Here is a 144,179-nt window from a genome sequence, read left to right as displayed (position 1 = left end):
GGGAAGAGAATTTGGCAAGAATTTGGTTCACATGCTTCTTGCCTGAATGCAAATCAAGAAAATTCCTGAAAATGTGCCGAGGGAGAATTTTTTTGTTCTAAACACTTCAGATTCCAGCCAAGTGAGAAAAGAAGGCTGTTTGGCTGTGTGTGGATTTTGCATTGTTCACCAAACAACAAGGGCTAGGGTAATCCTCTTGTACATTCTGTGGGAAGCCTGCAAAATAACAGAGACAGTTCAACAGTATGGGGGGGGGGGAATCCTATGTTAAAGTAGCAGTACCACCTTCTATTCAAGTTACAAGTCAAAGTCATGTATGCATTTTAAAATAACAGCATCAAAGTATCACACCTTTTTAACTTTATATTATTATTATTTATACATTTTATTTGAGGACGCCTTTCAGGACACTAAAGGTTGTCTTACATGCCTTAATAAATGAGAAAAAAACATCTAAAAACAATTAATACATGTCACGGCACTGATCAATGCTCACATGAAATTCCACTTTTGGTGAATGGAGATGGTCACAGATGTATTCAATTGTTTTTTAAATATTTCAAATGGCCATATTTCCAGCAAACTAGACTAGACTTACTAGACTTTAGCCTTCAATCATGCTTTGGGGAATGCATGATTGAAATGTGAGCGAGCACTTAAAATACCAAATGTTTAAAGGTCAAATAGACCTCTTAGGTCTACAGAGGAAAACCTCCAGTAAAGTCATGATCAGAATAAAGTAGCAGCATCTGGAGTTTAGCCCATTATCAAGTGCTCCTTATCTTCTCCTTTTAAGTGTTATTCTACATACCTCTCCCAGCCTTTCTCTCTCTCTCCCTCCATCTCTCTCTCTCCCTCTCGGTCTCTCTCTGACTCGCTCTCCATCTGTCTCTCTCTCTCCCTCTCTCTCTCTCCCTCCATCTCTCTCTCTCTGGTCTGTTCATTCACTACACCTCCACACTTTACTTCTTGACGCTGCAAAACCTGTTCAAAGAAAATTACTTATTCATCACTTTCTTCCTTCAGTTGAGGCAGCGGTGAAAAGGCCACGGATTAGCACGCTGTATCTTCAGGCAAACACACACACACACACACACACACACACACACACACACACACACACACACACACACACACACACGCACACACACACACACACACACACACACACACACACACACACACACACACACACACACGTGCACACACACACACACACACACACACACACACACACACACACACACACACACACACACACTCACTCTACCTACTATCTGACTGCAGCATTGCCAGGTCCTTAGGCAGCGTTTTTTAGGATTTAGTGTTAATTCCTGATAATAAAATTGTATAATTCGGACTTTATGCAAAGCATAAATCACTGCAGTAATCCGTTGGAGGTTTTGGTCAATGGTCAATAAGTGCTTAGCCTATTATACATAATTTCTTGTGTCTTTTCAGGTAGACTTGCTGCAGCATTAGCATTTTAACTCATAGCCTATACTTTTATCTGGGCTTACACCATTTGAAATACAGAGAAAGCTATTTTGACAACATGATGGAACCAAATGATGCACCTCTGGTAATCCTTAAATCCTCAAATCCCTGGTTGCTACATGATTACCATTTCACTGCCTGGATGCCCCTTGATTTCTAGTCTCTTATCCAGAGCCTTGAACATTTAGGGTTGCGCTCGTGAACAGCCAGCAAATATACAGTGATATCGACAGAGCGGTAATGGATATACAGTGTTTAAGCAGCCACTTCCAGAACTGACACAAATTCACCTTGTCAGATGAAAATGACGGATAAGGTCACATAAGTTATGGCTCAATTAAAACTCTGTATTCTCTCTGAATAGTTAGATGAATTAACCTTGTAAATGGTCATATTAGATGGAGTCATGTATAATATATTTGATAGATGGATACATGCAGATCTGCAATCATAAAAAGTGATAGAACATCAATATTTAGTGTTGTTCAATCAGGAAAATTTGCACAAATGACCCAAACTGTATAAAACTCAAATCTCAGCTCATTGCTTCTGCTGTAAAAAACAAAACAGTTATTTGATGTATATGAGTAATATTAGAACGGCCATCGGTGTATGAGTGTGTGTATGAATGGGTGAATGTGGTAAGAAATGTAAAGCGCTTTGGGGCTGAAAAAATTGGCTAAAAAGCGCTATATAAGTCAAGTCCATTTACCATTTTACCATTTCAAAATAAAGAGTATATGCAGCTTAATATACATAATATAAAACAGTAAGTGGTAAATGCTTGTAGCTTTTCAAACAGCTCAGTTGAACTGTTGAACTTGAAAACTATGTTTCTGTCTCCTCTCAAAATCTTAAACAATTTGCTTCTTGCTGCAAGGTGCAATAATGCAACTCTGTGAACTCATTTATAGTGTTTTATGTGAAGAATTTGGGTTAAAAATGTGGCAGAAAAGTGTCTGCAGCAGTTTTTTACAGGTGAAATGTGTCTGAATGTGTCTAGCTAGGCGACTCCATCCAGTCTAGTGTGATTACCTCAGTGCAGAGGCAGATTTATGGCCTTACAGTCGGGGGCTAAATCTCATCTAGTGACACTAGCCATCAATGGATAGATAGATAGATAGATAGATAGATAGATAGATAGATAGATAGATAGATAGATAGATAGATAGATAGATAGATAGATAGATAGATAGATAGATAGATAGATAGATAGATAGATAGATAGATAGATAGATAGATAGATAGATAGATAGATAGATAGATAGATAGATAGATAGATAGATAGATAGATAGATAGATAGATAGATAGATAGATAGATAGATAGATAGATAGATAGATAGATAGATAGATAGATAGATAGATAGATAGATAGATAGATAGATAGATAAAGGTGTAGTCAGCGATTCTGGAGAATGCTTGTTGTAAAATTATATAGTGGTCAAAATCAGTGAATATCTCCTCACGATTCAGTTACCTAAATGGCTACTAAAACCAGTGTTATGACACAGCCTAGGCTCTTCTCTATCAGTCCTTCAGGTTAAATGAGATTTATAGGATTTTTAAGATCCTCGCTCCAAACTACAGTGAAAGTGACCGCACATCGTAAAGTGGAAGTCCTGTTTCGACAGCGACCCCATCAATCATAGCTGATAATTATGATTGATGCTGGAACAAGGGACTCGGGCAAATGAAGGCCGAATAACATTTAGACTAGGGGTGTGTGTGTGTGTGTGTGTGTGTGTGTGTGTGTGTGAGTGTGTGTGTGTGTGTGTGTGTGTGTGTGTGTGTGTGTGTGTGTGTGTGTGTGTGTGTGTGTGTGTGTGTGTGTGTGTGTGTGTGTGTGTGTGTGTGTGTGTGTGAGTGAGTGTGTGTGTGACTGACTGACTGACTGACTGACTGACTGACTGACTGACTGACTGACTGACTGACTGACTGACTGACTGACTGACTGACTGACTGACTGACTGACTGACTGTGAAGGCGTGCAGTGTAGCTTTTCAACAAAGCTAAATTATTACATTAATACTGCCAAAGAGATAGATAGATAGATAGATAGATAGATAGATAGATAGATAGATAGATAGATAGATAGATAGATAGATAGATAGATAGATAGATAGATAGATAGATAGATAGATAGATAGATAGATAGATAGATAGATAGATAGATAGATAGATAGATAGATAGATAGATAGATAGATAGATAGATAGATAGATAGATAGATAGATAGATAGATAGATAGATAGATAGATAGATAGATAGATAGATAGATAGATAGATAGATAGGAAATCTAATGTGGTGTGGTTCACTGAGTTGACTGTCCAAGCCAAGATTCAGCTCAGAGAAAGTTCTAGATTTCCTAATTCACAATCATGTCGCCTAGAAATTAAAGGTGGAGTCACCGATTCTGGAGAATGCTTGTTGTCAAAATACATTTTGGTCAAAATCAGTGAATATCTCCTCACCATTCGCTACCTGTCTGTACTGTGTGTGTGTGTGCTGAAGAAAAATGTATGTTAATACACAGCCTAGGCTCTGTAAACAGGCATGTTAACAAAGGGGCCGACCCATAGCTAGCAACATGCCAGTCTGGCTGCTCCATTGAAGTCTGGAGAGAGACTTGTGTGAGAGTTTGAGGCACTAGTGTTATGACACTACGGCTGGTAGATTAGTGGGGGCCATATGGTGTTGTTGTAGTTTGTTTTTCTGTGTGTCTGTGTGTGTGTGTATGTGCGTGCATGCGTGTGTGCGCGCACGTGTGTGTGTGTGTGTGTGTGTGTGACTTTTTATCATCTAATTTGAATGACTGGAACACTAGGCTGAATTATAGAAATATGGTGATGGATTGTTCAATATTTTTACCGTAGATTTATTTTCACTACACTCACAGGGAATTAGATAGTAAATTAAGTCTATTTTTCCACCGACACTACGGATTTATTATGATTATTATTATTATTATTTTCCAATACATTTAATTTATGAGAGGCCTACCGAGTCACTCAAGGACACTTCACAAGTACAAATAAGACAATAAACACATAATTAAAAGTCAAGCATTCAAAAAACAAGGTGCTGTCTATATGATTTTACTCACCTGCTGAAGGTCTGCAAGGTGTTGTGTCCTTTAAGGCAGGTGTTGGTAAAAGGTTTAGAGACATCTCCATTGATTTAACACATAATTGATAATAATAATAATAATATATTTAATTTATATAGCGCATTTCTCGCACTCAAAGCGCTTTACATAGGAGCACAACAGTAAACAAACAAAAGGAAAATGTAAAGTTGATGTGGCACACACACACACACACACACACGCACAGATCGGACTTTTGTAGCTCTGGAAAATATCTCAAGTTTTACCTCAAGAGAAAAACTTGTGTGGTGGAGTGAGACCAAGGTTACAGGGCTACAGACTCCAGGCTACATTAGCCACTATGAGCATAACACACCAGAATCTCTGAACTCTGAGTCTGAACTGCGTGCAGTCCTATTGCATTGTGGGTAATGTAGGCACAAGGTAGGTTTTTGACAAGCAAAAGATTTTGACTATGCACCATTTATTTCAATCTTTATTCTCTGGACCTTGTTGTGTCTTAACAAGAAGTTAAAAAGTGTGGAAAAATAATGGTTAAAAATGAGCTTCTTGAGTATGAAAACAGAGGACAACAGATGTTAATTTTGCACCTAAAAAAAAACCTAGTCTGATATGTGGCCCAGACATGTGATCTCATTCCGTTAATTAACTAACTAACTAACTAACGAGCTAAAAATGGCTGAGATGACCCTGTGTGACATGCAAGAGATAAACATTTGTGCCACGTCCTACAAGCGTTGGGCACTGTAGTCTGACTCTATTTATGCTGATGAGCTGTGTAAGTTCATGGCTGGATCACCAACCAATGGAGTGTATTATGTTTAATATGGATAAAATTCACCTGAAAAATCGCAGAAATTGTGTTGGGTCTGTTCTGTGTATCTCGAGAACCGTTCGGGGACAGGAAATGGAAAAGTAGGCCATCAGGTGTGTGTGTGCGTACGTGTGTTAGTGCGTGGGTGTGTGTGTGTGTGTGTGTGTATGTGTGTGTGTGTGTGTGTATGCGTCAATGTGTGTAAGTTTCTGTGTGCCGTGTGTGTGTCTGTATCTGTGTGTGTGTGTGTGTCTGTGTGTGTGAGTGTGTACGTTTCCGTGTGAGTGTGTTTGTGCGTCTGTGTGTGTGTGTGTGTGTGTGTGTGTGTGTGTGTGTGTGTGTGTGTGTGTGTGTGTGCGTGTGTGTGTGCTATGTCAGTGTGTGTGCGTGTGTGTGTGTATGCGTGATTTCTTTGTGTGTGTGTGTGTGTGTGTGTGTGTGTGTGTGTGTGTGTGTGTGTGTGTGTGTGTGTGTGCTATGTCAGTGTGTGTGTGTCTCTGATCTAGAAGCCTGTAATCCCATTGGGCGGGGTGAGAGTCGAGCCGGGAGCGGATTACGGGCTTAAAATGCAACTGAGATGAGATGGTCACTCTGCAGCTGTGACGGAATTTTGATCATTCTGTGGTTGCCAACGGACACAGGGTTTCAAATCCACGACATTGGCTCTTATATCAATACTCAATTAGTCAATTTGTTTATACCTAGGGGGCAAAACCCCTTTTTTTTTAAAAACAGACATGGAGCGTTGTAAAAGGTTGTTCACCAGAAATTATATCCAGGACCTTCCAGGATCCCAACCTGGGTGGACAACCTGGTCAACTAGCTGCTGGAAGCTACAGCGGGCCGATAGAGCAAATCAGAACCACTGCTTAAGCGAATGGGGGTACGGTGGGCTAATAGGCAATTTTTTAAACTTATATCATTATGAAACTTTGCAAGTTGATTACTGACATTAAAACAACAACTTTTTGTATTACAGTATTTTCCAAAAAGTTTGAATAAATATGAAAAATCATCAATATCTTACTAATGATGCGTAAATTTGCATATCTGCAAAGCCCCAAAATCTAGATGTTGGACAAAAGCAGAGTCAATTTGTTTTAAAATTTTGAAAACAAAACAAGTGTCCAACTGCCTGAAGCCTTTCCTAATCACAGTTCAAATTTGATCAATAACCCATAGAAATTGAATTTTTTACACAGTTTTTTCCAAGGGAATGTCTAGCCGTTTCCTAAAATACCAGCTGGAGACTCCAAAAGGACACTTTTGGTCCATGGCACATGAAATGTAACTGTGTAAAAAATAAATTTTCTATGGGTTTTTGATCAAATTTGAACTGTGATTAGGAAAGGCTTCAGGCAGTTGGACACTTGTTTTGTTTTCAAAATTTAAAAACAAATTGACTTTGTTTTCTTCCAACATCTAGATTTTGGGGCTTTGCAGATATGCAAATGTACACATCATTAGTAAGATATTGATGATTTTTCATATTTATTTAAACATTTTGGAAAATACTGTAATACAAAAAGTTTTTGTTTTAATGTCAGTAATCAACTGGCAAAGTTTCATAATGATATCTATAAGTTAAAAAAATTCCCCATTAGCCCATCCCCATTCACCCCATTTACTTAAACAGTGATTCTGATTTGCTATGTCGACCCGCTGTAGCTTTCCAGCAGCTTGTTGACAAGGTTGTCCACCCAAGTTGTGATCGTGGAAGGTCCTGGATGTCATTTTTGGTGAACAACCTTTTACAACGCTCCATGTCCATAAAATCACTTTGCCCCCTAGGTATTATATATGAAAACTGAAATCTGCATCTTTCTTTAGTTAAAGTACAGTCAAGTCCATTTATTTATATAGCACATCTAAAAAATAAATGCTGTCCAGATAGATTTAATGATCTATCTGCAAAAAATGTGTGTGATATAGGCTACTGCATTAATATTGTGATTTAAGTAAAAGACTTTGCTTAAAAAAGCTCTTAGATTAAAAAAAAGAGAGAGGTCTCAGTCTCGACACAAAGCAGAAGGATAAAACTGACTGGAAGTTCAAGACAAAATGAGCAAAATGTATACCTTCTTTAGGCTACAATTATGGGTCAAAACATGTAATGAGTTGATGGGAAAAGGGTTGAAAAAATTTTACTTCACAGAAAAAAAGTTGCTTAATCTCAGTTCAAGCTCCCAAACAAAAAAAATAAAAATCCTTTTAGTCTATGTGAAAAAGTTCCTGGAACATGAGATAGCAACGTTTTGAAATACAGAACCTTGCTGTAAACTTTAAAGGGCAAACCAGAGAGACACTCCACAGCTTGTCTGGATGGATGCATTTCAGCGGTGAGAGTGAGAGTGTGTTGGAAGAGACAAGAGCCCGAAAATCATCTGCTCTGAGCTCCAAGAGACAACCAGCGACCTTCACAAATCACTTGAACGCGTTGATTGCAGCTGTAACTCAAGGTAACACTATATAACTGTAATATAACGGTCTCCGGCACAACCCTGACCCTTCGGATAGGAACACTGTGTATTAAATAAGGCTTTAAATAAAGGTTTGAACTCAGCTGGAGTATGAGAACAACCCCAATGAGCCAGATGGGAATTCTGGGAGTTTGATTTGAGTGATGGATTGGAGGATTTTGAAGAGATTATTTTGTTTTGATTGGCAGCCTAGCAACACCAGTGATGCCAGTTCAGTAAATCTAGTGGGATGATACTTCCAGGCAGCATGGCAACGCAAGAGATGAGTTTGTATGTGCAATCGTTTCTATAGCTTTGGACTTAAAAAAAACGCAAAAAATTTTAATTTCAAGATTATTATTATTTATTTCAGATATTAAGGCAATAAAGTACATTCAATTCATAACATGTAAATACATAATGATCTAAACATCTGAAAATTGCTTCTAGCTTGACTGAATACATTTTTTTTCATTTTACCTTAATCTAAATTTGTAGTATTTTTAAAATGAAAAAAGTTATATTGCCAAATGTGCATAGTCATTCAACATTTCTGAAAAAAATTGTTTTACAAAAAATAACAGTTTTAATCTAAGTAGCCTAATCAACTGGCAACGTTTCATGATTATGTAAATAAGTTAAACAAATGTCCATAATCAACTTTTCATGGCAACCAAGTATTTTTAAAAGATTTTAAAAAATGTAACCAATGCCCTTTTGACCCTGATGTTTGAGGTTACTATACTGCCCCCTTGTGATGAAAATATGGAACTATAACAATATGAAAAGGACACAAATGAAGAAATTACACCTTATTTGGCTCAATTTGTAAAAAAAACTAAATATTTGTAACTTGTTAAGACTAAAAAACACATATTTAGTGTGTCAATTTATGTACATTTTCACCTAATAAATGCTAATTCGTGGTTAATATTAGATATAGCATATTCTGTATTAACACTGATTTATTGAGTTTTATGGTACATTTAAATAATTCTTGAATTTTTAAGATAATATGTGTAGTCAGTGGTCACTTTATAGACTTTTTAGTCTTTATATCCCTTTAATAAGACTGAAACCCCTCAAAAATAAGCACATTTTCAAAGAAAATCCATTAAAATATTTATAGGCTACTTTTTTATAGCCTACTGTACTTTTTAATCAAATCACGTTATAATGTGTGTGTGGCAAATTGCTTCCATCTAGTGGCCAGTAGTGGGAATTACAAGTACAAACTTTACAGTTATCTTCCCACAGAGAGAAAACAATTGACAGATCTGACACATTTATATATTTCTTCAACATTTTTGAAAAATAAATTATTATACAAAAAAATTATTGTTTCAATGTGAATAGGGCTAGGATTTAACTGGCAAAGTTTCATGATGTTATCTCTCATGCCAGATGATGACTCAGCATGCAAACCTTTTCCAGCTCCCCAAGTATGTGTGTGCGTGTGTGTGTGTGTGTGTGTGTGTGTGTGTGTGTGTGTGTGTGTGTGTGTGTGTGTGTGTGTGTGTGTGCGGGTTGCTGACCGGTATCCACGGTTACGGCTCAGCCCAGGGGATTTGGCTGGAACGCCTCGGTTCGTTTGAGGACGCCGTCTCCGTGGAAACAGAATGCTCAAAAGAGTCACAACAGAGCAGCGGGTTCTGTGACTTTTGTTTTGTTAAATTTGAATATTTTAACAACAAGTATTCAACAATAAAAAAAATAAACAAACTAAATTAATTAATCCACGAAAAAAACTGAGATCATTTTACCTTCATAGGTCATTTAAGTGGCCAGATGATTCATAATTAAGTGTAGCCTAATATAGCCTAGGCCTCACATGAGTTCAAATATTTAGGCCTATTTTGGGCCTATCTCACAATTATGAAATACAAAGTCAAATTCTGGCTGAAGTTATGACTGTGAGATAATCCACTTAAAAAAAATCTACTTTTTAAGTCACAATTATGAAATATTTATTCAACATGTAGCCTAGATTTACTGAGCTATCCCCCAAACATGTGTGCAGGCTCATCATATTGTCAATGTTTGGTGCTAAAAATTGAGAGTAAACATAAAAATTGACAAAGAAATCATATGAACCACAAAAACTCAATAAACACTTTGCTTTTACATGAAAATATGCCCTTTTGAGTGAAACCCATTAGTCATAATGTATATTCACTCATCTATCTACTAAAATATGTTTGTGATAGTGCATTAAAGCAGTAGCATGAGTCAAAGAGTTTAGTGACAGGCCAGTTCGGAACGTTTTTCGAGACAGTGTTTTCAGTGTTGTGACTTGAACAATGCGTTTGTGTGTTACGGTCCGCGTGAGGAGAGTAAATCCACAATCGCACAAAGACACAGTTTATCATGCTATAAACGTCTCTGTATTCGCAGGTCACAGAGGCCACTGCCGGAGTAAAAGCCTTTGGTGTGTGCGTGTGTGTGTGTGTGTGTGTGTGTGCGCGCGCGCGCGTGTGCGTGTGTGTGTGTGTGTGTGTGTGTGTGTGTGTGTGTGTGTGTGTACCTTTGGGAAGAATTCAGCACATTGTTGAGTATATTCATATTGACATAAAATTCACCACTTTTACCTGATGTTACAGTTAAAATATTCCGCAAATAAAATTCTATAAATTCAGTTAGGCTACATCACTGATACAAAGGCAAGAGTAATAATAACAACTGTATGGACGGATATATTGACTACGATGAACTTTTACATTTTTGTGAAACAGTCTAATGTTTCCTCTGATGATGATAAATGACCTGTAACAGCAACATATTGATTAACCCTTTTAAATCTAACCTTGTATGGGATGTTTGTTTGTTTTATTTAAAGACAGCTATGACATTTTTTTATATAATGTCACACAGTAGAATGTAAATTTGATAACCACTTGTTGCACAGGTGTTAGCAACCGTTTTGAATCCAAAATCGGTGTATTTCTTACTGCTACTTACAAGCTAAAAACATATAAAAGCTATCAAGTATCCTGCATATTCTGATAACTCTGTTTTATAATCCTCACTGGACTTTCACTTATATTTTCCCGTAAACCAGTTTGTTTACAACATTTTGGAGTCAACCCCCTGGCACTGTCTCATGCCCACCCCTTGCCTATCAAGCCTGGGGCGTCTAAAAGTGTTTGTGAGCTGTTTTTTAGGCTGCATTAGGGCACACGTCTGGCCAAACTTCACCAGTGAAAAGAAATGTCTTCATTAACATGCAGGGCCATTCGCTTCCTCTGAAACCAGCCTTTGTATTGGAGCAAAAACTCTGCGAACTCAACCGAGAGATATATGATAGACAATGTGTTTGGCTCTTTGTCTGTCCATTGATACTTAATCTTAATCAGTTTGGTGACTATTGGAAAGGTTTCAACAATATGAAAAGTTACATTAAAAAATTATGATTTATGAGCAAACTTTTTGGCCGAATAAACTGATTTAGATGAATGTATTTCCTTAAATTTGTTCGGTAAATTTGTCTGCAAGTTATACACGATTAATTTGCTGGTAAGTTCGGAAAAATCTTGGCTTTTAGTCATTGACCAACTGTTCAGAAATCTTTATTTTTTAAAAAATCTGATCGACTGTTATAGATTGGTAAGTTGTTTAAAAAAGATTCAATTGTCTAGTAAAAGTTTGAAAATGGCTTCTGATTTAAGACCCTATTTTAGGATTAATTTGCCAACATGTTTAATTTGCTAGTCATTGTGGTAAATGGCTAGTCCACTTTTGAAGCCACAGTTTACGAAGTAATATGTCATTCACCATTACATACTAGATCTATGAAGTAAGATGAATCAAAACAACAATGAAAATCTTGGGTTTCTTCACTTCTTGGGATCTTTCTGAGCTCCTGCACCAGTGTCGGGGGGCTACACCAGTTTGTAAACGCTGCCATAGAGTTTTGTGGAGCTGATAGGCTTCATCAACTTTGTGTCAACTCATTTGGCGATGGCTTGAATGTAACCGACATTCATTTATATGAAAAAGTTAAGCACTATAGTAGCTACGAGGAACTTTTAGATATTACATTTTTCCTCTGATGATCATAAATTACATGTAACCGCAAACAAGCCCATTAGTGCAAAGAATGCTATTTGTATATAGTTTTTCTCAATGCCTTTGTCATGGGTACGCTCACTAAGGAACAACAGCTGGGGCAGTAAAAACACTACCACTTTTGTCCAAAGGGGGGGGGGGGGGGGGGGGGGGGCTAGAATTAACACAAATTAAAAGTTCCTCGGAGCACCTTTAATGAGAGCAATGTAAAATGTCTTGTACACTGACATTCAGAGTTCAGAAATGCCCATCAGTGCCGGTTAGCGCTGGTTAGTGGAGTGAGGGGAGGTGGACGCATACGATTGGCCAGAAGTTTGATTGACAGTTTGCAATGATCTCAGTGCTGCACCCACACACAGCAGCACCAAAACACACACACACACACACACACACACACACACACACACACACACACACACACACACACACACACACACACACACACACACACACACACACACACACACAGCAGCCTGTATAAAGCCTGCTGTCCATCCCCAGCCCCAATTCTCTCTCAACCCACAACACAAAAACTCCTGTCTGAACTATCACTGAGGTAAGCTCGTAAATTAATTTTTTAATTTAATTTCTATTTCTGTGTTGAAAAAATTGAAGTCAGAAAAAAATTCAAAATACTAAAAGAGTAGTTCTTCTTCTTTTTGAGCCATGCTACCATGCTTAGCAACAATATAAATAGTTCATTTCATTTCCTCCATTAAAATAATGGTTTAAAGACTTGCAACGATATGGCAATTTACAGTTATCAATAGTGTCAGCTACGGGTTGTGCTCTGTATCTATGTATTTGTGTTTTTTTTGCAAATTAAGTGTTTTTATTCTTATATTGTATATTACATTGTATATTTGTTAATATAATCTGTTATCTCACTTATGTCACTATGTTGCTTTCTGCAATTGTTTGAAATTGTTAAGCACTTTGTTCAACTTTGGTTGTTTTAGTTTAGTTTAATGCAGCACTTTTTTGTACCGTCATGCTGGTTAAATGCACATTCGGAGATTATTTTTAGTCTATTAATTTGTATAGATTTTCAAGGTAAAATCTTTACAATTTTAAACACTTTTAACCTTTTATTATTTATAGAAATTATTTAAAAAATATATAATATTCTACCACTAACCAAGTTAAAAACATTTCTCTAGAACTTTATTTTTGAGACTTTTTTTTTACAGTATATAAATCACTTCAAGTGTAAGTTCTTATTGCTACTATTTCATATTTCTTTAAAGGTGAAAAGGTTTAAAAGTCAGCAGTTGACAATGACAGCCCTGGAGACCTCCATCGGGACAATTATCGAAGTGTTTCAGAAATACTCTGAGAGAGAAGGACACAAACACAAACTGAAGAAAAGTGAACTGAAGGATTTGCTTAACGACGAAATGCCTGAACTCATGGGGGTGAGATGAAAAAATCTTGTTACTTGTAGGCTAATTTACTTTAATATTTCCATTTTACACTACTATATACAGCTCTGGAAAAAATTAAGAGACCACTCCAAATGTTCAGTGTCTCTCGTTTTACTATTTATAGGCATATGTTTGAATAGAATGAAAATTTTGGTTTTATAATATAAACTACTGACATTACAAACTACAACATTTTTACCAAATTCCAATACATTTTTTGTCAGAGCATTTTCAATAAGTTATGTAGAGATAAAGATTTCAGAAAAACCCAGACTGGTCTCTTAATTTTTCCGGAGCTCTATGTCATTTCAGAGGCAAATATTGTACTTTGGCCTATGTACCAGCTTACATCGTGACCTGATGTGAACTTTTGCAGCACGTAAAAGACCAGGCCACACTTTAATTGAGAAAGAGCATATTTTAAGGCTTTCTCTTATATTCTTGCCTTTTCTTACATTGTATTTGTTAATTTTGCACATCAATATATACCAATACTTTTTAAACCTATACTAACTTTATATTGTGAAGACGTATGTTTTGTTTTTTTACATTTCTGCATTTCGTAAAGTGAATTTTGAAAAAGGTGCTCTACAAATAAAACTTTTTTAAATTATTATTTAAGCCTATATTATTATATATACATACATTTTTTAATTACAGTATCATTATTACTTACTATTATTAGGCCTATGTACCCTCCTAGATACTGACCTTATGAGAACCCTTTTCAGCATGTGAAAGACCAGGCCGCTCTTGACAGCTTGATGGAGAGTTTGGACACAGACGGAGACTCCGAGTGCGACTTCATGGAGTTCATGACATTCATCTCCACGGTTACCATCATTTGCCATGAGTTCTTCTTTGAGCCTGAGGACGAATAAAAGGGGAGAAGAAGAAGTAGAAGAAGAAAGGGGGAGAAAGCTATAGTAAATTATACAGACGAAGAAGAAAAAGGAAAAAAAAAAGTCCCAAGAGCTAAAATGTTATTGGTTAAGTTTGGCTGGTGGCTAGAAAACAGTCCGGTGTATTAGTTACTTCAGCTCAAATAAACCTTAATTTTAAATTCCTTTTTCATATTCAAATATATTTTAAGTATAGAGATGGCTTGTAAGGTCTTTTAAATTAAGGTTAAGAGATTGTGGTGTGGCTACTTATTTGTTACTGATTTCTAAAGGTGCAGTGTGTGGAATTGGCATTTCCAGTCAGAACAGACTTAGGTAGAAATGGAATCTAATATTCTTAATTATGTTTAAATTAGTGTATAATTGATTAAAAATAAAAGTAGAGGACCTTAGACCTTAGATTGAGCCTTTTTATAGCTACATAGGAGCGGGGCGCTGAGGCCGCCATGTTTCTACAGTAGCACAGGATGGACAAACTTAATGCCCTTAAACATTTTTATATAAAGTGGGCGTCCTGGGGAAATGCACCTGTTGGAAGAGGAAGAAGAACTGTTATGGAATAAATAACTAAATACATCTTCACCTCATCACTTGATATTGTGGAAAGACTTGAGGCAGTGGTGGATCATGCCATCTTTAGTAACTAGCTTCTTGTCCTTGAAGGCCACCGTAGCTTCTGTAAATGAATGATTAGAAATAAAGTGTTGCAATCTAGAATGTTATCATTAGATTATGCCAAAATAAACATTTGTACATACTGCACCTTTAAAATAATTTTCAAAGCCCAAGTTGGTTGCAGAAGTTGGCGCAATTTCTGTGCTATTCAGGAGCCACCAGCAGAATTTCCAAGCTGAAAATGTGTATTTTGGAGTTTGGCAACCAAGTTAGGCTAACAAGTTCATAAAATGAGCAATCTATAATTAATAGTTCTTGTATCGAAAGTCTAAAGGGTCGGTAAAGTGGTAAAAATGACAATGGTAAGTTTGTCGACAATAAACATCATAATAATTTGGAGGAAGATTGTTGTTTAAAAGATTGTTGGCTAGTATATTTCATTTGTGGCTATTTTTCGTCAAATCAAGTCGCCACTTTTGGCACTCAAACCATCAACTTAACTAAAGGCACCTTTGTTAGACACATCTTTTGACTATCAAATATTGTGAGTGACTTGCAAGTGGGGGAGACATTTAAAAAGCAATTTGATTGGCTACTAAAAGTTCCAAAATGGCTGATGAGTTTTGCCTTATCTAGAAGCAACTTTGGAAGCCAAAATCAAAAACAATTTTAATCTAGTTTGCAGTTATTTTGCTAAATGAAAATCTGGCTGGTAGATTTTTGGATGTTGCTAGTAAATTTCTTTATTCTATATTTTGCATTTATTTGATGTTTCTTTTTAATTTGCTGATAAGTTGTTTAGCTTTTCTTTAGTTTATTTCATGTATAGAAGCAGTTTTTGGCAATTATTTTTACCTCATAATATTAAGGTAGTTCGTAAACAAATAATCGACAATTATTTGAAACTAGCCAGCTTGTAAAATAATCATAAAATGTTAGGATTTAGGAGCCGCTGCTGTCGGTAGTTAAAACAAAACAAAAAATACAATTCAAAACATGTGATAATAATGAAATCTAGTTTAACTATGTGTAGCTCTTCTCAGCATGCAAAGAAAACATACAATAGGTTTAAAAATCTTTATCAAAACTGTTGGAGGAAGAGTCGGCGTATCGATGTGTGTTTTTGAAATGTTGACCACCGGATTGTTTGAATGTCTGTGATGGAAAAATTTATTAAATTATCAAAATGTGACTGAGTGTTTTTTTTCGTAGGGCAGAAAATCAAATAATACATTTGTAAAATAGGAAAAACACACACACTGACACACACACACACACACACAAGACTTAAAGTGCATGAATACACTGAAATTGGACCGTCCAGCGAGCACGTGAATTTTTTTTATCTTTACTATACTACATACTAAAGCAATTTTTCTCATTATACCTACAAACTTGTTCTTTTCCATGCATTACTGTCACTTGTAACAGAGCGTTTTGACAGGGAAGTTTTTTGTTTTTTTACTAAAGAAACTGTTCTGGTCTCCTGTGTCCGACTCAAATATGTGAGCAACACCAGGGGAAAGGTCACAGCATGTGTAAGAAACTGTCCGACTTGCACAAGAATAAACCAAGAATTCTGTTTGTAACAGAGTATTTTCCCAGTATTGTGTTAGAGTACTTTTTACATTAATGATGTGAATACTTTTTGGGCGTCAAGTCCTTTGGGAATGAGGCGACCTCAGTGTTGGAACACGGCCAGAGAGAGAAAGAAGAAATCTATCTTAAAAACAACCGCATATTCAAACAATTAGTTTGACACTTTGCGTTGTGGGAAACGTAGTAAAAAACTACAAACAGAGGATTTACTGTAACTCTGCAGTCTGCAGTGAACTTCTACAGTAATAAACAGGCAGAAGGTGAGATAATGAAAAGGGATGATGTAAGAGGCGTTGTCAGCTGCACAGTTTCAGACATCTGCAGACTGTTTAGCATCATAGAGGTGGAGTCAGCCTCGCCATTGGCCGAAAGGGGAACATATCTCAACCCTAGGGACCGACACCACACCCATCAGTGTGTGTGTGTGTGTGTGTGTGTGTGTGTGTGTTTCTTCTTGTTCTTGTTCTTGGTATATGAAGAGCTGCTCGCAAAATCATGCATGAAGAGGTAAGTTTTTTAACTTTTTTTTTGCTGTATAAACATCGTTATGTGTATGGAAGTTTGTGTAAAAACACAATTAAAATGACCTTAAAGCGATTCTTACCTTTCCTGAATTTGAGAATTACAGCACATTCAAAATATCCCGCCTTCCTCCAATGCCCCACCCCCTCATTCCCCTATTGGTCCACGTCATTCCCATCCCCGGTGTTGTTTTGAAAAAACTTTATTTACACAGGCAGACATACAACAAGTGCCCCGGAGCAAGCACGTGAGTTTTGTTTACCAAAGCAATGGATTCCGATTCAGAAGCACCGGTAAGTTATATACATAAGCCTACACATATATATTTTTCAGTTCTATGGTTGTTATGCAGTGCACTATTTACTTGCTTTATTTTTTTAGTTATCATAGGCTACATTTTTTTTGCAAACACGCTAATGTTATCTAATAAAGCGGTCTCAGCTGTTCTGTTTTCAGTGTAACGTCGGTTACGGTTTTGTCTGCTAACGGCTAGCGCGTGGTTAACTTTATTACTGTTCAAAACACTATGCTTCAATGTCGAAAGCTTGAAGCTTCTATTTCTAATGCTCCGATGCTCTATTCACCAATATGAAAGCTAGCTCCAGCTGAATACAACACTACCACTATTATTCCCGTATGACAAAAACCTATATAACCAGCAGCCAAATAATACAAAGCTATAAATACAGTGTGTTGTTGTTGTGATTTTGCTCTGCCTCACTAGGCTACATAATATTCAAACTTGGCAGAGACATTGGAAACACATTTTGCTATGCTTTTGATCTAGAATTTTAGCTTCATAAGCATAATTTCACAGAGATATGAGTTATAGTAAAACAATGAATATATGCAAAACATGTATTTTCAGAAAGTGTTCCTATGTCTCTATCTTCACCCTGATATTCTTATAAAGTAAAACATTTTCTGTCTTTGTTTTTACATGTTGGTGCTTCTAGGACGACAGTGCAGTAGATCCTGACTACAGCCTTGAAGTTTTCACAGAGGGAGATGATGATATTGAGATGATGATGATTCTCCAGGCAAAGGCACCTCAAGTAGGAGGAAGAAAGCAAGGATTGAAAGTGGAGGCAGAGGAAGCCATGGCAGGGGAATGAAAGGCAGGGGCCGTGGTTTTCCACAACGCAAAAAAAAAAAAAAAATACATCAGGCCAACAGTGTACCCTGCCCTGTGAATTATGTACATAGTACAGTCTTATTACTGTATATTTGTCATAGTTATTGACCCATATTTTTAAATTAAAAATACATGCGTTTACTCTGTTGTGTTGATTTACATCTTTGAAATTTCATTTATAGTCAATTCAAGTCAATACAGTTTAAAAATGTCAAACTGCCATTTTCTTACATCATGTTTTTCTTATGCTTTGGTTACACTATGCAGAACATCACACACGACTTATTGCTGCTCCTGCGCTTCGTTCCCACCATTACATCTGATGTGCAGAAAATCTTAATATTATAATATTTATTTTCCCTTGATGTCAGCACAGGAAGTGTATTCTTTGAATTTCAACTGAATGCTTACAGAATGCCCCTTAGTTTAATTTCTCCACGTATTCTGTATGAACTTCAGAATCAATTTGATTTTAATGTTTTAATGTTTTCTTATGTTACCGAGGGAATTCAGTGATCCCAAAGACAAATATCGTACATTATGGAAACCAATGACATAAGGCAAAACTTTGAAAATATTGCTTTAGATCCAGAGTTCTCCGGTTATCCTTCCAGACAAGACGACAGGTTTGATGCCAGGACAAGCCCTGGTTGGTGCGGGTTGTCTTCTACTTTTGCGGGAGTGGTTCACCTTGACAGAGAGTAATAAAAATCAAAATGTAACATTGGACAAAATTGCAAAGTCAGGTTACTAGCCAGCTGAAAAGATTTAACTTTATCTTCTACCGATAATGCGTTTATGGACACTTATAATCTAACAGGTTACATACAGTATAAGGAGAAGTTATGCTCCTTCTCCAATGAGAGATGTTATTACAAAAAACAGTAGGTGTCAATCACATGTCGACTCACCACGACCTCTGCTGCGTTGAGTCTCCAATATTTGTTCCGTTAATGGTGCAGGGACACCACTGAGAGTCCCAAGTCGTCGGGGGTCATCTGGTCTCATCGTTCTTTTCCGAGGCATGCCCTTCCCTGCCGCCAACCGGTCCAACTTGCAGCATATGATGGCACACTGGAGGTCTTTTATGTACTCATAACTCTTCTTGGCCTTCTTTATGTACAGACAGTAGCCACCGCTTTTTTGTTGAACATTTTGTGGTAGCTGACAGAGGACACAAAAAGTACTGTTACTAACAAATAAAAATGTGGTAAGTTGATATTAGATGGGTTTCACTTTATAAGGAGAATAATCAAAAGATATATAGACTATCAAGGAACAACATAGTATTATATAGTGTGTATTTTGAATTCCTCTAATAATAAATGTTCAAACAGACTTCAGACTTAAACTCATTGTCATTGTACCCTCAACAACTATGTCACACCCAGTGGTGAATAAAAATTCATTATGACATGAGGTGGTAGGCCCTGTCAGCGGTCTACTGACTTTTTAGAGTGCAGCATGAAGTGCTGTAAAATGAAAATTGAATACTCCACATGTTCCTACTTTATACTGTTACTTATATTACAGTTATAATCAAAGCATTCAGTTCTCGACCCAGTAAACAACATGCAGTGTGTCTGATTGGCATGAAGGGGGAAAGGCTCAGACTTTCTGAAAGGGAAGTGATTGACTCAACAGGTGGGGAGGGGTCAACGCATAAGACACAAGACAATAGACAAGGCGTCGCCTGTCTGGAAGCTATAGAATAAGCTTTCATTAGATTGAAAGGAGTGCTGAGTATATGGGGGGGGGGGGGGGAGTGAAGGTGGGGTGACAATGTGCTGATGTAACACTGCATTTAGGAAATCAGAAAGAGAAGTCAGTGTTACGTAATTCTAAGTTTGGATGAGTGAATAAAATGTCTGTTCACTTTAAAAAGATGTTATTTTTAAACATTTGATAACTGTACCTTGTTTGTATTGTGTGAAGTGAGGTCTCTGGTGAGCAGCTGTGCAAAGCCTCCACTCCATGAACAGAGAAATTCTCCTCTCTACAGATGTATACCGGAAAAAAATAATGGGCATTTTTCACAACATTAGATACGTTGCTGTTGTTACCACACAGCACATGAGTAGAGATGATTTATAGTGTTCTGGAAACATCAGTTACATTTCTCATGTTCTGATGGGGGTAGGGAAACTGTTTAGCATAAGCTCTAGGCTTGATTACACACCAATAACGTATCACTTTTAACAATTTACTTGTTCACGTCATCATCGCAAAACAAAAAAACATGTGTGATCCAAGTTGATGGGCAGACGATAACATTAACAAACAAGGCTTACCGTTCTGAAATTGATTCTGCAATGGTGGACAATGCTGGCGGAGGAGGCCTCTTAAAACCACGTCTTATTGGCGTCGACGTTGTATTTCCGTAACTAAAACACAAACACACACACACACACACACAAATATTAACGTGAGTTGGCGGGTTGTAGCAGAAAGTTAAATTATGATAAACTGTGCGTACTGAACATGGAAACAGCGACAAACACGGATATGATATCACGTAGCCTACTATGATTTACACACATGGACAGTTAGCACCCTGCTAACTGCTGCCTTCGGTGTGTGTCAATGAGCCAAAACAATTTAAAGCACACTAGTGCTGTGTGAAACGGTGAGGAAGACTGTAAGCGGAGAATATGTCTTTATTTCCCGAGCAAACTGCCTCATTAGCTGGAGCTAACGGTAGGTCCGTTAGCATTATGCTATACGTGATCCCGGTAAGTGGCTGCAACAAATGGTCAATCGTAAGGTTATATGAGGTTGTAGGTTAGGTTATGCAAAATAAAAAATACCTTTCCAGCACGAACTCCGCCACCATTTCGTCCGTTGTTAGCTCGGGCTGCTGCTTCATAAGTTCCCTCCATTTCACAAAAGCAGACCCGATGTTTATCCGAGTTTTTCCTCTTGCAGCATCAAGCTCCTTCTTTCTTGTGGCCTTTTCTGCTAAACTTGTCGTTTTTTCCTTCGGAGCGGCTGGTTCAGTACGCCGTGATCCACTTTGGTCTTCCATGTTCAGTCGCTACTCGCTACTGTCTGCCCTGCCGTAGAATCAAAACAAACCCTCTACCTGAGGACGCGCCTTGATGACGCGCGCAGAATGCGCCATACAGAAGCAGGGGAAACAGACAGGTCTGTCGGCCAATCAAATCGTTCGGTCCGAACGATTTGATTGGTTGTAGTTTTCACCTAATATTATGAGACTGAAATAATTGTTTCTTTTTATTCCTGGTGGGTCTACCATGCATTTTAGAGTGTAAAAACCTTATTTATACCATTTTAAAGTCATTTAAAATAAGTGTAAAAACCTTACAAAGGTAAGAATAGCTTTAAGGGTCTGTAGTTCAGAGATGGTTTGGACAATACAGTGTGTGAGAAACTGATATCCTTTAAAAGACTATTTTTCGTTGTTCTTGCAAGATTTATCACAGAAAACTACAGTGCAATTCAGTCAAATTTGCCCCATTTAAAAATCCTACAAACTTTTCTGAACTTATCTTCAAAGCAGCTTTTAGTTAAACCAATGTTGTTTCCAGTCAATTGTCTTTTAATAATTTTAAAGCTATATTGCGTAACTTCTTTTGCCCCCATGAGGAATTCTGAGTGATTACAACAACACTGTCGGTGCATCTACTTGAGGTAAAGCCTTCAGTGATGGTGCATGGATTTTAAACCTTCTGCTGAAAGTAACCAACATTCATTTATACAAAAAAGTTACGCACTATAGCTTTAAGAAGAAGGTCCCCTGAAAAACTCTAGAAAAACCTTTAATTCCTTGTTTACATTAGAGGTGTAAAAAAAAGGCAAATTCTGCATCAAATCTCTATGCATATTTGATGAAATAATACTCCATATATCGCTTCATTTCTTCTGTAGGAAGACTTCCCCACGCACGTTTATCCGGATACTCCCGGCCCCAGCAGTGTGACACTGCCACCAGCCCTGAAGTTTCCTCCTTCTCTTATTCCTGAGATCTTTGGGGGTTTGTACATGCGCCCATCAGCGTCAACATGTTTTCTTTATTTTTTTAAGATTTCTTTTTGGCATTTTTGCTTTATTAGACAGATTTGAAGAGACAGAGTTGAAGTGGCGCCACGAGTGCTCCCACGTGATCATGTTTAAAATAATATGCACAAAGAATAAGGAGTTCAAATACGTCAGAAAGAAATGGAAAATTACACTTTGTTAAGAAACTTTGAATTTAGACTTCTGGCCGTTAAAGATGGTTGTATAGGAGAAATATATAGACGCAAACAGACAAGGTTTAGTCAGATAAACACCTGAATGTACATTTTGGACCTTTGATTTATACTAGTATAAAAGAAGACATGTTATGTAAGCAAAATAGACACAAATCTCAAAATTGACCGTGCTCTTGCCTTAATTACAAGCAGATTATTGTAGCCTATTAGAACTGGACCCCTTGAAATTGATCTAGTGGCCTTTTGGAGGTGCCTGCCCCTTAGGTTCGGAACCAGCCATCAGCATATAAAAAATATAAAACTAGTGTTAACGTAAGACGCACCTATTTAGAGCCTGAACAGCGTTTTAATACAACATAGACAGGTTGTTTATAACACCTCTTGGGCCGTGTGTGTTTTTGAAACGAGGGGCCCGCTGGTAATCGGTGTTGTCAGCTCTTATCTCCACGGCAACAGACCCTGGAGGCGTCACACACACTCCGCCAGCTGATAAGACACTCCCTAGTACTAATACCACGCTGCGTGACATCACACATGGTAAAATGTAGGGTTAGGATTAACAGGACAGCTGGGCCAAGGGAAGACTGAGAAAAGACTGAAGGAAGAAAAACCTCATTCATTACATTATAATAGCGAATAAAAAACTATTGGCTTTAGTTCGATACATAATATTCTATAAGATCACCTTATGTTTGTAGCGTGGCTGTGTGTAAATCTCCCAAAAGACTCAGAAAAAAAATCCCTATTTCCAACTTTTTTTTAAGACTTTCTACCTTCAAATATCTATCTATATTTTATTGGACCGTTAGCAGGATAAAGAGCTGTTAAGTGTAAACGTGGCCTCCGTCACCTCGTCACTGATGCTTTAAAATAGACTGAAGTGTTTGAGTACCAAGCATGGCTGGATACTGACCCACTAGTGTCCTAACTAAACGCTATAATGTGAGCATGCCTGCAGCTCTGTATGAGTGTAAACTCTGTACTATAAGCAGAAAATCTGACGTTATTTTGTCTACCATTTACCTTTGGTCGAAACATTGTCTTTGAAAAACCTGTAGAGTAGAGTGCGCCATGTTGGTTATTTATTTTGTTTTGTCTTTTGTTTGTGTGTTCCTTTTTCAAGTTGTGTGTTTATGATGCAAAAGGAAAAAATCCATTAATAAAAAAATGTCAAAGAAATCTGACATTATAATGCAAGAAAAAAGTAATTTGATTACTGAAACTGTCCGACCCCTTTTCCTTAACATTGGCTTATTATAATTCTCAAATTATTGTACTTCTTGACTTTTATTATAATTGTTATTTTAATTTGTAAAATTTGTAATCTGACTTTAAATTATTTGAGTATGTAGCATTACAGACCAAATACGTAGAAATACATACGGTAGAACCTGCTTGTATCAATGGCTTAGGAAGTGACTGGTCTAGGTGAAGTCATGAACGTATTTCTATGTTGCTTTAAGTTTTTTTTTGTCTCTTCAGGTGTCGATGGGGACGATGGATATTTGCCAATTTTAATTGGAGGTGAGAACTCAACATCCAACATTTAATTATGAGGGAGAGTGAGAGAGAGGGAGAGGGGGAGAGAGAGAGCGAGAGGGAGAGAGAGAGACAGAGAGAGAAAGAGAGAGAGAGATAAAGAGAGAAAGAGATAGACATACTGTTTTATAGTGTACAAAAAATTCCTTTGCACAACTTAGTATTTAGAATTTATCTAATGTAAATATTGTTTAGGTTATGTTTATCTTATTCTACTCTATATTTTTTTATCGTTCCTATTGCACCGTGGTCCAGTGATAAACACCATTTCGATTCTGATATATATCTTGCATATATCAGAACTGACAATAAAAATCTTTGACTTGACTTGACATATCTTGCAGGTATTGTTGGCGGCGTTCTGCTGCTGGTGATCTGCTCTGCGGCCGTGTTGCTGTGGTGTTTGTCTCGACACAAAGGCTCGTACGTCACCAACGAGACGGACGAATACGACGACTACGAGGACGAGTTTGAAGAGTCTGTTGGTTCTGACGCAGCGCTACAACCCGCAGCGCCGTAAGCATAGATATATATATAGAACACTATTATATTGTTCTATATATTGAACACTATTCTATTCTATATATATCTATGGCCGTAAGAGGGGGAAAAGTTAGGAAGATACTAAGGGCCCGTGACTGACAGGGGCCCTAGAAATATATTACAACAACCTATGACCTAGGTGGGTCCTTATGTAATGTAGTATATTTTCATGAAGGGGCCCGAAATAAAAACAAATCCCTTGCAGCGACCCCTGGCTACAACCTCTGAAACAGGACGAATAAGGCCTAAGGAACCAAGACCGAAATAATATTTTTTTTGGCTTTTTTTTTTTATATATATTCACCCTTTTTTTGGACAGTTCAAGATTTGAGTGAGAATGGGTAGAGAGAGAGAGGGGGATGAACTGCAGAGAACGTCCCGGGCAGGGACAAACCTGGGGCCACTGTAATGAGGACTTCAGCAGCTTCAAATGGTACACGCATATCCATGACACTACGACATTGTTCTACGGAAATGTAAAGGCTACACATTAAACGCATGATTGTGAAAGATTTTTCTTTTTTTTTTCTCTCTCAAACCAATTTTAATGAGCAGCTCTTGTGTATTATTGGTCTGTATGTAAATGTATATAGACCAAAACAAATGCAGCATAGTCACTCCATACACTGCCACCCACTGGTCAGCCGATGTAAATGCAACACCAATTATTACTCAAAAGCAAGATGGTCGACAGTCAAGCATAAATGCTAAATCAATGTGGAATATTTTGCCAATGCTTCTATAGTAGGAAGACACCCTGCAGGTAAATACTATTTGGTTATATCAAGTAACAGCTAAGGAGTTATATTATTGTTAGAATGTCCAAGTATATCTCAACTACTATTCATACATACTATGTTTTTAGCATGTACTGTAAGTTGCAGTTTAACAACAATAGTTTGTGCTGATTAGTTCCATTATATTAGTGACTTGTTTGTGTTTTTATTGTTTTACTTGTAAATACTTTGCAACTCTAAAAAAAAATCTGAAGTTGTATAGAGAGATATTTTTCATTTCAAGTAATCTGTAGCACATGCAGTATAAACTCCAGGGTGTAGTGGGCGCTAAGGAGTCAAGAGAAAGGTTGAAGTTTTTGCATGGGATTGGAAACTTTAGAAATTGCACAATTTCTTTTGAACACATCCCATTAGGAATATCTTTCGAATAATTTGTCAATTAATGGACCTTAAATGTAAAATACTTCAGTTGAAACATCAAACTAATATGTTCAATCAAGGCACTTGAAAAAACACATTTTCATTAATGCTTTAAGAGGCATAAAAACACGTAAGAAAAAGTGACTGAGGTCGTCATATTTCATGCATGAATAGGTAGCAACAATTTTTAATACACTTTTTTTTTAAATCTTTCTGAGGTTTATTGCAGTTTTATTATCTGAATCGTGAGTTGAAACCCTGCACCTGGTCTATTTAAAGTTTACAGCTACTAAGACCCGTCCAAAAAATAAAAACATTATTAGATTTAGTTTTTACTGGGGAAACAAACGTCCCGGAGCCAAAGCAAAGAGCAAAAACTTAACTCACTAGAGGCTGGTAAATATTCAGTGGTGATTTTCCACTATGTCTTTCTCAGTAATATGTTGAACAACAGATTACACACACACACACACACACACACACACACACACACACACACACACACACACACACACACACACACACACACACACACACACACACACACACACACACACACACACACACACACACACCAACCAGAGCAACAACAGATTATGAATCAGCTGTGAGGAACAATGTGTCAACGCCAAGATGGCGGTTTCTATGGTGATTTTTTTCCAACCTTAACTAAACCCACGTTGAGGATTCTTATGCATGTTTTTCATTATCAGATGATGAAGAAGTTAAGTGGTCAATAATTGTTTTCCACATAGTTAGATAGATAGATTCACTTCACTTCACTCAATGAAATGCAAAATAATTTCTATCTTTTTTTTTATGTGATCTTCTGGATTCTGGACAAACTTACAAAATCAGTGAGGGATCAAATACTTATTTCCTCCACTGTAGATAGATGGATCGATAGATAGATAGACAGACAGACAGACAGATAGATAGATAGATAGATAGATAGATAGATAGATAGATAGATAGATAGATAGATAGATAGATAGATAGATAGATAGATAGATAGATAGATAGATAGATAGATAGATAGATAGATAGACGAAGATGTTGTAATAACTGTTTCAAACAAATTGTACACATTTTACTCTCTCACAATTTTGTATGAATAAATGCACACTTTTTTGTAACTTGTGTTATCATTTATTTTTAGTCTAACTTGAATAATGCACTTCCTCATAGGGACAATGAACTACAGCTCTATCTAGTGGCCAGAATCATTTACTGCATGCAATGGAAAATAAATGGGTGGGGGGGGGGCTATGATAATTTCTCATATCATAGCTGTTTTTTTGTCATATGATTGTTCTTTTTTACTCACATTTGAGAAGTGTTCTTGCTCATATACACTTTTTTATAATATTTAAATTTTTTTAATATAGTTGTGTCCCAAAATTTGGTTAGTTTCCCTAATTTTAAAGTTTTTTATTTGTCATATTTACTCATATTTAGGCAGTTCTATATTAATACATTTAATGAATCGGAAATTCTAGGACATTAAATGAAAATGTAGCCTAATCAGTTTAATTTTCAACTTTTCAAAGCATGAAAGCAAGAAAGCTATGTTATAAGGTTTTGGGTTGTAGTACCGCCTGTGGGCTTGGTGGTGCTGTTTGACCAAAACGACGCTTCGCAGCAGAGAACTAGAAAACTGTTACAGGTAATAATAATTGGTTAACATATGCATAATCAATAAAAATATATAGAAAAATGTTTCTATACAGGGTCAAGTTACTTCATTAAATATTCAAACACACACACACACACACACACACACACACACACACACACACACACAAACACACACAGCACAGAAATTCAATGCCTGAGTGAGGAAATATAAGGTGTCCGTGTGTTTATTGGCCAATAAAACATGTAAATTAAAACCAAGTGAGGCTCGTTAATGAACTGCCTTTAAAACTAAACATACACATATGCGCACACACACACACACACACACACACACACACAGCAGCCTCACAATAGAATTTAACTAAGAGTAAAGTCTTTTTTTTCATCATGAATATATTAGCAGAGCAGGAACGTTATGTCTTTAACGGATGTTTTGAAGGTTATCTGAAGTTTATTTTGGCTTTAAATGTCGTGGCCTCGACATATAGGTAAAAAAATAAAATGGAAAGAAGTAAAAGCACCTTGAATTGGTTCTTAAAGTAAATTCCACATCGAATTGACACAGAGCAGCTGCTGAAGTGCTGACGTCCGTATTAGCTAGAGCTTACTCAGTGAGCACCTTTTGAACTAAGCCATGTGATGGTTGATTAACTCTACAGTTTTTATGAGACCGCGGTGTGTGTGTGTGTGTGTGTGTGGGGGGGGGGGGGGGGGTGTGTGTGCGTGTGTGTGTGCGTGTGTGGGCGTGTGTGCGTTATTAGGAACTGAGCAGGTGAAGACATAAAAGTATATCTTCAAAGGGAAATTCTTGGATTTTTTCAAGTTGTTTTTTGTTCCATTAAAATCCAAAAAACGTCAATGAAACGAAGGTGGGCGTCTTTCAGCTGTGACTCACACACTCAACGTTTGTCAAATCAGTGTGAGTTGTGAGTTAACGGCGCCGGCCAAAGGAAATAATGAGAACTAAATTGTTTTGAGGAAAGAAATCAAAGAGATAGAAAGTGCTGTGAATTTCACCCCAGGGAGATGTGTAATTTCTCTTTTCCAGAGTCCAGTTTCCCACAAGATCCTTCCAGGAATGTGAAAATACATCAGTTTAAACATGAGATTTATTCAAACTGTTATTGAGTGTTTGAAGCCATAGTGCGTAACTTCTGTCGCCCTTATGAGGAATTCTGATTAATTACAACAACACTGTTTGCTCATCTACATGAGGTAGGCCTTTGGTGATAGCGCAAGGATTTTTTTACCTTCTGCTGTACGTCCAGGTTTTATCTAAGAAGTAGAATCAACAACTGAAGCATGTCTTGGCTCTTCTTGGGATTTTTCTGAGCTCCTGCACCGGTGTCAGGGTAGGGGACACCAGTTTGTAAACGCTGCCATACTGAGAAATACAGAAAGAGTTTTGTGGAGCTGACAGGCTTAATCTACTTTGTGTCAACTCGTTTGGTGATGGCTTGACTGTAACCAACATTAGTTACGCACTATAGCTTTAAAGCCTCCAATGAACTAATTTCCAGCAGCCTCTTCCTGTTTTCCTCACTTTAATTTATGGTTATTCATACGGACTTGCGCTGGGAACTCCAGTCACACTGAATTCAGCCTCCCATAAATTTCAATGCACACCCTGGTTCGCTTAACGTAACTTAAAATTTGTCGCATGAAAGCACAAATCATTTTACAACCTTACAAGTACATTTCCACCAAGTGAAACCAGGTCTCAGACCTCTATTTAAACATTAGTTTAAACAGTTAAGCATTTAGAAAACAATTCAAATCACGAAACAGGGTCTTTTACTTCTGGAAAATTAAGTAACAATAGGTTAAAAATGTCACCCTACTCACCTGCAGTGTCTAACCTTTAACTATCCATGTATATAGGATTCAATATCGTCATATAAATGGCGTCTGTGAACTCGATATGTTTTCGCTTTTTGAGTCTTACTGGAAACTCCTGGAAAAAGTGTCAACAAGGAAATTATTTTAGAGCCGGAGTCCCAAACCTCAGATTTTATTTTGAAGGGGTGATTGAGTTCATGGGAAGCCGCCGTAACATAGCTCATACGTGTGTGTGCTTACAAACACACACACACACACACACACACACACACACACACACACACACACACACACACACACACACACACACACACACACACACACACACACACACACACACACACTCATAATTTTCACAGTTATACATCACACCACAGCTCATGTCAGACTGTGTGTGTGTGTGTGTGTGTGTGTGTGTGTGTGTGTGTGTGTGTAGCCTACGTAGGGAAGTGGTGGATGTTAATCAACCCCAGATGAGCGAAGAGGCCAGACGAGCCGAGTCACAGTGTGTGTGTGTGTGTGTGTGTGTGTGTGTGTGTGTGTGTGTGTGTGTGTGTGTGTGTGTGTGTGTGTGTGTGTGTGTGTGTGTGTGTGTGTGTGTGTGTGTGTGTGTGTGTGTGTGTGTGTGTGTGTGTGTGTGTGTGTGTATTAAGAGCAGTAATAACAGTCTGCCCCGCTCCCCCCAAAACAAACCCTGGGCCGCGGGCCTCACAGCGCGGTCTGAAGTCACCACCTGAGAATGTGGGGACTTGGGAGCTGCAGCGGCACCTTCGCGTGCGAACGGAGAACGCAGAGTGGGAAGTGATGAGAGTTTAGTAATGGAACTACATTGATTTACTCAAGTACTGTGTTAAGACTAGACAATGCAGGTGAATAGGGTATGTTTTTTAACCTATATATATCATTATGAAACTTTGACAGTTGATTATTTACATTAAAGCAATTATTTTTTGTATGGCAACTTTTTCCACAAATGTTTGAATGAATATGCAAATTTGGCAATATCCGTGACATTTGCATAACATGTCTGATTTCATATAAATAAAGGCCCAAATTTGACTAATACATCTGTATATTTTTCCTATACAACCATCTTTCACAGCCATACTCTCAGCATGCGTTTTTTTCAATACTCTGAACCAAAAATCTCAACTTCTTAAGCACTTACATCAACTAAACTTTTCATTATCATTCTTGGCAGTATTATGAAGGTTATTAAAAAAAAATGTGTCCATATGTTGTTCAAAATAGCCACAGTGCTTGAGAAAATGTGGTATATGCGTGCAATGTCACACCTTAAATACAAATTGTGAAATTGTGAGTGAAAATATTGTACATTTTACTTCAATACATCAGCTGAAACGATTAGTAAGACCGTTTAGCCAAACGGTTTTCACGTTGTTGGGACGACCATTAATCTCGGGATTGTTTATTGGAGCTCTGGCTCCTTGTGTCCGTGCGTCGGTGAGAAAAGAAAAAGCTCAAAGTCTAAACTGCTATTGATGTTTACGAGGAAAGATGTGAGTCGCTTTGGAAAAAACTTTGGTGTCTGCCAAAGGAATGAAGGAGCCGAAATGTTAAGAGTGAAAATGGGCTTCAAATATTGGATGGATGGATGGATGGATGGATGGATGGATGGATGGGTAGGTAGGTGGGTGGGTGGGTGGTTAGATGATAGATAGATAGATAGATAGATAGATAGATAGATAGATAGATACTTTATTTTGTTGTTTTGTCGTACCAATCTGTTTTGCCAATTCTGGGTAAATTCACTTTACGATGACTCACCATGAATGATCCGAACCAAACGGCTCGATGACCAACATAACGGTTGGTTAGTTTTCCATGTCGGTGCGTCACAGTTTCCCACCAAAACAACATCAAACATAAGAAATTGACCAACACGTTCACATTGACCTCATACTTGTTAGTCACCATCACTCTCTCCAACTAAAAAACAACTGTTAATCCACAGCTTAGGCTCTGTGAACTGGTATGTTTGTAGCTACGGCGGGGCCACTTTGTTTATAAATCCTTTGTTTACGTACCCGTTTACAGAACCTAGGCTGTGAATTAACAATGGATTATTTTCCAGCACACAGGATGGACAGGTAGCAGATTAGGAGGAGATTTTCACTGATTTTGACAAAAAGTGATTTCGACAACAAGCGTTCTCCAGAATCACTGACTCCAACTCTATTATGAGTATGAATAGTGGACATTTTGGACCTTAACTAGTAAGTTCAAAAGAGCCTTTAACTATTAAGATATCAAGGATATGGAATAAATGCTCATAAGGCTTTCCATACTTCCATACACACTCTTTGATTTCAATCGCTTACCAAAAACACCGGTTTCATTTTACAAACGTTTTGTTTTGGGGCCTGGAGAATGAGTCATCAAAGTTGAGGGTTCTGGAATGGATCGCATCTGACGAAAACACTTCCCCGAATATGTGAAAGCTCCGGTTTAGTCACATAGCAAGAAGAGATGAAGGACTGGGAACCTCGTCCAAATAAACACACACAAAAAAACACATCTCCATTTTCCCAGGTTTCGGCAATGAGGTTTTTATTCAACCCCCTATTTATTCGGGGGGAGAGGTTATTGGCCCGGGAGTGTCCGCTATAGTTTCTCTACGATGGCGTGATTTGGTTTCATAAAAATCATGTTATCATTTGAAGCACTGCACAGTGCAAACCGCAGCCTGTCAGCTACTGCCACCGCTACAGAAGCTAATTGGAAGTTAAGTGTCTCGCTTTAAGAGCAAAACGGAGGTTACAGAGAGTTGCTGCTTCACTTAAAAGGGTCAGTTCAGATTAATTTAACATCAGGGAAGTCCTTTGGTTAAAGGTGCACTATGCAGTTTCCGAGGAGGGGGATTTGTCTACATTTGAGGGCCTGCAGTTAGTTTACAAAACATATTTTCTCTACATGTTATTCTTAGTATTGATTCATTCTGTCATCATAATTCAAAACTAAATAATTTTTAGGCACCTGGCTGGCACCGAACGTAAGACTATATTTTTCTGGGCCCTGCTGCTGTAAACAACAACAGTGAAACAGTAACTTTTCAGGAAGCTTTCTAACTTCAAACAGTGTTCCAGAGATCCAATTTTCCTTTTGTTAAGAGTAATTCAGGTTTGAGAACATACCTTAGAAAATGTGCACTTTTCTGACACACCCAAAGTTACATAGTGCACCTTTAAGTGCATGATCTCTCATAGGAGAATCAGCTCTGATGTTGATGGGAAGTAAAGTGCGCGGGATGTCTGATGTGCTAGGAATGGAGTGGGAGGAGAGAGTATGTAACTCTCCATCATATCTCTCATAAATTTACTGTTTTTTTTCATCGTTGCAAAAGCAAATCTGGCAGAAGAACAGAAGCTCAGAGGCGAAGTTAATCTCTCTTTACATGGAGAGATAGAGTGATATATCTGTGACATGGCACCAGTGCAACAGGCCACTCAATCACCACACAAGGCAAAGATGGCTGACACTTTTTCACATTTTCTTATGAAAGAAAATTATTTGTTTATGGTTTACCTTTAAAATTCTATTTTCTGTGGACATTAGCATGTTGCAAAAAGTCCCGTTTTCATGTCCATGGCATTCCTTATCCTTCCAGCCCCAAACTGATCACAGACAGGCACAGAGTAACGGGCAACACATGAACCACAATCAAGCAGTTTTTTCAGCTTCAACGCATCTTCAACAAACAATAGAGAACCATCCAACAGCAGCAAACAGATGAGTTACATGAGCCGGGCAGAAGATTTTATCCAGAATGTCTGTGTTCAATTCTGCTGCACTAACATCAATGCTATCAGGCTATTCTTAATGATTAATCAGCTAGCTGCGTAGTTGTGTAGTTGTTGTGATTTAAAACCAGTGTGAATTCACTTAATCTTAGTGAGTGTTCATGTGGGGGAAACTAAATGGAAGTATCCAACAAGACTTATTTTGTATTTTATTTTATATTTGAAAGTTGCAGATTGTGGGATGTTGAATCTCAAGCCCTTTGGGAGAATTTACAGAAGCTACGGTGGCGTTCAAGGACAAGAAGCTATAGTTACTAAAGATGGCATCACCCACCACTGCCTCAAGTCTTTCCACAATATCAAGTGATGAGGTGAAGATGTAATTAGTTTTTTATTCTATAGTACTTCTTCTTCTTGGTCTTCCAACAGGTGCATTTCCACATGCCCACTATATATAAAACATGTAAGGCCGTTAAGTTTGTTCGTTCTGTGCTGCTGTAGAAACATAGCAGTGCAACAATGCGGCCTCAGCACCCTGCTCATATGTAGATATGAAATTCTCATTATAAGGTAAAAAAAGTAATTCACTTATTAATATATAGGGGAGAACGGGGTAATCTGAGCCACTTTTTACATTTGCTCCCCTCTAAGCGAGCTAAAATGATTTATCACTCAAATTTACACATTTCCCATTCATTCAGGATGTTTCCTAGAAATGGGCATTAGCAGATTTTTTTCAAGACAAAGGGCAGTGAAAATATGATTGTTTTAAAAAAAGTTTTCATGTGGCTCACTTTACCCCAGCTATGGGATAAACTGAGACAGACCAGAAAAATCAAGGGGGTAAAGTGAACCAGCTGGGGGTAAACTGATCCACTTACTTTTTCCACTCTGAAACTACCATAACAACACATATTGTAACAGTTAGAATCCTGAAAGCTAGCCACACATTCCAGAACTAATGTCGGACTAGTAAAAGAATGATGGGGTTTGGTCAATTAAGCAAAGCAAATTTTCTAAACACTTGAAAGTAACTCTGAACAAAATCAAATACAACATATTATAATTCAAAAGGTTTTAATAAGATTCAAATGAAAGATAGAACCAGTTAGATTAGAACACAGTCTGGGGGTCAGAACACAGGACCCTTAGAGCCAGCTTGTGTCTGGGGGTCAAAGCGAGAACAGCCTGGGACTCAGAACACAGGAGAAGACCCAACTGGATTATAACATCAGCCTGTCATAATCTACAACTAGGCCTACTTGGCTAATCTTTAGCCAATATCATCACATGGATTTTATATGTTGGTAGTTCATCAACACGTATGATATAAGTTTTTCTATGTGAATACATTTGCTTTGGCACAACAGTTGATTAAGTACATCTATTTACTTTTACATGCAAAATACCTATTTTGGTGAAAAAAACATGCTTACCACAGCACCATGAGGTCCTCTCTTTCATGGCCATGGGGAAATGAGAGGGGCTTGAAAACATATATCTCACATGACCGCAAATGTTTTCCGTTGCCTAGATACAGGGGGTGGCTCACATTACCCGATGCCTCAGATTCCCCCGTTCTCCCCTACTTATACATTTTAAATTTTATTTCTACCAAGTCTGTTCTGAGAAAACGCCAATACCCTTTGGACACTGCACCTTTAAAGAAACCGACACATATCACCAAATGTCAGTTTTTGTTCAAGAAGTTAAATATTTATTTCCTTTTTGTCTCATGGGGCCCCCTGTAGAGACATGTGATGACAGGTCCTCATCTACAGATTCCTCCACTGTAACAAATAAACTTAAACAGTCCGGAGCAGCTGTAGAAATGTATGGAGGAGAGACGCGTTATTTATGTTTCTACCTGATTTGTGATCCGTGCGCACGTCAGCCAATGACAGCCCGGCAGAGAAATGTTCCCACTTCAAACAGTCTCTAAAGGCCTATGGAGCGGCAAATCATTTATCTGACCTTCCCCACCCAGGTGACGTCAAAAACAGCCCACGCTAAAGGTTGCTACCTGCTACCTGTCTGCTCTGTGTGTGTGTGTGCGCTTAAAACAAATCTGGTGTTAATTTACAGCCTATAGACTCTGTAAACTTGTATGTAACCAAAGTGTATGTAAACAAAAGGCCTGTTCACAGAGCCTAGGCTGTGTATTAACACTGTTTTTTGTTTCAGTACACACACAGTATGTAGGAGAAGTAGCGAATCATGAGGAGATATTCACTGATTTTGAAAAAACATATTAATATCACATTAACATACAACACAACCACTGTATAAATATTTTCTGAGCTCTGTCTTGTTTCCATGTTTGGTCGACACAAACATGTGCCTTTCATTTCACAGACCTGGGTTTGATTCACAACTTATGTAAGCAAGTTAAAATAAGAACAAAACATTGCCAAAATGTTTGGCTTTGAACGGCCAAAACTTTAACTAAACTGTTCACCGACAATCTTAAAACGTCAGTGCCTCATCTGAGCTCTTACTCAACAGATAACAAACTCTCAGAGCGATTTGAACTAGGGTATGTTGTCTTCTTTTCAATCTTGTATTCTGCAAACAATCTGCTTCTCAGTCTGTGCTAAATGTATGACAATTTATGAGACTCTTAGAGATTTTACAAAATTGTTAAACCATTTCCTTGGTTGTGTCCATCCTCACTTTTATCTAATACCTTTTATAGATAAATGTTTTTGCTGGCTTTGTTGCAAAGAGTTCGATGAAAATATCAATACCTTGTTTTACTTTCTTCTGTGCAGTAACTTAGCTTAGCACAAAGACTGGAAAAAGGTGGAAGCAGCTAGCCTCTCTGTCTGTGAAAAGTTGACAAAATCTTGCTACCAACATCTCTGAAGCTCACCCAAGCTCGCTCAAACATGTTTTTGATCGGACAGTGTGTGCAAATAAACTGAGCTGATAAGTATACTTACTCTGGATATAAAAGGTAAGACTGTTGAGTGCACGGCAAATCATTATATATTTGTATATACTGTATATACAGCTCCGGAAAAAATTAAGAGACCACTCCAAATGATCAGTGTCTCTTGTTTTACTATTTATAGGCATATGTTTGAGTAGAATGAACATTTTGGTTTTTATAATATAAACTACTGACAACATTTCTACCAACTTCCAAAAAACATATTGTAATTTTTTTTTCAATAAGTAATATAGAGATCAAGATTTAAGAAAAACCCAGACTGGTCTCTTAATTTTTTTCCGGAGCTTTATACAAATCATTTCTGCATTATAAGAAAAGTTGGGCGTTTACATTCTGGGAAACACAACTTCAAAAGCAAATGAACTGGAAATCTAGTGACCGAACAACACAAGCCTTCAACACAGGACTCGCTGTATTCATGAAGATATATCCAGATCATTTGAATATCCTGCGATTATGCTTTGCATGCCACAAAGATGAAATGGACATCCAAATCCAATGTGAAGCCGCATGCCTGTCCCCCCCAAAAAAAAGCTTGTTCAGATGTGTGTGTGTGTGTGTGTGTGTGTGTGTGTGTGTGTGTGTGTGTGTGTGTGTGTGTGTGTGTGTGTGTGTGTGTGTGTGTGTGTGCGTGTCTATAAAAAGGAACAGTGGGGTTAAAGCACTTAGGGAGGGATAAGATAAGCCTTGTATTGATCACAACAGGAGACAATTTAGGCCGAGGATATAGAAATAAATAGAGTACAAAATAAATAATTGGAAGTGTATGAAATTAAACTAAGAGAATAGAATAGCCTGAGGGAGCGGCTTCCTGTGCTCCTATAAAACAAAGTCCTTTCACAGAGTATTTCCTTTGAATAACTTGATCCAAACAAAGACACACAAGCAGTGAGTGACTAATAACATTTGTGCAAGGCAGGGTCAGGCCACCGTAACACAAAACACTTCGTCCACTTTAAAAATACCTTTATCTTTTTACATGTGATTCACACACGGGGAGATTGAATACTGCTGGTGTTTCTTTAGGGATTACAGAACCTTTTCATATAACTGTCGACTTCTGCAGCCTAATAATCCTTTGAATAATGGCCAAATCTGAAGGTCAAAACAGTGAAGAGTGAGTCATGAGGAATAAGGAATATCTCACACAGGACACCATCATAACAGGGCTGACATGTTTTTATCTAACTAGACTCTTTTTGGGCTCAAATAAAATGAAATAGTCTGATTTAATGCAAAGAATAGCTGCAGAATTGTGTATTTTTACTCCAAAAAAATGTATTTTCTCACTTGATCAGCCTTACAGCAAGATCATAACCCTTCATAACGATACATACTTTTCACATTGTCTTGTAGATCAACAGAATATTTGAGGTTAAAATAGTAAATTTAGGAAATTCTTTGAAACTAAAGTGCAAAATTTATGAGATTTTTTTTTTAAATGTTTTTTAAGGAAAGCAAATTCTTCACTTTGTAACATCAGCGCACCACACATGCCACAAATCACGAGTGTTTCCTTATTGCTAAATACGATTGCAAACTATGATTTAATTAGGTCATTTACTGCAGGCATAATACTGTACGTTAAGAGGAGTTTTCCCCCGCCTTCGTATGTGTATTATTACCCACAATGGGCATAATATGTAGTTTCCTGTTTCATTTGCACAAAAACACAATTCACCACCAGCCAAATGTCCTTTTTTATTTTTACATTATTAGCCTTACACAATATTTTTTAGAAATCCACCTAAATGCAGATTTGATTCCTGGGTTTCCCGTCAGTGAAGCTGGGCTCACAGCTCTGGCGTCTCCAGTGGTAAACACATGGTGAAAGAGTCTTGTAAAAAATACTATAAAAGCTCCAGTAAATAAACTATACAGACACTATAAAGCTCGCCACAAACTCAGAGAAGATACTGTCATAATTCAGAAATATCAGCTGATAACAACAGTACTTCTGCATCAGATTATTGTTGGGCAAGATCCTCATAATCAAGTTATTTTAGTATTTTTATTTTCTTTCAGTTTTACTAACATGCTACTGTTTTTGTTTGGGAAGTCTCACCACATTTCAGCTAATGAAGCTGTTTTCAGATGCTCTCGGTGAAAAACAAACAAGTTTTACAGCCAGAACTCAGATGTTTTTTTTTCGTTATTAGTAGAATTTTGAAAGAAGCAAAAAAACAATTCTTGTCTTGATGACAGATTCAACACCTCTGCACTGACGACCACATCACATGTCGCGTAATTTAATAGACTAACATTTTAACGTCCTATTGACAACGAGCGCTGCCAGAATGGAATCTAATGAAGTGATAAACTTCACGCAAACAAACGTTCCTTTGGGACTCTTGCAGCTTTTGGGGAAAAACTGAACAGCGTCACTGGAGTAATTGGACGTTAAGTGTCTTATTCAACAGCACAAATGCAGCATCCATTGAGAGGCAAGGAGCTTTTCTTAAGGGCCTGTCCGCCCAAATTGCAAAAAAATATAGATTTTCTTGCATACCAGAAGTTTGGTTTGAGGTGGTAAGGCTGAAAACAATTGACAAAACTAAGCAAAAAGTGTGGCTCAATTTGCATCACATATTTCACTATCCATGAACATGTAATCTTTAGCCCCTTTTACACAGAGATTGCAGCATATTGACGGAACAACATCACTCCAAAGTGCCGGCTTTGCTTGCTTCTGTGTTGTGTGTGTGTGTGTGTGTGTGTGTGTGTGTGTGTGTGTGTGTGTGTGTGTGTGTGTGTGTGTGTGTGTGTTTGTGTGACAGGTTGGTTGTGAGCGAGTCTCTTTGTGAGGGCAGAGATCTGCCAATCAGACATAAACATACACATACACAGTGTGTGAAGTCACGTTACTGTAGGCTGAAATAAAGTGTGGATATACGCTCAGACTTAGGATAATAATAGCGGCGTTGACCGTTGCTAAGGATCTACGTCATAGTTTTGATGGATAGACGTCTACAAACAGGGCTACTACTCGTTCAGAAAACAATGGAATACATTTTCAACATGACTTTGCATGTATCAGGAGAGCAGGGAACACAGGAGTCATGGTTAATGTCCGACAGGAATTTGGTGATTTCTACGGGACATCAGGCCGCCGTGATTATTGTTAAACACACGTCCTTCAACTGCTAACAGGGTCGCATGTTTAGAACGTAGGCTATGGAACGTCAAACGCCCCCCTGTTCCGCAACAACAAGCTGGAGCATTTAAACAGAGAGGTGGAACTGATTGTGTCGGGAATCTTACTACCCCCCGAGGTAGTAAAATTCCCGGAACAATCTCTCGCACCTTTCTTCCCTCGTTCCGCAACGGTCGCATTTAAACAGCAGGGCGGATGGCCGAAATTCCGGCATATTCCCGGTGTTGCACCGAAAGCTGTGACCTGTCAGAATGTGTGACCCTAGAGGGCGCTGTTCTTATTTCTTAACTGATTTCAATAGACTGTAGGCATATAACAACCCAGTCTCACAGTGAAATGTTTTAATAATTATGTTGGTCCACAGCTGAAAACAGTTTCACAAAAACAGCCCTGCAATTGAGATTATTAAATTATTTGCTTCCAATTTAAAATGATTGTGCAGTGGAAAAAGTATAGCCTATACATTTCACTGTGATGGGTGGGTTATTCACCTAAAAAAAAAACAATCTGACCATTTCAGTGCCAATTTTGAGAAACTTCTACGATTTGCGCAATGGACCAACGTTTTCACATAGCTTATATTTCACTATGAGACTGGGTTAATCAATATGAACAGCGCCCTCTAGGGTCACACATTCTGACAGGTCACAGCTTTCGGTGCAACACCGGCTTTCACTGGCTGTGTAAAAGGGGCTTATGACTTGGAAATACGTATTACATTCTCTGTAACTATACGTAGTCATATTTATGCATTTGTCGATTGTCCATTTCAATACTGTGAAATGGGTTTAGTATTTGCGGATAGGTTCCTTCAGTTCACTTCAGTTTGTGAGCAATGTGACTTCCTTGTCACTGCCATACTGAGACAGAGAGAGATTATTGGAGCTGATGGGCTTAATCAACTTTGTGTCAACTCATTTGGTGATGGCTTGAATGTAACCGACATTCATCCATAAGAAAAACCTACGCACTATAGCTTTGGGGTCACTTTTTAAGAACAACATTTTCAATAAATGCATTTTAAAGTTCCACACACGGTCAAAATGAACATGAATAAGGCGGCATTGGAAAACCTCTCGATCAGGTCCACGGACAGAGAAAACAGCTTGTGAATTCCAGTAATGCAAAGAGTTTTAAATCCTTTCCTTAAATACGTCCACGGTTTGATACAAGAACCCCAACCGCTCTCTCCCTTTCCCCAAAGCCCTCAATTTGCATCCGAAACTCACCGACATCTGCCAGCACTTTGCCAGAACACGCCTGTTTCACCGGATGCGACTATTAGCTTTGCCCTGTCTTCTCCAAGCTTTTTCACCACCAAACCAGAGCCACAGGTCCGATCCCTTCCAGACAAATAACATGGCTGAATCGGGCCTGTAATTTCCAGTGGCAGTGACCTTTAATCATAATCTTGATCTACATCCTCTTAACCCTGCTGCGTCTGTCGGTTCGTGGTGCTCCGACTGCTAATTTGAGATCTCGGTTTTTTTTGTCTGGAAGTTTTTCAAAACCTGATCTGAAAGATTTGAGTGCCGTCCCATGTTTGGGGCAGTTTTTATGTTTTGGAGACGTGTCAAAGCAGTGCCGACCGGAAAAGTACTGTATATGTCATTTTGTGAAGCATCCGTAGAACCAGAAAGTGTAATTAAATTTAATTGTTTGGCATTTTCAAGCTTTATTAGATAGTACAGGGTTTAAATGGGGAGACAGAGAGAGAGGGGGGATGACCTGCAGTAAAGGTCCACGGGTCGGATATGAACCCACGACTACTGCAACGAAGGCCGGAGCCAATATGGTACGCGCTCTATCCACTATGCCACCAGAGCGACCCAGAAAGTTTTATTTTTATATGAGAAATGAGAGGTTTCATCTTCAAGCAGTGGGTGACAAACTCATAACCATACCATAAGGTCAAAATAAGTGGACACCCTTTTCAAAAAATTGGGCGTTAAAGTTACAGTGTGTATTAACATTTAGTGGTGAGAATATAAATTGCAGCACTCCCTCCTTTTAGGAGAATTTACAGAAGCTACGGTGGCCTTCAAGGACAAGAAGCTAGTTACTAAAGATGGCATCATCCACCACTGCCTCAAGTCTTTCCACAATATCAAGTGATGAGGTGAAGATGTACTTAATTATTTATTCTTTAGTACTTCTTCTTGGTCTTCCAGCACGTGCATTTCCCCAGGACGCCCACTATAGATATGTCAGGCCTTTAAGCTTGTCAGTTATGTGCAAAGACAACACCCTTTAATTTTTAATTTTTTTAGTTTAAGCTTTAAATCAATATTAAAAAAACATGACATGACAAAAAGTTCCCATGTTGTAGTCAGCTTGGGGGCGCGTTTACTGCTGTGTAAATGCCAACGCTGCATGTCCCAATAAAAGGCCGTAGCAGCAGCAGCAGCAGCAGCCGTGGCCTGCGGTGGCACAATGTGGAAAGTTACCACAGCTCTTTAGCCTGCGCTGGTTTAGCCAAATACAGCACTGGAAAAAATGAAGAGACCAGTCTGGATTTTTCTTAAATCTTTATCTCTACATTACTTATTGAAAATGCATTGTATTTGATAGAAATGTTGTCAGTAGTTTATATTATAAAACCAACATGTTCATTCTCCTCAAACATATGCCTCTAAAGAGTAAAACGAGAGACACTGAACATTTGGAGTGGTCTCTTAATTTTTTCCGGAGCTGTACGCTGTATAAGATGGAGGAATTTAGTCGTGGCGTTTGCTAATGATGAATAACAACTGCTGCTGGCCTTCATAACCCTATTCAGTTTTAAATTCTGATCAGAGAAAAAATACTTCACTTCACAAGAGATTGATAACCAAGATGTCAGCCAAATACTTGTGCTTTAAAAAGCCTTGTCATTTGTTTTAATTACAGGCTGTAAATCAGCTCTGTGGATGTCTCAATTTAGAGACGGCTCCCATCAAAGGCCATTTTTTCAATTTGAACTTTTCCATGGGCACAAATCAACCTTCGTCCTCCTCTGAAATCAAACAGCTCAGAGCGAGAAGTGCACAAGCTTTGGAAATAGAAAGAATATGTGGCTCTTTAAAAAATCGCCTCATGTTGCCAGAGACTTTCGAGCACGTCCCAGGCCAAGTGTGTATTAAAACCAGGGTGTATTTTAAACAAAGGGTGCCTTTTAATAAGGCATAGGGGGTGGCACATAGCAGCACAGATACTGTTAGCTGTTGACTTGCAACGGCCGGCGAGTGTTTAGCATTGACTTGTTACAGCTTACTGCCATGGCAACACGGATGCCAAGAGTTCCCTCTTTAAACGCGGCCTGCCAGACAACCTGGAACAGTTTTATATGCAAAACAGGCACAAATGGAGAAGTACATTTTTAATTACAGGGAAGAGGAAAAAAATTGGTTTAACACAAGATAGTTTATAGAACTGCTTCCATAACAGTCTGCCCAGGTAGCATACTCAGAAGCTTTTAAAGTTCCACAACATTTGAAAACTGATTCATCAGTTTATGAAGTTTTGTGCTGGTCAACGAGACTGCAAATAATTGTTTAATCTTTGTGAAACAGTCTAATTTTTCCTCTGCTGGTCATGAATGACCTGTAACAGCAAACCAGAACATCAGTGAAAATAATGCTTTTTTTTTAATATAGGCTAGTTATTATTAATGCCTTTGCTTTGGTCTGAATCTCTGCCAACTCAGACCAAATGATTTACGGCAGACAGACGGGAAAAACCTGTGTTTATGAACGCTACTAAATCAAAGTTTACATTGCTTCACCTATAACCATCATTAATCTGAGATAGTCACATATAAATACATTACCTCATGGCCATGCATCCTGACTTCTCTCGTTCACATCTCTTAAAGGTGCTCTATGTAACTTTGAGTGTGTCAGAGATGTTAAACATGTTCTTAGGTATATTCTCATAACTGAATAAACAAACTTTCCCCACAAGAAAATTGGGTTTATAAAAGCTATACCTGAAAAGTTACTGTTTCTCTCTTGTTGTTTGCAGCAGCAAGGCACACTGTTTGGTTCCAGGTGGCATACAATAATCCTGTTTAGATTTATGATGATAGAATTATTCAATACTAAATGAAGCTAAAAGCTACATGATGTGAAATATTTCTTACCAGTGGTACCGGTGGTGCTGGACGTTGCAGAAGGTGGTTCTGTGGGCGGTGTCGGTGTTGACTTGATTTAAAGGAGCTGAGAGTTGCAGCAGACCTCAAGTTTATGGGAGTTTGTTCCAGATATTTGGTGCATAAAAACTGAAAGCTGCTTCTCCTTGTAAATGTAAATGTAAACAAATCCCCTCCTCTAAACAACAGCATAGTGCACCTTTTAACCTATACATCTTATTTAGACTGAGAATGGATGGTGTGCGTGCTATAGATAGTATATAAAATGTGCGTGCAAATGAAACAGTTAAAGCTGAGAGCTTGTTGCGGTGTCATTGTTTGCCCTTGGTGGAAACAGGAGAAGGTCAAAAGATCCATCCGTCTGTCAAGCACATAATCCCGGGCGCCGCTGATGAGGTTTTGATGAAATGTTGCGGATAGATGAATGTCTTAACTAAATATTTTGCAGTCACATTTTATAGTAGGCGTCTTTTCAACTGGCCAAAGAGAGGCGCTACAACAGCTTCTGTTTATGTTTGCTTGTTTATTTGGCACAAGTTTCAAGTCTCTATGTGATAAACCTGCAACATTACTGCTCCTATGTGTCAATTCATCTGTGTAAAATCATGTCAATAGATTTCAAAACAGCACATAGCAACTCTCATGGTCTAAACTTCAAACAATAATAACCAAAAATATATAAAATACCACAGCTTGTGTTTCATGCTCCCTTCTTCGTCACAGTTTCCGTCCAGAAGAATTCTGATGCGTGACAGTTCATATTCACAAACTTGTGATCTTGGAAGTCAGCGGCGTGTTACACAATGTGAAGTCATATAAATGAAAAACAACACCAAAAAAAAGGTCTCAGTTTATTTTATAACCGACAGATGTTGGATGATAAATGTAATGACTGAATTGGTGATGAAGCTGTTGAATTTGTGTGTGTGTGTGTGTCTTTTTTGGGTTTGGTAAATTTGGTTCCAAGCGTGTAGAAGCAAGTCGCTCACCAAGTGCAAAAAACACCATGATTTATCACCGCTGACGTTGGCTGCATTGAATACAATGAACAATACAGGAATCCTTCAAATTCACAACCTTGTTAACCTAGCTACACCTCCCACTCACACACACAAACACACACACACACACACACACACACACACACACACACACACACACACACACACACACACACACACACACACACACACACACACACAGGATGACACACTGACAAATGGATGAAACATAAGATAAATATACATGTACCTTGGCTACGTCATGTCGTAATACAAACTTTCTTTCCCCCCAACAAAGGAAAGAATTCAAACCTTCACCTGTATATAGGCGGCCATCTTCAGAGTGACAGATTCACAGTTTGTTCGGCCAAATCGTGTGTTTTCACAATGTCAACAACATTTGACGGATGGTAGACATTGTTGGGAAAATCTCACAAACGTCAGCTTTTCGGTAAGTTGTTCCATGAGTCAGAGCGCTCCATAAACAGACAGTTTCATAAGTTTGTGAAGGACAAAGCCAGAGAGAGCTTGACCTTTTGAAAGGACATTACTGTAAAGGCGAGGCCGGCCCTGCATATCTTTACAAAACCATCCAAAATAATTAATTTAGAAAAAGACCACACAGATGCAGTGCTAAAGGCTTTGGCGTCAGTTTGACTAATAGGAAGACCTCAATTGATGTTAGAAAGCCACATTCGAGTAGCCTGGCATTTCCAGACCTGCCACTAGGCGCTGGCAAATTAAATTTGCTTCGCCTGTTGGTCTGGACACTCTCCATTGAAGCTTTTTCAAAAAGTCCAGAAATCCTGACTCACGTTTCAATTGGTTCTATCTAATATGGGCGGGCCAGAGCCCTTTGTATGGTGCTCTGGGGCGGACGTAACCAGATGACGACAGTGACGTGCATGCACCATCGAAGCCGTGATAGTAAACATCAAAGATGGGTGCGGATATATTGTTTGAGTTTGAGACTGCTTTGGCCTCGACCCTTTATGATTTGGAAGACGGCACTCAAATCTTTCATTAGCAAGTAATGCTGGGCTTACACTACACGACTTTTCACGCGATTTGACAGTCGTAGACAATCTTCCAATGTTGGACTGAAATCACAGAAGTCGTACTGGAGTTGTGGCGCGTGCACGTAATCTCAGTCGTTTGGTGTATGGTGGTCTTCTGACCCGATTTCAGCCAGTCTTCTTCCCGTCTTGACGTTCCGACATTATCAAACAGGTTTGATATTATCGCTAGTCTTAGGGGGTTGGCTCAAGCGAAATTACGTAAACACTGTCACACTCTCGCATGCACCAAGCACGACACAAGAGGAGCGGCATTAGTCGCGACCTGTGTCCGCCTGGTGAGGCACTTTTTCATAGAAGCCTCGGTGGAGAACCAGGCTGAGAGCCGCGCAACCTGAACACTCTACCGTCAAATACAGGGTTAGGAGTTAAAGTTATTGGGGTATGAGATCAGCAAATAAACCTGGTCAAATAACTAAAGGAAGTCCCCAGCTCAGAATATTGAATTAACTTGTTTTTAATTAAATAATCACAATCTTGTTTGCGGAAATTATATTAATCTCAAAAGGAATCTAGTTGTAGTCTTGCAATATGAGACCCCTGTCTTTTCAAAATCTCACTCTGTGACTGAAAACTAATGACTAGTTGTCTTCAGGTGTGAGTTGATTGTCTTTAGATGTAAGAGGGTTTCAGTCTTCAGTATTTTCAAAGTCTTTTAAAAGTCCTCTAGTGTAAGCCCAGCATAAGTGGAATGTTCTGTTTTGCCGACCGACCACGGCAAAAGTTTAATTTAACAGTTTAACAGCTGTTCGCTAAACAAACGGGGCTTAATACGTCACCTTGTGCATCGCTCTGATTGGTTGTAGTGCTATCCAACTGTGTGCAGTGGCATATGAAATGCACGAGTAGGAGCCGCCCCTTCTTGAGTTGGAAATTACTATTGATCGTGACCAGACCCTCTATCGTTCAAGATATCAGGGTCTGGATTTCCAGGCTAACATTCGAGCAAAATCTAAACTAATTAGGAGGATATGAGCCTCCTAATCAGAGTGACGACAAACTCTTCATAAGTGTTTTAGGTTTTAAGAATTGTTAAAAACTTCCCTTTTTGAAAAAAACTGAGGACAGTTCTTTCACACCTGAGTAACATTGTAATGAATTAATTAATAAATGTATTTGAATGTGTTGTATGTAGAATACATTTAGGGATTTATTCAAATTGTATTAAATATCATTTAAAAAAATTGGCTATTATGTAATACATATATAATATATTTTTAAATTTAGTATTTATTTATAATATATAGGCTATTTATGAATGCACGTGTAATCAATATACTATAGTGAATACTTTGGCCTATTAATTCATTATATCGTTTTTTTAATATAATAAAAAAGATTTAATATGTTTTGTAAACAAATAAAATGTTATAAAATGTTTTGATACTGTAATATAACAGGATGACAAATGAAAAATTAAATCTCTTAAGGTCTTCCCGGTTTGTTTGCTTTTTTCCAGTCATTCCTCGTCTGCGATCTCGGTGTCCGTTGGCCCACATTTGGTCCACCTTAAATATTTCCGCCCTCGCACTACAGTGACACACACACACACACACACACACACACACACGGGAGCGCGCAGCAGGAGCAACAGCAACGTCTCTGTCAAATCACAACGGGGGCGACGCACGGGCGGAGGACTGACATAAAAAACCCTCCGTGGCAGACTTTTAACGTGTAAAAGTCACGTTTTTCGTGGTGTGGAGTATTCGAACAACCGGATTATGAAAGTTGTGATGTTTTCTAACCTTCTTTTCTCCAAAAAGTAGTTTTTTTACGCTCAACTGAGAGCGCACGAGTCCAACCAAACCAAGGACTAACGTTCAGTGGATTCTATTTCACCGTGTCACTTTTTAAACGTGATTTCGCCTCGGATATTTCTCGAGGGATGTGATTTTTCCGAAGACATTTGGACCTTTTAACGTGCACATATAGCACAGGATAAAGCCACTCTCTTGTTTTTGTCCACTTTTTGTGTGTTTGCTTGGACATCACGATGTTGGCGAACACGGCGCTTTACGCGGCGAAGAAACGAAAGAAGCCGGTCCAAAAAATGTAAGTAAACAAGCAAAACAACCTATAAACACACTTAAATCCTGGTAATATTTAGGTTCTACTCCCACAACATATGTTCCAGTGTGTGTGTACAATCATTGTACTGTACTTTGCGCCCCTATGATCTTTTTGGTAGGCTACGTCTAATCTTCATACGATATCCCCTGAAGGCACTTGGAGTATGCGTATGCTACGTGTGGCCATAATGTACTTTAACTGTAGGCTAATAATTTCCTTTGTTAATATCACCATAATAGTAACTTTTGCATATTTAATTTACACTAGAGTATTTATAGTAACCATGACGCATATAACTTATACTATTTCCATAAAAAACATCAGGCATAATAACTATTTAACCCATTTATTGCACTATAAACCATTCCAATGTGTATTTTATTCATACAGGCACATTATATAGCCACACTGGACTAGATATTGCTCTTTCACAGCTGTGCAAACACCTCCAGACTTAGTCAGTTTGCATTACAGGTGTGTGTTACATGGTAATAAGAGTGTAGTGGACTAGTAGGCTATAAGTTGTAGGCTAAGTCTGTGTTCGCAATAGTAGCTGCATTGTCCCAAGTTGAATCCATAAAGCTATAAACTCGTTTTTTTCAACTGCCTGTGGTTATGCAATGTTGGTCAGAACAGAGCGAGGTAATGGATAGAAGTGCCGAAGTCCAAACAGTACACCACTGCACGCCTAGTATCCAACATGGAAAATAAAGAAAACTGTTGCTTCAGTATTATTTAAATCTAATTATACCATGTGGCCAGCTGGGCTCCCCAAACTGTAGAAACTCAATGAACTTGTGTTTGGTACTTTGTATGGTGAACCATCGTTCTGTTTTTCAGTTGATAGTTTTTGGAGAAAGCATAATAAGATACATGCTTTAAATTAATTCCACCTTCTATGTATTTTATCATAATGTATAGTTATTTCGTATACATTTGTTATATGCTTTTGATGTGCTTTAACTGATTGTATTGTTTAAAAAAAAATATTTTACTTTTGTTATATTTCATGCATTATGCTTTAAAAGGTGCAGTCAGCAATTCTGGAGAAAGCTTGCTGTCTGGATATCTCCTCACGATCCGCTTGCTACCTGTCCGTAATGTGTTACTTTGCACCATGAAAAAAATCCAGTGTTAACTTAAAAGCATACACATCCTAGGCTCTGTAAACTGGTACGTATGTTGCTATAGCTACGGTGGGCCCCCTTTATTTACAGAGCCTAGGCTGTGTGTTTACACTGGATTTTTTTCACACAGTTTGTACAGGTAGCAGACAGTGAGGAGTATTCACTGATTTTTGACATAAAAGTTATTTTGACAACAAACGTGCTACAAAATTGCTGACTCCATCTTTAAGTGATTAAATAAAAAAAAATAGTTTTCAGTGTGTGCATGTGAATCACTTTGGGTATGAAAGCTAATACACTTTTTTTATTTTTCCTACTTACTGAGTGAGTGGATCAGATGTATTGAATTGGATTTTGGATAATTTATGCAGAGTTTGTTTTTGCGTGTGCCGTGTAGGCGGGGAGGTTCTAACAGTGAAGACAGCGAGTCCCCACTTCAATCAAAACTAGAATCATAAGAAGCAGATATGATGGTCTGACTGAAGAATTTGCATAATTTTACCGCATCTAGTTTTCCCCTGGATTACCCCTCGACGGCCCCTTGACCACAATTTGAGAAACAATGATGCGTTACTATGGCAACAGGAACCCATTCTACACGGTTGTATGCTATGCACTATATATAAAAAAAAAAGTCAAGCTCAATCTGCTTTACTAAAAAAGCCTCTTGGCCCATAGACGTCGTCCGCCATTATGGATTTTATTTTACTTAATTTTCTTAACCTGAAATACAGTAACTTGACCTCTACTTTTTGGTTTTTAAACCTATCATAGCAACATTTGGTGAATAGCCTTTGGAGACTGACATACACAATATGTGTATAAAGTTTCAGAAACATCAACCGAGAAACATGGCCGCTATTGATCTAGCTATATTTGCAAGTTGGTTTTCTTCAGATGAGAACACAGCAATCGTTCTAGGAACCGAATGCGGACCAAGCAAGCGTACCAAGACCTTGTTGAAGAGGCGGTCTCGGTATGCTTCCAAACCAACTCGGTGCGATTTGTTTATGGTGAGAACGTTTGACCCAACTGCATGAAGCACTGCGTAACAAGCTCCCGTAGTCAGCGACGCTATGCATTATGGGATGAGGAAGATGAAAATCTACTTCCTGTAGTTTCTTTCTGTAGTTTTCCCACATGGAAACTCTGACCAATTATAGTTCAGGAACTACGTTATTAATCCCGCCCAAGACACATCTGACCAACGAGTGAAGAGAACTTTCTCACGTGGCTTATGACGCTGTGTTTTGGTCCTTCACCAACTCATCAACTGATTCAGACCAGAGCAAACAATAGGTGTTAAGAAACCAAACCTGGTGTAGAAATTAAAAAAATATTATTATTCTGTCATCTTGTGCGAATTTAAGAAGCAAACCTGAGAACCTTCATGATCCAAAAAAAAATCTATGGAGCACTACGGTTCCTCCAAGACCCTTCACAGTGCTGTATTAATTCCTTTCAGAAAATAAAACCCATAGAGAAGTTTTCTGAAGCTACATGTTGAAATGTTCCTTCTAAAGACCCTTCTTGGTGCCCTTAGGAACCCTTTATAAGGTTCCTTAAAGCACTATAGTTCTTCTTAGACCCTCAGTGCTGTAAAAATCCCTTTCATAACGAGCTGCTTTAAGCCACACTGTCATCCTTACTGTGATTTGACCAGTTTGTGATTTCTAACTTTAACAAGCCGGAGACTGGGAGTGTTAAAGAACCACGGCAACAGAACCCTGCCAGGACTGTGGTTTCAGTGTGTGTGTGTGTGAGTGTGTGTGTGTGTTAGTGTGTGCACGCTGTGAATGTGTAGTAAGTGTGTACTAGTGTGTGTGTACTGTGTATTAAGTGTGTGTAGTACATTTGTGTGTGCATGTGTACGTGCTTGTGTTTGACTCTGTGTGTAGTAAGTGTGTTTGTGTAGTACATTTGTGTGTGTGTGTGTGTGTGTGTGTGTGTGGTACTACCTGCATTAATCATAATCAGGACGTGGAGCGCTCTCGCTCTCACGCGATGATTCCACAAGGGAGGAGGGAGGGACGATGGCGTAATCTGAGACTCACTCCGACTGCCACAACATACTTCTTTCCAGTCTTTCCTCCTCTGTGTGTGTGTGTGTGTGTGTGTGGGGGGGGGGATGTTTGTGTGTGTTTTTTCGGGGGGTTGTTTCTTTCCCTCCCTCCCTCACACACAGACACAGACACAGACACACACACACACACTAACATAGTTCTGTCACGCAAACGGTTATGTAAGTCTGCCATGTTCTCTCGCCTCGGTCTTTTAGGAGAACTCGCTCGTAGGGAGTTAGTCTTTTAAATCTTTTTCTATTTACTTTTTTTTCTTTTTTGGGAAATTGTGTTGAGAGAGATAGAGAGAGAGAGAGAGAGAGAGAGAGAGAGAGAGAGAGAGAGACTGTTTATGGCAGAGGCCTGAGGCAGTTTACCTTCATGTTTACACTGCATTATTTAAGTAGAACATTTAAATTCATGGTTCTGTGTGTCGGTGTTGGACTGATGTGAAGGGAATAGACGACAGACAAAAGTATGTGGACACAATCTGGTATGTAAACAAAGGGGGCCCACCGTAGCTAGCAATATGCCCTTTCACAGAGCCTATGCTGTGGATTAACACTGGATTTTTTTTCAGCGCACACACAGTATGGACAAGTAGCAGATTGTGAGGAAATATATTCACTAATTTTGACTACAATTTTTATGATGACACGCATGCTCCATAATTGCTGACTACACCTTTAACTACCAGCCTTAAAACCACAATATACTCATGATTTATGATGTGATGTTAAATGCTCAGTATTTCCCAGAACTATGAAAATGTTTATTCTATGGCACAGTTTTTATTTCGCTTTAATCCTTGAAATTGGCTCTGGTGTGGACTTCCTGAAGTGTGATACTGTATCATAACTCCAGAATGGAACCGATCCCAACAATCCTATTTGGTTTCTTTTGTTCAACAAAAGGTGTCGTTGTCCCGTCAAAGACAAAGTGCCTTTTGTGTGAACGCAGGGGGAGTACACACACACACACACACACACACACACACACACACACACACACACACACACACACACACACACACACACACACACACACACACACACACACACACATGACACAAACATACGCATTGCACGTACGCCACACAAGCGAACACACACACACACACACACACCACACAAAAACACACACACACACACACATACATATTTATATATATATATATATCTATACACGCCCCTTCCAGGACAGATTTGGTAGATAAACATGAAGCAACAACACTGGCCGTTCATTGTTCTTGCTGGGAGTCGTGCCGTCAGGAATGCGGCGATAGCCATCTCTCCTGGATTTCAGATATGTCGTGTTTCAGGAGTATTATTGGAAGCAGATGTCTTATTTACAGCAGTGCAGGAGGAGGGTTTTCGTCAGGGCCTATGTGTCCACATTTTACACATTTATGTTACAGTTACAGTACTGACCTGAAACAGCTGGAAACGGCTATCAACTTTACAGGGAAGACAGTGATTTAGAGGGTGAAATCATACATTTGCAAGTAGAAAAAGAGGCCATTTTCACATTTATTTTGGCATTTTTGATATATTTCAGAGTACAGTTTAGGCACGAGGAGTAGTCCCTGGTCCTTTATGTTATTTCTAGAAAGCAGCTCAACTGTGCAATCGTATATTTACTTATTAAAAACTTCAGAGTCTAGGCTGTGTATTAACACCACATTTCAGCACACACACACGCACACACACACACACAGTGCGGACATGTATTGGATCATGATGAGAGATAATCACTATTTTGACAACAAGCTTCTCCAGAATTTCTGACTCTACCTTTAACATATTTAAGAGTAACCTGGACCCACAGTTTGGTTGGCTTATTTTTAAAGTTATTTTCTGGCCATTTTATCTTTATTATTTCCATATTGAACGTGTAAAATCCTACATTTGCCTCTGCAGAGTCTTTCCCTTGTTTAAAAGCCGGCTGCTCCTACATTCCTGACATCCTATTAAGGTTATTTTTAGAGAATTTCTTTTAGTGCAGTTAACCTGTGAAATCTTACCCGTGCAGATAAAATCATCAAGCTCTCTTGTTCAGTTCTCCTTTAAATTCCTTGAATGTTTTTCTTTTTACCGCCCTGGATGTTAAATTTAATCTACAACGAACATATTTCACTTGAGGCTCTGTTTACAGTCAAGGCACGAGACTTTCTGCCTTTTAAATGTTATTTTTAGAAGCGTGTTAGTCCTTTTGTGAAGGCATGTGCAATTGAGCATAATTGTATATTTTACCACACTGCTTGTTATATTTAATCTAAATGCAACATGTAACCCTTAAAGGTGTAGTCAGCGATTCTGTAGAACGCTTGTTATCAAAAGCACTTTAGTTAGTTAGTTTAGGGAATATTTCCTCCTGATCCGCTACCTCAGTACTTTGTGTTGTTTGCTGAAAAAAATTACTCTGGTGTTTATACACAGCCTAGGCTCTGTATACTTGTATTCAAAGTTTCACAGAGTATGTAAACAAAAGGGCCCACCGTAGCTAGCAACATGCCTGATTACAGAGCCTATAGGCTGTGTGTTAAAACCAGATTTTATTTTCAGCGTATACAAAGTAAAAAAAATAAAAAATTACCACCACCAATATTTAAGCTAGTAATGAATTGTTTTCTGATTCCTACTACTGCCCATATTCCTGGCAGTTTGGTTCTACTGTTTTGTTGAACTATAAATAAAACATTTCCTGGCGGGATATTCGCTAATATTTGCTTCAAAAACAAAGTTTCTCTGGCCTGAAGCGAAGTTCTCTCAGACGCTTGTTGATATACAGTGAGTGAGTATTCCTTGTTGCGGTTTGCAGCCTGATTTAGTTGCTAAATGTTTTCTGCAACTTCAGACGGCACATTCTGACATTCTGAGGGCAAAGCAGCAATCAGTGGGTTGAAGGGTCAAAGCCACGCTACCTAGAAAGTATGCGGTCACACAGGTGCACACACACACACACACACACACACACACACACACACACACACACACACACATTCACGTCACACACACACACACGCAATCTCTTACACACAGACAAACACACATGATATACACGTCACACACACACACACACACACACACACACACACACACACACACACACACAGATTTAGCTCCACGATTTGGCCTCACCTGACCTAGAAATCCCCGACGGAGTCATCAGTAGGAACATCTGAACTTGATTTAAGTCGCGGCGCAGCAGACACGTGCAGCTGCTATGTGTGAGACCGACCTGTTACTGGAACGCCACAGGTTCTATTCCCATGGCAATTTCTGCTCTGCCCAAGTGTCACTGAGCAAGGCACGGTAACCTGACCCGCGTACATTCTTTCTTAGTTCAAATATAAGGTTATTAGTGCTGCAGACTTTGTTGTTTAAAGCCTCTGGAGCCCTGGTCTAGACTAGTCAATATATGATTTCAAAGTTGGGTTTCTCAAGCTTTTAAAACAGTCATTGTTTTTGTATAAAGTTCGGGCAGAGAACTGCCGTGATTGTTTCAAAATAATGTGTTATACGAACCAGAGCGTAGCCCGCCTCATCTAAACCGAATTAAGTTTTTATCAAACTTAAATAACAATATCTTTAATGTGGATTGATAGATAGGCCTAACTCTTTCTTTTTCTCAGATGCTTTACTATCATGCAACTACAGTAATAACTCCCCAAATTACATAGTTAGAAAGATTTTGTGGATTTGGGTTTAACAGGGCTTTACAATGCTTTTTTCTTGTTGCTATGTGAAACAGTTGGAAACCCCAAAATATTCAATTTACTCAATGATATCAGAATAGATACTAGCTCTTCTCTGATTCTTATCAATGTCACACAATTCAAAACTGAGAAACACTCTGAGTTGTCTTTACTTCTGCTTTTCACTTTAAAGGAAACATAGTAACGCTTCCAGGTTGCTATAGGTGACCGACTCCTGTGTTTTCACAATGACTCTTTAAACTAATAACTGACAAACTGTGGTTTCTCGGCAACGCCTCTTGTCAATCACAGCCCCAGACAAGCTGCACGTCTCTTCCACCAGCTATTGTATACACATAGTCCCCCTCTTCCCGTCTCACCACGATTGGGAGCAGAGCCTTCAGCCGCTCTGCTCCCCTGCTCTGGAATGCACTACCCCCCCGTCATCCGCAACACTGACTCCATATCCCTGTTCAAATCTAAACTCAAAACTCACCTTTTTAAATTTGCTTACCCCTCCTGATCTTCCCATCCCATTTTTGTTTTTAATTTAATTGATTGTACTGTATTTGTCTCATTGTACCTTGAGTGTCATGAAAGGTGCCTTTAAGTAAAATGTATTATTATTATCATTATTATAGTGACTCTGTTTAACGGAGGAAAAACACTGAAGCAGGCGCAGAAATTATTCTTCATATTTGACTTTAGGAGAAAATATTCTAAAATGAGCACTTTCTTAACATAAATTCAGGCATAGAACTAAATTCGTAACCTTTTCTAGCTTTTTCCTGCAGCTAAGTGTGTTACATTCTTCAACAGTTTAACCTCAAGCCAATATAGGCTTATGCATATATGATTGTATCTTGTTTATTTTTGTACTAGTACTTTATTATTATACGTATACCTGCCCAGGTAGGAAAATAGCAATTTGTTAAAGCCTGGTACATGACATCTCACCTTGCCTTAAACAAGGTGAATGTTTCTTTTCTACATTGTCCTCCTTCAAATAAAGTTACCCTACATAACATTTCAAGAACAGATGAAAAGCTCCACAAAAAGTCATTAAGGGCGCACTCACACTAGGCAGGCATTGGTACAGTGCCTAGGCCCGATTGACAGCTAAAGTCTAGTTCATTTGACCAGTGTGAGATGAGTGCCCCCTATGTAGAAATATCCTCTCTATCCAATGTTATCAGATATAAGTTTGATGTGAAAAATTATATAACCACAAAGTGACCGAATATCAACCAAAAGTCCCATAGTAAACAGGTTTGAGGGGCTCCACACCTTCACACTCCCCCCTCCCCCCCTTTGTGCATCGAAGGTCTGGTTTGAGTTACAGTCGATCGCGGCCGGGTCATTGGAGTTCAGTTACAGATACAGACCTGCCAAACGGCCCGAGCTATCGACATTTATTTACCTCTTTGAGTACGTCACACTTTCCATCTTATCAAACCAAAGACCTGATGGATCTCCTGATTATAACAGATGGAATATGAACATGTTAAATGAAAAGGTTAAATTGTTAAACTGTTGCGTAAGTTTGACTGTTTCAAACTTGAAGTATGTGTGAAACGAGCGGGTTATTTTTACTGGACACAGCCTGTCAACTTTGGAGCCAGCGCTGCAACTAATAATTGTTGTCATTATCGAGCAATTTGCCTATTATGTTCAATTTCATATTTGCCTTTTTTTTTTTTAGGAAATGCACTTTGAAAATGAAGGAGTTAGGAGAACTAAAATTGTCATGGCAACTGTCCAAAACTAAAACTCTTGAGTTTGAAGGAAGATTGCCTACATTTGAGCCAACTAATTATCTTTAGTTGAGATAACTTATCATTCATATGTAATGTGATTTAAATTTTTGAGTTCTATAAGAATACAAAAAGTAAAAGTTGAGCCAACTTCATATGTTTTGTTCTGAAACACTGTTTAATGTTTGAATCAATATTTTGACCAACTTTTGTTTTGTTTGTTACTTGTATGCCAGAGAATTAGTTGGCACAACTGTTATTGGTTGTAATTCTTAGTATGTAGAACCAAACATTTTCATATTTATAATTAGGTTAATCAAATTAAGTTATCAAAACAAAAGATAATTAGTTGGCTCAAATGTAGGAGTTTGCCTCAAACTCTGAAATCTATTGCAGACAGTTGCCTTCTTTTTTTGACATTTTTAGTTTCCCTAACTTTTACATTTTTACAGTGTGCAAAAACCCAGGTTGATCTTCAGTCCCAGATGCATTCAAAATAGCAGGAGCACTACAATCTACACATTTTTGGAAGATGGAAGCAGTGAATATATTTGTGCAGCCCAATTAAGCATCTGAAGTAGACCATCATGTCAGAATGTTTAGTTTTTCCTTCTCTCAGGATGGCAGAAAGCCTTAGGAACAACATTTAGACAATCGAGAGACGCTTAACATGATGAAGCTCTGGAACAGATGAACGCCTGAACGCAAGAATTAACTCGCACTTAAACGGATAAATAAAGTGTCCAGTCTGATTTTCTGCAGGAATAGTAACATCTGTAGCATTTATTATTTCACATCAGTAACGCACACAGACAGATCGAGGGCTGTGCAATCAATTCAATTTGTATTGCAATTACAATTTCGACTACAAACAATTATTAAAATAAGACATCAACTAAAATAAGACATGTTTTTGTGTCTGGTCAAGCCTTGAAGCTAGGGCATGTTTTATTTTACAGTTGAACTATATTTAAATTCAAAGGAAATCCAATGTAAAAAATAGACCAATAAATAAAATAATTCTTACTAAATCCATTATGTTTTAACAGTCAATGTGTTAAATAATCATTATCTCAAAATTAATCAGAAAAATAGCGATGGTGATTTTTTTGCCATAATCCAGGGGCCCTACTTAAGAGTCCCATTTAAAAAGAGGAAACTCTCCATTTCCTCCCACTCAGTGTATTTGTAAACTTGCGTACACAAAGTCTTTAGTGGTACATACTCTGATAGCATCTCGTTTGTATCATTTTGCTGTTTTTTTAGTCTTGTTTATCCTAATGCTGAAGTGTGCTGACAGGACAGAGTGAAACACACAGGTTATAATACAACGTCCTCAAGACTAGTGGTGACATCAGGCAATTTATTGATTAATTTTAAAATAATTATTTAGAGATGATTGCAGTGTCCAAAGGATGATTGATTTTTTCAAAGGGATAGTATTAGCCTATACATGATGCACCTTTAACTAATTAACTATCATAGGATTTTATGAAAAAACTATCTTTATTATCTTCACCCCATGCATTTAGAGATGTTGCTTCTAATGTACACTTCTAGTTTGACACGTGAATTAAAGCAATTTTGCCTACCGTGTCCATGGCTGACACTCCGCATCTCCTTATTTCAAATTCTCACCAAACCCTTGCTCTGTGGCGCGCTCCACATAAGTCGACATATCATGATTTGAATTGTGTTATTTAATAAAACCTGTAATGCTAAACCTAACAGGCTGTGATGTCACTGTGTTGGGCGATGACACCGACACACACCAAGCATCTACACAGAAAACTTTTTAAAAGGGATTGGTTTGAATGTAGGGATAGATTTCAGTGTTCCCACACTTTTATACATTTTTATTCACAGAACTAACTATATGCTATTGCTTGTAGAAAGCTTAGAGGCTCAGTCCGTTTCTGCCATGCTTTCAAGTTCAATTCTCTCACGATTGGAACATCTATCAATCTGTATTAAACATAATTGGACTGTCTGAAAGTAGAAACGATTGCCCAACTAACAAACTATGGTCTAGATACAGCGTCCTTGTGCCAGCCCACCGTCTTCAGTCTCATCTCTCGTCTGGTATCTGTGAGTCATCTCAATGTATCCCAGCTGCTATTCCACTGACGAACACACACGTCAGAATACGGACACATTTAGCTCTCAGCTCCTTTATAGCACTCGTCATGACAACCTTTCTCAATCCTAAACTCAGGCTTTGTCTCTCGGGGACAAAATGACCTTTCCTAATGAAGTGGGTTTGAGATTTGGAAAACGTTTAGCCAGTTTTCCATTTGTTTGCTTTCATGATTGCCCGCTGTGCCTTGTGTACAGCTCCGTTACAGTTGCAGTGTGTAGGAATTGTCGTTTTCAGAACAGACTTGGTAGAAAATTGGTAGAACTGACAAACCTAACTGCCATATGCGTTTGGGCGTCTTGGGGAAATACACCTGTTGGAAGACAGTACTATAGAATAAATAAATAAATCTTCACCTCATCACTTGATATTGTGGAAAGACTTGAGGCAGTAGTGGATGATGCCATCTTTAGTAACTAGCTTCTTGTCCTTGAAAGCCACCGTAGCTTCTGTAAATTATCCCAAAAGGCCGGGGTTAGCTAGAGAGCGTTGACATGTAGATCTCACCACTAGATGACACCTTTAAAAAAACATTGTAAATCCCCTTGTTTTCTCATATTTCCTTGTCTTACAATTTTTTATGGCATTTTCAAGCTTTATTAGATACAGTACAGAGTTGAAATTGGGAGACAGAGAGAGGGGGGATGACCTGCAGTAAAGGTCCACGGGTTGGATTTGAACCCATGACCACTGCAACGAAGGCCGGAGCCAATATAGTGCTCTAGTCACTATGCCACTGGAGCGTCCCGTTTTAAGGTTAAGGTTAAGGTTTTAATATTGTCTCCTTTCTCTCTCCGTAGCCCCAAGCCTCCCCCTCCCAATGGGGCCAAGTCCAACCCGTCCAAGCGGCACAGAGACCGTCTGAACGGGGAGCTGGACAAGCTGACCAGCCTGCTTCCCTTCAGCGAGGACGTCCGGGCGCGCCTCGACAAACTGTCTGTGCTCCGGCTCAGTGTCGGATACCTCAAGGTCAAGAGCTTCTTCAACGGTAAGAGATCAACTGGGAAAAGTCACTCGTCTTTCACTACTGTTGTTTTTACCGATTAGAGGTGGGGTCAGCCATTCTACAGAGCTTAGGCTGTGTATTAACACTGGATATTTTTTCAGTGCACACACAGTACGAACAGGTAGCGGATTGTGAGGAGATATTCACTGATTTTGACAACAAGCGTTCCTCAGAATAACTGACTCCACCTTTAACCAAAGATTGAAGCCTATTTTCTGGAGGAATTATTTTTCAGACATTTTAAATACATGCTTATATACTGAGATCATAAGGTTGGCAGGAATCAGTGTTGTAGGAGGGGGTGTGGTGGACTTTTGGCCATGTTTCCCAAATAATTGAGAGTAAAATATACTGAAATGCATTGATGAATCGATTTTCTTCTACCCAGACCTAGTTTGCACCACTTTCGCATTTATTTAAACCCCTTTTCTCTTCTCAGTCTTTAAAAAAAAAACTTTCATACTTGAGAGCTGACACTTCTGCTAGTTTCCTGTGGCAAATCCTGCTCATGGAAACATTAAAACGCGTTACACCAACCAAACTCACTCTTTCTTAACAGTTTATTCAGAGCGTTTCTTTAACACAGTTTAATCAATTTAGTGCCAGCAACAAGACGGAAGAATAGACACAAACATAGCAGTGTCTATTGAGCTGATGCTGAAAGTAGGTCATTTATTTAAAGTAGTCAAAGGGCAAATGTCTAGACTGCAATACAATTCTAACATTCTCAAGACTCATGCGTTCATTTATATAACACACTTACCTAAGCCTCACTTCCTAGCACGAGTTCGCAGAAGGCTATCTCTATGGCCACATATCACACCAAAGACAATGCAGAAACACAGTATTTCCTTGATATGGTTGATGGTATTAAAGTAGTTAGATTTTTATGTTAGAATAATGTGGAAGGAAGCAGAATAAAATCTTATTTTAAGTGACATTTGGGACTGATTTGAATTTACCAGACAAAGCTTGCATGGTTACTTGGCATTCCGGCCTCCCGTTGTTTTCCAAATGTTGCTTTAAGTCTTGATAATAAAAATAAGCTGAGAGCTAAAGGGCTAATGGTTGGGAAGGATTTGTTTTGTGAGAGCAATAACTTTAAAGTCCATCTGATAAAAAAAACTGCCGCTGAGGTTATTCCAGTTTCCTCATATTGTTCTGCAAGACTGTGTGGGTGTGTGTGTGTGTGTGTGTGTGTGTGTGTGTGTGAATTTTTCATACTTTCTTACTTTGAAAAAAGCATTTAAAGACGTCACCTCGGGTAAATTGAACTTGTGATTTGGCGTTTATTATGAGCAATAATTGATTAATGAAAGATAAAGATGGATGTAATGGTTTGATTTACTTATCTGTAGCTGAGACTCTTAGTGTGTGTGGTGTCGCTTTTTTGTTGCATTTACTGGAATAATAAAACCGCTGTAGTGTTCGTTAATTTTATTGTTTTCATTGAAGCTGCATAGGGAGCCAGAAATCTCAGCCACTGGCGATTAACCAACAAGTCATTGGCATTGACTAACAACCATATGAACCCCCTGCAGCAAGTTGTGCTCCGAGACTGTAAAACACTGACATATTGGGGCGCTCCGGTGGCGTAGTGGATAGAGCGCGTACCATATTGGCTCAGGCCTTCGTTGCAGTGGCGTGGGTTCAAATCTGACCCGTGGACCTTTACTGCAGGTTATCCCCCCCTCTCTCTCTGTCTTCACATTTCAACTCTGTACTATCTAATGAAGCTTGAAAATGCCAAAAAATTATCTTAAAAAAAACACTGACTTATTAATATGGCCTAATTTGAATGTGTGTGTATCTGAACAAACTGTGTTTCTTCTTAGCTGTTCTCAACAAAACAAAGTACAGTTTCAGTCGTCTCTCTTACTCCGACCTGTTGCCAACGGAAACAGACAGCAGAAGAGCCTGTTGCTGTGGAGTCATCAATTATTTGACAGCGCCGGTTACTTAATGTCGGCTGAACAAATGCGTTTGGAGTGCAGCGCCCGGAGTCTGGTTACTGTCAAACTACTATATGTCAAAGAGCTTGGGCGACGCTGTGAGTTCTAGCAGCTTCACGCTGCGCTCTTATTTTGACAGGGGATCAAAGATGTTTGGGTTCAGATTTATTGACTTGAGAAGGTGTGGATGGGCAAACAGTCGATTGATCGATGAGGTCATCAGTGGGAAGTTGATATCATATGTGTTTGTTGCAGTTGGTTCTGTTAAAATGGCATTGAAATCCTTAAGACAAAGAGCTGTTGTTTTTTAAAAAGCACAGTTAACTTAAATATGATTAATATGATGACATGTACGCCCCAGATGTATTATTGCAACACACAATAAATCATATTTACAGATTTTTTGAGTTATTTATTTAACAGATGTATCAACTGTATTCACTGACTGAAAAATAGATGGATTGATAGATAGATGGATGGATGGATAGATAGCTAGATGGATTGATAGATAGATGGATAGATAGCTAGATGGATAGATAGATAGATAGATAGATAGATAGATAGATAGATAGATAGATAGATAGATAGATAGATAGATAGATAGATAGATAGATAGATAGATAGATAGATAGATATTGGACAAGATGTATTTACTTTAGAAATCTACATTATAGCTAATTTGAACACACACAAAAACACACTCCCCACCCCTGCCCACTGCGCCCCACCCATTTCCTGTAGCGAGACCCTTTAGCACCCTGTGTCCCCTTCTCCTCTGTCTGAAGTTCACAGCTTCTCACTCTCTCTCTCTCTTTGTTGTTACAGCAGGGAGGCCTGTTCGCACGGAACTGGGACAACTCAAGGAAGGCTTTATGCATTCATCTTACTCTCTAACACACACACACACACACACACACACACACACACACACACCCCTAATGTTACCTCTTCTCTGATGCCTCAAACCGTACTTTTAAAGTTGACTTTTTGTTATGATGTAGTCCTAGAATAAAATTAATAAATAAAATGAAGTTGCAATATTACAGGAATGAAGTCGTAATAATAGGATGAAAACATTCAGTAAAACATATTACCAGTAACCTACAAAACGATGCAGAGAGCAGTCTAATGGCAGAGGTTTTGTCACCCACTGTTTGTTACAGGTGTCAACAGCTATTTTTGATAACATGTCGCTGATTTGCAGAAAGATTAAGCATTTCCTGAAGTTATTTATGGAAGAAGTAAGGTCCTCATTTTAATGCGCAGGGGAAAAGAGGTTGAGACAGTGCGTGGTAAATTACTCTAGGTGTGAAAGTCAATACGTGTCAGACCTTTAAGGAACCTGCAATTTCTCCAGAGTACAGGTTTTAATAATACTTATTTTACCTCCATTGTTTCTGTCTGTTTCTAGCTTTCTTCTTACCCCTTGTAGTTTCGACAATAAACTTTATTTATATAAGCTTTTAGGACATTAAACATAAAACTTTACAAAGCTTTTAAACAGGGACATCAAAGTCTGATTTGAATGATTTTAAGTGGAGCGGGCACCACGAGATGTAAGCACAGCGACAGAGGGTCAAAAATAATGGTTGAAACAATAAAATACAAGAGAACAGGTAAAAGCAAGTCTATAAAATAAGGTTTTACAAGGTGATACTGATACTGACACAACACAGCTGTGCGAGGACCGATTTTTTTTGTTAAATTAAAGTAATTCCCATCTTTGATTGACTGTTGAGAGGAAGTAATAACCCCACTATGTAAAATGTATGTAGAACAGGGACAAGGCAGGAAGTGGCTTTGATATTCTTAGCCCTTGAGGATAGGCCGAGAGCTTTTCTAACATTAGCATCTGGGAAAAACAGACTTATTTTTCCAACTTGTGGACAAACCCAACATTTAGATTGTCACATAGATGTTGATTCATTCCCTTAAAGCCCCTGTAAACCCAAATCCACAAAATCCTTCTGACTATGTCATTTGGGGAGTTAGTCACATGCTAGTAAAAGGATATGGAAAGAGAAGAGTTAGACAACAACTTTATAAATCCAAATGAAAGATATTGTCATTTAAGTTTGATCAACTTTGGTAAATAGAAATTTGGTTTAGATGAGGCAGGCTATGCTCTGTCTGGTTCGACCACGCGCACACAGTCCTGTTAAACAGTCTGGACAATAAAAAAATCTGTTTTTAAATATATCATTAATGAACATTTATTTTCAATCAGATTTTTGTAAAAGCTTATTGAGACACCAAACTTTGATATCATAGATTTTTATTTTTTTTACAATTTTAGACCAGGTTTCACTTTCCAGAGGCTTTAAGTTTTAAAAATGCCAAACAAAAAAGGGTCTAAAAACTGCGGGAATATTCTGGATAGTAGCTGGGAACTTAAGCTCTGTCTGTATCTTCTGCAGAAGCAAGCCCAGACATGACCATCTCCTTTGTTAGCTGCTCTGTGCTGCTGCTGCTGTGTGTGTGTGTGTGTGTGTGTGTGTGTGTGTGTGTGTGTGTGTGTGTGTGTGTGTGTGTGTGTGTGTGTGTGTGTGTGTGTGTGTGTGTGTGTGTGTGTGTGTGTGTGTGTGTGTGTGTGTGTGTGTGTGTGTGTGTGTGTGTGTGTGTGTGTGTGTGTGTGTGTGTGTGTGTGTGTGTGTGTGTGTGTGTGTGCTGCTGTGTGTGTGTGTGGCCGGACCAGACGCTGATGGCAGCAGGAGTTTCTCAATTAGATTATTCTTCATGAGGAATTCACATGAACCACAAGACCTCCGAGGCTGAGAGAGCCTGGTGGTGTGTGAGTGTGTGTGTGTTCGCCAACAAAGACATTTAAACACAGGCCAACCTTTTATAGCCTCTGGAAAACTGGTCGAAAATAGTTAAAATTCAATATATTATATCCAAGTTGGGTGTGTCAATAAACTTATTTTTTTATATACAAAAATCTGATTTAAAAATAAATGTTCATAAATATTATCAAACTTTTTCAGCTTTTTTACTGTCTTGGTCTCTAGGCTGTTGTCAGGACTGTGTGGGTGTGGCCGCATCAAATGAGCTCCATGTCTGAATTTATGAATATCAGTCCATTTCCTAAAAAATGGCAATACATTCTACACACTGCACCTTTAAGTGCGGCAAATTGTATCACTTGCCTTTACTCATGTGGAATGGGAGGATTTGTTATCCCTGCATCATTGCATTTTGATGAGTTTGGCTCTACTTTCTACTATTCACAATTCAGATGTGAATATAGTGCAACAATCAACCACTATGTCTGGGGATATTTTGTCATTTAAATTGGTGTGATTTTTTATTTTGGCCACTTTCACATCCATTTAAAACGTTTTATTGTTCTGTAAAATATATTTATATTTATGTTTGTCATTAGTTTTTATTACGGCAGACTTAAAGCCCCTGTAAACTGAAATCCTTCTAAACTACAGTATGTCATTTGGGGAGTTAGTTACATGATAGTAAAGCATCTGAAAAGAGTTATATGTGTATTTATCAATCCAAATAAAAGATATTGTCATTTAAGTTTGATAAACTTTACAGAAACTTTGTTAAGATGAGGCGGGCTATGCTCTGGCTCTTATGACCTATGAGCCAGAATTGTTGCACCACATTCAGACAGTCCTTTGCTTTCTGTCTGTTGCATTATTTGATATTTTGAAGAGATTTTTCCATCTGTCGGTTCAAACAGATATTAGAGACATTCACAGTTTCACACACACACACACACACACACACACACACACACACACACACACGCACACACACACACACACACACACACACACACAGAACAGAGTGTGTGTGGTTGTGGTGAATCCCTCTTTGTGATTGCGGCGTTACCAAACACACCAGTCTGTCTGATGGCCGATGGATTACCCAGAATTCCTTTCAGTGTAACAAAGATGACCCGGGAGTGCAAAGGCTCATGGGAAGGCCAGACTGGATGTGGCCAAGAAAGAATCGCTCTGTTTGTGTGTGTGTGTGTCTTTGGGCCGGGCCGTCAGGATGATGGGAAACGCCCGGGGGTTCGATCCCATGGCCGGTTGATCACAACACTGCCATTGTTCAACACTTTCTGAACCAGACTTCCTTCATCTTCAGACACTGATCTGTTTTTATCCTTAGTGCCTCTGTGTGTGTGTGTGTGTGTGTGTGTGTGTGTGTGTGTGTGTGTGTGTGTGTGTGTGTGTGTGTGTGTGTGTGCGCGTGTGTGTGTGTGTGTGTCTGTCTGTCTGTCTGTACTTTTCATTCATGCAGTCATACGATACTTATCATGTCCAGTTGGCCTGTCACTATTTAGTTATTTTGAACAACACTTTTAACACACATTTCCTATGTGTAAGTTTTTCCATTTTTAATGTATAGAGCCGTTATTGTAGTAACTTCCCAATAACGTTCACACATTTCTGAACCTAAGGAGGAACCTAAGCTTTAAGGAGGAGCCTTACTGTTATTCTAAATGTCCCTGAACTAAGGACAATACAGCTTTCTTTTCTTAAGTTTTTCATTCTTTCTGTTACATCATGTGCGTGGGTGGACATGTTTATTTTACGATGGATAAAGGAAAGGCTGAAACTTGTCTGAGAGGTGGCAATGACAGACAGTACAGGTGTGAAAGTGAAAGGTGATGTACAACCGTATTTCACAAGAAAAAAACGCCTCTGTACTGTCTCCACTTGAATATAGACAAAGAAGAAGTCTACTAGGTATCCATGATAACTTTATTCTTCTGTTGGTCAATTAAATATTTGCAGTTTATTTATTGTTTTATTTTTAAATTTAAATGTTAAGGTCATTCAATACAATGAACCACAGGGACACATACACATAAAAATTTTAAAAACTAAATTTAATGTAAAATAATATAAAACCAGCAGTAGCAGTAATTACAGACTGATTGCTTACTAAATAATCCCGGTTCTTATTCAATCAAATTTAACATTCAAACCCCTATACTTATATTAGACCTTCGACCTTTCTTCTTCAGGTATATTGCTCATGGGGACCATTACCTTACAAACACCTCAAAGAGTATCTCTTAGTTCATGTCTTAACTTCTCCAATGGCAAGATGGACATTAATTTTCCTTCCTAACTTTACTGTCAGGAGCATCTTCATCTTAACAACTTGCTGTTTTCCGATGAAGCTTTTTCTGTGTCTCTAGAATTCCATATGTAGTGGAATTCCATGTAGCGGCTATTTGAATTTGAGGTTGGGACATTTTTCCAGCGAGGATCTGTTTGGGTTTTTGTGTAGTGAAGTCTTCATTGTGCTCGTTGCTGATGAGGCCGGAGCAGAGGAGAGGAGATTTTCTTGGGCTTTCGAGAGCCGTAATTTGTGGTCTTATAATAGCTCTGCTGAACTTCCCTCCTCCGCTGGGCCTCAGGAAACACACACACACACACATACACATACACACAGACATATAGCCATATAGACACACAGTACACACACACACAGACACACACACAGCCACAGCCACATGCACGTTTGAATGCCTATACTTGTGAGGGCATTCCTTAGCCCCTTACCCTAACCTAAACCATATAAACTAAATGCCTAAACGCAACCCTTACACTAACCCTAACATAAACCTAATTCCAACCTGAACCTTGAAACCTAGTGTTAACCCTCAAACCGCTCTTTAATGGCCTGTCCCAAAGTGAGAACCGGGCAAAATGTCTTCACTTTCCTAAAAATGCCCTCTCAACTGGTTCTCACAAAAATTGTTGTACAAGTACACACACACACACACACACACACACACACACACACACACACACACACACACACACACACACACACACACACACACACACACACACACATGCATGTACATTACACACACTTTTTTCTTTGTTACACATTCACTATTTTCTTGCTCTCTCCCTCTCAGTGCACACGCCCTTCCCCCTCCTCCTCCATGCCTTTTCCAGATGTGTTTCCAACAGAGAACAGTTTCGGGCCTCAGTCAGTATTCCCCGCAGATTAAAAACTACTCGGGGTCGCCAGGCTTTCTCCAATCTGACCTTTGACTTGTCCCATGGTTGCTAAGGAGGCCATAGCATGTAGATAGGGATTGAGTGACCTAAAACTGTCTCTGCTCAAAGTCTAGATACTTACTTTTAAATGTTTTGGCTTAAAATATGGACAAAAGCTACTGAACTACTGTAGCTGTAAATCAGTGGACTTTGATATGTCAACTGTTGTTTCAAAGAAAGGTTGAATATTAACTTTCAAGTCCAACTTTTTAAGCCCAACATGGACAAAAAGCCTTGAATATAGATAGATAGATAGATAGATAGATAGATAGATAGATAGATAGATAGATAGATAGATAGATAGATAGATAGATAGATAGATAGATAGATAGATAAAACAACTTATTTTATCCGCAGCAAAACTTTACATTTTAAAAGGGGAAGTGTTGCTATTTGTTGCTTTTATAAATGACGTCAGCGATCAAGGAGCATGAACCTCTGTAGTGTTGACTTTGGTTTTGAACACATTGTCCCTTCTTCTGCCTTTCTCCCTGCTCATTGACTGACAGGCCGCTGACAGACACAAACCGGTGCTGGCCTTGTTGCTAAGTTATTTTTTTCTCACAGTGACAATGTACAATGACATGTTAAAACACATGCACACATAAAAGAAAGCCTTCTCTAAAACACTAGTAGGCCTAAGTCGAGCGTAAGATTCATTTTTTGGCAGTGACTGGTTGGAAACAGATGGCGAGTTTAACTACGTTTGGTGGGACAGGCTTGAATGTGTCCCAGGGCAAAATAAGGTAAACTCAAAACTTCTGATGTGTACCTAAATCAGGGCTTCACTGTGGATGTGGGGCTCCAGTAATAATAAGGGGAATGTAGAAGATAATATTGTAATAATAGTCAATAACGTCATAATTTTTAAGTTTTTTATTCAATAAAGCCAGTAACATAATACAATTTCTGAACAATTAAGGTACTAACTTTTTGCCCATAATGGAAGAATTATAATGTTATCGGCCGTTATTACATTATCAGATGGGACTTTTAGAGTTGCGTTACAGTCAGGTTAGAGATCAGACAAGTAATTCCCATACTTGTAAACAGAGGAGATTTAGAGAAGTCATTGGGGGAAAAAAACCTGCTTTTGGACAGCTGCCATTACCGACTGTCTCAGCCGTGTTGCTTCAGTATTATGGGTTTGGCCCCGCAATTATCTCCTTAAATAAACTGTTATAGTCATTTGCTCAGTTTTCTCTTTATTGCCCCTGTCCTTATTCTTGAATGAAAACAACTTATTTTCAATCAAAACTTTGTAGTTTTTGAGAGGAACACAATTTTTTTTTAGATGAATACCTTGAGGACACGTTATAAATTTTCAATTGTAAAACATTTTTTTTGTTTAGGAAATAGAAATTAAATAAATGAGGGTTTGTTTTAAGATAAACTATATGAAGACATCACCTTAACGTGTGGGTGTTGGTGATAGGCGTTTATGTACATTTATTGTTCTCCAAATTGACTTAATTATAACATTTTCTCCAACCGCCGACATCATTACAGTTGTGTGGGGCTTGACACATGCAGATGTTGGCTGTGTGTGTGTGTGTGTGTGTGTGTGTGTGTGTGTGTTTATACTGGAAAAATGTATCCAGCGTCTTCAATTAAGAGAAAGCAGTTCAGGTCGAGAGAGAAAGACAGTGAACTGGTTTGTGTCTGCGAAAGTTTGAGCATCAATATTTGTATTGGCAGGAGAGACAGAATCCAACAGAGGAACCCTTTTTATACTACGGCAAGAGAACCGGTTCTGTCAACAACATAGAACAGAGAAACCAAAAGACTAGAAGAGAACAGGGCAGAAAAGACTGGAACCATTCAGGGTTTGACATGTGACAAATGGGCCAATCACAGAGCAGAAAGAAAGGTTGTTGTTAAGAATGATTTAAAGGTGGAGTCAGTGATGCTGGAGAACACTTGTTGTCAAAATCACTATTGTTGAAATCAGTGAATAACTTTTAAAAAATCTAGTGTTAATACACATCCTAGGCTCTGTAAATAGGTATTTGAAGAAAGGGGGCCCACCATAGCGAACAAAATGCCCATTTACACTGCAATTATATTCAGTAGATATTCACTGATTTTGACAACAAGTGATTTTGACAACAAGCGTTCTCCAGAATTACTGACTCCACTTTTAATAGAGAGTATGGTCTTGTGATTCATGGTTGTTGTTGTTGTTGTTGTGAAGTGAATCCCGGAATTAATGCTATAAATCCTGGAGCGTCTCCTGCGATAACATCGGACCTGCAGACCCTCTGCACCGAGCAGCGCAGTCAAAACACAGCAGACACACACTCCTGTACCAACCTGCCCAGGCATCTGGGGAAGACCAGAGTGTGTGTGTGTGTATGCTCTTCTTTGTTTCCTTTTACTCCACTGTCATTAACTAAAGCATTCTTCTTTTATCGAACGTAATCTTCTCTACAATTCTTATTTTTTTCAAATAATTCATCTACAGATTATTTGTTTGCAGACATTGTTTACTTTAAACATAGAAAGCAGTTTGAATAGTGCTACCGATGTAAAATACGTTTCACAAAAAATAACAGCAAAACGTCTGCCAATAACATTCATAACAGCTCTCTGGAATTCTGGGTAATGAAGTCCTATAGAGTCAAAAAACACTTCCTCTTTCTGCTGTTTGGTGAAGCAAGATTTAGTATAACTTTTGCTCCTTTTCCAACAATAACACATGTATTGAACTCTGAGATCCTATGTAGTATAAATGTGCAAAAACTTTAGAAATCGGTTAGCTAGCCTGAGAAAAGACAGAAAGAGTGTTTAATGGTCTCACTGTTTATATTATAATAGTGATTTTATAATGATAGAACGCTGGTTCCATATGGATGAAGTATTCCTTTACGTTTTACTAGGTCAGATTGAAAGTGTGATAACTGGCTACATGAATAAACCAGGTAAACAAACGCCTTACTGGTAGGCCTCCTTTGTTTTCGTGCCACTAAGTTGTTCCTGTGCCGAGCCCTATTCTATTCTTCATACGGACAACAACCATAATGCTGGCAAACTATCAAACAAGCCCCGCCAAGTCTTTCATCTCTAAGTGACTATACACTCCACATACACACAGTGCCTTTTAAACACCTGTTGACTCCATATTTATTTTTTTAGTGATATGTCCCTTCAGGCGAGAATACACCGGAGTAGTACTGTGTACTGTAGTTGTACAATCTGTTTTGGTTTAAGCGAGTCATCATGTTTTTGTTGCTGTTGTGTTTCGCTGAAGGTGAGATGCTCCTACTGAGCCACGGAGAGATAGATTATAATCTCCACTAGGCAAACGAAGGGATTTGCATCTCCTAGTTATTGAGCTCAGATGTCTGACCTTAAAACACACACACATGCACACACACACACACACACATACACACCAACTGCCCAACAACAACATACACACAGTAATGAAAAACATCAAAGGAAGCAGACTTTTATTAAAATGTGACAGGCAAGAGTGGAGAATACCCTGTCTGAGCAAAGTCAGTGATCAACACAGTTGAGTCTATTTCCTATGGATCTTGGTTTGTTTGTGACGGTTTGAACATTTACACACTGAAGACTAGACACTGCAGGTGAATAGAGTAACATTTTAACTCATATATATCATCATGGAACTTTGCCAGTTGATTTTTTAAATTGAAACAATAATTTTTAGTGTTTTTTTTGGAAATGTTTGAATGAATATGCAGATTTGGCAATATCTTACTTGTTATGCCTACATTTGCGTCTCTTGCGTGTCTCTAGAAAAATGTAGATCAGTGGTCTTCAACCAGGGTCAAGTACTACAGCGGGTATTGAAAAAAAACTACTGTAACTTGAGATAATGGTTGTTTAAGATGGTTTTTAGGTGAAATATACAGACGAAAGACAGATGTCCCAGCATGGCCTGAAGGGATCATAGACAGAGAGCTGAAAGTAACAACCCCAAAACCACAGAACACCTTTCACCAAAATACTTGCCTCTGTTTTCAATGTGGGACAATATCACAGCACATTCATACACATCATGGTTATATATATTCTTTCACAGAAGACAAAATAAAAAACAAAAAATGGCTGAATAGGTAAAAGTCAAGAAAAAAGCAACAGCAAGATAAGTGAACGGTCACATTTGTAGCACAACTTTTAACAAAATAGTTGAATGAAAAGCAGTAGATCATTCATACAGACCATATCACAGCACATTCATACACATGGTTGGTAAATATTCTTTCACAGAAGACAAAATAAATGACACAAAATGGCAGAATTGGAAACTGAGGTAAAAGTCAAGATAATAACAACAAACTAGTTGAATGAGAAGCAGTAGATTATTCATACAGTATTGGTCCGTGCGTTGGACTGCAAAGATTCAAAGTGTTTATTGTCATATGCACAATAAGAAACATGTTCTCAGTCATACAATGAAAATCTTCCTTTTTTTCCCACATACTGAATGCCAAGAAAGAAACAACATGAAAATATGCAATATACAAGTAAAATTGAAGAAAAAAACAAAGCAGCATCAATACTAGACGCTTTAGCTCCACGTGCCTGTATGTAATCCGGAGGGGGGAAACCTGTAAAACGCGTTGACTAATCTCTCCTGTGAGTCTTACAGGAAATAATGTGTGTCAGAGGAAGTGAGGGTGGGAGGAAGTGCCCGGGGCGAAGTCGTGGTGTAGAGAAAGGTGTCTGCTAACCTCTGCTCTTAGCCACAGCCAAACCGGGCCAAACCGGGCTAAAGGGGGCTAGGAGAGAAGGCTGCCATTGTTGTTTTAAACAGCACACACAGGACATAATGTGCTCCAAGCCTGGTCTCTGTCCTTATCACAGGAACACAAAAGATGTAGAAGCAGCACACATTATCATACATTGCTGTTGACACCTGACACTTTCTCGTAAAATTACAACTTTATTCTCAATATTTTTATTCATTTATTTTGCCTGGCCGTGGCCCTGATACTCCGTCGTAATTGAGAAATAATAAAGAAATGAGGAAAGCATTAAAGGATACTTTTAGTTGTTTTAACCCCAAATATGTTTTTGTTTTTGTTATTTTTCAGCTACTTATGCAGCATAAAAGCTTAAAAAAACCTTCTATAAAATTAGTTAAAGTTAGATTTTAAATTCTATTTGAAGCTCTCTCAGGTATGCTGGAACAAAATTCAAGGTTTTTTCTTCACACTTTCGGGGGTGTTTAGACATTTTTCTCTCTCACCACATGTGAATATTTCGGTGAGTCATTATTGCTGAGAAGTCTCTTGGATATCAGCAGCTCTCATTTGTAATTTAGGGGATTTTTTCTGATTGTTTTAGTTTGTTTTGATGCCACTGTATGAAGAAAAGGAAGAGGAGGAGGAGATGGATTCATTATGGCTGTTATAGATCAAAGCTAAAACGCCGTCTTGTGCTTTTACAATTTTTTTTGTTGAAAGTGTGTGTTGCAGTTCAGGATACAGTTACGGAGCTGTCATGATCTCATTTTCCTCCGAGGAACAAGCTGCTTCCTGACTCCACTTCCCCTTTATCGACCCAAATCTGTCGGTCAAAGTTAGCATCTGCTTTCATTGGATAATCCGTGCATTGCTGATGGATGTACCCTTTATATAACCAGCTATCCTGCCAAGCATTTTGATTGGTTCGGAGACAGTGTTCCAACTATGACGACAGTTCACGTTATGGCAGCTCTTTGCACTAACTGAGGAGCTTGTTATCAATCTTTATTAGTTTTCTTTTCTGAAACATTTTTATGTATTTTTTTCTCTCGTTGCCGTGGGGAGAACTTTCTCAGCACATAGGCCAACTGGTTGTGATGACTACCTCTGGAGATGTTTCTAATTAAAATGACTGTGTCTTTGATCTGACGGGATTAAACGGGATCACAAATTACTTTCAAAAAAAGGCTAAATTGATGTATCTGTAGTTCGCCATCTTGAAGTTGTTTAAAATGATTTGACATCAAGCTATTATTGTGTGAAGTATTCTGCCATGCCTCAACTTTTATTGCTCTTACATCAGAACTTGAATCAGTTTCATTTCAACTCTTTGTACATTTTTCAACCGTTACAAGTCTTAAAACTGTCGACCTTTGAGCAATTTAAAGTACAGGTTCACACAGAGCCAAAGAGCTGCAAATAAACCCAAAATTACAGCAATAAATTGAAGCTCTACATATCTTAGAGCAACTTGTAAAGTCTGTAGCAATCATAAATAAATCAATATGTGTCATATACACTTAAACCAACAATAATATATTTTGGGCCAGTTTCACAGACATGGATTAAGCCTAGTCCTGGACTAAATGGAATTTTGAATGGAGAGTGTCCATTGAAAGTACAATTTAGTTCAGAACTAGGCTAAATCCAGGTCTGCGGAACTGGCCCATATATTTTTTAGTCTGTCATCTTCTAACTAATGCATTCATTTGACTGGAAGTCTTATGGATCTCATGTAATGTACTGTATAAGGGCCAATGAATGGGTTTCTATGGCTACATGTTTCAGGGAGGAAACGGGCAGCTGTCGGAGGTCAACACCTGCTTTTACGCTCTGTGTTTTGTTCTAAATGCAGCCATAAATCATACAAGGACATGTGTAGCAGTGAGATGTAGCATTTCATATTTTAAAGGTGCACTATGCTACTTTGGGTGTGTCAGGGAAGTGAACATTTTCTAAGGTATATTTTCTAATACTTTTCTATACTAAATTAACTCAAAAGAAAATGTCATCCCTGGAACACTGTTTATAGTAAGGAAGCTACATTAAAAGATAATGTTTTAATATTGTTGTTTACACCAGTATGTATTTTTTTTGTTCAAACATATTCTAGTATTATTGGATTTATGATGATAAAATTATTCAATACTAAGAACGAAATGTACATTTATATTTGTAAGCAGGCTATTCAAATGTGAATACATCCCCCTCTTCTGAAACTGCATAGTGCACCTTTAACCATATACGCTATTCTGATTGGTTCAAGTACTGTTTAAACACAAGTGATAAATTGGACTTCCCCCTTTTGCAAAACGCTGCACGTCTGCAAAGCTGCTGGTTGTTTTAATGACAGAGAGAAGTGAGTTTGGTTAGAACTTTATGGTGGAAAATTACTGGCAGGCTCTATGCCACGCCCCTCTCCCTGTGAATGGGAGTTTACAGAGGCAGCAAGGCAACTATGTGTGGGTCATTACAGGCAAAACGACAAGCTTGCCAGACAGTTTGATGCAGCGGTAATATCTTCAAGAACAAGCTTATCTGCTATTATAGACGAGAAAAACACATACAAAGGGATCAAATATTAATTTGTCAACTGCTTTTGTCTGTATGCAATCAAGTCTTTTTCGCTATAGTCTTGTTCAATGCTGCAGGAACTTGAAAAAATTAAACAATTTATCTTTAATTATAGATTCAAGTCTGGCTGAGACACTAGAATAGATATATCTCACTAATCGTCTCCACACATCTGCTCCTCTTGCTTCCAACATGTTTTATCACTTTTCTTCTTGAGTTAGACTTATGAGTCATTTTAAATCTAGTTTGGTGTAACAAGAACTTCAGATAACATCATATCTTTCATTTTCAAGTGAATTTTATCGTGATATAGTGCAGCGTTGGACACAAACATCTGAGAATATACTAATTCTTTAATATTTCTACAACATCTTGTAACATCAACATTTTACACTCAAAGATGCTACAGAGGAGACACACATTATGAGCAGTCAGTACCAAATTGTGATGTTTAATTTTAAACACAAGCCCACTGTACTATAACAAAATACTTACTGTATATCTAGTTCAACATTTTACCCTATTCAGCTGCAGTGTCTCACCACAAGCCTGACTAATGTAATCAGTAGTTTACATCACCCTCGTATCTCAGTGTTTTTCATCTCTGTCTTGTGTTTATTTCTATAGACCGTCTCTAAGCCTGTTGCAGCAGATTCCCCTGAATACCCCACCACACACACACACACACACACACACACACACTCACACACACACACACACACACACACACACACACACACACACACACACACACACACACACAGCTGCCTCCGTGTCTGTTTCTGGGAATATTTTTAATCTCCGAAATCAAAGTTGTGAAATTGATAGGGACATGTGCCACAACAAGGGGAAGAAGGCAAGATGGTTTGACTACAGTGAAAAAGACTGTCGGGCCAAGCCTGCTTCACCAGCTCAAATGTGTTTAAGTTTTGTCATGTTTTTGCTTCAGTTTGTGTGTTAGAAAAAAAACAGCAAATTACACATCTAAACAAAAACAATCCCCTTTATTTGACCTAAATTCATAGTTTCCCCAAAGCGAATGCAAAATGTTGCATGACACAAATAAAATATTTGGTTTCTTTATATCATACAATTGAACTTAGACTTAAGAAAAGCCTTGTATAATAAAAATATCTTCTCAGGAAGGATAATTATGCTAATTCAGAAAAAATCAAGACTTCAACAATATGTTGAAAAATGTATTCATCTATTGAAAGAAAAATTACCTGCGACCATTCTATGCAAAACTACTCTATGTTCGATGGTTTGAGAGACTAAAATGTGTGTTCATTCAGCTAACATAGGAAACTGAATCAAGATGGTTTAAAGTATAAAAAGCCTTTCGGGGCCAAGGCTGCGTCACAGGCTCAAATGTGTTTTGTTTTGTCATGTTTTTGCATCAGTGTGTGTGTTAGAAAACTCCACGGCTGTGATCGAACGCCAGAAAAGAGGAAAATAAAAAATAACCGTCCCCTGGAGCAGAAAGGTGTGAAGCAAAATGGATGCTAATCGCTTTTATCTCCAGAAATACAAAATAGAAAAACGCCAGAGTCATGCTCAGTTTCACAACACACACGGCCTGCAAGTTGTCACAGTTCACTTTGAACCCAATCTGTTTTCACTTCTCTTTGTTTGACTTTGAAAACAGTCACATACATGACTAAATGTTTTCTCAGTTTCTCATTAACTTAAATGGCGACATTCAGCGTTTGAATTGGTCGTGATGTCACTTGACATGTGTCACTGGTTTATGTTATACATGTAGTGCAGAAATCAATGGGGGAGACTTTGGTGTTACACGCCCTGAAGAAACACTATTCATTTTAACTATGGTTCCTATTATGATATTGGGTTGAAATAAACACATCAGCATTGTATAGCTTGTTTGAATCCAAAATACTTTGTCAGGAAATTCAAAACCTCTTTGGTACAACATCTGTGTGTGTGTGTGATGGTTTACAGTAGATAATCCCAGCTGGAGGTGTTGGCGTGTTGCTGCAGGATTCACCGTGACACATAATATCAACACTCTGATTATGAAAAGTTTTTTTAACTGGAATAAATCAATATCTGCTTCAGGTGCTTAAATTCTGTGATTATTGTGAGTCATTCATATTCCATTAATAAAACGAGGAATACAATTCCGCTATTGTGTGGGATGAGTTGCCTAAATGACCTGGAATAACCCTGAAGGGACGAGACAATAACACATTCATGCACACATATGCAAATTACACTATACCAAACTAACAAAAAATCCACTTTATTTGACCTAATCATAGAAAATTATTTGAAGAATAGAAAAGATGGGTTTTTAACCTGGATTAAAAAGCCTCTACATAGCTATCCTCCCTACCATGGCTGGTGCTAGTCAATGCAGTATTTTGTAAGCATACGCAGTATTACTTAGAATTGTGACGGGCATTTTTTCCCACCATTATTTGCAGACTTGCTTGTGGCATTATAACACTTACACACACGACCTAAATTGTCTAGTAGTCACTGCAGGTTTATTAAGAATACTGCCTCACCAACTGATCATTTAGAATCCATGTGAACACTCTAGAACAGTGAGCTAATGTCTGGTGTTCTCCGAGCGAAGGTTCTCGGTTCTAAAGGCCTTTTCTCCTCTTGTTTACATACTTGAGTTTGTTCAGATGAAAGCGGAGCCGGCGCCTCCTTCCAGCTGGTTCAGACATGTCGGCAAACTGGCCTTCCTCGCCGCCGGGCCCACACTCCAAAACAATGGCTACGCTTGTTGTGTAATAACTTCTACACACTCTCTACTACACACAGAGAAACTGCTTTAACCCTTTAAACGCCATCCACAAGAACAACGCACAGGTTTAAAAATAAACACTGACTGACTCTGCAAAACACATGTGGTTCATTTGGGATTGTAGGTTATTCTGAAGGTATGACACTGTCTTTGGGAGGAAATTTAATGTAAAATATTAAGTTACGACGCCTAAAAAGTGTGTCTTTTATTCCTGGATTTACTCTTTAAAACAAAGAATGCAATGTCCCTATTTCAAAATAAATTAAATAAATCTGAAATAGTTAGTTGCACATGTAGCAAAAATTGGGTTACCACAAGCACACAAAAAATATTTAACATAATTATAACCTAATAATATTTTTATTTCAATTGTAATAGAAATATAGTCGGTTACAATTATATTGTATATAGTACACATTTAAATTTATGCATTTGACACACAACAAAACAAAATGGTAAAAAAAAATTGCTTCAACTTCTTTACCAAATGGATATACTTAAACTCCATTATTTCCCTGGTAAAAGCGGCTTGTATTACATTCTAATTAAATATTGCCTCATGTAGCTGCTGGTGTGGATTCAATTAAATTCACTTGCTGTAAGGTCACTTACATCACCAGTGTTAAATTAACTATGGAGCAGTTATCTTAGCACATAAACCCGCCCTGTCTGAATGCTTTAAAGGTAGATTATCATGTGTTTCCTATTGGGCTCTGTGTATAGCAGCAGCTGACGGAGCTCTTGAAGCAACACACACACACACACACACACACACACACACACACACACACACACACACACACACACACACAGACACAGACACAGACACACATGCGCAATCTCAGTCCATGTGCACAGACAGTCCTGCGCTTGGAATATTTTTATCTCATGTGAGGTGTAAATTTAGGGGACAAATAAAACCTGTCGCCCCCCTTCACTAACCCCCTACAATGGTGAGAGATTCCCTAACCCCAACCAACAGATCCAGTGTCCCACATTGGATTTCTGTGGCTCATGTGCTGCCAGTTAACACCCAGAAACTAATTTGAGAAGCTCGATATATGTTGTTTCATGCAATCATATCACATGTTCAGGTATTTTTGATACGATTCCAACAAAGATACAGACGCACTGTATCAATTGTTTTAATTAAAAAGAAATAGCTTTGATTTCAGCTTAAAACTTTCAGAAAAGTTTAATTTGTCAGTGTTGGAGCTCTTGATAGGATTATTAAACATTATGGTTTTGTTCACAGACACCACAGAAAAAAGACTAAAGTAAGGAGAGAGAGAAGAGAGAGACAGCGGGAGAGAAAGAGAGACAGAGAGAGGGAGAGGGAGAGAGTGAGACAGAGGGAGAGGGAGAGAGGTATAAAGTGTAGCAGAAGTGCAACAGGGCCAGAGGGTGAATTCACATGAATGGAACAGCTGAGAGACTGCAGGGAGGAGGGACGGAGCTGAAGAGGTCTCACTACTTGTACACATACCTTTGATATGGAGTTTTTTTTTCTTTTGTACATACATTTAGGTTTAAATGTACGCTGTAGAAAGAAAATACAGTTTAAGACATTTACCAAGAAAGAAATGCCAGTTTCAGCTTCTCAAATGTGAGGATTTCAGGCTTTTCTGTGTTTTATAGTATTGGAACATTAATATCTTCTGAGTTCAGTCAGACAAATAAGATATTTAAAGTGAAAAATACCCAAATAATCATTAAGAAATTAGCTGATAATGGAAGTAATGTTATGTTGTTGTAGCCCTTTGTATAATCTAATTTGCCTTGTGTGATGTGAACTTTATATCGGACTTTACCACTAAAACATTAGGAAAGATGAACAACTACAGGATGCCACACCGAAGTCCCACAATCGACTTTTCCATTTGAGGTCATTTGTGACGTTAAAAAACCATGACGCTGATTTTGCCGAAACACTTCACAACGCTACGGGCTTAAGCTTCACTGATGTCCAAAGACTGATGGATACACAAGCTCTCCCCGCAGCGTTCCCATGCCGACCCAGGCCAGAAAAACCTAGGTCTCTTCAACCGCCAGTGTTTACTGACAGTACGGGCTTAGAGTCACGCTCGGCTTATGATTCCCTGAGTCTAATCCTGCCTTGATGCCATGCAGAGGCCTCCGGTCCCTCTCTCTCTCTGGACTGTTTAGGTTTTGTGTGGCGAGGGGCCGAAACCCAAATGTTTACATTGGAAGAGTTTCATTCCTAAACATCATACATCTATTTAGGAAAAGAAAATGGATGCCCGATGTCTTGTTGCTCAATAATAATTAAAGAAAACATCTGATTCTGACTTGTGTGAGTGAGGCTTCTTGAAGTGAAGACAGCTCAGAGCTCCGGGCTATTGGAAGATTTAGCTTTGATGTCAGCCGATCATTTGGCAGAAAAGGTGTCTTCTTCTTCTTTGCTTTTTAAGATGGTGGTTAGGGATTAAAATTCTAGGTTTGGGGAGTTTGGATTTCAAAATAGTTTCCGAGAGGTTTTGTTTCGTGACAAGATTTGAGTATTTTGGTCGGTTTTCAAACTTTTCAGAGCCACAAAGAACTGGAAAATGCATATTTCTTCTCATTCATGGTCGAATATGAAAGACTCTTATATAATGACAATTATGAGATGAGCAGCAAAATGCCATTGTGTCAGTCATTACAGACAAAGTTGAAGTACACAAAACCTCAGCCAAAATCTGTTCTGAATGTCTGATTTAGGAGATATTTTCTTCTTAAAAACATGCTGAAAATGCATTTTTAAGATCTGTACATACATAGTATTTTATTATTCATAAACTGAAAAAAGGCTGTAGTATCCAAAATCGGTTCTGTAAAAACTTTGGACAATAATATGTTGTAAAAATGAAATAAAGATTTAACTCTGGCTTTATCCAACATCTAGATTTTAAAGAGATGCAATTGTACGCATGATTAGTTCGATGTTGCCAAATTTACATATTTATTCAAACAATTCCGAAAGAACTGTGATACAAAAATAATACTTTGAATATATGTAATCAACTGGCAAAGTTCCTTGATATATAATGAACCCTATTCCCCTTCCATTGTCTCGCCTGGAGATTGTTTTGCACAGTGGCTGACTAGTAGGTTTCACATATTTATCTATAATTTGCAAATGACAATAATTTTTTAATCAGGATGCTGCCAGCGTTTTGGGCCCTGTGAGTAACAGTGAGCGGGCTTACTTCAGTGCGTATAAACACGTTATCCGGTTACCTGTGAAACCTGATTTCTCTGACTAACTCGATATCTTGTGTTCATGTAAACGTACTGGATGTGAAATATGAGCTGGAGAATTGGCACTGGGCAAAAAATACAAACCCTGAAGTCTGATAAATTAGTCTAAGCTATTCACTAATGAGATTTTTCTTCTTTTTTTATGTCCGATGACCATCTCTCCTAAATCTCTACTTCCTTGCCACAGGTAAGAGTATTTTTATTTCACAAATATATCATTTTTACTGCCGCCTTTCAGTACGAAAGTAAAAAGTACTTGTGCAGTATTTTGCGTGGTATTTGACAAGGTAAATAATTTTTTTTTCTCAGCATCACCAGTAGTATTAGAAGTAGTAATGGGACGACTAGTTTGACTTTGAGTAACATTCCTGCAGGCGTGCTGGAACAAACCAACCCGGCCTGTTTGACGGCATTCACCCGCTTTAACACAGACACACACACACACACACACACACACACACACACACACACACACACACACACACACACACACACACACAGAGTGTCCTCACATGTGCTGTGTCTGTGCATGTGGAGTGAGTCTTTAAAGCAACAGCATCAAACACATTGAACTCCATACAGTCTAGTTTGAGGCGGAAATCCCTTTAGCATTTATACATTGTGTAAACTGGGCTCTGCTCGGCAGCCCCTCCCTCTAGACTCTCCCTGTCATCAAATATTGGCTCCTTTGCCTCCTCTGCTTCTCCTGTCCTTATTATACATTTGTCAATCAAGCAAGGTTATATTTTAGTATCTTAGTGACTTAGATAACTTTATTGCCATTCAACTGTATATTCAGTGTGCACATTTTTGGTGTGAAAAGCCGGCATTTCCAACGAAATTATTAAAAAATTCCGTAATATAGTAATTTGTTGTGTTTTTATGTCTTTCCAGTAGCAATTTTCCTCCAAAAATACAATTATTTTAAGTTATTCTTCCACAAGTGAGTTTGAATAGAGGGAAGTGAGGAAGTTATATCAGGTTTATGACAGATACATGGTTGACCTAAAATGCCCTTTATGGCCTTAAGAAGCTCCTTAATCTTCTCAACACGTCATCATTAGACTCTGTGATATGCAAAGATCTAATTAGTGCGTATTTTCTAACACAATATGATGGTGATTTCCCGCTCAGGAGGTGTCACTTCCTTCAAACTGTCTGTGGGCCATCTTCTAAAATAACTTCAACCTACATATCTCTCAATCTAAACCAACCGCCTGACATCGATGGAAACAATGAACCGTCACTGGCATCTACAGAGTGTGTGTTTCACCACAGTGGCAGACAACGTGTGCCCACTTCCGCTTCGTGGCACCCGCGGCACGTGGCACAAACCCCCACCCTGCTTGTTTAAGGGTTTTTAAAGGTGCAGGCTACACCGTCTACCAAACCGGCACATACCTGGCTTTATTTAAACAAGGATTAATGAGCTTCTTCTTTTTTCTACTCTGGGAATCTTGACCCAGGGACTTTTCTGCAAAACACTACTATGAGAATGGCTTGAGATATATTGATGGAAACAGCGTTTTTCTTACATTCTTAGATCAGTTTTCAAGTTTAATTTAACTAATTAACATACAGTGAAGATAGCAGCATCCATCCTTACTGAAAAGTTGTGTCATATGAAAATATATAACTCAGTCAAAAGTTAGCTAAGTAAGCACACCTAAGGAAAATATAGCCTCGAAATACAAACAAAATCAATCAGAAAATGAAATGTCATGCTTTACAGACTCAAATGAACTTTTCTTGTATCGAACCATTTAGTTTAATTTGATCTTTTTTGCAACGGGATCGGGTGCATAAAGCATTAGTAGTTACTTATTCTGTTTAAAACCCTTAAACACATTTGCACAATGGCGACTTGAATAATATAGAAGGCAGAAGCAGAAGAATCCCAATGTTTCCAGTTCACCTTAAAGGTCCCTGAATGTCAGTGAAGGTGACAGAGCTGAAGGGGAAGGCCTGAATCACTGCGTCTGTGATGTCATTGTCTTGGTTTCACCACCCACCGCCGAGCGCGGCAGGAAGCTACTGAGGTCGCACGGGTTTTCCTTTGATTCACTCTGTAGAAGAATGACGTGGCTGACTTCATGTATACAGTAAAAGTGTCTGTCGTATGTAAATATATGAGAAGGTTTTATGGCTTGATTGATGAGTGGTTCCAGATCTACACACTAAATATTAGATATCAGTGCCGCAATATGTTTGTTTTCTGCAACGGAGCTGATGGTAAATGTGGTTTCAATGTGGAAAAAGATGATAACGATTGATGTCAGTGGTTTAAAATAACGTCCAGAAAGTTTTTTCACTGATTGACTTATTACTTTACTGCCTATATAAATGCTATCCATACTGTTGCCTATTTGTTTTAGTTTCTCGCCTAACGCTACATTTTACAAGACGACATTGAACTAATCACCATAAAGTTACCATCACCAAATACACATTTTTACTGAACAGCACTTGAACACATCACAATGTAACACAATACGTTCCAAACAAAGGAAAGCAACACAATTACTTCATGTGCTTTCCTCTTAAGGCATTTATTCCAAACATGCACAGCACATAATGGACAGTAATTAAATAAAGGCCATTGCTATTTTTAGATACTAGTAAATAATAGAATTACCATATTAGCGCCCAAGCCTGTTGCTTTACAGACTGGTTTACTTGCACATTTCTTCATGTCTTGTGTTGCACCCTGGTGTTAATGTTTCCTAATTTGTTTGTGTTTGATTTACTTGAGAGCTGAAATTAGCTGAAAACTTCCCGGCAACAATATAGATAATTGATTGGTGTCATGTTAATGTAAAGCGTGTTCACACAGGATCTCTCTGGTCTGTGTGTGACGTTAACACTAGTTAAGTGTGAAAGAGAGGAATTGAAAGAGTAAAGTACAGAGAAAGAGAGAGATAAAAAGAGAGAGAGGGAGAGAGAAAAAGAGAGGGAGGGAGATAAAACAGGTGATGATAAAAAAATCTTTGGCAGAGGAAACGTATCATTCAGACATGATACGACACTCTCACACACTCACATAAACTCTGCAAAAAAACACATAAGTTTGAGCCAACTCTGATCCAACTGATAGTGTGTCCATGTTAAGTACACAGTACACACACACACACACACACACACACACACCTCTGCCAGGAACAAAGCACATGTGTTTTGGGTGTGTGTACTTACATTCTTTTCACTTGTACATGTGTTTATGTACATGTTTTTGGACATTATGTCTGTAACGTTATGCATGTGGCAGAGATGCATGTTTGTATATACATAAATATATGTGTGTGTGGGTGGATCTATTTTTGAGCATGCAAATGTGTTAGACTGCAGCTGTATGCATTGGTTACATTGGTGTAGAAGGTGTACAGTATGTTTTAGTATAAATGAGTGTGTGTAAGGGCTTTGTAAACTTTCTGGTGCATGCACACACACACACACACACACACACACACACACACACATACACACACACACACACACACACACACACACACACACACACACACACACACACACACACACACACACACACACACTCACAGTTTATACAAGATCTCATCTGGTCAGCTCAACCGGTTCTGCTCTGTTCTAACGTTTCATTCGGTTCTCGTGTTCTGACAGGAGTGAGACCTCTTCGCTCTCCGCAGCAGAACGGATCCCTGAGGCTTGAACAAAACATCTTTGAACAGCCAGCCCCCCTTCTTCCTCCCCCTCTCGCTCTCTTGTCTAAATAAACTCTTTACACGCAACTCCACTGGCTGCCTGCCCGGCCTGTCTGCTGCGGAGAGTGCCTGTCAGTCAGTGCTTGGGGTTTCTAACTAGTGTGCCAAACTGGGCTCACGGTTTGCCAGGAAATCAGTGACTGGGTTAGTGGCTGGAAGGATTACTGGACGAGTTACTGCTTTACTGAATAGTTAGCTGGCTGATTCATTGACTAACTAAGTTGTTTGTTGTCTGTGTTATGTTTAGACTACATAGTCTTTTTTTCTGTTCTGATGGTCGCTGATGGTCATGTTAAATAATTATACAGTCATACATTCGTGCCTTGTGTCTTGGCCGGAAGGAATGACAGATTACCTGTTGGTCACCGATCTGTACTCCGTGGCGTGCATGATGTCATTAGGAAGGAGTTGCTAGGTAACGCCAGTGTAAATAGGCAATGGCGCTGGAATGGGAATGTACTGTAAATTGCTTGTGCTCCGAAAATACAAAAAATACGACTTACTTTCCCTTTTCCACGTTCACTGAACTTAATTGTTTATTTATACAGCACCATTTAGACACAAGGCCATTCACGGTGCTTTATAGGGGGCAAGATTTAAATACATCAAGTATAGAATACACATTATGCGGCTTCAGAGCGCTATTGGTCAATGTCATGGAAGCAACGCAACCCGTCGTGGAAATTAACTAAACAATCTAACATGCTAGTCTTTCTGTCAGGACATTGTGAGGCGTCTTAGATGAGGCTTCGATTGCTGCTGCCACTATGTCACACTACACCATATGAAATGATCGGTTGTTGCCCTCAACACAAATGCAGAATCGGGAGTTTATAAATAGTTTACTGATACCTAGTTTTCTCACTGAATGGATTACTGGTTTACTTCCAGATTGCCTGTCAGGATATAGGGGAAGGTGGGGTGATTTGTGCATTTTGGAAGTTGCAAAACCCCTTGTTTCTAGAAAACCGTGGAAGAAATTGGAAATGTGACCACATATTTAAGAAGAGCCATCCATTTGACTCATCCTGTAAAGAAGGGAGACACAAGGAATAAGATATAAGCACATTTAAGCTCAAAAAACTGTGTTTTGCCTTTCAAAGTAAAATTTCCATGATCAAGGTTTTTTGATTATTGTGTCTGAACAATTATAGACACGTTTGAAAACATTTGACACATGTTTTAGTGCTTTGGTATGCTACACTTTGAGTCTATATAGTTAGCACAATGTCAACCCTAAATTGCTGCATCATGCCTATTATCCAAAATTCTGGGGATGGGGTGATTTGTGCGCAAGGGCCTGGGTGAGTTATAAGTAAGTAAGTAAGTAAAATGTATTTATAAAAGCACATTTATGACAGTTTGCACTGTCCAAAGTGCTGTACATAGTGCATTCAGTAGGTAAACAATGAAGGTAAAATAACAATAACCAAAATAAAAGACGTAAAGCCCATACATCCACATAAACACAGATAGTAGTGCAGAGGTAAGTAAGTAGTGCAGAGGTTAATGGGGAGGAAACACCAGGGTGTACATATGGGTTTTGAGCCTTGATTTAAAGGCAGAAATGTAGGGGGAATCACATTTGTCAGGTGGCAGTTGGTTCCACAAGCACGGAGCAACTAGTGCAAAGTACATTTCTGAGAGTTGTGCCAGTGGCATGGCTGTATACGCTGGTCACCAAAAGAAAGTGATAGTCTACAGTAGCTCAGGAGAGAGTGACATCTCAATTCCACTTAACGACACCACTGATGAGAGTTCAGATGGCCAGAAAGATGATGATGGTGACTTTGTCATTGTGACACAATGACGCACAAATCACCCCACTGTGGGGTGATTTGTGCGACAAGACAACTTTTTTTCCGAAAGCTATATTTCTTAAACAGTTTATTCCAGATCCAAAGTTTTTATTGCCAGGGATGCACAACATCCTGAAATATATGTACATATTTGAGTTGGAGACATAACTGTCAAGGCCTCACTTTAAAATCACTTTGAGTAAAAAGTTGCACAAATCACCCCACCTTCCCCTATAGACATTACAGTTGAGTTTTTCCCAGAAATCTTTGCTCTGAAAATGTTTGTTTTTATCTCTCGATGTGGAAAAAGTTACACAAACGAAAGTTTGACGGTTAGATAAGAACCATCCGCCTCAAACCGCTCGTTACTGACGCTTCAAAAACAAAACTATATATAAAATAATCAGTGCTCAAACTTTCCCTGCACAGATCTCACCGCTGATAGCCACTGATAGTTTTACCCAAAAAAAAGTGACATTGAAAAAGTTTTAGCGATTGAGATTTCTGCCTGAAAAGATCCACTGAAGATTAACTTCAAATCTTTCCCAAATCGCTGCTACAATAAGTCATGACTAAAAGGCTTTACGGGATTAAAATTACCGCTGCCACCGGCAATAACAACAACCATAGAACCCCCTCCAGAAACACTTCAAGTTGTCACCATCTTTCTGCATCAAGACAAATTGCACCTGTGAGAAAAAAACACGGGAAAATTTATGGCGGTTGGGCTGCAAAAATTCAGGCTGTAAATGTATTAATTCTGGCAAATTCTTGGCGAATTTCGGGATTTTTCTTTTTCTTGTGACTTTGGTTTTTAGTGCGCAGAGAATGGAGAAGTGTGGTAATGTAGAATCAGAGGTGCAGCAGACTGACACATTTCCTTTAACCTTTACTCTAAAGTCCAGCTTGATTACTGTGGTGTGTGTGTGTGTGTGTGTGTGTGTGTGTGTGTGTGTGTGTGTGTGTGTGTGTGTGGTTTCCTGTCCCGAATGGGTCCAAGGCACGACACTGATAAGAGCAGCGGCGCTACATTATGCTTCAAACTCCATTACAGATTACTGGCTGTTGCTCTACCCCCCCAAACAAACACACACACACTTCCCCACTTCCATTTGCAAAATCTTTTCCTTTAAGCTCCATTGAGTTCCCATCTTTAAAGATCTCCTATTATACTACTTTTCTGGTTTTAATTTCTTGTTAAAAACAGCAACCTGACACGAATCACATCACAAAAAACCATGTAGATTTTCGGGACACTCTTCCTCTCACCCTAGCGAGCACAGCAGTCTGCTCCACACTTGGCTCTGTGCTTCTCCGCCCCTCCCCCCCCCCTCCTGCAAACCCCACTCCGTTGTGATTGGTTACCTTCCTTCCGGAACATTTCCAGCAGCGCGCGGGGAGATTTCTGAGAGAGGAAGGTGGGGGCATGGCCGGAGCTTGCCTGAGCAGCATTACCATACATGGAAACATCCGGGAACGTGACGACACGATACCCGGAAATTTGAACAAGTGAATTCTCGACCGGCTGCCCTAGTGTTTAGTGCTCTGCATAGCCAGTGGTGTAGTGGGGGCTATACGCAGGTATACGGCGTATACCCACTTATTTTTCAGGCGACATTGCGTATACCCACTTCTAACGGCCGCGACTGCGGTCTGCCTCCATTCGTTTCCACTCTTGTCAATGTGTGTGTACTTGTTGCCACCCGTCCCGTTTTTCCCGAAATTGTTCTCTTTTTTTCACCAGCTGTCCCGGGAAAAGAAAAATCTCTCCCGGGACACAATTTGTCCCGTTTTTTGGGGAAAATGCCAGAACCTCATTTGATTTCCTTCGTTCAGTAGTTAAGGCCGTTTCACACGGGCCGAGGCGTTTGTTTTCGCCCCCACTAATGCATTCTCAATGGAGAGGCGAGCGGGCAGAGAGAAGGCGCAGCGTTTCGTCAGGCGGCACGACAAGCGTGCAGGGGCGGTCTTAACGATCTCGGGGCCCGTTTCAAGACCCTGTGGGGTCCCCCCACATTTTTTTTTTCTATGAATAATGCTTGTGCATGCTCCCCGCAAAAATAAAAAAGATTGTGGAAACCAGTTGGTTCATAGACGGATTATGAGATTTAAAGTAAAATGCATCAATCTGATGCACTTTCAGAGGAAAATTTAGATTTAAATCAAATATTGAGCTGCAGAAGGAACATTATTTTTCTTAAACAGGCAGCACTCTTTACTCTGCAACTGTAAAAACATTTCAGTAGATTGGTCTACAGACCCATGTTATATGATGGAGGGGCCCATTGCAACAGATACAGGGTGGAAAGCTACTTTTTACGAACAGTATAGAATTTACACGTATAAAGCTTATTCCTGTATGTGTGTGGGGGCCTTAGAGGCCCCTTATGAAGCCCATAAGACATAACTAATAATGCTTTTGTTTTGCACTTGCTTTTCTATTTTTCAACTGCTAGGGGCCATGATGATTTATTTCCTATTCCTTTTTGGACTCTAGGCTGTTATTGACATGAGCTCTTTGACAATGCGACATGTAAAGTTACTATCAGTATCTCTGGCTTAGGGCCCCCCTGAGCCCTTGGGCCTGGGCCTGGTTGCATGCAGTTTTCTTCTCAAAGTGCACCAGATTGATGAATTTTATTTTAAAAGGTTGCATTTTTTTTTTTTTTTTCTCAGTCTCCCTATTTAGCCTACTGTGCAAACAGTGATGGTCCGGCAGACCATAGCGGCAGTCAGCTGTCAGGACAGTGAACGCCCCCCCCACTCGCACTAATGGCTGTAAATGGAGCAGACACGGAGGCTAAACATATAGCCGTTCTGCCAGCTACGCTCTCTATATCTTATATTCATGCATTAGGCCTGTGTTGGACCACTACTCGCGAGTGGCTCTGTGAGGCAGCGCAATTATGGGAAATATAGGATGCACGCGCAGTACAACTTAGAGTATACCCACTTCTCCAGGCACCACTACACCACTGTGCATAGCCACCCCAGACGGTAAGCAGGGAATACGTCTAAATGCATGTACATAATTATTTGATACGCTAGTATGGTTAAACATGACTATAAATCATTATAACAACGTGTATAGGTCATAAAAGTCGAAAAGTATCATAGGTCCTCTTTAACAGTATTAGGGAGAGAAAAAGGAGGAATTTTTTGAGTCGAAAAATAAAGTAGAAATACAATGTGGAGAACAAACTCCAGAGTTCCAAACTGCGGTAAAGTTGGAAAGATATAAACAGATGCAAAAAAAGCTAATTTTTACTGAAACTAGACGTACTCTCAGCTCCACTAATAACTGCACTGCCCTGTATCAGAGGGAAGGTATTGAATATTTTTCTCTTGGGTGTTTCCCTTTGTAGATGTTCCCTGTACTCTCGTCTCACAGCCCGCTGCACATAGAGAGCAATGTTATTAGCTGATCTTAGAGGACGTCTGGTGTCAGTATAAAATGTGTCTGCCTTGTTATGGTGATAGAAAAGATGCTTTGTTTGTGTGTTAATAGCGTTTTGCTTATGGGTTATTGATCCCGGATGTAAAAATATCTTTCCAACTTTACCGCAGTCTGAATCTGTCAAGTTTATTCTCCACATTGTATTTCAACTAGTGCTGTCAAATGATTAAAATATATATTAGAAGTGCAAAAATGTGCAAAAATGAAATCCAAAAAACAAGATCCAAACAGCCTTCAACTCCTCTTACTCTCTCACCCTTTTCTCCCTCTTGCTCTACTTTCGACTTGCCCCCCCCACCACCACACACACACACACGCACGCACGCACGCACACACACACACACACACACACACACACACACACATACACACACACACACACACACACACACACACACATCAGTATCTACTGTATAATAACATTTAGCAGTTCCAAATTGGAGAACATGTAATCATGCAAACGGTTCCAATGCCAGTAAAGGCATATCAGGCACTTTGGCTGACGTTGCCATTGTGTGGTTGTGTGTGTGTGTGTGTGTGTGTGTGTGTGTGTGTGCTCTTACACAATAATCATACTAAATGTTTTCCCTCTCGCTCTCTCTCCTCGTCTTTTTCCTCCTCCGGCCTCCTTCCTCTCCTTTCTCAGCTCAGGATGCCGGGGATTGAAAGTTCGCACGCGAGGCTAAGTGTGTGTGTGTGTGTGTGTGTGTGTGTGTGTGTGTGTGTGTGTGTGTGTGTGTGTGTGTTGGGAAAAAAAGAGAGTCCATTGGAAAGTTAGCAAAGCAGCAACTACAGCAAATTAGCCGTGTTTCCATGGACTGTGTTGAAGCGAACATCAGATGTTTTTCTTTCTCTCTCTCTGGTTCTGGATCAACTTCGAGACCTTCTGCATTTTCACTGTTAAAACTCTTGTTTTGTAACTTAATGCCGTGGTCGCGCGTGCAAACACACACGCGTGCACACACACGCGCAAACTGCAATCAGGTTGTATTCAGGGATGCAAAATCATGGATTCACCAAATAAATACCAAATAAATACCATTCTATAGCCTATCCGATATTTGCTCAAAGACATAGGAATAGAGACAGCCAGATTGAAGTATGGTTTGGTAGCATATGTTTTAGTTGATTATAATTTATTTGCAGTATTGACACCATCATTTGGATTTTCAATTAATAAAAAAACTACATTTAAATGTATATATTCACCTTCTGTCCTTTATATTTCCATTCATACAACAATATACAGAGAAAATGGTAATTTTTCGGGCCTATTTCGAATGGTAGAATTAATCGTGATTAATCCACAGAATCCTGTGATTAATCTGATTAAACATTTTAATCGTTTGACAGCCCTAAAATGAATATTGACACTTACCAGTGATGGTATTATTGGTAGGTGGAAGTAGGTCAAATACAACCTTTTTTACCATTTGAATTGTGTGTTTTCATATAGAAAATGAGCATGTATGCACAGATACTAAAACATTTCACTATAATAAAATTGGTGCATTCACAATTCAGAACTAAAAACAGAATGTCATTTAGTGAAACTATGAGTATTATGGTATGTGCTCCTTCCTGACGACAAAATAAATCTTTGTAACTATCTTTATATCTGGTTTGTTCGTCTTTGTAGGTTTTTACCTCGTTGTGATTGAGTGATGAACTTTCGGATGAACTTTTCGCCTGAACAGCGTTTTTTCTCCACAAAATGAATCTGTAGTGTGTCAGAGATTAACTCCCCTTCATTGAATGAGTGATTGGTATGATCCCAGTGTGTGTGTGTGTGTGTGTGTGTGTGTGTGTGTGTGTGTGTGTGTGTGTGTGTGTGTGTGTGTGTGTGTGTGTGTGTGTGTGTGTGTGTGTGTGTGTGTGTGTGTGTGTGTGTGTGTGTGTGTGTGTGTGTGTGTGTGTGTGTGTGTGTGTGTGTGTGTGTGTGTGTGTGTGTGTGTGTGTTGGGGCGTGGTGGGTCGTGTGCAGTATCAGCGGAGGGTGACCTGCCGTTCAGACGGTGGAATGTAAACGTTGAGACGTCTCCGACAGACTCAGCCTTATCATAGCATGCGAGGGGGTCGGAGGTCAACGGTGTCAAAGGAAGAGCAGGTTCAGGGCTGGAGCACTGTGTGTGTGTGTCTGTGTGTCTGTTTGGGCCTGTGTTTTTGGATCATGAACTTTCACAGGACGTTTTGTGTTGTTTCAGAGTCTGAACATGATTACAGGCCGTGTGTGAACCTGTGTTTTTCTTTGCGTGTGTGCGTGTTTGTGCGTGCGTGCGTGCGTGCGTGCGTGTGTGTGTGTGTGTGTGTGTGTGTGTGTGTGTGTGTGTGTGCAGTCCCACATTTGGACAGATTTTTCCAGGAAACGAGTGACAGCAGCAGGGATCATGTCTCAGCTTTAGGCCTGCAGCTAATTTACCAAGCGTCTATAAATATAAAACTTAAAGCCGGCGTGTGACATCTTGTATAAATTAAATAATGAGCTAACAGGTTATATTCTATTCACTAAACAGTGTGTTATTGTCCTCTCCTTCACAGTCCAGGGCCGTTGGGTTGTTTACCATTTACTGTGTGTTCGCCATATGGGCGCGGCCATCAGCGAAATAGTTGTGGTTAACAAAGTGAGACTTGTAACCGCAGAGCAGGAAGTCGCAGTAACTAACAACGACCAGGGAGGAAAAGAAGTGAGAAAAAAATCAACGAACATTAGTGTCACATCAGCGGCGAAAAGCTTTGAAGACCAATTATTATTTAACCGAAACTCGTAAAGATGAGGGACAGTGCCAGGATCTCAGCTTAGAAATATTTTAAATATTGTTTTTAGGAGTAAAACGTTCCACACACCAGGATTAGAATTATTTTATTGCCAGGTACATTCTCACTTACAAGGGCCTGCCGTGGTCTGATGTGCAAACAATAGTCATTAACATAGAGAAAAACAAGTCAATGAATATGCATTGAAAATATTTTGTTATGATTTTATTGTCTCATATAAGAAAACTGTGAGTTAGAATAAAGAGAGAGCTGCATAACAACGGTAAAATACATTTAACATTTACAAAAAAAATGCATTTTTAAGATCCTTGCTCCTTTTCAAGCCGACTACAGTGGTTTGAAAATGAAAAATATTACTTGATATGACATGATAAAGTATATAAAAAGACTGCAAGATCTTGTTATTTTTGAGGAGTCAGATTTGTACATTGTAAACCCGTTATTGATAGAACATTTTTGCATATTGCTTGCAAGTATAGTAATAACCAATAAGTATTGATAGCTGATAACATGGACAATACGATTATGTTAAAAGGTTGTAGTTATTCTCAAAGTGTAAGGAGATGTCTACATATTTGCATGTGAAATATGTGCTCACAGTATGCCAGCTTATTATAGCACCCTCTGATGGGCAAATTATGTCAGCTTGTGGTGCATATTACGTGCTGTGTGGCTGCCACAAAATGTCACTGATCAAACGGGACAGTAACCAAACAGCAGAGCAGACAAACACTAGACAACAGATGATACAATGTAGAGAAAAAACAAACTCGGAGAAAGGATTTCAAATAGGGGAAGCACTCACAGGGAAGTTTGAATCTGAGACCCGTCTCCATTTCCAACCCCCCCCCCCCCCCCACACACACACACACACACAAGGCCTTTTCTGTACTTTCGCAAAAAAAGAGTCGTCGACGCTCATGTCCAAACCTGCAACGAAGGGATCATAGAAGAGAGAGAGAGAGAGAGAGAGAGAGAGAGAGTCGGTGATGCTGATCTCCTGTCATACCCTCCCACCACACACGCACGCACACACACACACACACACACACACACACACACACACACACACACACACACACACGTACACATACTCCTAACCCCCCTACTGCAGTCCAAAGGGATGAAGAACAATGACTCCATTCAGCTCTTGGGTTTCAAAGTCGAGAGAGAAACCGCAAAGTGCTTCGGAGTGGGTGTTGGGAGAAGGAGGGATGGCCATGGAGGGGGTCGAGAGGGGGTGGGGGGGGGGGGCAAGTTCACAAATATGATGTGGAGGTAGCAGGGGACTCGTTTAGGTTATTACAATTCACATTATCGCTATATTATATCATAAGAATTATACTCACACTACATCAAGTACAACAAAAATATAAACTCATAAACATAAGTTGGGAATGAAAGAAAATGGTAAAAAATAAAAAATACACTTTCCAAATGTTGAAATGACAAAGATATTCAGTTTGTTGTCATTGAAAGAGAAAGAAATTCAGCAAATATGTTTAGACCATAATCTATTTTTAAGTTTCTAAAAGTTAATAGATTTTCTGTCTATAAACAGTCGTTAATACCAACAATACTGATGTATGCTGAAGCAGTAGAACTTAACAATAGTAGCACATGGAGTACAGCGATTTCTGCTTCTTTACAGGCCCATAAAGTTATTGTCATGTGAGCGCCATATATGTTCGACATACATCCACACACAACACAGGCTTTGTTGGCAGAATGCAGTCTTTTTTAATCAGAGTACAGAACCCAAATTATACCGGTAAGGGGCCATTTTGATCCCCCCTCTCTAGCAGTAGAAGTAAAGGAGGAGGTAGAGTTGGTTTCTGGGAGTTTCTCTGGTTTTATGAGGGTCCAGGCTGTTTGGTAGGACTCAGCTGTTCCTTTTTAAAACTCCTAAGAGCGTTAGGGGTAGAAGGGTTTTTTACCACGTTAGAAAACAGAGCGTGGAGTTCCCCTGGCCACATACAGCAGTCCACTCACAATGTTTATATTTGTTTTCATCTCGTTTGATTCAATATAATTTTTACAACATATAAGAGTACAAAGATTTTACTGAACAGATTGTGGATACAACCATTTTTCTTTTTTTACATCAAAAAATGCTATGTGCAGGTCTTTAAAAAGGCATTTTCAACATGTTTTTATGAACTAAATGCATCATTAATCAGACAATGTACAATATATTAACAAATCCTTTCCATAATAGCCTTCAGAATAGTGCTAAGAATTATTATGGAAAGTTTGGTTGATGTAAGTGCTTTAGAAGTTGAGATGAGTATTGGAGAAAAACGAAAGTTGAGATAATGGCCGTTAAAGATGGTTGTCTAAGAGAAATATACAGACCTAAACTGACAAGGTTAAGTCTAATAAAAACCTTAATGTACATTTTGGACATTTTGATTTATACTAGTATGAAAGAAGAAATGCTATGGAAGCAAAAAAGCCAAAAAATCTCAACTGACCAGTGCTAAAAAAATGTGAAGTTTTTGCCTGCAGTGCCTCATCTTAATCTGTCTCCTGTCTCATACTGTTGTTCTTCTTGGGACTAAAATATCTTATTGTTGCTTCAATGAGACGCTGAACCACTAAACCAGATCACTCAAGGCTACGAATGTGTGAGCATGCCCGGACAAACCCCCCCGTCACACACACACACACACACACACACACACACACACACACACACACACACAACGAAAACCACACTAAGGCATCAGTTAAACCCAAGACAAAGGCGTACACTCTTACAAAAATTCATGTGTCTAGTTCTGAGTAACACACATCTTAACTCAATACTTCTTAACAACCCACACATAGCACGTACTGTATTCCTTTTTGACGACGGCTATATATCAGAAACTGCCCCCTTTTTAAAATGTGTCTCATTTAGTCAACAATGAGCACAAGTTCCATCCTGTCCAGTTTCTGTTTGCATTGCCGAACATTTTATCACCGTAAATGTCACTTTCTTCAGGTGGGGGACATCTAAATTTAGAGTTTACGGTCTTCATGTGTCATGTGGCAATGCACCTTTGTTGCCTTTTGTTGCTTCATTGTGAAATGTAGTTTTATATGTGCAGCAGACGCTCCTTGGCTGATTTATTAGGGCCACGACTAGGAAAAATAAATACATAAATTTACGAGAAAAAAGTTGAAAAATAATAATAATTTTGGAAAACATATTACCCGTAACATACAACTTGCATAATATTAGGACTTTTTTCTTGCACAATTTTATTTCTCGTATTTATTTTTATATTTTTTCCTCAACATGGTTTTAATACTTCATCGAACCTATTAGACTATACGTTTTCCAAACTTGGCTGCAAAAGTCAGCTACTGTCCGTCATCATATCAACGTTAGTTAACCACGCTGGCTGGTTCGATCTGCTTTATTACCAGAATAACTTAACAACTTGTATTTATTGGAACCCACTGTTGTACACACAGAAAGCAGTGATATGCGAGTGTTGGAGTATTTGTCTCGTGTCTTTGAGAGAAGCCTGTAGCTGGAAAACACTTCTTCACTCTAGTAAATGTCTGTGGTCGCAGTGGGAAGCTCACACATGTACAGAGGAAGAGACTGTGGCTGTCCTAGCAGGTGGGAATCTCTGTAATGGTGCTGAAGTGGATCCGGGCGTTTCTGTCACAGAGTACATGTGTTCAGCTGCTCTTTCCTTGGTAAATAAACACTTTTATGTACCTAAAAGCTGCTGCAGGGCTGCGAAAATAAAATAGGACTGAATATTTCACTTTACGAAGATGTGAGAGCGCATGAAATCGATTGGCGCTGTTGTGTTTTGCCATAAATCATGTTAAAGTTGACGTGCGGAGCAGTGAAAGATCTGGCATGGCACACGGGAGGAAAACTCCCGAGAGATGGGATTAAAGTCTGTTTTAACACAAAGCTGTTATTTAAGATCGCATGTTGACACATTTCACAACCCAGCCGGTAAAGGTTGGGAGGGTTTATTGCACTCTGTAACTATATGTGTGATTTATCATCTATGGAGCACAGTTTACACTTTAATTCTGCAGAAACTACAATAAACTTCGGCAACAATTTGCATTTTAAAGCTATAGTGCGTAAGTATTTCATAAAAATAAATGTATTCTTCTGAGTAGTTACAACAACACTGTTGGTGCATCTACACGTAAGCCTTCGGTAATTGTGCATGGATTTTATTCCATAAATCGCACCACTTTGTGTATCATCAAACAGTTTTGTAAACGCTGCCATACTGAGAAATACAGAGAGAGTTTTGTGGAGCTGATAGGCTTAATCAACTTTGTCAACTTGTTTGGGCGATGGCTTTAATCTAACCAACATTCATTGATATGAAAAAGTTATCAGTTATATAATTTTTTATGTTTTTCAGATCTCAATGAGCGTTTGACAACAAATGATTTACATTTTAATGGCTGAAACAATCAAAGTTAGTTTTGATTATTTTTTAACAACATTTGCTGCTGGAGTGAATGCAACAACAAAGATATCAAACTGCTTCCTCCGCTCTGTGTAACATCTTTTGTCCCATTGGTTTATATATATTCCTTTCATGTACTTTAATTCACTAGTACTAGTTTTTTCTAACGTTTTGAGCTTGCAGGGTGGCCAGACTCTCAATGTGTTTGAAACAAGAAAGATGCTGCTTTGGGGAAGAGAGTGGTTGGCAAATGGCAGGTTTATAAATCACATTAAATACTATAGAAGGCAAGGAGTACAAAGTATATGGAGTAAATCAGCACAAGAGGGCATCTCTAAAAGCTTCACACATTTTTTAATTCTTGAGTTTTTCTCTGTTTACAACGAGCTGATTTACATCGCCAACCAAATAAAATCTGTCTTTGGTCTCTCCGCGGGCCCTTGGTGTATTTTGGTATTTGTAGCAGCTGTTGCACCAACACAAATCATGTGTTAGTTTCTCCATATTTCCTGATCAAACTCGCAACTCGTGCTGTGTATTCCTTTGAGCACCAGATACGCCGGTTGCTTCACGATGACTCAATAGCCACATTATTTGCATTTCCTGCCCCACATAGAGAATGCAAGGGCACCAACAGGGTTGAGCATTTTAAAAAAAGCATTTAAAAAACATTTAATTGAATATTCTCAAAATAACGCCCTAAAAGTATTGAATTTCACAGACAAAGTGTTTGGATTATGTTAGTACACATACTTCCCAAAGCTATTGTGACTGTATATCATTGTAAGTTTATTAATATATATATTATTCATTTCCATTATGTCCTACTTTTGCCAGTATGGCATGACATTGGCATTCAATTTCATTTGAAGTTGCAAAAAAAAAAGAGATCAAAAAGTCTTACATTTAACTTAGATATCCATGGGGGTCTCCTGGAATTTGTTATTTTATATAAAAAAACTTCAGCTTCTGAATAGTGTTGCCACCTGGTCTTCCTCAGGAAAACACTTGCAGATAAACTTGAAAGGGCTTTAAAGAGTTACATTTCCTGTGTTTGTGCCTTTGTTTGTGTGTGTGTGTGTGTGTGTGTGTGTGCGTGTGCGTGTGCGTGTGTGTGTGTGTGTGTGTGTGTGTGTGTGTGTGTGTGTGTGTGTGTGTGTGTGTGTGTGTGTGTGTGTGTGTGTGTGTGTGTGTGTGTGTGTGTGTGTGACCAACCCATCTGGTTTGGTTGTTCCTGCTGGCATGCTCTGGTCTCGGTGCCAGTGCTCTTATGGCAAATCTCAAATTATCTGGTGCCAAGCGGTCCGTCTTTTCCTCTTTCCGTTGGCTTGTCCCTGTCCTGTACAATGTTTAATGATGACATTAACCAGAACAAAGTGAATGCCAGCTCCCCCTCAACGCAGTCAAAGACATACACTGTAAAAATTAATAGTATGGAAAACTCTCTAGGCATTTTCTTTGCACTAGATTTTTGAGTTTTGAGGCTTTGAAGGTTGAAAAGAAAACTGCCTACATTTGTGCAAACTTATTATCTTTTGTTGAGATAACTTACCATTCATATGTAATGTAACTTCAAGTTTTGAGTTCTACATACTAAGAATTTCAACAAAAGATAATTAGTTGGCTCAAATTAAGGCAGTTTTCCTCCTTACTTAAGACATTTAGTTTTAACCTAAAAAATCTAGACATGTTTAAAGATCCTTCTGTATTTCAGAGCAAAAGTCACTCAAGCTTGTCAAATATAATCACTCTACGGAAACGGGAACATTTCTAAAAATGAATGTCCCATATACAACTTTTTGGGGGGGAGTTCTAACCTTAACTTATAATCAGATGTTTAGTATCATCCAGTATCTCTATACTACACATGCAATGCTTGTTATGATCTCATTAAGGTACAAAACTCGACCGCCATTAGTATAAAATGGATAGATTTTCACTGCATATTATTCTTTTCCTCCAAAATGTCTGACTCCCGCTGTCTTCTGCCCACACGGGAAGGGGGGGGGGAGGGACGCTAGGGCCAGTGGGTAATTTTGTGGCTCTGCCTGTTCTCCTTGTTTGGCCCGGAGGTTTTTTCTGTCTATAACTAGGATTGGGCTGAGTCGGCCTCCGTTCACTGTGTGTGTGTCACTGTCTACATGCGTGTTTGTCACTGTCTTTGTATTGGTGCCATGGCGTCAGATTACAAAACCCACTGCTCAAATAACTATTGAAAAAAAATGTCTGTGTCAATAAACTGAACCAGCAGAGAGGCCCAGGCCCGCAGCTGTGTATTTGTTTCATCAACTGATTAATCTGTCGACAACAAATAGTGACAAATATTCTTCACAAGTTTTTAGAGCTTGCGGCAATATCTTCTTTTGCTTTCTTTGTCCAACAGACCAACAGCAAAGATTCTGTCTGTGTTTGATTACGGCAACGTATTGTTTATGAAACTCATTTGATTTTATAAAGCCTTTATTCAGTGCAAATGCAGAAAAAAAGTGCACTTTAGAGTGGTGAAGGGATGGAATGCTTCTTCTTCTTTATTGTCATTCTAACCATATAGCAGAATTATAGGTTTAGTGAGCTGGACTTTCTCCTATCTCCATGGTGAAGAGAACGGTCAAAATCAGGCCAATCAGAGTCTGCGTTCTGACCTAACATATGTCCCTTATAGTGGAAGGCAGCACTGATTGGTTCATGTAGTCGTCAATCTAGCCTCTTAAAACCAGCCATATGAGCTTACTCATCTATCCATGTGGCATCAACAGCTACAAGAACCAATCAGGGGCTGCCTTCCACTAACTGACTGTATTCGATTAACATACCTTTAACTCTACGCTAATTCAACTTAAAAACCTAAAGAAAAGTGCATAAAATGAGGTTATGTAGGCTGAAATTTTGGTCTACAGTTTAGCTCAATAGCCTTTCCTCCTCCATCAGTCTATCCATTAAAATTCCCTGGCTACTTTCCTCTCAAAAAGCCCACCTGCTTCCTGTCAGAGAGGATATTTTAAGGTTTTTTGCGTTGGGGTGTTTGAAAAAGAAAGGCCAGATAAGTTCCAGAGGATAAAGAGCTGAGCGACGGTGTTGTAAGACGACAGGAAACATGTGGCGGCTCCACCCTGACACAGAGACGTTGTCCTTCCTCTTTCTGTGTGTTTCACGCTTCTCATTTCCACGTGTATTTCTGAGAAACGGATAAAGAGTTTTGTAAACACAATCAGCTGATATGCTGAATATGGCTGCCTGCATTACCAAAATTTGTTCTTTAAAATGTTGTATGGAGATTTCTTCACCGCTTTCAGAAAAGTAAAAGTTGTTTCTTAAGTTCCAGTTCCCGTCCTGCGGTTTCCCCTTCTGGGTTTTTCTCAGAAATGTGAAATGGATTGAACAACATAAAAACAGCAACAACAATAAAATATAATTGAATAATAATACATTTTATTTATATGGTGCTTTTCAAAATACTCAGACACTTTACACGAATACAGAAAAATCAATACATTAAAAGCAATTTGAGTAATACAACCAACACACAAAAACCAAAAACACAATGTTGAAAAAAAAGTAATCCTATAACCATCCCAGAATCTCTATAGTTCCACCACACTGCCACAAAAACCCTACGTGTAAGTTTTATTCTTCTTCTTCATAAAGATGCATCAAAACGACTGACCTTCTGTTCTATCTTCCCTTCCTCCAGCCACCATGAAGAAAGGGCAGAACGGCTCCAGTTGGTCCAGCGAGCGGAGCCTGATGTTCGGGGGAAACGTCCCCAACGCGCTGCCTCCCTCCGGCTCTTCCACTGGGGCCTCAGCTCCCTCTAACGCTCCGGTCACCTCCATCGATGGGGTCAGCTTCTCTGAGGGAGACCTGCTGCTTCAGGTACAGTTCACACTTTGTTCTTAGTCAAGTCAAGGCCAGTAACATTTATTGTCAATTTCTTCAATATGTTCCAGACATACAGAGGAATCAAAATTACGTTTCTCTCCGACCCACGGTGCAATAAGTACAAAATAATAAAATATGATAAGTAATATATAAATACATTCTTGATAGTGAAATAGTGAGGCAAAATCAAATAATATAGAAAGTTATACAATGAAAATGTTTGCAATATGAAGAAGAACACAATTTACAATATGTGCAATAAACAGTACACTTAAATTGAAACTGTACAATATAAGGGCATGACAATCGGTGGACTGAGTATGGATATGAAATGTGAAAAGCACTGATTCAGTTGGTTACTGTTGTTGCACTACAAACTTAAAACTTAGTTAAATAATTTTTCCAGCAGGGATCTAAAACCTGTTTCTTTCTCTTTTGTCTGGTCTCCAGGCTCTGAACGGCTTTGTGTTGGTGGTGACGGCTGAAGGCTACATCTTCTACACATCCCCAACCATCCAGGAGTTCCTCGGCTTCCACCAGGTAAAATGTGACGCCAAAAAGAACAAAAAGACACAGGGTCAAAACAACCAAAAATCACTCTGTTTCACAATGTTTCTTTGTGTAAATAATAATTATGGACGGCAGGAGTTCTGTAGCTTCTACAATAGGTCTTTCGGAAGAAACAGATAGTTTTACACATCTCAGAGTAATTCAACCTTACACACGCACACACACACACACACACACACACACACACACACACACACACAGACTCACAAACAGGTCAGAGGGTGAAACACATGTGAGTCATGTGCTTGTGTATTTGTGTTCATGAGAACTGAACTTCTTTGTTGGCTGTGAACTCTTGACTTGTAAACACATCCGTTTGAACCGGGGACAGAAATGTCTGCAGCTACAACAAAAATAACAAAAAAAACTGTTGCCTCGGGAGAGTGCACGTGGTAAACAACACACACACACACACACACACACACACACACACACACAATCAGAAACACACACACAGACACAAAAAAAAACAGAAACACACACACTCGCTCACACACAGTCAGGATGTTAATCACGGCAGGAAACTTTTTTTTTTCTAGGCCACAGCGGCTGGTAAAGCCTGAAATTCACCAGCTGCTTTGAGTATTTATTGCCTTTATAAACTGTATTTATAGAGTAGATAAAAGCCTGAAGATAATAGGATGAACCTGGATTATAAAAAGAAGATTTGACAAAACCAAGATGTACTGGATGTTAAGGACCAGACATGTGACGTTGAAGGTGGAGCCAGCGATTCTAAAGAACGCTTGTTGTAAAATGCATTTCAGTGAATGCCTCACGATCCGCTACCTGTCTGTGTGAAAAAAAAAATCTGGTTTTAATACAGAAAAATTTGGTATGTAAACAAAAGAGGCCAAACGAAGCTATTCACATTCTCAGACGGACAGGTACGCGGAATCATGGGGAGATATTCACTGATTTTGACAAAAAAATTATTTTGACAACAAGCATTTTCAGAATCACTGACTCCACCTTTAACTCTGCAGGAACTGTTTTTGCAAAGGTAAAATCCTCCTTGCTGTAGTTTTGCTTTGAACTGAACAAAAGGCCGGTGAAGCCATTTTTCAGCACGGTCCACAAAGGAGGGTTTTGTGTCGGTTTGTTTGTCGACGGTTGAGTAAGAGAAAGAAGTGTGGAGGTGTGGTTCACTCAGCACCTCGGCTCCATCAGCACAACAGCCTCTCTGTGTTTCCAGCGTGTGTGTGTGTGTGTGTGTGTGTGTGTGTGTGTGTGTGTGTGTGTGTGTGTGTGTGTGTGTGTGTGTGTGTGTGTGTGTGTGTGTGTGTGTGTGTGTGTGTGTGTGTGTGTGTGTGTGTGTGTGTGTGTGTGTGTGTGTGTGTGTGTGTGTGTGTGTGTGTGTGTGTGTGTGTGTGTGTGTGTGTGTGTGTGTGTGTGTGTGGGGCTGAGAGCATTGTTCACGTTGTGGCCGTGTTTACACTTGCATCATCATCACTCACCAGTACAAACACTAAACCACGGCTGGGAGCTGAACTGGAAAACAGCCAGAGTTGTTCTTGTACTGAAATCACAAACGGAATAGTTATTTTGGTTTGTTACAGTTTCTCCCATTTAAAATAAAAATATTCTATATATAGAAAGAAGTAAAAAGTGAAGATTCTAGCTTGGAATCTTATTTACAAGCCCAACAACCCTGACTAAAGCTTATTGTTACAAAAAGTGAGAGAGATGTATTAAAAGGAACACTTAACACACTAACTGAGAACTCAAAAGCCCAAATTCATTCACACTCATGCACAAACTATGCTTCCTTTTCATGAGATATTTTACGGCATACATAGGCATTTACATAGGCATACGGCAATAAATCAGGATTCAGACAGTGACAATGAGCTGTTAATAACAAATAAACTCAAAATGTTATCTCAGCCGTCCCATCTCTACAGCAGATCAACATGAAACTCATCTTTTGGTTTTTGTGTGTTCTTATCTGTGTGTGTGTGTGTGTGTGTGTGTGTGTGTGTGTGTGTGTGTGTGTGTGTGTGTGTGTGTGTGTGCGTGTGTGTGTGCGCGTGCATGTGTGTGTGTACTCTGAGAAGTCTTACATGACCCTGAGCGTCAACATTTATGTTTGTGTTGCTAAGTCTTCAGGGCCCTCAGTGAATGGAGCCAAAACAGTTTATAGGACAGTTTGAGCCCGTGGGGAGGTCGGGGGCTGCGTTAATAAATAGTCATGAATCCTCTTCACATTAATACGGGACTGTTTTTATTATTGTTACACAAAACGGGATGTGACAGTTTTATCTACTTTTTAAGTGATTTTTATTTACATGTCATTAGATAGTCATGGTAGTTGGATAATATAATATAGCACATGGGACAAAATTGTGTCACATAGTCTGTAGGATAAGGCAGTGCTGTACAATATGAGGTTTATTATTGCTATGCCATGTTTAAATACTAAATATAAATGTACAGTTTAGTCAAAAACATTCATGAGAGCAGAATTTTACAATATTGAACCAAGCAAAAGTCTTGCTGAGATATAAATCTATTCTTCAAGCATCACAACATGAGGCTGTTTTAAAGTAAATTCCAGTTTCACTCATATAAAACAGAAATTTGAATATTTGTTTGTGTGTTTTCAGTCTGACGTGGTGCATCAGAGCGTGTTCGAGTTGATTCACACAGACGACCGTGCTCTCTTCAGACGGCAGCTTCACTTCGCTCTCAACCCAAACTCCAGCCTCCCCGACGGAGCAGCGCAGAGCCCCAGTGAGTCAGAAATCACATCATAAAGATTAAGAAAATGAAATTCCTTATTGTCAAATATTGGCATTTTCTTTGCTTTTTATTACTTGAATATGTTTTTCTAATTAGTACAGAGAATGACACTAGCTCAGAGCCCCAGTGAGTGGCTATACTGGTCCCACTATGAGCACCACAATGTGTACCATCCCTAACCTCGGCATGTACACTTAACACCAAGAAGCCTGCTTTAAATAAAGGCTTACTAATAATTATAATGATCAAAATAATACAGGCTAAATAGATCAATAAGGTGTTTTGACATCACATACATGAAGATTACAGACTAAGAAAATAAGTATTGTCAAAGATTGGCATTTTATTTGCCTTTTTTACTTGAATTTGTTTCTCTAATTAGTACAGAATGACAACAGCATTGATTATCAAAATAAAACAGAACAAGTCAATTTTTTATTTTCAAGGAGCTCTTGGTGTAGTGCTTAGAGCCCACTCCACCTCCATAGAGTCTCAGTCCTCTTCACAGCAGACCCGGGTTAGAATCCAGCCCGGGTCGTTCTCTGCATGTCATTCCCCTCTCTGAACGTTCTCTCCAAACTCTCTAAATTAAAAGCAAAAATCTCAAATAGGGAAATATTATAAAATATATATTAAATAAATATTGTGTCTGTGTTTCAGGTGAGGAGAACTCTGCTGAGGTGACGACCAACGTGATGACCTACGACCCTCAGTCCATTCCGCCTGAGAACTCTTCTTTCCTGGAGAGAAACTTCTGCTGTCGGTTCCGCTGTTTGCTCGACAACTCCTCCGGTTTCCTGGTAAAAATAACCAAAAAACAACAAAGGCCAAGCTACGGTTGGGCTGTAATACAGTGATACAGTATGCCAGGTTATTTAAATATAGCACCAGTATTCCTTTAACGTCATGAAAAAAATGTGTTGTGTAAGTTAAGTAAGTTAGTCAACTTGGTCAAGCAAATACTGACACACTTAGAAGCAACTGAGACATCAATTGTATATACAATATGTGCATGTTTTAGTTTTTCCAGAATTTTGTTTTCTGCTGGCCCTTGTCAATGTGTAACTACTCAGGACAATTACTGTATGTTTAAACAAGGTTTGTCACATGACTATTTGAACATCAAGTCGTGAGAGCTATTGTAAGCTTGTCTACCCTGTTACGGCAAACAATAAATAAATGTAAAAAATGAAAGAAAGAAAGAAAATAAAAAGATGAATAGCCCCACTTCTCTGCTGTATATAGGCAATGCAATGAAAGGCAAGTTTATTTATATAGCACAATTCAGATACAAGGCGATTCAAAGTGCTTTACAGGGTCATAAAATACATCAAGATTAGACATCAGAAATTGCATTTATGAGATAGTAAAAACAAAGAAAATACATCAAGACTCAAGATTAATCAGTTAGACAGCGATATAGAATGGCTGCATATAATAAGTAAAAACTTTGATTGTTTTTTTGTTTGTTTGTCTCCAGGCTCTGAACTTCCGCGGCCGCCTCAAGTTCGTTCACGGTCAGAATCGAGTGTCTGATGACGGGACGTTGATTCCCCCGCAGCTGGCTCTGTTCGCCATAGCAACACAGATGCAACCGCCGTCCATCCTGGAGATCCGAACCAAGACACTCATCTTCCAGACCAAACACAAGCTGGACTTCACTCCTTTGGGCATCGACACCAGGTTAATACACACACACACACACACACACACACACACACACACACACACACACACAGCCATATGCACACACACAGACCCTCTCTCTCTCTCTCTCTCACTTTCTCTCTATCTCTCACTCACTCACTCACTCACTCACTCACTCACTCACTCACTCACTCACACACACACACACACACACACACACACACACACACACACACACACACACACACACACACAGAGGTGGGTTATTACTTAGCTTTTCTTAGCTTTTATGTTGTCCAACTATGGGCTTCCAAAGTTTTTTTATCGATATTAAAATCAGTCAAGCAGAAAACAATGGATTTTCTATTCAAATAACAAATTACATTACAAAAATCAACAATATTTCTTGTACATTTTTGTAAATATAAGCAACAATAATAACACAAATAATTGTTTTTATTAGATTTTAGGCCAGACATCTAACAACTCTTTAACATTAATTTGTTGTTTCTCGTCCACAGAGGGAAGGTGGTGCTGGGTTACAGTGAGATTGAGATCTGCATGAAAGGTTCTGGATATCACTTCATCCACGCTGCTGACATGATGTACTGCGCTGACAACCACATCAGAAGTGAGTCACAAAAACCTATTTTCAGACAATTTCGCCGCCATGTTGCACCGCCAGGTTTCTACAGTAGCACAGAACGGACAAAGTTAACGGCCTTACACGTTTTTCAATATAGTCGGTGTCCTGGGGAAATGCAACTGTTGGAAGACAAAGAAGAAGAAGCACTATAGAATAAATAACTAAATACATCTTCACCTCATCACTTGATATTGTGGAAAGACTTTAAGCAGTGATGGATGATGCCATCTTTAATTACTAGCATCTTCTCCTTGAAGGCCACCGTAGCTTCTGTAAATTCTCCTTTTAAGAGAAAGGTTGGTAAGTGAGCGTTGGCATCTACTATCTCACCACTAGATGCAACTAAATACCCCAATGTAACACACTGTACCTCTAACGTGACCACTTTGTAAAAACCTACTGTCTTGTTTTAATCTTACATGTTGATGTGTAAATAAATATATATAGATAGATAGTAATGTGTGACTTTCTGTGTTGTTTCCAGTGATAAAAACAGGAGAAAGCGGCTTCACCGTCTTCAGGCTTCTTACCAAAACAGGGAAGTGGGTTTGGGTCCAGGCCAACGCCCGGCTGGTCTTCAAAGGAGGGAGACCAGACTTCATCGTGGCCCGGCAGAAAGCTTTGACGTAAGTTAAGAACCAGAGTTTTTCTTAGTGTTTCAAGGCAAGATTAACACTTTTTTATTTGAATGGCTGAAGTTAATTTTATACCTATCCGATTCAAGGTCGATTCTGAAGCAAACTTGTTGTGAAAATAATTGTTTTGCCAAAATCAGTGAATATCTCCTTTTGATCCACTACCTGTCTGTACTGTGTGCGCACTGAAAAAAAAAGGTAGCAGACAGTGAGGAGATATTCACAGATTTTGACAAAAAGCTTTCTCCTGAATCGCTGACTCCTCCTTTCAATTGACTCGTTGTTTCTTGTCTTCTAAAACAACCATTTTGTTTCTTGGCACAGAAATGAAGAAGGGGAAGAACACCTGAGCCTGCGTCGGCTACAGCTTCCGTTCAACTTCGCTACAGGGGAAGGTGTTCTGTACGACGTGGCTCCCACCGTGGACATGCCAGATATGCCAGATATGCAGGAGATGCAGCAGGAGATGCAGCAGGAGATGCAGCAGGAGCCGTGCAGCGCCCCGAAGCAGAGGAAGCTAGACGACTACTCCGTCAGTCCTAACTCCATGCTGGGCTGCATGCTCAGCCAGGACCAGTCCATCTACTGTGAACACAACAACGCAAACAGCCTCAACTCGCTGGACGACGTCGCGTTCAAAGACACTCACGCCACGGTTAACGTACCAGGGGAAATCTGGCTGGACTCCAACGCAAAGCCGCCGGTTATGGGAAGTTTGGTGAAGTCGGAGGCTACGGTTCAGGATATGATGGACACTTTGCAGCAGATTCTGGGGGAAGACAACCTGACGGAAGCCCTGGACGTCGGGCCGGAGGAGCTGAAGAGCTGGGAGAGCACGCTGCTGAAGATGACCGCCAGCGACTGTGAGATGAACGAAGATCTCAACGACATTCTCAACAATGACATCTTGACCTACGTGGAGGAGCAGCTCCAGATGGAAGGCGGGCTCAAGTTACCCGATGATTTGGAAAATATGCCGCCTTGCCTTTCCGCTCTGGACCTCCAGAGCCAGATGCCAGGACCCCAAGGAGTGGAGCAGAACTTCGGCTGGTCTCTGAAGAACCAGCTGATACCCAACGGAGGGCAGATCTTAGCCGGACAACAGCCTCAAGTCCTGGGGATGATGAAACTCACCCACATGGACCTTTCTCCATTGGGTTCTTCTTCTTCTGCTTCTATAAACGGTCCAACCCTTCAACAGACGCTGCCTGGTTCTGTCGGCCTCCCGCTGGGCAACACGCTAAACATTGGAGCTCCCGTTAACTTCAGCGCCTCCGTGGTTCAAACACAGAATCAACTGAGAAACGTACAAGTCACTTCAAATGACAACAACCACCTCGGATCATTCTTGCTCAGGCAAACGTCAACCACCCAAATGGCTCAGCAACAACCGGCGACAACAATGCAGAACCACCAACAGCGCCTCCAGATGAGGAACGCACCTAATATGGGCGGGCTGGACCAAAGCGCCGCAGAGAGACAGCTAATAAATAATCCTGTGTACAGTTTCCAGGGCAACCAGTGGAACTCCTCTTCAGTTCCCGTGGAGACAACATACAGCCAAACTATTTCAAAAGAACAAGTTTTCACTGCGGATCCGTCCAGCTGCCTTCAGGGCCGGTTTGCACTTCAGACACAAACCAGCGGCGACATCCAGGGACAGCCTTCTTGGTCGCTGGAGCCACAGCAAGTCTCGAGCGGACACCAACACCAGTGGATGGACGCGTGCTTAAACCAAATGTCCGGATTTCCAAGGAACCCTCTTCCCGGTGTGGTCGTGGCCCCACAGAAGGCGGTAAACGGGCGCCCATTTTTCAGGACTCCAGAGACTTCCAGTGTAACGTTTCCCATGGAGGCTCCAGCCATGGTGCCGTCTAGCAGTTGTATGTTCAGGAATACTAACGGCCCGCAGCCCTCCGTACCTGTGAACGGGGTGTATCTCAATCAGGGGCCCTCACGCCAGAGACTGAACCCAGTCTCCGTAAACCAGATTCCCTCCAAACCGTCCTGCTTCTACCAGGGCCTTCCCGGAGGAGGGACCGTCCCAGGAATGACCACCATCCCAAATCCTGATGAGGCGGTGCTGTCCTGCCAAATCACTGCAGGACTGGATCCAAACACACTGCTGATGCAACAACAGCAGTACTTACACTTCAGCGAACAGACACAGGTAAAAACAAAAATGAGGAATAGATTAGAAATGCAGTAATCAGTGGGATATAAAGGTTTAGGTTGGGATCATGCTGGAAGGAGGAAGATGCAGATGCTGAAATATAAAAATCAACATTTACCATTTTTAGTGCAAAGTACAAACTTTAGGTACAATATTACATTTAAAGTGTATAGCAATGAATAACTTGTATAACAATAAAACCAAACCTGAAACTGTCAAATAAATGTAGTGGAGTAGAAGTGCTTAAATTAAGTGGAAGTACCTCAAAATTGTACTTAAATATAGTGCTTTAGTAAAATTACTTTCTTATATCCCACCACTCATTTGCAAAAAATGCAGGTTGTGTATTGTTAGTTACCTGGAGACATTCAGATGTGAATATTTCAGCACAATGAATGAAATAAATAAATGAATCTTCGTAAAGTACATTCTAACTTCTAACTCGTATTTTAATTTTTTCTCATTTCCCAGATGAACAGCCGTCCGGTTGTGGGTAACGGCGGTTTCCCCTTCTCTGCGCTGCCTAACGGGAACGCATTCTACTCAGAGAACAAATAGGAACCCAGCCAAAAAAAACTGTGGATCCTAACTCGGACTGAAACTGTGTTTTTTAAATAAGACTCCCCGTCTCTAAACACACAAGGAGTGGAGTAGACTGAAGAACAGACAAGTGCCCACAAGAAGGATTTTAAGGCAACAAAAATTACGCCTTCCCTTCTAATTTTTTTAATTATTATTCGGAGACAGTGAAAACACTTTAAGGGTTCAGGATGGATCGATAAATAATTTTGGAGTTATGAATCTTCGCTATGGAGCTGGTTGGATTGTACCAAAACAATGGAAGAAAGTAGAAGGTAGCGGACAACCTTAAAATAAGTCAAAAACTCTCACACAAGCAATTTTGGATCTGACGTGTTTTCTACCAAGATGGATGGAAGATTTCAGTGTCGTAAAACTTTTTCACCGCGATTGAATTCATGACATTGGATGGATAAGTAAGTGCTTTTTTTTAAGAGGGACATTTTTTCCTTAATTTCTCATCTGAGAAAGTTTCAAGCATATATTCTTATCTTGGAAGTCCTTGCTTTTGGTAAACACTTCTTCCAACAAAAACATACTTCAGACCTGTTTTTATTCAACTGTTTCTGAGTGAAAGTTAGAAGAAAGAGAGACAACCTCCTGTTAATCCTCAAACATGCCACCCTTCTCCTTAACAAAATAATTTTTTTTTGGAGCGATCAGAAGGATAAAATATATATATATATTTTTTAAATCTTTTTTTTTCTTTTGAAAAATGCGTCTTGATTAAGTTCATTTCAACTCTTTACTGTCCCAGTGAGGGAGCTGTGCTTTGCAGACAGACAGGGTATATACATAAAAATATATATTAAAAATTACAAAACATAACAAACAAAAAAAGCATACAGCATCATCTTACTAACAGACGATTTTTACGACTTAAACACGAGATGATTTGGTGGAAATAGCTGCTTGTTAGTGCCTCATTTTTCTATATTGGTTTATGTATAATACAGTCGGCGCTTTTTTCATTTGAGCCACTTTTCTTTTCTTTTCTTTAATACTTCTGTGTTGTTCTCCTGTTGTAGACGAGAACAAATACAGACGGTGCCTTAGAATGACTGTCTGAAACTTTAAAGGGACAGTCTGTTGACATTTGAAAACATTTCCACCGGAATTAATTTTGAAAAAAAAAAAAAGTAAGGATTGAAATTTCATAGAAACCAAAGTTAAACTTGCCCCTTGCCTTAACTTCAACAAGCCAATTATTGAGATTGTTTTGCACTACTCCTTTAAAAGTGATTGCCAAAGCCGAGTGAAGAGGAAATAATTCACACATCCATATGAGCTTTATTACAAAAAGAGATTTTTTAAGTGTTTGAGAACACTTTGCACGAATTAAAATTATTTAAGTACTTTTATCAGACTAGATTTAATAGATATTGGATCATGAACTCATGTTTATGGCTAATTTGAATAGAACTCAACTTAAATGAATGACATTTTTACTTTTTAAATGAGATTTATTGGAAAAAATAAAGAAAGAAAAAAATCAAAGAAGACATGAAAGTCACTGCCTCTAAAACCAGGATTTTTTTTTAGATCGTGAGAAATTATCACCATGACGTTTCCCCGTCTCTCCGTCTGACATCGATAGTGAGTGGAATTATTATTTTTTAATATTTTTACAAATATGCAAATCTCCGTCCTCCTTTTCGTTCCTGTTTCTGTCTGTGTGGTTAATTTATCAACGTTCTTGCTCAGACCGGGAGTAGCGATGATCGAAGTTAAACGGTTAAAGGCAGCTAGCTATTGTATATTTTAAATGAGGGAAACAATGGAAAAACTTAAACGCATCACAAAGGTGGGTGTAAACTTCAAGTGCCTTTAATTGACCTCTTTTACGATCGTCAATTTAAAACCAACATAATTCAGCACTTAGTAGAGCCGCAAACTGCAAGAAATGTGCGTTGATTCGTCCAGTCCTGAGCCATGAGATCTGCCACGAGTTATCAGCACTTATGTACTTTGAAAACGAAAGATAATTCTCCTAGAAATAGATTAAAAATAGTTAATAGTGGATTTTTAGAAGCTGCAAAAAGTCAAAAGTAGTGACAAAAAAACTTGAATATTTTGTACTTAAATACCAAAAACACTTATAAGTAAAGCAAAAACTGTGATGCTTCATTCTCGAGGATACCAAAGGGACAACTCAGAAAAACAAAATTCAACTTTCTGTCGATTTCTACAACTTAAAAACAGCAGGAAACAGACCAGAATGATTGTACAGTAGTTGTGGTTTCACTGAGTGTGAAAATCTTTTGGAGTTGTGCTGCGTTCACGTCCGGAAAAACTTGGAAAAAGCATTCACATCAATATTCAAAGTAGTCGCACTTAAAACTGGGACACAGCTTCAATAATACACATAAAGACAAACAAATAAAACGTAAAATTCAAATGTTAGGGACATTTACTGTCATTCACAGTATTTCTAATTATCACGCATCAACTATTTTAATAATCGATCAATCTTTTAAATCATTTTTTAACCAAAACTAGTGAAAAAAGTTATTTTATCGCTGCTCTTAATCATACATATGAATATGTAAGCCATACAAAACAATACATTAAATAGACAATAATAATTGCCGTCATTGATTATTGAATCAACAGAATCATGAAAATAGCCCTTATTTGTAAACTAAATGAGGATGAGAATGTGCCCCCCAAATTTCTCATAACGTGAGAATCACGTGTGCCTTGAGAGAAGATTCACCAAAAAGCCATAAATTAGACCAAAATTCCTCATAGAGGGATGGTATTAATTCTTTTAGAGGTATGTGTCAATCTTTCGCACCTAAACACCTATTATCCTCTTGAAAATATGGAGTGCTTTCATCAAAATATCATAGAGAAATATAAATATATCTTGTTGCTTGCTTATAAACTTAAAATAAAAAAGAAGCAGCATTTGTTCTTATTATTATACATTTATTTTTCAAACCCCAGGAAGCCAAGGCTCCAAATTGCAGTATCTTTGTGTACCTGTATATAAATAGATATATGTGTCTCTTTTTTCTTCATATATTGTGTATTTTAATGTCATATTGCCTTAACCTGACTCACGCCTATCATAATTTTTTGTACATTTTCTGCACAGCATATTATACATATTATGTAACCTTCTGATGTTTTGTTTTGACTTTTTGTAACTTTTCAATTTATTATAATTTGTGGATTTTGCCTTCAACTTTAACATGTATGAGTGTTTGAGTCGATCTTTTCATGCTGACCATATTAAAGGTGATCTGATCACACAAAGTCTGCTCTAATAAATGTACTTTATTCTAATATCTTGGTGCAATAAGCTTTAGATGATGATAAAGCTGAATATTTTTAACATTTTATAGCTTTTTTCTGGTTTAAATTGGGGATACAAATGTTTACATATTTAATTTTTTGAACACTTATGTAGTTTTTTTATGTTGTATTTTTGATTTATGTAATGGCCTCCAGTGTCCACTAGATGACAGTGTAGCCTAGTTTAGTGTATCGTATTGCACTGTAATGCGTCTACTACTACCAGTAAAGCCATTCGGTTTTCATTGAGACAGAACAGCACCAGAAAGAATGGAACAGTTTAATGTATCAATTATGATTGATTAAAAGTAGCCTACATAGATTCTTTTTGTCGGTTAATTTATGAATACTTTTTAATAAATGTTACAATATGTATCAACGGTGACCCTGTGCGCGCTCGCGACGACAAATCAGTGCCGTTGCCCGGGAAGCGCGCGAGCAGGACACACACAGAGAGAGAGAGAGAGAGAGAGAGAGAGAGGGGTGAGAGAGTGAGAGATAGAGCAGTAGAGGGTCAGAGCAGCGGACCATTGAAGAGGAAAGACATTTAACTTTCAAACGGCTTTTAATGTTTTTATTCTATGTTTGCCTGATATTCGCAGCCTACTAGGACGTGAGGTTGTAAACGGAGATATATTTTGTGTTTTTTTTTGCCATTATGGACGGTGAAACCGGACGTTACTCTTCATACTTCGACGGTGTGCTTTATTAGTGAGTTCAAACATTGACATTATCTATCTTAAATATGGCGTCTGTTTGTTTTGTTTTTTAATATCAGACGTTGGAATAGCTAACCAGCTTTAACGGTAACGTAGTTTACAGTTACATTCATGTCTGTCAGTTAAGGTAGAAAGCAGATGAATGGCGTTCCTTTGATACCTGGGAGTGCTTCTGGTTGCTATCGGACGGCTAGTGGGTTTTACTGGACTGTGGTGGAGTTTACGGATGTCCCTTCGACTTCACTGTGAATAAAAACATCTAACAAAATGTACGCTGGACGGAAGAGAAGAAAACCGGCGCAGAAAGGGTGAGTTATTATTATATTACATTTCTGGTTAAAATAGTTATATAATAGGCTATATTCAAACAGCAATACATTGGTTTTACCCATTAACTACTGACACTTATTATGCTACCTCAAAATGGTGCCTTATGCCTATTCAATTATTACAGTTATAAACATACAATTAAATTGAATAGTATATCAATAACATCATTTACACATTAATAAGTTATTTGTAGCCTATTTCTATCTACTAATTGTAATGTTTTCTTATTTCCATTCTGTGTTTCTTATTTACATGAATTATGATTACCACTGCAACACAACAGTTTGCCTTTGGGGATACATAAAGTAGTACACTGTCTGTCTGTTCGATCTATCTATCTATCTATCTATCTATCTATCTATCTATCTATCTATCTATCTATCTATCTATCTATCTATCTATCTATCTATCTATCTATCTATATATCTATCTATCTATCTATCTATCTATCTATCTGATTCAAGATTCAAGATTCATTTTATTGTCATTTCAAATGAAACGAAATGCCGTTTCTCACCAGGTCGTCATACAGTGTTTAAAAAAATAAAATAAAATAAATAATTAAAAATGATCACTCTCATATAAAACAACAAGCAAACACAGACATATCAATAAAAACAGACATCAGTCAAGTATCTATCTGTCTATTTTTCAGTCTATCTATCTATCTGTCTGTCTGTCTGTCTGTCTGTCTGTCTATCATGTGGCAGGTGTGATTTCTGTACATTCGTATTGGAAGATCTATAATTAAAAAAGAAAATAGCTCAATATTACCATTATGTACTGGCTGATTTTTGAGGCTGATATGGATTGGACAAATATAAATGTAAATATCTATACCAATATGTATGTGATTATCTGATATTGGACAATAATATAAGCCTGATACTAATAGTCGGCCTACTATTTCATTAGATAAACTATCCCAGCTTTAATAGTTGAGCATACAGTACAAACCTCGTCAGTGTACTATGATGTCAAAAAACGAAATAATCGTTCATTAATCATAATCAAGGTAAAAATCTCTCTTGCAGTTATAATAAGGCTTTTTATATCACAATACTTCTTCAACTTCCATTCCAGACTCAAACCGACGCCGACTGAAGGCGCAAAGTCCAACCCGTCCAAACGTCACCGTGAGCGTCTGAACGGGGAGCTGGACCGGCTGGCCAGTCTGCTGCCTTTCCCCCAGGATGTGGTCTCAAGCCTGGACAAGCTCTCCATCCTCAGGCTCAGCGTCAGCTTCCTACGCACCAAGGGATTCTTCTCAGGTAAGAAAAGCAAGAAAATATAATAGAAATAATAGAAATAGAAAATATACTAAATGGTGATATAAAGCAGAATGATATTGCAATGGTTAAGGCTAGACACTGCAGGCAAAACAGCTTAACAGTCTATTTTGCTTCCATAACATGTGTTCTTTCATATTTATAAAATGGTCCACAATGTACATTTAGGTGTTAATTTGATTAAACCTTGTCTGTTTGCCTCTGTATATTTCTCCTATACAACCATCTTTAACAGTCATTATCTCAACATTAGTTTTTTTATAATACTCTGAACCAAAAATCTCAACTTCTAAAGCACTTACATAAACTAAACATTCCATAATCATTCTTAGCACTATTCTGAAGGTTATTACAGAAGGATTTGTTCATATATTGTTTGTTGTAAGCCTTCGAAAAGTTTCGTCTCTCGTTTTTTTTCTAAAATGATCTTGGCATGTTTCTCTCACTGAACGAAATGCTAAATTAACTGATCACAGACTGTGTCACATGCTGACCCAGCAATACCCTGTCCTATCCACGTGTGTGAACTGTGGACAACCCCCTCCCACACACACACACACACACACACACACACACACACACACACACACACACACACACACACACACACACACACACACACACACACACACACACACACACTTTTCATCATAATGTCTTAACGTATTGTAGGTCAGCTCCTCGTGCCCCGTGGCCATGAAGCGACCCTGGTCCCAGAGTCTCAGTGGCAGAGTAATGTCGGTCTGAATAGAGAATAAAAACACTTCGGGATAATCCTATCTCCACCCTTTAAAATACCTTTTGAAGAACCAAACGACGGGGGCAGACAGATGACAGATAAGCCCACTTTCAACTTTTCACTCCAGCTGCAGCCTCAGAGAAACCCCTTATATATTTTCAAGGGGCAAAAGGATTTACACAATTTTCAAATAAGACAAAATGAGAATGAAAGGTGGAGTCAGCGATTCTTGATAATGTTTTGTTGTCAAAATCACTTTTTGGCAACAACAGTGACTATCTCCTCACTTTCCATTACCTGTACGTACTCAGTGTGCACTGAAAAAAATCCAGTGTTAAAACACAGCCTAGGGTCTGTAAACGGGCATGTTTGCTAGTTACGGTGTCGCCCCCTTTGTTTACATACCCATTGTTTACATTGTATTTTGTGTGTAAATGCTGCCTGCACCAGACAAGCTTAATTCTCAAAGCACATCAGTGTGTAGTAGTATTTTTCCTTTAATTTCAAGCAGAATTTTACCTTTCAAAGTATTTGTCCACATCTGTCTCTATGTTTAGCCATCTGCCAAATGCTCAGAGCAGATTAGCGCTTACTTATGTAATACAACAGCATTGTTTTTGCTATTACATGCTGTTTGTTTATATCCACAGAGGCTTTCAGTGTGTGTGTGTGTGTGTGTGTGTGTGTGTGTGTGTGTGTGTATTTAACTCTAAGTACTTGGGTAAAACAGCAATATTTACCCGGATAGATAGAAAGGTTTCGTCGCTGCGGGCAAAAACATTGTTTTTTCAAGCACTGGTAAATTTTGAGATTTTTGTCTACAGAATAAAACGTTCCATAATCATTCTTAGCAATACTCTGAAGGTCATTACAGAAGCACGTGTTCATATGATGTTAATTGTCTGATTTATGAGAAATTTTCTTCTTAAAAATAAGAAAAAAACAAACAATTTTAGGACCTAGAATCTCTGTATCAAAAATCTGTTCAGTAAAAACTTTGGACACTACATGATTTTAAAGAGAAATAAAGATTCAAACTCTGGCTTTATCCAACATCTAGATCTGTTTGATGTTGACTTATTTGCATATATCACATATTTGAAGAGCTTTGTTTAATTTAACTCACAACATAGATTTCTTATTTTTCCTTTAAATATACGTATTGCTCGTTTAATTATGTTGAAAGCCTTCGGGAAGTGAGTCAAAGGCCCTTTAGATTGTGTGTTGTGATGTTTTTATTGGCTGTGTGTCCCAGTCGCTCTGCGTTGTGCCAACACATGTCCCCTCCTCCCACCGGACGCCCCGGGAGATTTTTCTTGGTTCCCATTCATGACGTGTTCGACCTCCCCCAGCCCTTCTTTGCTTCTAGCTCTTAATTATTGATAGTTCTTCCTGCTCTTTCTCTTAAGCCTTGTGAGCTCCCACTACACTCACTTGGACGTTTTGGAGACAATTTTTAAGTCAAATACCAATGTTTGTTTATAGGAAATATGAAATATTTAATTTGGTAAAAACTATTAAAGAGGCATTTGTTTGTTTGAAATAAAGAGGCCTTGTTTTTATTTGATTTTTCATATGGCTGGGAAGGGTTTAAACAACTGTGAAGGACCAACATGCCCATTTACAGAGCCTAGGCTATGTGTATTAACACTGTTTTTTTTCATTGCCTACACAGTTCTGAAATTTAGCAGATCATGAGGAGATATTCACTGATTTAACTCTAAATTCTTCATGTATATCCAAGCATTCTTAACTTTCGCCTGTTGTTGCTGGATCCATGTCAATTTCTGTGTTTAGTTACTGTGTCGTTTAATCATAACCTTTGGAGCCACACACACACACACACACACACACACACACACACACACACACACACACACACACACACAATCACACACACAATCGCTCCACTAATAACAATACAGCGATCCTATGGAGCTATATTGATTCCTGCGTGGGATTTTGGTCGCGATCAGACAGAGCCCGGAGCCTTCGGGCCTTTGTATTGTCTGCAGCGCTCACAAACTTCCTCTTCCATTAACGTCTCGGCCGCTGCTTCAGAAAAGCTCTTTGTTTCTCTGCAGACTCGACCCACCCAAACAGACTTTACAGGCTCAGTGCTGGCCTCTGTGTTTTTGTCCTAGGGGTCACAGGTCAGACAAAAGCCCTGTTATGTTTTTAGACATTACAGGAATGGTTTTAGTGGTCACAACAACTCTTAATACACTTGAAGCAAATTGAAGAGATGGTATTTTTGTGTTGTTAATGAAGTAGTCCTCTGACATACAGGAGAGCCAGTGTAGGGATTTAAGAATTGGTGTTACATATTTTTTTGGTCTTTGTTAGAACTCTTTGTTAGAATAATACACCTTTATTTGTATAGCACTCTTCATACATACAATGCAGCTCAGAGTGCTTTTGAACTGCATAACAGTTTGTTTTTTTCATAATACTATTTGCAAGTAGACCAATACAATAATGATGAGTGAATCTTTATCGTTATTATACAGGGTGTACAACGAAACTTTGATCGACTTCTCTCGGCGAACACATACGATCATTTACGGAATCTACTTATGTGTTGTTCCTTTGCGTGAAAGAGAAGCAGGTTTTAGTTATATTTGTTTGTGCGACTTGCAGTTCTAAATGGAACAGTGATATTTCTACAGTATAAATGTCGGTCACTCACCCTTCACCTCTGTGTCTGTCTGTCTGTCTGTCTGTCTGTCTGTCTGTCTGTCTGTCTGTCTGTCTGTCTGTCTGTCTGTCTGTCTGTCTGTCTGTCTGTCTGTCTGTCTGTCTGTCTGTCTGTCTGTCTGTCTGTCTGTCTGCAGTGGCGCTTAAGAACCAGCTGTGCAATGGTACGAAGAGGAGCGGTGATGTCAGTGATGATGTCATCAAAACGCCGGGTTCTGTGGACGGCCGTGTACCGGAGGGGGAACTACTGCTACAGGTCGGTGCTTTAAAAATACTATTTACCTTTAACTGATGTGTCTTTTGTTTTATTTTTTGGGGGGAATTTTTACTTTTATTAGACAGTTATGGAGAGACAGAGATGACATGGGGCAGAGAGGGGAATGACATGCAGAAGACAACCCAGTTCTGCTGCTACTGAGGACTGAGCCTCATAGGGGGGATGCTCTAACAACTACACCACATGCGCCCCCTTACTGATGTGTCTTTTAACCATGGCTGCAGCTGTAGACTTTTATTTTATTCTACCATTTCATCTTGATTACTTGAGGAGGTGATAGTAGCTCTACACGAGAATTAGCTAGATGGCTGTGGGAAGAGTTGAGAGGTAATGATGGAGTCAGCGATCCTGGAGAACGCTTGTTTTCAAAATCAGTGAATATCTATTGTTTACAGAGCCTAGGCTGTGTATGAACACTGCATATTTTTGTTAGCACACACACAGTACAGAACCCTAGCATATCGTGAGGAGATATTCATTGATTTTGACAAAAAGTGATTTTGATAACAAGAATTCTCCAGAATCGCGGACATCCACCTTTATTGGATGTGGCTGGACTAAACAGACGTATTAACACATTTTTAAATAGCTAGACACAGTGTTTTTGTTGATTGATTTTGTCCTGGCCATATCTGGATTCATACTTCAGTAGTCCAGCAGCATTCATTTAACCAGCATCGACCCCCCGGGCTTTAAGGCTCTTGTTAGACTGTGGCCGTGCGTCATGTAGTGAGTCTGCACAACAACAGCAGCAGCAATATGGGCTGAAACCTTCTGATCCAGGAGAGGCCGCTCAGCACAGCAGGACAACTGGGAAAATTACTTGTTTTCTTGGACTTCAGTGTAGATATATTCCTGCTTTTGAAAGGAGAGAGAGACGGGTTGGAGTTGACCGCACTGGTCCGATGTTTTTCATTCAAACATCTACCTATTATAATTGGTAGAAGTCTTTGTATGTTTGTGCGATTATTCTGAAAGACCAGAGCATTCCCTGCCAAATATGACACCTTGATGTAAGTGTCTAACTGTATTTTGTAAAACCTAACAATGCAACAGTTATGTTTATCTACAAAAAAAAAAAAAAAAAAGCAACAATCTAATATCAAACTCGGAGGTGTCATCATGAATACAAATCTTTAGATTCACTGGGCAGAGCCATGGACCTAGCTTCACTTACTTAAGGTTTAAGTTGCTTTATTGGTCAATTACTGTAACAAAAGATCTAATTGAAATGTGTCTTTTTCCCCTCTCAATAAACCAAACTCCAGAGGTGGTCCCCTTTCAGGGTCAGCCATAGTGCAGCGCCCCTGGAGCAGTTTTCGAGGTTAAATAAATGTCTATTGCTAAAGGACACAATGGTAGAGATGGTGGGCACTGTAGATGTAATACCAGCCCTTTTATTACTGTATAAACAATCAGGTCTTAAACACACAGACACAGATAGACATAAATCGATGAATATGTGTGTGTGTGTATCGATCCCAGTGGAGTAAATGGGTCACTGCAGCAGTGAAGTATGAAGGATGAGTCGATGTGTCGGCAGCTTCCTCCCAGCCATTACAGACACCGGCCTATGAATTATACAGAGCCGGTGAACACATCTATTATTGAAGAGAGGGGGGTTTGGATGGAGGGTGTGTGTGTCTGTGTGTTTTGGTGGGAATCAACTAAAAGCATTTAAAATATTCTTGGATGTTTGGACATCTTAAACACCCCTGTCACACTTAACCAGTGAGTTGTTTCTCTTTGTGTTGTGTGTACTGGAGCAGCTGATTTGAATCAAAGTATTTTGTCTTATTTGGTTAATACTGATACGAGAACAGAGAGAGTGTTCGCTGTGTTTCCAGGCAGAGTTTGCTGTCATTGGGTTGTCACCTGACAGAGGCAACACACACACACACACACACACACACACACACACACACACACACACACACACACACACACATTCACACACACACTTTCTCTCTCTCTTTCCCTCTTTCGCTCTCCCTCAGGAGAGTGATGTGTTTTCTGCAGATGGATGAAGCAGTACAGTAAATATTTATACACAGTGCCTGAATGCCACCCCACTCTGTGTACTGTATATGTGTTCATGTGTGTGTAGTATGTCTTATTTTGTGTGTGTGTGTGTGTGTGTGTTGGGCATGGTCACAAACTGAAGGTCGAAGCTTTTTGGAAATTGTAAAGCGTGGTAATGAATTTCTGACCTCATCAGGATTGAGATATAGCAGCGAGGCATTTGGGGGCGCAAGGATGGTTTGAGCATTTGCAATTGTGCGCTGCCGGGATAGCAGTGGGCCTATCGTTGGCGCACCGTATAAAAACAGTAAAACAAATATCTTAATTTGACCTCCTTCCAACACATTGATGTAAGACAACTAACTAGCGGTCCCCTCACCTAGTTTCCTTCGAGCTTTATCCAAGTAACCCTACCTTGTCCTCATCAGTCAGCCTTACAGCGGGGCACAACATTCAGCAGTAGGGGCAACAATGACCCCGCATTCCAATCCCCGTACTTCCATACTATTAAGTATGCCAGAGAAAGATATAGGATGTCCCAATTACATGCATGGTAATTGCAGTATGCTAAAAAATACCTAGATGCCCCACTAACTCCAATTGCATTTTGCAGTATTCGTCTTTATTCTTGACATTTCTCGAAATATTCGAAAAAAATCTTACTTTTTTTCCATCTCGTGGCCTTAATACTCTTCTGTACTTTAGTATGTAGTGTAGTAAAAAGAAAAAGTATGTGATGTGGAACGCAGGGTGAGTGTCAGTGTCGCCCCGAGGATAGAGGGAGAGAAAGAGGGGATGATAGAGGTGTTATTCAAACAGTAGTGACCTCACCGTCCTCTCAGTGAATCATCTTTGAACTGACGTCTTCTCAGCTGCAGTGTCTTCCTCTCTATCCGCCCGGGGGAAATGTCTCATCCCTTTGTTTTCTTTGTCTCATATCCTCTTTTATCCTCGCTCAACTCCCAATTATTTTCTTACTGAAATCAAGTCAAGTCAAGTAAACTTTACTGTCAACTTCTTCAATATGTTCCAGAAATACAAAGGAATCGAAATTATATTTTTCTCCGACCCTCTGTCCAATAAGTACAAAAGAATAAAATATGATAAGTAAAAATACAATAAATTAATTTGTTCGTATAAGTGCACTAGTGAGGCAAAATCAAACAGTATAGAAAGTAGCAAATTGAAAATGTGCAATATGAAGAAGAACATAATTTACAATATGTGCAAGTCCATATCCTTATATATCCCTTGGAAAAAGCGATGGGACTTTAGCTGGTAAAATAAAGGTTCAATTAAAACAATTATTCTCGCTACAATCGGTTCCTAGTCTGGTAATCTATCCTGATAATTTCTTCTGAACAAATAAAAGATATGAATTCAGATCAAACACGGCCAAAACAAGGAATGTCTCATATTTCAAACCATTGTAAGATGCTGAGATGTTCTCTGTTTAAACAGTTCAGTAATATAGTTTTTAAATACCTTTGAACTCTGTTTTAGTAAAATGCGCCCATAAATAAAATGTATCTTCTCATCTTCTTTCAGGCACTGAACGGCTTTGTCCTGGTGGTGACGGCTGAGGGAATCATCTTCTTCTGCTCTCATACCATCCAGGATTACCTCGGCTTCCATCAGGTAACTAACACCTGCTTCAAGTACAGCTCTTAAAGGAATAGTTCAACAATTTAAACTTTTTGCTTTTTGCCTCACTCTCTGGCTTAATATAAGGCGACAGAAACTTCCCCTTTAACTGTCCGTGCATTTTTTATGAAGTAAGGGGCATAGGTCACTCATTTGGGTTAGCTTCCTTTAAACGGCAAATTGCTTATCTCAACCCACTAGCCTATAGTTATTATTCTCTACTCTTTACCATGTGTCCACCTTTACTTCTGTTTGTTTCATCCTCTGGCACAAGAAAAGGCGACCGAAACCATTCCTGTAACTGTGCTTTTAATTTTGATAAAGAAATGGGAAAAGGTCGCTCATCCAAGTTAACTTAACTCACACACTGGTTGTCAAGGGTTGAACTTTTTCTTTGAGAATGATAGAACTCATTAGTTTAGTCTTTTCATAAATCTATTACGAGGATCAAAATAAAGTGATAGACTGCCACAATAGTAAGGCTGAATCTAACGTATATTTGAGGCTGTATTAGTGTGTAGGGCTATTGAGGTGAAGATAACAAGCACAATGAGATTCATGTCAAACGAACCAAGTGAACTCATCGCCCAAGGATCGAGATATTTAATCCAATTGGTTTCACAAACATTGTGTCGCTGCCTCGAGTATAATCTCATTTTGGAGAATGTGGTTTACAAAATTCATCTGTCTCAATTTCTGACACACTTACAATAACACACAGACAGACCTTGTAAACGCAAAGAATGTAACATTTCAACAGACTGTTGAAACACACACACACACACACACACACAATCAGGATGTTAACACTACCTCTCACACATCTCTCCACCTGAGACGTGTCGCAGCAAACTAAAACAATACATCAGTCAGTGAGAGACATTTTTGAAATCTCCATCAAGCTTGAGATTCGTTTTGAGGTAATGCCATTTAGAATATTCCTTCTACCTGAAACCAGTCGTGGGATTTCTAAGGTAAGGTAGTTATTGTATCCATCTTAACTGTGGTTACAAGATAATAAAGATTTGTTATTTTACTCACTCCTATTGGTACTGGAATGTTTCTAAGCCTATAACCACAGCCAGCTTAGCACAACCTTCGCTTCAAGAGTTAATAGCCAAGCTGTATAAATCCCAAAATACAGTTACGTGAGAGAAAAAATAACACTTTGAGTATTTCAAGTTACACTTCTGCTTGTCAAAATTCCTCCTTGGTGAACTCAGTTTAACCCACACACAGGAGTGGTGTGTGTGTGTGTGTGTGTGTGTGTGTGTGTGTGTGTGTGTGTGTGTGTGTGTGTGTGTGTGTGTGTGTGTGTGTGTGTGTGTGTGTGTGTGTGTGTGTGTCTGTGTGTGTGTGTGTGTGTAGGGGGGGTTCCTCTCTGGTCCTCTGCCAGGTCATGCTGGGTCCGTCCGACAGATATCAGGGTCACACTGGGACTCTGGCTTTGTTTCAGCTTTTTGAATCAAATGTTCACAGACACTTGATTTCTTTTGGCTCCACTTCAAGGCAAACTCATTCAAACGCCCCTCAGGGAAACTGCTTCAGCATTAAAACATCCACATTAACTTATGTAGCCTCATATTCAGTCTTAAAGCATTAGTGCGTAACTTCTGTTGCCCCCACGAGGAATTCCATTTACAACAACACTGTCTGTGAATCTACATGAGCTAAAGCATTTGGTGATCATGCATGGATTTTATACCTACTGCTGTACATCCAGGTTTTTTCGTAGCAGTAGAATCAACAACTGAAACATTTCTTGGGCTCTTCTTAGGATTTTTGCCAGTGTCGGGGGCGCGACACTAATTTGTAAACGCTGCCATACTAAGAAATACAGCGAGAGTTTTGTGGAGCTGATAGACTTAATCAACTGTGTGTCAACTGGTTTGGCTTGAATGTAACCATCAGTCAGTCATATTTTAAATTTTATTTTTCTAATTCATCTTGTTGTATCAAACTCTATATCAATGAAGAATGATTTAGAATTATCGCTGTCTTTTTCCTGTTAGACTGATGTGATGCACCAGAGCGTGTTTGAGTTGATCCACACTGAAGACCAGCAGGAGTTTAGGAGCAACCTGCATTGGGCTCTCAACCCCCCCACGGACCCCTCTACAGGTCAATCCACTCAACACACACAATTACAGGAAAAACACACACATACACTTACAGCACACACACACACATTTACATTCAGCAACTTCTCCATGCTGCGTTGCAAAGGTCTGACTGAACTAAGGCTACGTTTACATGACAACGGTCTCGCTCAAAACAGGGGGGAAAAAATCTTTACGTTTTAAAAAAGTACAGTGTTTCGACGATATCATTCTTAATACGATCCACATCCACAAGTTAACTTAAAACAGACAAATTAATGCTGCTTGTTTGCTCTTTATAATTTGAACTGAGGTCAGAGAAGAGGTGACCTTTAACTAAAGCCTCTTGAGATATAGTCTAAATGTTACAGTACACACACACACACACACACACACACACACACACACACACTTACAGTACACACTTCTACTCCAACTGTACATACAAACACACACTTGTCATTCTGCATTAGATTAGGTTAGCAGACACACACAAACTGCACACACACACACCGGAAGAAACAAATCAAGGACCAGTTGTTGTCAGCAGCCAAGTTTTTACACACAGAGCTATACCATTATTTTTTTCTACAAATCATAATAAAATATATTAAACTGATATCTAATCTCCACAGATGATGGTTCTGTGTCGACCTCTTCTTGCCTGGTGAGCTACAACCCAGAGCAGCTTCCGCCTGAGAACTCCTCGTTCCTGGAGCGAGGCTTCGTCTGCCGCTTCCGCTGTCTGCTGGACAACTCCTCCGGCTTCCTGGTAACACTGGACCTTCAATGCTATTTAATTTTATTCGTCCTTGTTCAGCAGACACACACAGAATAGTTTGGAAGAAATAGAAAAGATTATTGACAGCCAAGGAAGACCGCTGAAATGAATCTGTTTTTAGCTATTTAAATGTGCAGGTTTTAATAAAGGTGTGGCATTTATTTGGGAAAAATCTAGATGTCAGGAAACCCACCCCTTTGGGAGAAACATGGCGGTGCAACATGGCGTCCTCAGTGCCCTGCAACTATATTGATATAAAATGCTCAATCTAAGGTGATAAAAGAAACAAAAACTTGTATTTTCAAGCGATTAAACACTTACACAAAATGCCAATTCCCTTTACACACTACTGCACATTCAAATACATGATAATTATTAATCCTGCTCATATATAGTGGTGATCTCTCAAGTATAAATAAAGGTTAAATTACATCAAAATCAAAATGAACATGTGATGAGAAAAATGAGATCTTAAGGCTGTATTAATCAAGCAGAGTATTTAATCAAAGAATAAATGCTTCATGTTCCTTGGTCCTTAGAAATGAAGGTCCATCCTGACCTCATCACAAACACATATTTGAAGCGGTGGTGTTTCAGGCCTGTCACAGCATGGCGTGCCACCTCAGAATCCCTCGTGGATCAGAAGCCACCGTTGACCGCTGTAATCCGCTTTAAGAGAGCCGCGGGGTCGTGGGGAAAAAGGTCTTAATCCTCCCAGCACCACAAACTTGCTTAGTCAGAGCCAGTAGCTCCACACCAGTCACTGCTGCTCCCACTAAGACAATTAACTGCTGAATACACACTGTGGTTCAGTGCCAGTTCCCCCATGAGCAAGGCACCTTCTGGGGCCATGCACATTGGTTTGAGACTTGGTTTAATGTTTAATCTCATGTTTAGATATTATTGTGTCTTGTTAATTTTGTAGTATTTATTGTTCTTACCTGCCAAGGGACTACTGGTGGAAAATAGCAGTTTGCTAAAACCTGGTTCACTACATATCTCCTTGCTCTAAACAAGGTTAATGTTTCTTTGTACATAGTCCCTATTTAAATAAAGTAACATTACATTACTTCTTATTAGTGCTGGAATAATAAAGGTGCAACATCCATTTATTAAAAGACAACTTTTTTTGATTTTCATAGATTCACTCACTTTGGTTTTTTGACTATTGAACAAGACACTTTAAAACATTTTACATTTTTCGACACGAAGATAATGGACCGACCAATAGGGGAAATTATGTTTTAGCTCATTAACTACATGTCTTCTATATTAAATATGGCGGCCATTGCCAATCAATTATTTCAGTCTAACTTTCAAACAATGCTGCTTGAGGCTGTAGAAGCCATTTGTTTTTAGTTCAGAAACTGAATATTGAATTTAAAGGCCCTGAATTGTATCCTTTTCTCTGTAACTGTAAATAATCATGACAGTTATTATTGTTTAAGATTAAATACTCAAATTCTGCAGCATCAAACAATCCGCTGGTGCCCTCAGATTGTATTCAAGTGTTTCTGAATCGTGATTGGTGCACAGTAGGGGTGTAACGGTACACTAAAGTCACGGTTCGGTACGTACCTCGGTTTTGAAGTCACGGTACGGTACAGTACGGTACGGTTCATAGTTAAGGGAGAATGAACAGCTTTAGCTGTCAGTAACTAGCTGACAGTATGTAACATACAAATAAAATGCATAACAAATATAAAAATACTGCTGCAATTCTCCAATAAATAAAATACTTATTAAATACTAGTGAAGGTTCAGTATAAACTAAAATTGCAATGAAAAAATATACAGTAGGCTATTAATGAGTCTTTTTGACTTTAAAAAAAAGAAAATATTGATGCAGCTCTCTTAACCCATTGATGACTATGGCAATCTAGGATGCATGTCCTTAATGCCTGAGGGTTTTCTGAAAAAATAGTATGAATTGTCAAGTCTACCAAAACCTTAATATCTAAGCCTGCGTAGCACATAGAAACATGAAATAAAATACATTTAAAAGTTAAGGTTCACAGGTTTTATTTAAACATGCTCCCTTAGCGCTTACAGACCAACACATTTTTCTAAAAATCGTCAAAATTAGATGGGGGAGAAAATAAATAAATAAATAATATAAAATATTTAAAAATAATGTGCTAAATGAGGTTATATAATCCTGCTTCCTTTTAGCATGGATAGTAGTGACTGAGTGTGCAGTGGAGGGATAAAGATAGACAGATATAGGAAGGAGAAGATCGCTTTATTTTATCATTTAGTTCAGTTATCACTGGCACCATAAATCTGACTTCCCAGTACAACTGGAACGCAGACTGACTCCTGCTGTCGGGAGCCGATCAGCTGGTCCAAACGGCTGTATACCACGGAGATGAAAACGAAACTGAAACTTAACTATCGCCTGGCTGGGCTGAATTTGAGTTGGAGCAGCAAAATATAGCCTAAATTCATAAATATTGTTAATAAATAGATGCAATGTGTTGTGTGATTTTCGTCAGTAGTCTATAGTAGACCTAGATTCTGCGCTCCGAACGCCACTAACTGTTCTGTAGCCTAATACACTATCGCCCCGTATTTTTTTTTATTATTATTTATTTATTTATTTTGGTGCCTTCTAACATGCATGTTCGACGTGTTGCGGCATAGGCGATCGCAGTGAAACAACCGACATTGTTCCAAACGTCTATCACTGTTTTCATAATTCACCTGGAATCTTAAATTATCTCTCAAACGGGATTTGAATAACAGGGGGGCGCCTGCAAGCTCCGGTTTCCTGTTGACTTTCGTCATGCAGTTCGCTCTCTGTTCGATAGCACTGTATAACATCTTTATTTGCACTACTGATAGACTGTAAACGAGGGTTACTATAACTGCTAATAGTGATGCAAACGGAACACTAGAGTGGAGAGCTGTTTATCTCTTGCTCTGACTGCTGCGTGAGAACTCGGCCGCCTGTCAGTGCTCTGGGACGGGGGGAGTGGCCGCGGAGTCACCCGCTGCTCGTTTAGAAGTTAAGAGCGATACATGCTTTAGCGACAGCCAGGATCTCCAAAAGTCGCCAATAACACCAGAAGAAGCGGCTAGATTGGTCGCTCATTTTGAAAAAAGAGTCGCCAGAGGGGTCTGAAAAGTCGCTAAATATAGCGACAAAGTTGCTAAGTTAGCAACACTGCCTGACCCTCATGCTCACCATGGAGATAAGAGACTCTCATTCGCTGGCTGCTACTGCGCACGTGCGAGCCGAGCCGGAGGCTAAATGGTCCGGGGGGAACTCCGACGACAAGTTTTAAGTTCCACACAGCAAAACAAGCCTGTACATTCGCCATATAACGCTATGTACGCCACAAACGGACCGCGGTCCACCTCTGTAACACCAAATACGTGCCTGTACCGTCACGGTACGGTACAAATACATGTACCGTTACACCCCTAGTGCACAGTAGTATGTGACACCACAAGTTTCCAAACAGTATGAAAACTGCATATCTACTGATAGCTTGTAGTGCTGCTACTACTGACAGATTAGTGTCAACAGATGGACTATCAACATTTTTTACCCAAATTAAGTACAGCAATCTCTTCAGTGAAATAACCTAAACTGACTTGAATAAAGCGTACTTTAAGGACACCCTTCTTGAAGGGTTTGGAACCCGCGTCTCTGTCCCCCTACCAGTGCGTTTGCGTGAGCAGTAAGCCAGGTTTCTGCTTCTGTGTACCGGTCGCTATGGCTTTGTATTTCATAATCCCTCCTGCTATTCAGGGCCAGACTCCTGACATCACGGCTGCGGGCCCTTAAACCCACCAAGGTCAATTACCCAGCAGCGCTACAGAGGAGCTGTGCGGGTGGGGGTCCCCCTCACGCAACAGGCCACAGGCTGAGAGCACACAGGCTTCTCAGGTGCATATAGGCTGTTGGTTAGCTGCTGTTTGTTGCTGAGCCTAAAGTATTTTATTTTCTTTTTTTTACTTTTCTTTTTTTTTTCTTTTGCATAGTATTGGGAACAGATATGCAACAGAAAGACAAACGAAAAGCACAGAAATAAAATGGGATAGGCTAAAGTCTTGATAAGGAAAACCTTCTCTCTAGGCAGGTTCCTTATATTTTGTTTCATTTTATAACATCATAGCTGCTACCCAGAGGCCCCTGGTGTAAGTGGACAATGATTCCAGCTAGGTTTGGGCGGTAAAAGTGTATCACAGAGTATTTAAAGATAGCTACGGTATTACTTTAATTACCTTTAGTAAACATATTAGGAAGTGAAAATTGCCATGTTGCTGGCCACAGTGGGCCCTTTTCGTTTACATACCAGTTTACAGAGCCCAACTGTGTATAACACCAGATTTTCTTTCAGCACATACACAATACGTCGAGGTAGTGGATCATGAGGGGATATTCACTGATTGTGACTAAAAAGTTAATTTGACAACAAGCATTCTCCAGAATTGCGGACTCCACCTTTAATCTTACTTGACTGATTCATTTACCATGATCTCTTCTCTCAGGCGTTGAACATACAGGGTCGACTGAAGTTCCTGCACGGTCAGTGTCATCAGCAGAGTGACGGTAAACGCAGCGTCCCGCCTCAGCTCGCTCTGTTCGCCATCGCCACCCCGCTCATGTCTCCCGCCATCCTCGAGATACGAACCCGCAACATGATCTTCAGAACCAAACACAAGCTCGACTTCACACCCATGGCCTGCGACGCAAAGTAGGCGACACACACTTAACCTCTCACTTATAGGGTGTTCAGGGTAACAGCGGGGTCTTAAAGGAATAGTTCAACACTTTACATTTTTAGCGATTTGCCTCACTCACCGGCTCAATATAAGGCAAAACAAACTTTCCCTTTTACTGGGGGTACCCTGAGTGTGTCAAAATGTCTTTATTTAGTGCAGTGTGTGTGTGTATGTGTGTGTGTGTCTGTTGTGTGAGTGTGGTCAGCTTTGTAACTCTTGTGTATCTGCTGTTTTTTTTCAGGGGCAAAATCGTTCTGGGCTACACCGAGGCAGAGCTGAGGGTTCGAGGTTCTGGCTACCAGTTCATTCACGCTGCCGACATGTTGTACTGCGCCGAAAACCACGTCCGAAGTGAGTCACAGCTGTTCACAGTCCGTACGGTTTACTTTACAGTCAATTTCTTAGTTAGTGGAGCACGAATCAGACTGGAAACAACTGAATTATGAGCTAGGAGAGATTAGATAGTTAAATAAAATCATCTGTAAATGTTCTCAACGAAAAACTAACTAAAATAGTCAGTCAAACACCCAAATTAAGTGTATATTTATGAGATAAGCAAACAGATGTGCCACTAAGCTCAATCCTTTTCTCGTTTATATATTTTGGTTTATTTCAACACTAAACTACAAGACCAAATTTGGACTTTCTGAATGAGTACTTTCCCACCCAAACAGCTCAGAGGAAAAGCCGACACACCAAACATCGAAACATCCCTAGATGACTGAGTGATGTCACAGTAATTCAATCTAACTTATTTATGGGCTTCTAAAAATGTCACAAAAAATGTGGCTGCAGCTTTCAGGATCAGTGAATTTTCAGAGTGTATTGACCCGTGTTTCATACTTGGCTCAACATTACACTGTAACACATTGAACAAACAAACAAACGCTCTGTCTGTCTGTGTCTGCTGTGGACAGAGAGAGAGTCAACTGTCCTACTTAGCTTGTGTACCGGATAACCCGGTTAGCTGTAACCATGGCGCCATCAACACAATGCTACCAGACGCGCTCACACACACACACACACACACACACACACACAAAGACACAGTCATGCATACAGAAACAGAAATACATGCATATGCATTTTCCAAACATACAACATAGAGGTACGTCTATACGCTCTAATGCACGCACAGATGGGAAGACAGGTTTCCATATAGCATGACGAAATCCACATAAACATAACACATGATGTCATTTTAAAGATTTTGAGTTGGGATGGAATGTTTACAAAAATACGGACAAGACTACTAATTATTTCTTATTATAATAGCGGACTTAAGGAATGACAAATCCCTCAGATGATGAGTAATGAAATCTATAATAGAGACACGTCAGAAGACTCACATCTCATCATTTGTTTTCAGGGAGAATGACCGAGCTGGGCCGTAAAGTAACATGATAAGTCACAGAGTCTATGAGACACACAGTTCTCCTTCAGGATAAATCCAAGAGTTTGTCCACAGACATAAATATTGCTGTTCTTTATAAAGGTCAGCAGCTCCGGGCTTTTGCTTCTACAAAAAAAAATGCAGCGATGACTGAAACATTTTCTGCAGATCCCAAAACGATTGCAGCATGGAAAACATGATCTAGATTGTGTAGAATTTTGTATTAGGCATTTCACTCTGGATATATTTTCTTGATAAAAGGGCAAAACCTATAAAATAGACCATAACTAGGTAGAACATTCTCAGTTTGAACCCAGAATTCTAACTCAAAATATCCATCATGCTGGATGTATCCTGTATGCTAGTTCACGCTGATCTGAACTAGATACAGATTGTTAAATGTGACAACAAATCGATTCTAGAATTGATTATATTGTCATGACTACAGTATAATGTCAAGTCAAGTTCAAGTCAAGTTACTTTATTCGTCAAATGCACAACATAACAGGCAAGCAGTCATAGCTGGCAATGAATTTTTTTGTGTTTCAAGCTCTCCTCAACAATGCAACAATAAAAAATAAAAAAATAGTATAGAAGATATAGTAAAAAGTTCTTGAACCTGGTGGTTCTTGTTTTGATACTCCTATACCGTCTGCCTGACGGTAGCAGAGTGAACAGTTCCTGGCTAGGGTGGCTGTGGTCCTTGAGGATGGTCTGTGCTTTTCTCCAACATCTTCGAGTGTAGAGGTCATGTACAGTATAGTATGTATGGCAGATCAGACCTGGTGATGTGCTGTGCGGTTTTTACAACCCTCTGCAGAGCTTTGCGGGCGCGGGCGTTGCAGTTTCCATACCAGGTGGTGATACAGCTGGTCAGGATGCTCTCGATGGTGCATCGGTAAAAGTTGCAGAGTATTCTGGAGCCCTGCAGTCCTGGTCCATAGGCATCTCCACGGCAGGGGTGTTATGCTCAAAGCGTGCATAAAAATGGCCACATATACCATTTTTGGGAACTGCAACTCTCCTTTTGATAGCAAGATTAATATAATTATTTATATATTCACAGCTTTAGATTTCATTGCAGTACTAAAATACATTATATTCTTATATACAGTACAGTATATTCTTATTCCAATACAGTGGAGATGAGGGACTGGAAGGTAGAAGGATGTGCGTGAGTGCGTGTGTGTGTGTTCGGCTCTAGCTTTAGTTTGTGCAAATAGGACTTGTAACACATGCATGTAGCCAAAGTGAACATCAGGACAGCACGACCCACTGAGCAAATGCAGCGTGAGCGTGTGCACACAGCGGGGCTAGCATGTTAGCATTAGTGAAACATAGCCTCCAATAGTCCACAAATTATTGAGATATAATCCACAATGTTGAGAAAGAAACAACAACTTGAGCTGCTGAAAAGCCATATTTAAGAGTTTCAGAAATTATTCTGTGGATTCTTATTAGATTCTAAAGAGCTTGATTCTGAAAAGGAGGGACAGCAGCCATCTTGAAAAAAACAACAAGATGCTGAGGACATAAGAAAGAATGTCACTGCATTCCAATCCATAGCCTTCCATACTATTTAGTAGGCCAGGAAAAGTTCAAATGCATTATGCCAAAAATATCAAGATGCCCTTATACATCCAATTTAATTTCTTAATACACAAACCAGCATGATTTAGTTTGTTGTATAGTAATAGGAAAAAATATGTGAATGTCTCTGCGTCTGTGTGATTCTAGTGATAAAGACGGGTGAGAGCGGCCTCACAGTGTTCCGGCTGCTCACGAAGGAGAACCGCTGGAAGTGGGTCCAAGCCAACGCCCGGCTCGTCTACAAGAACGGCAAACCGGATTACATCATCGCTACCCAGAGGCCTTTGGTGTAAGTGGAGGATGATTTCAGCTAAGGGTTGGGCAGTAATTATCCAGTGTTAATGTACAGCCTAGGCTCTGTAAACTGCTATGTTAACAGATGGTATGTAAACAAAGGGGGCCTACCATAGCTATAGCAACATGGCCGTTTACAGAGCCTAGGATGTGTATTAATACTGGATTTACTTTTCAGCGCACAAACACAGTATGTAACAGTAGCAGATCGTGAGGAGATATTCACAGATTTTGACCAAAACAAGCATTCTCCAGAATCACTGACTCCATCTTTAATTTCTTTCTCTGTGATATATCTTTTCCACAGGGACGAGGAAGGAGGGGAACACCTGAGGAAGCGATCGATGCACCTTCCGTTCACCTTCGCCACCGGAGAGGCGCTGCTCTACCAGACGGGATATCCGCTACACGGCTTCCCCGACTCCTCCCAGGGCAAAACCAAGGGAACCAAGTCCAAGAAGGGCAAACTGGACAAAAGCTCTTTGGATGAGCTGGACCCTAAATCCCTTCTCGGAGCGCTTATGAGCCAGGACGAGTCTGTGTATGTCTCTCAGCCGGACCCCGAGCCCAAGATGTCCTACCACAGTAGCCTTTTCAGCACCGAGCAGCCCGGTAACAGCAATGGTTTTAGTGGCTTGTTAAATGGTGACAGCTGGCATATCGTATCCAACGGCGAGACGGAGAGATCTCACATCAAAACAACAGGTAGTTACGATGACCCTCTGCTGGCTACTTTAGACTCTCTGTCCCTAGACGGAGATGAAACGTGTTCCAATAGTGAGTTATTCAGTGCACTGGAGAATCTGGGACTTAATGCTGAAGACTTGGAGCTGCTGCTGCTGGACGAGAGAATGATCCAGGTTGAGCTTGATTCAAACCACGTCCCAACACTCAGCGACCTTCTCACAAACAATGAAATCCTCTCCTACATCCACGACTCGCTAGAGGTAGAAGGGGCAGAGAGGGAGGTGCAAGGGGAGAATGGTGGATGTCATTCATCTCTTACAGCAAACAACATAGAGTCAGGCCAAAGCTTAAGCCTCACACACACTCTCCCTCAAGCTCCGCCCATCACACAGCTATCCCAACAGATGCAGCAACACAGTGCAATCAGTGCAGGTGTGATTCAGCCTTCGGTAACAGCGCCATCATTGGAGAACACGAAGATTTTACCTCCTAATGGTCACTGGATGGTTACCACGGAGACCAACCACACCCATTGTCACCCGCATACAGTACTCAAAGCCTCACAGTCAAACGGTAAACATTTACACCTAAACTCGTTTCTAGAATCGAGTCAACAACAGCAACAGTGGCAACTTCAACAGAACCATCTACAGTCCCATCACCAGAATTCTGTCTTTCAGCATCATCTAGAACCCATGACAAATGGATCTTACATCCCAAACGGACACACAGCCTTTCCACAGGTCGCACACACACATTACAATAACATCTCCCATATGCCACATGCAACTGGAACCGTAATGAACGGTCTGTCGGCACAAGATAGCTGCCACTACCAGAGTTTGGTCCCCACCATGCGACCCTTCCAGAAACACCAAGTTCCATCATCATGTTTGGCCCCCTGTCCCACCCAGAGCTCTGCCATGGAGCTACAGGGTCCGTCCCAGCCAGTACAGGCTTACAGCATGTTCAACGGCGCCACACAGGACGCCGCCACGCACAGCAAGGTAAAACATTTTATGTAGATTGGAAATTCTTTTTTACTTCTGCAAGGTGAAGTGATTGGCAAAAAAGTTGCAATTAAAAATTACCCTCTTAAATTTTAGTTACTCAATAAATTTGTATCGCTTCTACAGAATTATGTTAAAGGGATAGATTAGTATTGTTGAAGTGGTGTTGCTTGGTAAATACTGTGTAGGATTTTTTCACTGCTGATTTGTGGACTGATACGCTGCACCACATCGACGTGAGTTGGCATAGTAATAAATGGCCGAAATACGCTTGAAAAAAGTGCAAAAGTAAACAACGTCTGCCAGTGCTGTGTAGCGTATCAGTCTGCAAAAGTGTGTGTGTGTGTGTGTGTGTGTGTGTGTCTGTGTGTGTCCTGCCAACACAAGCAAATATTGTTACCTGATGATTGATTGATGCACTAAAGTATGTGACATCAAACCAGCGAGTGGAAAAGACACTTACAGAAATCTGTGCCCAGAAATACATTTGACTGTTCCCAACACTGACAGAAAGGGTCAGAGTAAAAAAAAGACATGCATCTCCTCAGGGCCTTTTAAACAAACATTTGTTCTTATGTCATAAAAATACGTATTAAATGCGAATTACAAGGAATTGTGCAGGTTTCATTATACGCAGATGTTGGAGGGTAATTTGGTATTCATATGACATCCCATGAAAACAAGGCTTATGCTTTATGTCACTGTGGCGGTGAGTAATGCTTTCCCCTTCCCAAACAAGAACACTCATCACTACTGAGACCTTCTGTCGCTTTTTGTTGGGCATATTCTGTATTTTTCTCTGTGCCTCCTTACTGTCTCAAGGTAAAATAACCATCCTAACTCAAATTCCATTATCTTTACTTCACACCCAAGAAGTTGAAAGGGAAGCCAATCACATTACCAAAGATTCCAAAAGATCCCTGCTATGAAGTCATAATGGCAAAGAAAAACACTTAGAAAATATATTTAATTCCCACTGCCATAAACATCTTAAATAAGAGGTTATGATATACACACACAATAAACACAGAATGCCACTTTGCACACACATATTGTAATTTTTTTTATCTTGAGTACATTATTTTAATTATTTATTTTATTCTGTTTTATAGGAACACATGTTGTTTGTTGATTGTCCGAGTTTGTTTTGTATTGTATGTTTATAGCCACTTCTTAGACAGTCAATAACGTTTTCTGTATCTGAATCTGTAAGCATCAAAAGCCGCCAGCTCTCCTGATTCTAAGTCCATTGACGAAGCTTCAAGTCTGCGTCTTCCTCAGATATCAGTGATAGTGCTCTTCTCTTTCACTGTCATGGAAATGGATTTCTTTTTCTTTTTTTTTCTCTCTTCCGAGTCAGTGCACAGCGTCCCCAGGCTGGCATAGAGCTCAGTGTAAACTGTAATGATTCGACCAGACATGCCATGTAAATAAGACGGGAGGGAGATGGTTCAGAGAGGAAAGTGGACTAGAATCTATTGCACTAGAGTTTGTATATCTAATGGGTTTTATGAGCCTGTAGGGGGGGGGGGGGTTTAAGCATTCACCACTCAGTCAGTACAGCATCAAACATGCATCAAATAACCTTCATTTTAATTTAAAGGCCGCCCTAATCTCAAACATATTATTCCAGTCCTGTTTCAACATATGCCATATGCTTAGTAAGATACTTAGCAGTAAGTCTTTTATTTTTTGCAGAAATGTCCAAAATTCTCTGGTTTTAGACTTCTCAAATGTGATTTTTTTTTACTGTTTTTTAGTCTTCTTTTAGGGTAAACTGCATATTTTTACGTTTTGGACTGTAGCTCAGACAAAACAAGCCATTTCAAGATGTCGATATGGACTTTTGAGAAAATAAAAACTTAATTGTAGGGACTGGGAGCTTGACGCTACATAGATCCCAGTATCATTATTGGTGTTGCTTACTGAGACTGTGTATTGTTCAAGGGAAGCAGGAAAGCATCTTTAAAGTCCAACAAAAACTATTTCCAGTAAGTTCAGTGCAGTGCGAGCTGGTGAATGTCATCCATAGAACACTAATCAGTTAAGAGTACAAAGGGGCTCTTAGTTGGAGGTCTAGAGAAATTCCCATCGTAAAAAATAACAAGGTAATGAGACCTCGTCAATTAACGCTGCCTGCTGCATTTAAGTTAAAGCAGGATTTAAGACAGGAATGTCTCAGCAGCACCTCTGCTGTAGAACAACTCTACATTGTTAATTTAGCTGTGAATAAATTCAACCTAACAAAGGCCAGTCACAATGTTGGTCTTGTTTAGTTCAAATTATCTTGTTTGGATCGTAATGAAAACGAAAAAAATGATCACCTAAATTTCAATGTAACATATTTGTGACATAATCTGACGCTTGAATTAAAGGTGCATCAACTACCTGTCCGTACTTTGTGTTCTCTGAAAAACACAAAGTACAGATAGGTAGTGGATCGTGAGGAGATTTTGAAAACAAGCACATGTCTCCAGAATCACTGACTCCACCTTTAACATTTAGGATTATGTCCCATCAAAAAAGTCAAATTGACCATCTATTTCCTACTTCTCCTTATGTGTTTGTTCAAGCATGAATTGCATCGTTGGAGTTCTGAGTTAAAAACAGACTCACAGAATAACAAAAGATTATTAGTGAAACATGAGAGAGGAGAGAAAAGCAAAGAGAGAGAGAGAGAGAGAGAGAGAGAGAGAGAGAGCACAATAATTAATAGAATAAGGTCACATCGGGCCCAGATATGGCTGACCCCGCCAGGCATCCATCCATCCATTCAGCCTCCGTTCACTGTTATTCTTCAGGGTCAGTGACAGTCGCTGAAAGAAAAATACTGGCAGGCCGTGCAGTCAAGCATGAGCGCTGCACTGACCTACAATTTGACTGTCATCATTACCTAATGCTGTGAACGCAGCGCGGCCGAGTGAGGGGGAGGCGCCGAAAAAGGCTAGTCTCACTCAGTTAGGATAGAGGCAGAGGGCTCCACTGTAACCCTGTGCTTATGGGAACACTGTTAGCATTTAGGTATGAGGGGGCAGAGCTGCAGAAAAGCCTAAAAAAGACTGATCATAAGAGGATAAAATAACGATTACATTTTCTTTTTATTAGATATGAACCTTTTCTAGTGTCAAATGTGTTTAGCATGAGTACCAACAACTATCCTTGCAAGCTTTCTGTAAATAGTGCAACAAAATAGTACACAGTACACTAAAGATTTAAAATACTAAATAGGGCATGTTATACAATATCCATTTTGTCTGTATACAACATACAGCAAATTTCTCTCTGAGTGTATTTGCATTGATACAATTGACATGATCATTCTGTGTTTGAAACACTGTTGTAAAATGTTTAGGAATATTGTCGTCTTTGAACAGTCCAATAAAGCTGAATGGAATTGAAATGATTTTAAATAATAATAAGTGGCAATTTTGTTTCTGTTGTGCAGTTGGAGAACGGTTGCCTCCTCAGTGCGGCGAACGCAGCGTACATCAGGACGTGTTTGATGCCCAATGGAAACGCCATGGCAGCAGACGACCTCCCCGTCTCCTGCCCAGTGGGACTCCCTGCTTTACAAGACCCTCAAAAACCTGGATTCTTCCTCTGAAACGACCAAGACACAGTATCAGAGAAGGTACTGATCACACAAAGAGGAAAAACTTCTCTATTCGATATGAACACATGCATTTTTTTTAAGTAATTATAGGTAAGAATAAAAACTATTTTTCTTTTTTCAAAGACAGACTTAAAATCAAGTTCTCTTTGTTACAACGTCTCATGCTTATGTCAACACTCGCAAAACAACTGATAAGGCAAGAGGAAGACATTTTTTTTTTATCCGTCACACTGAGTATTATATTATAGTTGTGCGCTCACTAAAAGTTTAGTTTATCTTTAATGTCTCTTTGCTGACATATTTATCTAAATATGGATTTTTATTCCCGAAATCGAAACTCCTCACTTTCTGCCCTGTGTATACACCGTTAATGTCCCGAAGAAAGAAAGAATAAAAGACCCTGGGATACTCACAAGCCCCAACCTCAGCGATTTTTACCTGCATCCAATAAGGAAGTGACCACAACTGTAGTAACCCGGAATTGCCACTCGGGGCTGGACGCAGAAGACAGCCATTTCTCATTGACTCCAATGTTAAACATGCCATTTTCACAGCATTATTAAACCTATTTCAGGCCTGGATTAAAAAAACATTCTAGTCTGTATGTTTAGGTCATATCTCCATGACGACACTGAGGGGGGTGAATTTTTTTGGACCACGCTAGTTTTTATTATTTTGGAAGTTAAAATGTATTGGCGCGATCTCTTGAGTGACAGCTCTCCGCCCGTTGTCCCTCACTTTGCCTCGGAGGTATATGTCAACTATCTCCCTCCCCCCGACGTGAGGCGGAGTAAAAATCTCACAAAATGGCGACGCGCACAAACCAGGATTATTGGATGCCGTGTGAATAACTGAGGTCAGCCCGGATGCTACATCCATATTATTTACTATCTATGGATATTCAGCTATTGTTCCACGCTGATACTCAACTCAACAGCTCAGACAATGGGACTGATACTTCACATTTCTTTTGACCATTTCACAAAAGCATACCGTACGTTTTAAGATGGTTTCCTTATTTCTAGAGCTGCTATTGGTTAAAAGTTAATTTCACAGTCCACACCACACATGATGTGCGTTGCCACATGACAAAATGTGTCTTTGATGTATAAATAAAGCTGTGTAAGATTGATTAGCGCTAGTATTGCAACCAACGTCTGCCTGGGATGTAGGATCATTTAGACCTTATAGAACCACGGTATGCTTTGAGAAATGTTTTTCATGAATGAATTTGTATTAGTTTACTAACCGCTCAACATGTTGGCTGGTAATTTTTTTTCTGCTTCGTTATTTAAAGCTATAGTGCGTGGACTCTTTTAGCCCCATGAGGAATTCTGAGTTATTACAACAATAATAATGCCGGATCTATATCAGTTAAGCCCTTGGTGATGGCGCATGGATTCTATTCCTTCTGCTGTACGTCCAGGTTTTTTTCTTAGCAGTAGAATCAACAACTGAAACATTTATTGGGCGTTTCTTGGGATTTTTCTGAGCTCCTGCAACAGTATAGGGGGGTGACACCAGTTTGTAAACGCTGCCAAACTGAGAAATACAGCTGATAGGCTTAATGAACTTGGTGTCAACTCAATTTGGCAATGGCTTGAATGTAACATACATTCATTTATATGGCAAAAGTTATGCACTATATCTTTAATCATCCGCCCGGTGTGTGAAGTGGAGAGGGAATGTTTCGAAGAAGACATTATACAAACAGCCATGAGATTTCTGACTGAACTCACCAACAGATTATTTAAACCTCAGTGTTCGTTTGTCACCTAGATGTAGAAGGCCTCTAGGGTCCGTAGATGTCCGTCAACTAAAACAGCATTTCATTCTAATGGTTCATATTGTTCAGATGAGATTTACATGCAGATGGATAAAATCAAAATTTTACTTTATGGCCGTGTTGCTGTTTAAAGGTGCTCCGAGGAACTTTCAGTTTTGTTCATTCTTGCACCCCCTTTGGACAAAAGCGGTAGTGTTTTTACTACGCCAGTTGTTGTTCCTGGGTGAGCGTTCCCATGACAAAGGCATTAAGAAAAACTATATAAAAATAGCGTTCTTTGCACTGATGGTCTTGTTTGCTGTTACATAACATAATTTATGCTCATCAGATGAAAAATTGTAATGTTTCAGAAATATAAAAAGTTCCTTGTTGCACCTTTAAGCAACAGTATCAAAATGTTTATCCTAATGCTGCATTTTAACCTATTGCAGGTTTACATTGATGTTGTGCACTTACATGTAAACTACAGACAGAATCGGGGAAAGACCTGATTTGTCAGTGGCACTGAAATTAAACATGAAAAGAGCATTTTTGTTTCCATAACCGGAGACAGTGTGAAAATGTCCTGTTAATGCCTTGTCTGTCTGGACGGCCCGTAGCCAGTCAGACTCATTCTATCCTGCAGAGTGCTCTAACATGCACACACTAATCCATTAAGGACCTAATTGTAAATAATACATCACAACTGAAGGCCATTCAGGAAGGAGGCAGTGCATGTGAGTATTTCTCAAGCTTTGTTTTCCTGCGATCACAAAGATTCTATGACTGAGAGAATATAAAATGAAACGAAACAGAAGATTTAAAAAAAATAAACATATCTGGTCTTTACGACGGAGAATTAGTGCCACGTTGAGGAGGAAATAACTAAATAAAGAAGAATAAAGTCATAATTTTGATGAGAAAAATGTATGGCTCAATATTAAGAGAATAAACTCGTAGTTTAACATTGTAATTTTATGAGAAAAAAGTCAGACAATTATGAGAATGAAGTTGTTATTTTATGAGATTTTTTTAAATATTATAGCATTCTTATTTCACAAATAATAGCATATTTGCTGTTAGACTGCTCTCACCATCGTTTTGTAGGTTAACAGTAATATGTTTTACTGATTTGTTTTTTCTTTTTTTTGTAAAATAAGACTTTATTCTTGTAATTTTATATTTATTTTGTTCCTCAACGTGGCCATTGTACTCTGTCACAAGTCATAATGTTCATGTGTGGAAATTAGTTCACATGAACAAATGCCCTTTATAAATAGTATTAACTGTAAACTCAGACCAAACCAGGTTTAACACAGAGCTGACAGACACTAAGGGCCTTTGCACACTGGGCGCGACGCGAATAAACGCCACGTAAAAGCGAATGTTTTGAAATGTGAATTTTGTCGCGTCTCACTTTAAAAGTGACGTCCTAGAAAAATCGAACTCAGTTCGAAAAAATAAAAGACGCAAAATCGCGAAGCGAAATTACGGCGCTGGTGTGGAAGCTTGTATTGACTCTGTATACGTTCGTTAATTAACAAATTAATCGCACAAATAAAACGCGCCCGGTGTGCAAAGGCCTTAACTTGGAGCTCGGAGCTCGGATGGAAGGTGTCATACCTCCCTAACAGGACTGTGAAAGGCTCCCATGAAAAGAGTTACCTGTCCGGTTTTGAATGTCCTAAATCAGTCAGTTTTCAGTTTATGAATTTTTAGTTTTTCTTTGAATGTTACACAGCCTAAGAAACTGCTCGCCAGACTTCTTCTAAAATGTCAAATAAATACAGGAAGTTGTGGAGTGTGTGCGAAAGACTGGACAGCATTTAGCATTTAGCACAGAAGTCTCCGAAACCAAAAGAGAACATTGTCAACACACACGTGTCTGCAGTTCCTCTGTTGTTGAATGTCTTGTGTAACATGTACTGTAAAGACGTTTGAACTATGAAACGACACGGTGCTTAAAAGTGATTTGTCGATATTGGCAGTGACGAAAAAAATGCATTTACAGATTTGCCTCTTGTTGTTTTCCTGGTTTTTGTTTTTTGCTATTTTTTTGTAAACTGACTTTATATAAAATTTAGAAGAAAATATTTAAATTTGTGAGATCTAAAGAAAAGATTATGCATAAAACGACAATCATTTTCCAAGGCGCTTTAAAATTAAGAAAAAAAATGTATGTGTATGTAAAAATTTGTTTTTTAATGATGTTGTTGCAAGCACTACTTTAAAATCACTGTTCTTACAAACTCTTTCTCCAGCACTGAAAGGAGTCTTGTAGCAAAAAAAAGCATTTTATGAATCCATGTTGTCTGTATATTGTTCCCAAGAGTCGTGTGTTTTTATCTTCATGTCATGTTTGAAGTCACTTTAGCTCAAAAGAAAACGGTGCCATAACAAAAAACACTTTAACATGAAAATCTTAAATATATTCCCGATATTTCAGAGTATCTTAAACCCCAATTTCTTCAACTCCAGAAGACATTTAAAAAAGTGACTATTTCATAATTTCCTTTCTTTTCATCTCAACACAACCAAACCTTTCCGTAGGTTAATTTTTTCGTGGTTATTTTTTTTTTAAAAGGCACACAGACTTTATTTTGCTACTTTTATCACTGAAGGTTGTAGCTGTATGTAAACAGCATTTCTAAAAATGCCGTTTGTGTCTGAGACGTGTGTTGAAATGTGCTCTTGGATCCTGGAAATAAAGGATTTCGTGCAATCACACTGAATCGCCTTTTCATCATGTTTGTTTGTCTCGTTGTTTACACTGATTGTGCTAATATTTGCTGTCTTTTTCAGAGCCTCCCTCACCTGTTCCCAACTCCCCCCCCATCCCACAGTCTTCAGGCACTGCACAGAGTAGCCAGACAGACAAACATGCTGCATGCTAGGAGTGTTAGGTAAGACAATTCACAAGAACACAAAAGTAGTAAAATATATATATATATATATATATATATATATATATATATATATATATATATATATATATATATATATATATATATATATATATATATATATATATAGACACACACACACACACACACACACACTCACCGGCCACTTTATTAGGTACAGCAGTTCAATTTCTTCTTAACACATATAATTTATCAGCCAATCACATGGCAGAAACTCAATGCATTTAGGCATGTAGACCTGGACAGGACAACTTATTGAAGTTAAAACCGAGCAATAGAATGGGGAAGAAAGGGGTTTTAAGTGACTTTGAACATGGCAATGTTGAGGGTGCCCGAAGGGCTGGTCTGAGTATTTCAGAAACTGTTGATCTACTGGGATTTTCACTCACAACCATCTCTAGGGTTTACAGAGAATGTCCCGAAAAAGGAAAAATATCCAGTGAGCGGCAGTCAAGTGGACCAAAATGCCTTGTTGAAGTCAGAGGTCAGTGGAAAATGGGCAGATTGGTTCGAGATGATAGAAAGGCAACAGTATCTCAAATAACCACTCGTTACAACCAAGGTATGCAGAATACCATCTCTGAACACAAAACACGACCAACCTTGAAGCAGATGGGCTACAGCAACAAAAGACCCCACTGGGTGCCACTCCTGTGAGCTAAGAACAGGAAACTGAGGCTACAATTCACACAGGCTCACCAAACAATATATAAGATTAGAAAAATCATGCCTGGTCTGATGAGTCTATTTCAGTTGCGACATTCAGATGGCAGGTTCAGAATTTGGCGTAAACAACATGAAAGTATGGATTCATCCTGCCGTGCACAATCAACCATGCCATGTTCAAAGTCACTTAAACCCCCT

At 39.1% G+C, this 144,179-nt stretch overlaps 4 protein-coding genes and 2 long non-coding RNA genes across 7 annotated transcripts; 5 read left to right on the top strand and 1 right to left on the bottom strand.

Annotated features, from left to right (window-relative positions):
• Positions 1–13,219: 13,219 nt before the first annotated feature.
• s100b (S100 calcium binding protein, beta (neural)) lies at positions 13,220–14,247 on the top strand (the record flags this gene model as incomplete). The annotated part of the gene is made up of 2 exons (XM_080052808.1): positions 13,220–13,357; positions 14,098–14,247. 2 exons carry the CDS (start codon positions 13,220–13,222, stop codon positions 14,245–14,247), a joined length of 288 nt encoding a protein of 95 aa, XP_079908934.1.
• Positions 14,248–17,227: 2,980 nt separating this feature from the next.
• LOC307269729 lies at positions 17,228–18,268 on the top strand. Its single transcript, XR_013845509.1, has 2 exons — positions 17,228–17,297; positions 17,961–18,268. It is a non-coding gene; the product is annotated as an uncharacterized lncRNA (long non-coding RNA).
• Positions 18,269–18,562: 294 nt separating this feature from the next.
• On the bottom strand, positions 18,563–21,192 carry LOC307270014 (uncharacterized protein). 2 transcript variants are annotated; one of them, XM_080053141.1, is made up of 5 exons: positions 20,947–21,192; positions 20,431–20,523; positions 20,055–20,135; positions 19,051–19,303; positions 18,563–18,829 (listed from the first exon to the last, which is right to left on the bottom strand). In XM_080053141.1, exons 1-4 carry the CDS (start codon positions 21,162–21,164, stop codon positions 19,255–19,257), a joined length of 441 nt encoding a protein of 146 aa, XP_079909267.1. In that variant the 5' UTR covers positions 21,165–21,192; the 3' UTR covers positions 18,563–18,829; positions 19,051–19,254. The 2 variants fall into 2 exon arrangements, 1 of the variants encoding a protein (XP_079909267.1); XR_013845523.1 differs by lacking the exon at positions 20,055–20,135.
• Positions 21,193–22,030: 838 nt separating this feature from the next.
• Positions 22,031–24,788, top strand: LOC307269600. Its single transcript, XR_013845505.1, has 3 exons — positions 22,031–22,133; positions 23,836–23,877; positions 24,237–24,788. It is a non-coding gene; the product is annotated as an uncharacterized lncRNA (long non-coding RNA).
• Positions 24,789–46,753: 21,965 nt separating this feature from the next.
• Positions 46,754–112,670, top strand: ahr2 (aryl hydrocarbon receptor 2). The gene is made up of 11 exons (XM_080053262.1): positions 46,754–47,198; positions 58,792–58,979; positions 100,229–100,410; positions 100,867–100,956; positions 103,593–103,719; positions 104,389–104,528; positions 105,209–105,411; positions 105,897–106,006; positions 106,506–106,647; positions 106,981–108,826; positions 109,301–112,670. The coding sequence occupies exons 1-11, from the start codon at positions 47,140–47,142 to the stop codon at positions 109,385–109,387; spliced, it is 3,174 nt and encodes a 1,057-aa protein (XP_079909388.1). The 5' UTR covers positions 46,754–47,139; the 3' UTR covers positions 109,388–112,670.
• A 1,024-nt stretch (positions 112,671–113,694) lies between these two features.
• ahr1b (aryl hydrocarbon receptor 1b) lies at positions 113,695–138,617 on the top strand (the record flags this gene model as incomplete). Its single annotated transcript, XM_080052979.1, has 11 exons — positions 113,695–113,735; positions 114,841–115,028; positions 118,620–118,738; positions 122,330–122,419; positions 124,438–124,546; positions 125,160–125,296; positions 129,806–130,011; positions 130,281–130,390; positions 133,170–133,311; positions 133,624–135,010; positions 138,459–138,617. 11 exons carry the CDS (start codon positions 113,695–113,697, stop codon positions 138,615–138,617), a joined length of 2,688 nt encoding a protein of 895 aa, XP_079909105.1.
• Positions 138,618–144,179: the final 5,562 nt, after the last annotated feature.

This window comes from Ammodytes marinus (assembly GCF_949987685.1).
Source record: "Ammodytes marinus genome assembly, chromosome: 24".
Lineage (NCBI taxonomy): Eukaryota > Metazoa > Chordata > Actinopteri > Uranoscopiformes > Ammodytidae > Ammodytes > Ammodytes marinus.
This window is presented reverse-complemented; position numbering and strand designations above follow the sequence as displayed.

Excerpts from the sequence above, each read along its gene's own strand:
- LOC307270014 (XM_080053141.1), bottom strand. The coding sequence starts at position 21,164 with ATGGAAGACCAAAGTGGATCACGGCGTACTGAACCAGCCGCTCCGAAG. Across the intron at positions 20,524-20,946 it reads GCGGAGTTCGTGCTGGAAAG|TTACGGAAATACAACGTCGA; the intron begins GTATTTTTTATT and ends TTTGTGTTTTAG. Across the intron at positions 20,136-20,430 it reads GCAGAATCAATTTCAGAACG|AGAGGAGAATTTCTCTGTTC; the intron begins GTAAGCCTTGTT and ends ATACATCTGTAG.
- ahr2 (XM_080053262.1), top strand. The coding sequence starts at position 47,140 with ATGTTGGCGAACACGGCGCTTTACGCGGCGAAGAAACGAAAGAAGCCG. Across the intron at positions 47,199-58,791 it reads AAGAAGCCGGTCCAAAAAAT|CCCCAAGCCTCCCCCTCCCA; the intron begins GTAAGTAAACAA and ends CTCTCTCCGTAG. Across the intron at positions 58,980-100,228 it reads GGTCAAGAGCTTCTTCAACG|CCACCATGAAGAAAGGGCAG; the intron begins GTAAGAGATCAA and ends CCCTTCCTCCAG.